We start from the raw sequence: 123,757 nt of genomic DNA on the forward strand, positions 1-123,757 counted from the left end.
TACCACGATTTGCACGTTTGCTATTGGCTACCACGATATGCACGTTTGCTGTTGGCTGACACGATTTGCACATTTGCTATTGGCTACCACGATTTGCACATTTGCTATTGGCTACCACGATATGCACGTTTGCTATTGGCTACCACGATTTGCACATTTGCTGTTGGCTACCACGATTTGCACGTTTGCTATTGGCTACCACGATATGCACGTTTGCTGTTGGCTGACACGATTTGCACATTTGCTGTTGGCTACCACGATTTGCACGTTTGCTATTGGCTACCACGATATGCACGTTTGCTGTTGGCTGACACGATTTGCACATTTGCTATTGGCTACCACGATTTGCACATTTGCTATTGGCTACCACGATATGCACGTTTGCTATTGGCTACCACGATTTGCACATTTGCTGTTGGCTACCACGATTTGCACGTTTGCTATTGGCTACCACGATATGCACGTTTGCTGTTGGCTGACACGATTTGCACATTTGCTATTGGCTACCACGATTTGCACATTTGCTATTGGCTACCACGATTTGCACGTTTGCTTTTGGCTACCACGATTTGCACATTTGCTATTGGCTGACACGATTTGCACGTTTGCTATTGGCTGACACGATTTGCACGTTTGCTATTGGCTACCACGATTTGCACGTTTGCTGTTGGCTGACACGATTTGCACCTTTGCTTTTGGCTACCACGATTTGCACATTTGCTATTGGCTACCACGATATGCACGTTTGCTGTTGGCTACCACGATATGCACGTTTGCTGTTGGCTACCACGATTTGCACGTTTGCTATTGGCTGACACGATTTGCACGTTTGCTATTGGCTGACACGATTTGCACATTTGCTATTGGCTACCACGATATGCACGTTTGCTGTTGGCTACCACGATTTGCACGTTTGCTGTTGGCTACCACGATTTGCACCTTTGCTTTTGGCTACCACGATTTGCACATTTGCTATTGGCTGACACGATTTGCACGTTTGCTATTGGCTGACACGATTTGCACGTTTGCTATTGGCTGACACGATTTGCACGTTTGCTATTGGCTGACACGATTTGCACGTTTGCTATTGGCTGACACGATTTGCACGTTTGCTATTGGCTGACACGATTTGCACGTTTGCTATTGGCTGACACGATTTGCACGTTTGCTATTGGCTGACACGATTTGCACGTTTGCTGTTGGCTACCACGATTTGCACGTTTGCTGTTGGCTACCACGATTTGCACCTTTGCTTTTGGCTACCACGATTTGCACATTTGCTATTGGCTGACACGATTTGCACGTTTGCTATTGGCTGACACGATTTGCACGTTTGCTATTGGCTGACACGATTTGCACGTTTGCTATTGGCTGACACGATTTGCACGTTTGCTATTGGCTACCACGATATGCACATTTGCTGTTGGCTACCACGATTTGCACGTTTGCTGTTGGCTACCACGATTTGCACGTTTGCTATTGGCTGACACGATATGCACATTTGCTGTTGGCTACCACGATTTGCACATTTGCTATTGGCTGACACGATATGCACATTTGCTGTTGGCTACCACGATTTGCACGTTTGCTATTGGCTACCACGATTTGCACATTTGCTATTGGCTACCACGATTTGCACATTTGCTATTGGCTGACACGATTTGCACATTTGCTATTGGCTGACACGATTTGCACATTTGCTTTTGGCTGACACGATTTGCACATTTGCTTTTGGCTGACACGATTTGCACATTTGCTATTGGCTGACACGATTTGCACATTTGCTTTTGGCTGACACGATTTGCACATTTGCTTTTGGCTGACACGATTTGCACGTTTGCTATTGGCTGACACGATTTGCACATTTGCTATTGGCTGACACGATTTGCACGTTTGCTATTGGCTGACACGATTTGCACGTTTGCTATTGGCTGACACGATTTGCACATTTGCTATTGGCTGACACGATTTGCACGTTTGCTTTTGGCTACCACGATTTGCACGTTTGCTATTGGCTGACACGATTTGCACATTTGCTTTTGGCTGACACGATTTGCACGTTTGCTATTGGCTGACACGATTTGCACATTTGCTTTTGGCTACCACGATTTGCACATTTGCTATTGGCTGACACGATTTGCACGTTTGCTTTTGGCTACCACGATTTGCACATTTGCTTTTGGCTGACACGATTTGCACATTTGCTTTTGGCTGCCACGATTTGCACGTTTGCTTTTGGCTGACACGATTTGCACATTTGCTTTTGGCTGCCACGATTTGCACATTTGCTGTTGGCTACCACGATTTGCACGTTTGCTATTGGCTGCCACGATTTGCACATTTGCTTTTGGCTACCACGATTTGCACGTTTGCTGTTGGCTACCACGATTTGCACATTTGCTGTTGGCTACCACGATATGCACGTTTGCTATTGGCTGCCACGATTTGCACATTTGCTGTTGGCTACCACGATTTGCACGTTTGCTATTGGCTGCCACGATTTGCACATTTGCTATTGGCTGCCACGATTTGCACATTTGCTGTTGGCTACCACGATTTGCACGTTTGCTATTGGCTGCCACGATTTGCACATTTGCTGTTGGCTACCACGATATGCACGTTTGCTATTGGCTGCCACGATTTGCACATTTGCTGTTGGCTACCACGATTTGCACGTTTGCTATTGGCTGCCACGATTTGCACATTTGCTGTTGGCTACCACGATTTGCACGTTTGCTATTGGCTGCCACGATTTGCACATTTGCTGTTGGCTACCACGATATGCACGTTTGCTATTGGCTACCACGATTTGCACATTTGCTTTTGGCTGCCACGATTTGCACATTTGCTGTTGGCTGCCACGATATGCACATTTGCTATTGGCTGCCACGATTTGCACATTTGCTTTTGGCTGCCACGATTTGCACGTTTGCTGTTGGCTACCACGATATGCACATTTGCTATTGGCTGCCACGATTTGCACATTTGCTTTTGGCTGCCACGATTTGCACATTTGCTGTTGGCTACCACGATTTGCACGTTTGCTATTGGCTGCCACGATTTGCACATTTGCTTTTGGCTACCACGATTTGCACGTTTGCTGTTGGCTACCACGATTTGCACGTTTGCTATTGGCTGCCACGATTTGCACGTTTGCTATTGGCTGCCACGATTTGCACGTTTGCTGTTGGCTACCACGATTTGCACGTTTGCTATTGGCTGCCACGATTTGCACGTTTGCTTTTGGCTGACACGATTTGCACATTTGCTTTTGGCTACCACGATTTGCACGTTTGCTTTTGGCTGACACGATTTGCACGTTTGCTATTGGCTGCCACGATTTGCACGTTTGCTTTTGGCTACCACGATTTGCACGTTTGCTTTTGGCTACCACGATTTGCACATTTGCTTTTGGCTACCACGATTTGCACGTTTGCTTTTGGCTGACACGATTTGCACGTTTGCTATTGGCTGCCACGATTTGCACGTTTGCTTTTGGCTACCACGATTTGCACGTTTGCTATTGGCTGACACGATTTGCACATTTGCTTTTGGCTGACACGATTTGCACATTTGCTTTTGGCTACCACGATATGCACGTTTGCTATTGGCTACCACGATATGCACATTTGCTGTTGGCTACCACGATATGCACATTTGCTATTGGCTGACACGATTTGCACATTTGCTTTTGGCTACCACGATATGCACGTTTGCTGTTGGCTACCACGATATGCACATTTGCTTTTGGCTACCACGATATGCACATTTGCTGTTGGCTACCACGATTTGCACATTTGCTATTGGCTGACACGATTTGCACATTTGCTTTTGGCTACCACGATATGCACGTTTGCTATTGGCTACCACGATATGCACGTTTGCTATTGGCTACCACGATATGCACATTTGCTATTGGCTGACACGATTTGCACATTTGCTTTTGGCTGACACGATTTGCACATTTGCTATTGGCTACCACGATATGCACGTTTGCTATTGGCTACCACGATATGCACGTTTGCTGTTGGCTACCACGATTTGCACATTTGCTTTTGGCTGACACGATTTGCACATTTGCTTTTGGCTGACACGATTTGCACGTTTGCTTTTGGCTACCACGATATGCACGTTTGCTATTGGCTACCACGATATGCACGTTTGCTGTTGGCTACCACGATTTGCACATTTGCTATTGGCTGACACGATTTGCACATTTGCTTTTGGCTGACACGATTTGCACATTTGCTTTTGGCTACCACGATTTGCACGTTTGCTATTGGCTGACACGATTTGCACGTTTGCTTTTGGCTACCACGATATGCACGTTTGCTATTGGCTACCACGATATGCACGTTTGCTGTTGGCTACCACGATATGCACATTTGCTATTGGCTGACACGATTTGCACGTTTGCTTTTGGCTGACACGATTTGCACATTTGCTTTTGGCTACCACGATTTGCACATTTGCTATTGGCTACCACGATTTGCACGTTTGCTTTTGGCTACCACGATTTGCACGTTTGCTTTTGGCTACCACGATTTGCACATTTGCTTTTGGCTACCACGATTTGCACGTTTGCTTTTGGCTACCACGATTTGCACATTTGCTATTGGCTACCACGATTTGCACGTTTGCTTTTGGCTACCACGATTTGCACATTTGCTATTGGCTACCACGATTTGCACGTTTGCTTTTGGCTACCACGATTTGCACGTTTGCTTTTGGCTACCACGATTTGCACATTTGCTTTTGGCTACCACGATTTGCACGTTTGCTTTTGGCTACCACGATTTGCACATTTGCTATTGGCTACCACGATTTGCACGTTTGCTATTGGCTGACACGATTTGCACGTTTGCTTTTGGCTACCACGATTTGCACATTTGCTATTGGCTACCACGATTTGCACGTTTGCTTTTGGCTACCACGATTTGCACGTTTGCTTTTGGCTACCACGATTTGCACGTTTGCTTTTGGCTACCACGATTTGCACATTTGCTATTGGCTACCACGATTTGCACGTTTGCTATTGGCTGACACGATTTGCACGTTTGCTTTTGGCTACCACGATTTGCACATTTGCTATTGGCTACCACGATTTGCACGTTTGCTATTGGCTGACACGATTTGCACATTTGCTTTTGGCTACCACGATTTGCACGTTTGCTTTTGGCTCCCACGATTTGCACATTTGCTTTTGGCTACCACGATTTGCACATTTGCTTTTGGCTACCACGATTTGCACGTTTGCTTTTGGCTACCACGATTTGCACATTTGCTATTGGCTACCACGATTTGCACGTTTGCTATTGGCTGACACGATTTGCACGTTTGCTTTTGGCTACCACGATTTGCACATTTGCTATTGGCTACCACGATTTGCACGTTTGCTTTTGGCTACCACGATTTGCACATTTGCTATTGGCTACCACGATTTGCACGTTTGCTTTTGGCTACCACGATTTGCACGTTTGCTATTGGCTGACACGATTTGCACATTTGCTTTTGGCTACCACGATTTGCACGTTTGCTTTTGGCTGACACGATTTGCACATTTGCTTTTGGCTGACACGATTTGCACGTTTGCTATTGGCTGACACGATTTGCACGTTTGCTATTGGCTACCACGATATGCACGTTTGCTATTGGCTACCACGATATGCACGTTTGCTATTGGCTGACACGATTTGCACATTTGCTTTTGGCTGACACGATTTGCACGTTTGCTATTGGCTGACACGATTTGCACGTTTGCTATTGGCTACCACGATATGCACGTTTGCTATTGGCTACCACGATATGCACGTTTGCTATTGGCTACCACGATATGCACGTTTGCTATTGGCTACCACGATATGCACGTTTGCTATTGGCTACCACGATATGCACGTTTGCTGTTGGCTACCACGATATGCACGTTTGCTATTGGCTACCACGATATGCACGTTTGCTATTGGCTACCACGATTTGCACGTTTGCTATTGGCTACCACGATATGCACGTTTGCTATTGGCTACCACGATATGCACGTTTGCTATTGGCTACCACGATATGCACGTTTGCTGTTGGCTACCACGATATGCACGTTTGCTATTGGCTACCACGATATGCACATTTGCTATTGGCTACCACGATATGCACGTTTGCTATTGGCTACCACGATATGCACATTTGCTATTGGCTACCACGATTTGCACATTTGCTATTGGCTACCACGATTTGCACGTTTGCTATTGGCTACCACGATATGCACATTTGCTATTGGCTACCACGATATGCACGTTTGCTATTGGCTACCACGATATGCACATTTGCTATTGGCTACCACGATTTGCACGTTTGCTTTTGGCTACCACGATTTGCACATTTGCTTTTGGCTACCACGATTTGCACATTTGCTATTGGCTGACACGATTTGCACGTTTGCTATTGGCTGACACGATTTGCACGTTTGCTATTGGCTGACACGATTTGCACGTTTGCTATTGGCTGACACGATTTGCACGTTTGCTATTGGCTACCACGATATGCACGTTTGCTTTTGGCTGACACGATTTGCACGTTTGCTATTGGCTGACACGATTTGCACGTTTGCTATTGGCTACCACGATATGCACGTTTGCTATTGGCTACCACGATATGCACGTTTGCTGTTGGCTACCACGATATGCACGTTTGCTATTGGCTGACACGATTTGCACATTTGCTATTGGCTGACACGATTTGCACATTTGCTTTTGGCTGACACGATTTGCACGTTTGCTATTGGCTGACACGATTTGCACGTTTGCTATTGGCTACCACGATATGCACGTTTGCTATTGGCTACCACGATATGCACGTTTGCTATTGGCTACCACGATATGCACGTTTGCTGTTGGCTACCACGATATGCACGTTTGCTATTGGCTACCACGATATGCACATTTGCTATTGGCTACCACGATATGCACGTTTGCTATTGGCTACCACGATATGCACGTTTGCTATTGGCTGACACGATTTGCACATTTGCTTTTGGCTGCCACGATTTGCACATTTGCTTTTGGCTACCACGATTTGCACGTTTGCTATTGGCTGACACGATTTGCACATTTGCTTTTGGCTGACACGATATGCACGTTTGCTATTGGCTGACACGATTTGCACGTTTGCTTTTGGCTGCCACGATTTGCACATTTGCTTTTGGCTACCACGATATGCACGTTTGCTATTGGCTGACACGATTTGCACATTTGCTTTTGGCTGCCACGATTTGCACGTTTGCTATTGGCTGACACGATTTGCACATTTGCTTTTGGCTGCCACGATTTGCACGTTTGCTATTGGCTGACACGATTTGCACATTTGCTTTTGGCTGACACGATTTGCACGTTTGCTATTGGCTGACACGATTTGCACGTTTGCTATTGGCTACCACGATATGCACGTTTGCTATTGGCTACCACGATTTGCACATTTGCTTTTGGCTACCACGATATGCACGTTTGCTATTGGCTGACACGATTTGCACATTTGCTTTTGGCTACCACGATATGCACGTTTGCTATTGGCTGACACGATTTGCACATTTGCTTTTGGCTGCCACGATTTGCACATTTGCTGTTGGCTACCACGATTTGCACGTTTGCTGTTGGCTGCCACGATTTGCACGTTTGCTTTTGGCTGACACGATTTGCACGTTTGCTATTGGCTGCCACGATTTGCACGTTTGCTTTTGGCTACCACGATTTGCACATTTGCTTTTGGCTGACACGATTTGCACGTTTGCTTTTGGCTGACACGATTTGCACGTTTGCTATTGGCTGCCACGATTTGCACGTTTGCTTTTGGCTGCCACGATTTGCACGTTTGCTTTTGGCTGACACGATTTGCACATTTGCTTTTGGCTGCCACGATTTGCACGTTTGCTTTTGGCTGACACGATTTGCACATTTGCTTTTGGCTGCCACGATTTGCACGTTTGCTTTTGGCTGACACGATTTGCACATTTGCTTTTGGCTACCACGATTTGCACATTTGCTATTGGCTGACACGATTTGCACGTTTGCTTTTGGCTACCACGATTTGCACATTTGCTTTTGGCTGACACGATTTGCACATTTGCTTTTGGCTACCACGATTTGCACATTTGCTTTTGGCTGACACGATTTGCACGTTTGCTTTTGGCTACCACGATATGCACGTTTGCTGTTGGCTGCCACGATATGCACGTTTGCTGTTGGCTGCCACGATATGCACGTTTGCTATTGGCTACCACGATATGCACGTTTGCTGTTGGCTGCCACGATATGCACGTTTGCTGTTGGCTACCACGATTTGCACGTTTGCTGTTGGCTACCACGATATGCACGTTTGCTGTTGGCTGCCACGATTTGCACGTTTGCTGTTGGCTGCCACGATTTGCACATTTGCTGTTGGCTACCACGATTTGCACGTTTGCTGTTGGCTGCCACGATTTGCACATTTGCTGTTGGCTGCCACGATTTGCACATTTGCTGTTGGCTGCCACGATTTGCACGTTTGCTGTTGGCTGCCACGATTTGCACATTTGCTGTTGGCTACCACGATTTGCACGTTTGCTGTTGGCTGCCACGATTTGCACGTTTGCTGTTGGCTGCCACGATTTGCACGTTTGCTGTTGGCTGCCACGATTTGCACATTTGCTGTTGGCTGCCACGATATGCACGTTTGCTGTTGGCTGCCACGATTTGCACATTTGCTGTTGGCTACCACGATTTGCACATTTGCTGTTGGCTGCCACGATTTGCACATTTGCTGTTGGCTACCACGATTTGCACGTTTGCTATTGGCTGACACGATTTGCACGTTTGCTATTGGCTGCCACGATTTGCACGTTTGCTTTTGGCTGACACGATTTGCACGTTTGCTATTGGCTACCACGATTTGCACATTTGCTTTTGGCTACCACGATTTGCACGTTTGCTTTTGGCTGACACGATTTGCACATTTGCTTTTGGCTGACACGATTTGCACATTTGCTATTGGCTGACACGATTTGCACATTTGCTTTTGGCTGACACGATTTGCACGTTTGCTATTGGCTGCCACGATTTGCACGTTTGCTTTTGGCTGACACGATTTGCACATTTGCTTTTGGCTACCACGATTTGCACATTTGCTTTTGGCTGACACGATTTGCACGTTTGCTTTTGGCTGACACGATTTGCACATTTGCTTTTGGCTGCCACGATTTGCACGTTTGCTATTGGCTACCACGATTTGCACATTTGCTATTGGCTACCACGATATGCACATTTGCTGTTGGCTACCACGATATGCACATTTGCTATTGGCTGACACGATTTGCACATTTGCTTTTGGCTACCACGATTTGCACATTTGCTTTTGGCTACCACGATATGCACGTTTGCTATTGGCTACCACGATATGCACGTTTGCTATTGGCTACCACGATATGCACGTTTGCTATTGGCTACCACGATATGCACGTTTGCTGTTGGCTACCACGATTTGCACATTTGCTTTTGGCTGACACGATTTGCACATTTGCTTTTGGCTGACACGATTTGCACGTTTGCTTTTGGCTGACACGATTTGCACATTTGCTTTTGGCTGACACGATTTGCACATTTGCTTTTGGCTGACACGATTTGCACATTTGCTTTTGGCTACCACGATTTGCACATTTGCTATTGGCTACCACGATATGCACGTTTGCTATTGGCTACCACGATATGCACGTTTGCTATTGGCTACCACGATATGCACGTTTGCTGTTGGCTACCACGATTTGCACATTTGCTTTTGGCTGACACGATTTGCACGTTTGCTTTTGGCTACCACGATTTGCACGTTTGCTATTGGCTGACACGATTTGCACGTTTGCTTTTGGCTACCACGATTTGCACATTTGCTTTTGGCTACCACGATTTGCACATTTGCTATTGGCTGCCACGATTTGCACATTTGCTATTGGCTACCACGATTTGCACGTTTGCTGTTGGCTGCCACGATTTGCACATTTGCTGTTGGCTGCCACGATATGCACGTTTGCTGTTGGCTGACACGATTTGCACATTTGCTTTTGGCTACCACGATTTGCACGTTTGCTATTGGCTACCACGATTTGCACATTTGCTATTGGCTGACACGATTTGCACATTTGCTTTTGGCTACCACGATTTGCACATTTGCTATTGGCTGACACGATTTGCACATTTGCTTTTGGCTGACACGATTTGCACGTTTGCTTTTGGCTACCACGATATGCACGTTTGCTGTTGGCTACCACGATATGCACATTTGCTATTGGCTGACACGATTTGCACATTTGCTTTTGGCGACCACGATTTGCACATTTCCTTTTGGCTGACACGATTTGCACGTTTGCTTTTGGCTGACACGATTTGCACATTTGCTTTTGGCTACCACGATTTGCACGTTTGCTTTTGGCTACCACGATTTGCACATTTGCTTTTGGCTACCACGATTTGCACGTTTGCTTTTGGCTGACACGATTTGCACGTTTGCTTTTGGCTGACACGATATGCACGTTTGCTATTGGCTGACACGATTTGCACGTTTGCTATTGGCTACCACGATATGCACGTTTGCTGTTGGCTGACACGATTTGCACGTTTGCTATTGGCTGACACGATTTGCACGTTTGCTGTTGGCTGCCACGATTTGCACATTTGCTTTTGGCTACCACGATATGCACGTTTGCTATTGGCTACCACGATATGCACGTTTGCTGTTGGCTGACACGATATGCACGTTTGCTATTGGCTGACACGATTTGCACGTTTGCTTTTGGCTACCACGATTTGCACATTTGCTTTTGGCTACCACGATTTGCACGTTTGCTATTGGCTGACACGATTTGCACATTTGCTTTTGGCTACCACGATTTGCACGTTTGCTTTTGGCTGACACGATTTGCACATTTGCTTTTGGCTACCACGATTTGCACGTTTGCTTTTGGCTGACACGATTTGCACATTTGCTTTTGGCTACCACGATTTGCACATTTGCTTTTGGCTGACACGATTTGCACGTTTGCTTTTGGCTGCCACGATTTGCACGTTTGCTATTGGCTGACACGATTTGCACATTTGCTTTTGGCTACCACGATTTGCACGTTTGCTTTTGGCTGACACGATTTGCACATTTGCTTTTGGCTGACACGATTTGCACATTTGCTTTTGGCTACCACGATTTGCACATTTGCTTTTGGCTGACACGATTTGCACATTTGCTTTTGGCTGACACGATTTGCACATTTGCTTTTGGCTACCACGATTTGCACATTTGCTATTGGCTACCACGATATGCACGTTTGCTATTGGCTACCACGATATGCACGTTTGCTGTTGGCTGACACGATATGCACGTTTGCTATTGGCTGACACGATTTGCACGTTTGCTTTTGGCTACCACGATTTGCACATTTGCTTTTGGCTACCACGATTTGCACGTTTGCTATTGGCTGACACGATTTGCACATTTGCTTTTGGCTACCACGATTTGCACGTTTGCTTTTGGCTGACACGATTTGCACATTTGCTTTTGGCTACCACGATTTGCACGTTTGCTTTTGGCTGACACGATTTGCACATTTGCTTTTGGCTACCACGATTTGCACATTTGCTTTTGGCTGACACGATTTGCACGTTTGCTTTTGGCTGCCACGATTTGCACGTTTGCTATTGGCTGACACGATTTGCACATTTGCTTTTGGCTACCACGATTTGCACGTTTGCTTTTGGCTGACACGATTTGCACATTTGCTTTTGGCTGACACGATTTGCACATTTGCTTTTGGCTACCACGATTTGCACATTTGCTTTTGGCTGACACGATTTGCACATTTGCTTTTGGCTGACACGATTTGCACATTTGCTTTTGGCTACCACGATTTGCACATTTGCTATTGGCTGACACGATTTGCACGTTTGCTTTTGGCTGACACGATTTGCACATTTGCTTTTGGCTGACACGATTTGCACATTTGCTTTTGGCTACCACGATTTGCACGTTTGCTTTTGGCTGACACGATTTGCACATTTGCTTTTGGCTACCACGATTTGCACATTTGCTATTGGCTGACACGATTTGCACGTTTGCTTTTGGCTACCACGATTTGCACATTTGCTATTGGCTACCACGATTTGCACGTTTGCTTTTGGCTACCACGATTTGCACATTTGCTTTTGGCTACCACGATTTGCACATTTGCTATTGGCTGACACGATTTGCACGTTTGCTTTTGGCTGACACGATTTGCACATTTGCTTTTGGCTGACACGATTTGCACATTTGCTTTTGGCTACCACGATTTGCACGTTTGCTTTTGGCTGACACGATTTGCACATTTGCTTTTGGCTACCACGATTTGCACATTTGCTTTTGGCTGACACGATTTGCACGTTTGCTTTTGGCTGCCACGATTTGCACGTTTGCTATTGGCTGCCACGATTTGCACATTTGCTTTTGGCTACCACGATTTGCACGTTTGCTATTGGCTGACACGATTTGCACATTTGCTTTTGGCTACCACGATTTGCACATTTGCTTTTGGCTACCACGATTTGCACATTTGCTTTTGGCTGACACGATTTGCACGTTTGCTATTGGCTGACACGATTTGCACGTTTGCTATTGGCTGACACGATTTGCACATTTGCTTTTGGCTGACACGATATGCACGTTTGCTATTGGCTGACACGATTTGCACATTTGCTTTTGGCTGACACGATTTGCACGTTTGCTTTTGGCTGACACGATATGCACGTTTGCTATTGGCTGACACGATTTGCACGTTTGCTATTGGCTACCACGATTTGCACGTTTGCTTTTGGCTACCACGATTTGCACATTTGCTTTTGGCTACCACGATTTGCACATTTGCTTTTGGCTGACACGATTTGCACGTTTGCTTTTGGCTGACACGATATGCACGTTTGCTATTGGCTGACACGATTTGCACGTTTGCTATTGGCTACCACGATATGCACGTTTGCTGTTGGCTGACACGATTTGCACGTTTGCTATTGGCTGACACGATTTGCACGTTTGCTGTTGGCTACCACGATTTGCACATTTGCTTTTGGCTACCACGATTTGCACGTTTGGTGTTGGCTGCCACGATTTGCACGTTTGGTGTTGGCTGCCACGATTTGCACGTTTGCTATTGGCTACCACGATATGCACGTTTGCTGTTGGCTGACACGATTTGCACGTTTGCTGTTGGCTGACACGATTTGCACGTTTGCTATTGGCTACCACGATATGCACGTTTGCTGTTGGCTGACACGATTTGCACGTTTGCTATTGGCTGACACGATTTGCACGTTTGCTGTTGGCTGCCACGATTTGCACATTTGCTTTTGGCTACCACGATATGCACGTTTGCTGTTGGCTACCACGATTTGCACGTTTGCTATTGGCTGACACGATTTGCACGTTTGCTATTGGCTGACACGATTTGCACGTTTGCTATTGGCTGACACGATTTGCACATTTGCTTTTGGCTGACACGATATGCACGTTTGCTATTGGCTGACACGATTTGCACATTTGCTATTGGCTGCCACGATTTGCACATTTGCTATTGGCTACCACGATTTGCACGTTTGCTATTGGCTGCCACGATTTGCACGTTTGCTTTTGGCTACCACGATTTGCACGTTTGCTATTGGCTGACACGATTTGCACGTTTGCTTTTGGCTACCACGATTTGCACGTTTGCTATTGGCTGACACGATTTGCACGTTTGCTTTTGGCTACCACGATTTGCACGTTTGCTATTGGCTGACACGATTTGCACGTTTGCTTTTGGCTACCACGATTTGCACGTTTGCTTTTGGCTACCACGATTTGCACGTTTGCTTTTGGCTACCACGATTTGCACGTTTGCTATTGGCTGACACGATTTGCACGTTTGCTTTTGGCTACCACGATTTGCACGTTTGCTATTGGCTGACACGATTTGCACGTTTGCTTTTGGCTACCACGATTTGCACGTTTGCTATTGGCTGACACGATTTGCACATTTGCTTTTGGCTACCACGATTTGCACGTTTGCTATTGGCTGACACGATTTGCACATTTGCTTTTGGCTACCACGATTTGCACGTTTGCTTTTGGCTGACACGATTTGCACATTTGCTTTTGGCTACCACGATTTGCACGTTTGCTTTTGGCTGACACGATTTGCACGTTTGCTTTTGGCTGACACGATTTGCACATTTGCTTTTGGCTACCACGATTTGCACGTTTGCTTTTGGCTGACACGATTTGCACATTTGCTTTTGGCTGACACGATTTGCACGTTTGCTTTTGGCTGACACGATTTGCACATTTGCTTTTGGCTACCACGATTTGCACGTTTGCTTTTGGCTACCACGATTTGCACGTTTGCTTTTGGCTGACACGATTTGCACGTTTGCTTTTGGCTGACACGATTTGCACATTTGCTTTTGGCTACCACGATTTGCACGTTTGCTTTTGGCTGACACGATTTGCACATTTGCTTTTGGCTGACACGATTTGCACGTTTGCTTTTGGCTGACACGATTTGCACATTTGCTTTTGGCTACCACGATTTGCACGTTTGCTTTTGGCTGACACGATTTGCACGTTTGCTTTTGGCTGACACGATTTGCACATTTGCTTTTGGCTGACACGATTTGCACATTTGCTTTTGGCTACCACGATTTGCACGTTTGCTTTTGGCTGACACGATTTGCACATTTGCTTTTGGCTACCACGATTTGCACGTTTGCTTTTGGCTGACACGATTTGCACGTTTGCTTTTGGCTGACACGATTTGCACATTTGCTTTTGGCTACCACGATTTGCACGTTTGCTTTTGGCTGACACGATTTGCACATTTGCTTTTGGCTGACACGATTTGCACGTTTGCTTTTGGCTGACACGATTTGCACATTTGCTTTTGGCTACCACGATTTGCACGTTTGCTTTTGGCTGACACGATTTGCACGTTTGCTTTTGGCTGACACGATTTGCACATTTGCTTTTGGCTGACACGATTTGCACATTTGCTTTTGGCTACCACGATTTGCACATTTGCTATTGGCTGACACGATTTGCACATTTGCTATTGGCTACCACGATTTGCACATTTGCTTTTGGCTGACACGATTTGCACATTTGCTTTTGGCTACCACGATTTGCACATTTGCTTTTGGCTACCACGATTTGCACATTTGCTATTGGCTGACACGATTTGCACATTTGCTTTTGGCTACCACGATTTGCACATTTGCTTTTGGCTGACACGATTTGCACGTTTGCTTTTGGCTGACACGATTTGCACATTTGCTTTTGGCTGACACGATTTGCACATTTGCTTTTGGCTACCACGATTTGCACATTTGCTTTTGGCTGACACGATTTGCACATTTGCTTTTGGCTGACACGATTTGCACATTTGCTTTTGGCTACCACGATTTGCACATTTGCTTTTGGCTGCCACGATTTGCACATTTGCTTTTGGCTGACACGATTTGCACATTTGCTTTTGGCTGACACGATATGCACGTTTGCTATTGGCTGACACGATTTGCACATTTGCTATTGGCTGCCACGATTTGCACATTTGCTGTTGGCTGACACGATTTGCACATTTGCTTTTGGCTGACACGATATGCACGTTTGCTATTGGCTGCCACGATATGCACGTTTGCTATTGGCTGACACGATTTGCACATTTGCTTTTGGCTGACACGATATGCACGTTTGCTATTGGCTGACACGATTTGCACGTTTGCTATTGGCTGACACGATTTGCACATTTGCTATTGGCTGACACGATTTGCACATTTGCTTTTGGCTGACACGATTTGCACGTTTGCTATTGGCTGACACGATTTGCACGTTTGCTATTGGCTGACACGATTTGCACGTTTGCTATTGGCTGACACGATTTGCACATTTGCTTTTGGCTACCACGATTTGCACGTTTGCTATTGGCTACCACGATATGCACGTTTGCTATTGGCTACCACGATATGCACGTTTGCTATTGGCTGACACGATTTGCACATTTGCTATTGGCTACCACGATATGCACGTTTGCTGTTGGCTACCACGATTTGCACGTTTGCTGTTGGCTACCACGATTTGCACGTTTGCTATTGGCTGACACGATTTGCACGTTTGCTATTGGCTACCACGATATGCACGTTTGCTGTTGGCTACCACGATATGCACGTTTGCTTTTGGCTACCACGATTTGCACGTTTGCTGTTGGCTACCACGATTTGCACGTTTGCTGTTGGCTACCACGATTTGCACGTTTGCTATTGGCTACCACGATATGCACGTTTGCTGTTGGCTGCCACGATTTGCACGTTTGCTATTGGCTACCACGATATGCACGTTTGCTGTTGGCTACCACGATATGCACGTTTGCTTTTGGCTTCCACGATATGCACGTTTGCTGTTGGCTACCACGATATGCACGTTTGCTATTGGCTACCACGATTTGCACGTTTGCTGTTGGCTACCACGATATGCACGTTTGCTGTTGGCTGCCACGATTTGCACGTTTGCTATTGGCTACCACGATATGCACGTTTGCTGTTGGCTGCCACGATATGCACGTTTGCTGTTGGCTACCACGATATGCACGTTTGCTATTGGCTACCACGATTTGCACGTTTGCTGTTGGCTACCACGATATGCACGTTTGCTGTTGGCTGCCACGATTTGCACGTTTGCTATTGGCTACCACGATTTGCACGTTTGCTGTTGGCTACCACGATATGCACGTTTGCTTTTGGCTTCCACGATATGCACGTTTGCTGTTGGCTACCACGATTTGCATGTTTGCTATTGGCTACCACGATATGCACGTTTGCTATTGGCTACCACGATATGCACGTTTGCTTTTGGCTACCACGATATGCACGTTTGCTATTGGCTGACACGATTTGCACGTTTGCTGTTGGCTACCACGATATGCACGTTTGCTATTGGCTACCACGATTTGCACGTTTGCTATTGGCTACCACGATTTGCACGTTTGCTGTTGGCTACCACGATTTGCACGTTTGCTATTGGCTGCCACGATTTGCACGTTTGCTATTGGCTACCACGATTTGCACGTTTGCTATTGGCTGCAACGATATGCACGTTTGCTATTGGCTGCAACGATTTGCACGTTTGCTATTGGCTACCACGATTTGCACGTTTGCTATTGGCTACCACGATTTGCACGTTTGCTATTGGCTACCACGATTTGCACGTTTGCTGTTGGCTACCACGATTTGCACGTTTGCTATTGGCTACCACGATTTGCACGTTTGCTGTTGGCTGACACGATTTGCACGTTTGCTATTGGCTACCACGATTTGCACGTTTGCTGTTGGCTGCCACGATTTGCACGTTTGCTATTGGCTACCACGATTTGCACGTTTGCTATTGGCTGCAACGATATGCACGTTTGCTATTGGCTGCAACGATTTGCACGTTTGCTATTGGCTGCAACGATATGCACGTTTGCTTTTGGCTGCCACGATTTGCACGTTTGCTTTTGGCTACCACGATTTGCACGTTTGCTGTTGGCTGCCACGATTTGCACGTTTGCTATTGGCTACCACGATTTGCACGTTTGCTATTGGCTGCAACGATATGCACGTTTGCTATTGGCTGCAACGATTTGCACGTTTGCTATTGGCTGCAACGATATGCACGTTTGCTATTGGCTGCAACGATTTGCACGTTTGCTATTGGCTGCAACGATATGCACGTTTGCTATTGGCTGCCACGATATGCACGTTTGCTATTGGCTGCCACGATTTGCACGTTTGCTATTGGCTACCATTTACTATTGGCGATCTCAAAATCTCTCGCATTCATGAAGAATTAAGCCCCGCCTCACTCTCTATCCATTGGTTGAAACCCCATTCTCCCCTGTCCATTGGTTGAAATCCGAGCCCGATGTGATCCGCTCCGGGAAGGAAAGCTCCGTCCGCCCTCCCTTGCTCGTTTCTCCCACCAATATCTATCCTGAGCTCGCTTGGGCCTGTTCAGCGCTTCCCTGAACTGAAAGAAGCAAAAGGCAAATCTTTGCCAAATAATTGTGTTTGTCCCGGAAGACAAAAAATTCACTCGTTAATCGATTTCAGAATTGGGTCTTTTGGCAAGGATGGATGGCAATACAAATATTTGATATGATGCAGGAACCACGTTCTTTGTAAATATGTACAACATTTTTATGATATTGCAGTAACTTGTTCTTTGTAAATTATGCATTTTTGTGATGTTCCTGGAACTGTGCATTATTTGCAAATAATGCAAATTTATATTGCACAGTCGAGTTTCTCACACTTGGGGCTCTTAATTTATTGGATGAATAAAGCACAAGATCAAACGTCCTCCATTGAAGAAAATGCAAAGCAAAGTTCAAGTCGCCTGAGTCCCTGACTGAAGCTCCTTCCTGAAGGAGTCCTTCACGACTTTGAACGGCAGGCGATGAATTTAAGCAGTTCAGTTTTTTTGTTTTTTTTTTGTATACAAGATCGAGGCTCGTGAAAGAGCTAACATTAATCACACAAAAAGTCAAACCGATACACAAAACACAAAAAATAAGGGGAGCGGCAGACAAGATGGGGAGAGAGGGGGAAGGACACAAACACAACATTTGAGAGCAGGGACAACGGGAGAAATGTGGGAGGGGGAGGGCTTTGGGGAAGGTGGGGGGGGGGACATATAAACACTGCAAGGACTTCCAGGAAAGAAGTTGGAATAAAAAAAATAAAGATAAAAATATCTCGGGTGAATTAGCGGGGGGTAGAAAAGATCAAGGTTTTGGATGGTGTTACGGATTCGTCACTTCCGCTGTTGTGGTTTTCCTCCACTTGAAAGATTTCTGATTCTATGTACTATTATTGTCTTCCAAAGGTTTATTGTTTATGAACAGTTATTAAAAGTTAAAAAGGTTAACTTAAAATGATACAGGAACCTGAACCGGAAGAAAATGAGGAGGAGGAGGAGGAGGCGGTGAGAAAAGTCGGAGAAGAAGCTGGTTGCTTTGCGTTCTGGATTGACCGTTGTCCGCGATTCCGCGATAGAGTTGTTATCACTGTGACTGATCAAACCTGCGTGTCAGGTTGGCGTTGGATTTGGAGGAACCATCGTCGTGTGATTACGTCTCAAGTACGAGCCGTCCGCCATTTTGACTCGTGCGCTTCGCGCGTCGAGCAAACTTTCCTTGCTTCGTCAACCGTTTCCACCACGTTCAGACGTATCTGTGGTGTGTGTGTGCACCGAGGCTTCTGACGATTACTTTGCAGCTCGCCGACCGTGAACAGTGAGAGTTCGTACCTGGAAGGGGCCTTTGGATTTCCCAGTCACCGAGAGTGCGCCTTTGTGTCACTTTAACCATGTGATCCTTTTCTCCGCTTTGGGTTGCGTGCGCCTTGGTGCCGTTTTGGGCGGCGTGTCTGTGCCTGTCCTCGAAACGAGATTCTGGTTTAGAGTCGACATCGTTCCATTGATCACTGGAGGGGACCAACTCTGAGCTCAAAGACAGGAATATAGAGACATTGGGGAAGGTTCTTTCCACTCACTTGGAACACTGTGAGTTACTTTATGCATGCTAGCTGATGGAATAGAGAGTGCACTCTTAATTGTCATTTGTGGTAATGTTATTCCTGTGTGATTTATAATATATTATTGGTTTGTTCGTAATCATTAGTGTTGTTTCCTGTTACGGATTCCTAACTTCCGTTATTGGGGTTTTCACCCACTTGACATGTTTCTGATATTATGTATTATTATTATTCTCAAAAGGTTTATTATTCAGGAACAGCTATCTAAAGTTAAAAAGGTTAACTTAAAATGATACAGGAAATCGTGCACCGGAAAACGACGAGCGAGGAAGAGGAGGCGGTGAGAAACGTCGGGGAAGAAGCTGGTTGCTTTGCGTTCTGGATCGAACGTTGTTGAGCAAGAGACATGAGTGAACTTTGGGTTTCCTGGAAAGGGATTCCGCGATAGAGTTGTTATCGCTGTGACAGATCAAACCTGCGTGTCAGGTTGGCGTTGGATTCGGAGGAACCATCGTCGTGTGATTATGTCTCAAGTACGAGCCGTCCGCCATTTTGACTCGTGCGCTTTGGGTGTCGAGCAAACTTTCCTTGCTTTGTCAACCGTTTCCACCACGTTCAAATGTATCTGTGGTGTGTGTGTGTGCACCGAGGCTTCTGACGATTACTTTGCGGCTCGCCGACCGTGAACAGTGAAAGTTCGTACCTGGAGGGGGCCTTTGGATTTCCCAGTCGCCGTGAGTGCGCCTTTGTGCCACTTTAACCACGTGACCCTTTTCTCCGCTTTGGGTCGCGTGCGCCTTGGTGCCGTTTTGGGCGGCGTGTCTGTGCCGGCCCTCGGAACGAGATTCTGGGTTAGAGTCGACGTCGTTCTGTTGATCACTGGAGAGGACCAACTCGGAGCTCGAAGACGGGAATATAGAGACATTGGGGAAGGTTCTTTCCATTCACTTGGAACACTGTGAGTGACTTTATGCATGCTAGCTGATGGAATAGAGAGTGCACTCTTAACTGTCATTTGTGGTAATGTTATTCCTGTGTGATTTATAATATATTATTGGTTTGTTCGTAATCATTGGTGTTGTTTACTTCTTGATTTCGACACAGAAATATATATTTTTCTGCCGTGACTCCTCCCGGGGTTCGGAGGTATACCGAGACCAGGAGGTCGGGGAGGAACACGTAACAGAAATTGGGGGCTCGTCCGGGATCTAAGATTCCCTAAATTTAGTCCGGGAAAGAATTCCCTAACATTCCCAGAATTCCCAAATTTGGAATTGTTCCAACATTCCCAAATTTTTCTAAAGACAAAAACCCAAAAAAATGTTTTTTTAAAATTTCTTGTGTGAAGGTTAACAGGTGTTAACAATAGTCACCATGGAGTTTGATGCAGAGAAGTTTGCAGTGACCCCTAGTGAAGCACAGTTCAGAGCGTTAGTAAAATCGGACCTCTTGAAATTGGCCAAACATTTTAGCTTGGAGGTCCGAACTAATATGAAGAAGGTAGAGATGCAGACAGTGGTGATACAATCTATGGTGGGATTAGGAGCATGGGAAGAGGTGCCTGGGATTGGTTACCCGAGGAACAAGAAAATGTGGAGCTCCACAAAATGGAGATGCAATTGCAGAGCGAGCAAAGAAGAGCAACACAGGAAAGAGAACTCCAGGAATGGTTAAAAGCAGAGGAAAGGAAAGCAGAAAAGGAAAGAGCAGAACAGGAAAGAGAACTCCAGGAAAGGTTAGAAGAGAAACAAGCAGAAGAAAGGAGAGTGGAAAGAGAACTCCATGGAAAAACGAGCAGCACAGGAACGAGAACTCCAGGAAAGGTTAGAAGAGAAACAAGCAGAAGAAAGGAGAGTGGAAAGAGAACTCCAGGAAAAAAAAGCAGCACAGGAACGAGAACTCCAGGAAAGGTTAGAAGGGAAAAAAGCAGAGGAAAGGAGAGCTGCAAGGGAACTCGAAGCAGAGGAGAGAAAAGCCGACAGGGAGTTAAAGGACCGTGAATTGGCGTGTCAGCAGGAAATTAAAGTGAAGGAACTGGAGTTAATGAGAGAACGGGGAGAGATACCATCCATGCTGACTGGTTCGACACCTCGCCAGAACACCTGGGATGTTGGCAGACATGTGCGGCTGGATCCACCCTTCAATGAAAAGGAGGTAGCCAATTTTTTTTCACACTTTGAGAAGGTGGCTCAATTGCTAAACTGGCCTGAGGAGTCCTGGACCATATTAGTGCAAAGTGTTCTGGTGGGTAAAGCTCAAGATATTTATTCGGCTTTACCGATTGACCAATGTTCAGATTATGAGATTTTGAAGAAAAACATTCTCAAGGCCTATGATTTGGTCCCGGAAGCTTACCGGCAAAAATTCCGGAATGCCAGGAAGAGGGAGAGTGAAACCCATGTGGAGTTTGCCAGAATGAAAGAAACCATGTTTGATAGGTGGTGTGATTCAAAAGGGGTTGGGAAAGACTTCGGATTATTGCGACAATTGATCCTGGTGGAGGAATTCCAGCAGTGTGTCCACGAGGACATTAAAGTACATCTAGAGGAAAGGAAAGTCCCAAAGATGTATGAGGCAGCAACCATGGCAGATGACTATGCCTTAACCCACAGGAGGGGGTTCCACAAGCCGAACTTCTCGCCTAGACCTAGCCAGGGGAGCTATGGTACCTCAGGGGTGGAGAACGAAAATTCATTGGGGCGGCCTCGAGATGAATATGAGGATAGATCTGATACCGCGACTCCTAGGGATCAGAGGTCTACAGTGCCAAGACGGACTAATCCTCCGGGGGGCTCGAGGCAGACCACAAGGTTCTCCTCCGGGCCTACTTGCACTTTTTGCGATAAACCTGGACACTTGATGTCCCACTGTTATGCCCTGGGAAAGGAAAATCAGGAGCGGAGTTCGATTAGTACAACTCCGAATGCAATGGCAAGTGTGAGAAATCGCCCTCAAAAGGGTTACCAACCATTTATTTCAAAGGGGTTTGTGTCTCTGGAGGGAGACTCGACTAACCAGAAACCGGTTAGGGTATTGAGGGACACCGGAGCACAGCAATCTTTAATACTTGAAGGCATTTTGCCATTGTCAGAGGAGACGGCAACTGGTGATAGTGTTCGTTTACAGGGGATTGGTAGCTGTGTTAGAGCTCCCCTTCATGTCATCCATTTGGAGTCTGATTTGGTATCAGGACCGGTCACCATAGGTTTACAAGCCACTCTTCCTGTAGAGGGAGTATCTTTTGTTATCGGTAATGATTTGGCCGGTGGTCAAGTTTCTGGTAACCCGATGGTTGTTAAAAAGCCCAGTAGGGAAAATAACACCACACCAGTCAGGGATGGTGGCAAATTTGGCAAGCTTTTTGTAGGTGGACTGAACTTCAAAACAAAGGAAGATGTTCTGGAGTCTGCCTTCAGCAAATATGGACCGCTTTTGGAAGTGCTGCTGATAAAAGACAAGGAGAGACAAAAGTCAAGATGGTTTGGCTTTGTCACATTTGAAAACTCAAAGGACGCCAGAGATGCAGAAAAGGATCTGAATAGCAAGAAGTTGGAGGGTCGGACCATAACAGTCGGGAAGGCATTTCGTAGGCGTCGAGGGGTCTACAGAAGAGGACAACTTGGCGGTCGTTTTGGTGGTGGCCGCAGCCGATATTACTATGGAGGCTCCCAGAGTTACGGCATCTCCCGAAAGAATGATTATCAGGGCAGCGGCCGAGAAGGAGACCGCTATTCCCGTGACCACAGGGACAAGCGGTCCAACCGGGATTATTAGGAAAGTTAGAAAGAGCGGAAGCACTGAATGCTGCGGAGCAGCCGAGCAAAAATTCCTCCACAGATTAACCGTTCCTAAAGGCGTCCATGTAGTAAACGTTCCTGCACGGACTAAACGTGAACTCCACGTTCCTAAAGGTGTCCATGTAGGGAATACTTCCAGGCCTCACCACCCAACCACCATGGAACCTGGCCTTCAGCTCGGCCTCCCGGGAAAAGTGCTATAGATTTGCTGGCCTTTGGATTTTTGATCAACACCCCTTAACCTTCATACAAATGAAACTAAAAGTGAAAAATCAGAGGTTGATGAGATGGAGTTGGCTTTGCAGGAGTTCACCTTCGAAATTGAACGTGTAAAGGGCAGGGACAATGTCGTTCCTGATGCTTTATCCAGAGTGAATTAACTTTAGAAATCTCTGTGGGTTGTGTGAAGTTTTGTTGCTTTATTTTTGAGATGTTGATTATAATTGTTGCTCACGGGAATTGGTGATTTGGGTTGTGAGTTTATTTTTGTTTGTTTAAAGAGTTTCTTGGGGGTTCCTAGTTTCCTAGCCTGGTGTTGGGCTAGCGGCTAGGGTGCCAGCTTAGGATCCTAGGATCCTGGGTTCGAATCCCGGTCGATCGCTGAATTAACGCCAGGGGGGTTGACTCAGCCTGTCATCCTTCCGAGGTCGGCAAATTGAGTACCAGTTCACTGGTAATTCCCGGTTTGTCGTAAAAAGGCGACAAAAAGGGTTGGCGGCAGGAAGGGCATCCCGCCATAAAACATTGCTTCAAAAAGGGGACCAAAAAACAACAACAACCACGGTCCCCGAAAAAGGCCAACCCCCGCTTGCGGGGAAAAATGGCCTCTAAAGGTGGTTATTTTTTTTATTTTTTTAAAAGAGTTTGCAGGCAAAGAAAGTTTTCGCTGTGTTCAAACTTTCTTTCTTGAGGGAGGGAAGTGTTACGGATTCGTAACTTCCGTTAGTGGGGTTTTCACCCACTTGACATGTTTCTGATATTAGGTGTTATTATTATTCTCAAAAGGTTTATTATTCAGGAACAGCTATCTAAAGTTAAAAAGGTTAACTTAAAATGATACAGGAAATCGTGCACCGGAAAACGACGAGCGAGGAAGAGGAGGCGGTGAGACACGTCGGGGAAGAAGCTGGTTGCTTTGCGTTCTGGATCGAACGTTGTTGAGCAAGAGACAAGAGTGAACTTTGGGTTTCCTGGAAAGGGATTCCGCGATAGAGTTGTTATCGCTGTGATGGATCAAACCTGCGTGTCAGGTTGTCGTTGGATTCGGAGGAACCATCGTCGTGTGATTACATCTCAAGTACGAGCCGTCCGCCATTTTGACTCATGCGCTTACGCGCGTCGAGCAAACTTTCCTTGCTTCGTCAACCATTTCCACCGCGTTCAGACGTATCTGTGGTGTGTGTGTGCACCGAGGCTTCTGACGATTTCTTTGCGGCTCGCCGAACGTGAACAGTGAAAGTTCGTACCTGGAGGGGGCCTTTGGATTTCCCAGTCGCCGTGAGTGCGCCTTTGTGCCACTTTAACCACGTGACCATTTTCTCCGCTTTGGCTCGCGTGCGCCTTGGTGCTGTTTTGGGCCGTGTCTGTGCCTGCCCTCGGAACGAGATTCTGGTTTAGAGTCGACATCGTTCCGTTGATCACCGGAGGGGACCAACTCTGAGCTCGAAGACGGGAATACAGAGACATTGGGGAAGGTTCTTTCCACTCACTTGGAACACTGTGAGTTACTTTATGCATGCTAGCTGATGGAATAGAGAGTGCACTCTTAATTGTCATTGGTGGTAATGTTATTCCTGTGTGATTTATAATATTGTTGCGGTGATGAGGACTGTATATTTTTTGATTGTGTGCTGTACTATTATTATTATTGTTTATTCTGCGCTCCCTACCTCCGGAGCTGTGTAAAGGTGAAAAGGGCATCCCATAATTAGTCCACAAGCATACACGTCAGCCAAGTAATAGAATACCCCTGTTGATAGTTATCTCTTATTCTGTGTTTTAGAGTAAGGCTGTGTCTCCCATTAATTGAAGTACTCCATTGCACCAGTGAAAGAGAATAGATCCCCTTTCATTCCCATCCCCAAAATCCCCATTTACTTCACATCCCCTCTCGTCATTGCCGAGCCTCGATTGCCCATATTACATCCCCTCTCGTCATTGCCGAGCCTCGATTGCCCATATTACCTCCCCTCCAATAACCGCCATTGACCACGAGGCAGGGTCGGAGAAGAAAGGCGTGCCCGCCCGTCGTCATCAAGGGCGGAGCCAGAGGGTCGCATGACCAACCAGGGCCGAGGTGAGCACCCCGATGGGCGTGTCCTGAAGGCCGGCGGCTTAATCGCCGGAGGCGTTATAAAGGCGTGCACGCAGGAAGCAAGGGAGTCGGTTGCCAGAGGAGTTGGTCACAAAGAGTTGGTCACAAAGAGTTGGTCGTCAAGAGAGAGTCGTGAAGAGTCAGTCAGTGGAGTCGGTGGTCAGTTGGTTGCGGTGAGGAGTCGGTGGTGGCGGTCAGTGGTTGCGTTGGTTGCGGTGAGGAGTCGAGGAGGGAGGAGATCAGAAGACAGGAAGGCCTTGAGTTGGACTAAGCAAGAGAGGAAGTTGTTGGACTGGGTGGGACTAAGAAAGAGAGAGAGAAAGAGTCCTGAAGCTTGTGAGGGAAGGAGAGAGAACCCATCACACCAACCCCCCAAGCTCCGCGTTGGCTCCACCAAGCGTTCACCTCCACCAAGCTCCGCATTGGCTCCACCAAGCGTTCACCTCCACCAAGGCTCCACCAAGCTCTGCGTTGGCTCCACCAAGCGTTCACCTCCACCAAAGCTCCACCAAGCTCCGCGTTGGCTCCACCAAGCGTTCACCTCCAGCCATCCACCTCCTGCCATTCCTGTCATTCCCCGCGTGAGTCTGTCTTTTGTTTGTTCTGTCCTGGGTTAATTAAGACTGTAGGTAAGCTAGTATTTTCACTGTGTCACCTGCGTCTTATGTGCTTGTAAATAAACGTGACTGCTTTCTTTTTGCTTATGTGTGTAAATAGTAAATAAATTTAGTCGTATTTCCAACCTTTTTGTCTTCTTCTTCTTCTTCACATCCGTGTCGCCTTTGTCTTTTCCCTATTGACTAGCTGCGGTGCGATCCGGCCAACGTTTGGGTGGAATCGGGTGAGTCGGGGATCCTGTTAGGTCGCGGTAATACACCACCGCTCGGTCATCATAACATCTAAACCGCGATCTGCAACAATTGGTGTCTGGGAGTGAGATTCGGGGCCCGAACCAAATTTTTAAAACATCTAGAAAAAATTTGGTCAAAATTTGGAGCGGCCGAAATTTGTTTTGTTTTATAAAACCCGAATTTTGAAATCGCGCCATGGCTGGTCAAGGCGATCGAATGCCGGTGGGTGAGCTAGAAGAGGGGTTAGGAGTAACCCAGGATCAAATGGAGGGGAGCAATGAGGAGGCGGTTGAGGGGGTATCAGGCGCACATAATGGCGCCCTCGCGCACGAGGTTACGGGCGCGCAAAATGGCGCCTCGCACATGGCCACGATGCCCGCGACCGTAGCAGCGCCACTGGTGGATTCGAACCTTTTTTTCCTGCAAATGAGGGCCCTTATGGGACAAATGGGAGACCAAATTGGAGGTTTGAAAAACAGTATAGAGGCTCAGAGTGAGCGATTGGAGGGCCAAATGGGGGTAATGAGGGCTGATGGTGAGCGATTGGGTGAGCGATTGGAGGGCCAAATGGGGGTAATGAGGGACGAAGCGAGGGGTACCGGTGAGGAGTTAGACAAGAAATTTGGGAAGTTCGACAATAATTTTGAGGAGTTAGACAAGAAATTTGGGAAGTTAGACAATAATTTTGAGGGGTTAGACAACGGGATAAAAGAGGTAAAGAATGGGTTAATGGGGCTAGAAAATAGGATGGAAGACAAATTGCGGGAGATAGGGGAGCAATCCGCCAGAGAAATTAAACAAATGGGAGAGCAGATAGAGGAGGTAAAAATCGGGGTAGAAACCAAACTGGATGCTCAGAGGGATGAATTGGGACAGATGAGGGCGGCATCTACAAAAGAAAGGGAGGAGATGAAGGAGGAGATACGACGAGGTGTGGGTGAGGAGGTTTCGGGGCTACGCGAGGAGGTAAAGCGAGGTGAGAAGCGTATGGAGAAAGAAGTGAGGAATAATACGGCTAGGTTACAGGGGGGCATAGAGGATCTGACGAAGGGAGTAGAACAGCTGACAGTCGGACAAAGGGAACAAGCGGACCAAGTGGAAAAGAACACTGCAATAATCGGGGGATTAAAAGCGACACAAAAGGACATAAAAAATGAATTAATAGCGAAACAGAAGGAATGTCAGATGGTACATGAGGGATTGACGAAGAAGTTGGAAGAGGTGACAGAAGTAATAGAGACGAAGGACCGAGAGGTGAGGACGCACATAGAAACGGTTAAAGTGGCGTTAGAGGAAGAGATAGAGGGGGCGCACAGGGAGATGAAGGAGGTAAAGGAAAAATTAGAGGAGGTGGAAGAGGGGGTGAGTGAAATTAAGAAGAGACGGAGGGAAACTAAGAGGGAGATAAAGGAGGAAGTCATGGAATATGTACAAAGTCTGTGTTCAAATCATGATGAGGTTCTCACTAACCAAATAAAAAGTTTGCAGGTGGCAGAGGAGGTGCGACGACGAGGTACGGAGGTGAGTGGCAATGTATATGATGTGAGGGGAGAGTCAGTCGGCTTGGGGGGTGGTGTAGACCCGGGTGTTCGTGAGGGACCAATGGTAAGATGTATGACTGGTCCGGAGTGGATGGACAGGGGAGGTGTGCAAGGAGGGGTGGCTATGGGGAGTGAGGGGTTGCTGGTGAGCAAGGATGTGGAGGTATGGCGTGGGTAGCGGGTTGCGGAGGGGCGACCCAGGCATCGACACCAGGAGGGGTAGTGTTTGGAGGGACGGGGGACGCGCGGGAGCCCCCCGGGAATAACGTACTGTGGGAGCCCGAACGGGTTGGTCCCGCGTTGATCCCGCAAGGAGTGACGCGCGGGGTCCGACCTTCGGGCGCCCACAAGGTCCCACTCGCGCCGTATGACGGCAAGAGTGATTTGAGGGCGTACCTGGCGCAGTTTGAGTACGTGTGTAAAGGCAACGGTTGGAATCCGGACGAAGGTGGAGTACACCTGGTGGGGGCATTGCGCGGTGCGGCGGCGGAGGTGCTGACGGCTTTACCACCGGGTGCTCTCACCCTGCCAGCTCTCCGTGCGGCATTAATTAATCGGTTCGGCATTGAACAGCAAAGCGAGCTTGTTAAAGCCCAACTTGCGCAGCGAAAACGCAAGCCCCAGGAGACCATCGGGGAACTTGCTCACGATATTCGCCGCGCGGTCGGGATTGCACACGCGGACATGCCAGCGAGGAAAGCCTGGCGCTGGATCACTTTATTCAGGCCCTTCCGGATCTGGAGCTCCGGCAACAGCTCGCCATGTGGCGCCCGCAAACCATGAGTCAGGCGGCCGACGCTGCAGCCCGTTGGGAAGCAGCGAGGCCCCTGGCCCGGGGAGGCGAGCGCCACGCAGTGGCGGTGCGTCAGATGGGGCCCGTGATGGGGGGCGGCCCCCCAAGTGGGCCCGCCCCCGACGGGGGCCCTGACCTGGAGAGCATGGTCCGGAGGTTAGTGGATCGGCGCCTGGCGGGACCTGGACCATGGCAGGCGGCCCCAGCGGTGGCACCCGGTAGTCCCCGACAGAGTACCCCAATTCGGACATACAGGGGGGGGGGGATTTGGAATACCGGAGGCAAGCACCTTACCAGGTGAGGTGCTATAATTGTGCTCGGATGGGTCACCGTGCATGGGAGTGCCGAGCTCCGCGCCGGGACGTTTCCCGCCAACCAATGCCCTCAACTCCGCCCCGTATAGATCGGCCTAGCCGACCTCAGACACCCCCCCCCCGCCAGGGCCCGGGAAACTAGAACGTGCCGGGCATGCAGGGCGGTGTTCGGCAGTAGGGGATGGGGAGAAGCCCTCGTTGACGCGACAGGTCATTCATTGTGGCCGAATTGGGACGGGTAGTTTGACAATTCGGTGCAAAATTGCCGGCGTGGGGGTAGACGCCGTGGTGGACACGGGAGCCAGCGCCACGATCATCAGCCCCGTGGTCCTTAATTCGAGTGCAGACGGCTGGGGTAAAATCCAGCGTCTGGAAAATCATAGTTTGCAGTTGGCTACCGGGGCAACGGCTCCGATCATAGGGCGTGGTTTTGTGACCCTCAAGTTGGGATCGGTAAAGCAAGAGATAGAGGTTTGGGTGGCGGAGGTGTGCGACCCGTGCTTAATAGGGTTGGATTTGTTGACTGTCAGCGGTTGAAAAATCGACTTGAGTCGGGGGATCCTGCGATGGGGAGTGGAAGAGCTACCATTGAAGGGGGTGAGCATGGCCGAGAGGGTGGAGCTGGAGGCTCCTGAGGCCGTGACCATCCCTCCGGGGGCCGAGGCCATCGTGCCGGCCTGATGGTCAGCTCGCCCGACATGGCAGGAGTCCTGCAGCCTGGTCGAACCGGTGGCAGCGCTATCCATACCTGGTTTAATCGTGGGCCGTACCCTTGTAAAAACGGACGGGCCGGTGGTGGCCGTCCGAGTAATTAATATTAGCACAGAACCACGCACTATAGTGAGGGGCACGAAGGTAGCTGGCTGCACCCCAGTTAGAGAAGTCGCGTCAGTGAGGGGCGAGAACGTCCAGCCGAGCCGGCCCCAGGGGGAGCCTTCAATAAGTTCTAGGAATTGGCCCGATCCCATTTGCGAGATGGTAAATCGTAGTAGTGTAGAGTTGGGAGGTACCCAGAGGGAGGCCTTACACAAACTGGTTGGGTCCCATTTGGACCTCTTCTCCTTGTCCACCGAGGATATTGGACGTACGGGCCTGGTGAAACATCAGATCCACACCGGTGAGGCCCGGCCTATTCGTCAGGCCGCCCGACGGCTCCCTTGGAGCAAGAGGGCGGAAGCTGACGAGCAGGTTGAAAAAATGCTCGACGCAGGTGTGATCGAGCCCTCGGGAAGTCCTTGGATGTCACCTGTTGTGCTGGTCAAAAAGAAGGATGGGACCACGCGGTTCTGCGTGGACTATCGCCAGCTAAACAACGTGACACTCAAGGACTCATATCCCCTGCCAAGGATTGATGACACTGTTACATATTTATGTGAATGTATGTGAATTACCATTCAGGTCTTTGCTTAGCCATGTGTAATAGATTAAGGGTTGTTGTGGTTGGAGGGTCAGGAGCCCTTCTGACAAGTGTCCGGAAACGGAAGTGACCGGAAACGGAAGAGAAAAACACACGAGGAAGAAAGCGACGAGTAGTATTCTTCCTCGCCCCGCTCCGACAAAAGGTGGGATCGACCTTGCGCTGCGTGGAAAAGCGGCGTTCCGAAGCCCGTCTGGCGAGAGGAATTACCGGGACGTGTACCTGCCCGGTGGAGACGTCAAGTTGACGTGGGGCCGTGCATCGACCCCGCGTCTGGGACCGTTCGCGACACCATCTAAAAAGACGCGTACGGGTCGCCCGTTGGGGCCTAACACGCCTTGCAAGCGGCGTGGGGCTTTTGGCTGGCTTTCCCGTACCCGCTTCGCGTGGCCACGAGGGGCTGCAGCCGGGGTGTCGGGTACGATACCTGCCCGGTGGAAACACGTCCACCCGGGGTTCGTTCAACCGCCCGAGTGCGGCGACGCCGACCATCATCTTGGTCAGGAGGGGCCCAGAGACATTGTGCGGGACCGAGACCAAAAGGGGGTCGTGAGTACTCACGGGGACACACCCATATAAGATGGCCATCTTAATCATAGGGAATTGATTGTGGATGGGGAATTGTTGATGGTTGTTTATTGTTGATTGCTCGGGGAAAATCTCCGTGGTTGTCTCATTGAAATTGTATGGTATCATTACCATTGAAATATATCCTTGAACTTCAGTTGTCTCTTGGGTGGAATTCATATGGATTGCGTGGCGAAAGCGCATATATAATATAACTTTCTGGCGAAGTTCCTCTCACGGTCCGGGGGTCACCGAGACCAGGTATTCACCGAGGGGACCACGTAACAACACCCTCGATGCCGTTGCGGGCTCAAATTGGTTCTCAACTTTGGACCTCAAGAGTGGGTATTGGCAGGTGGAGATGGATAGGGCAGGGAAGGAGAAAACGGCATTTTCCACAGGTAAGGGACTGTATCAGTTTACTGTGATGCCGTTTGGTTTGTGTAACGCCCCCGCCACCTTTGAAAGATTGATGGAACATATACTAGGCGGCATGCCATGGCAATCATGCCTGGTGTACCTGGATGACGTCCTAGTACATGCCAAAACGTTCCCCCAGGCAGTAGCTAATTTGGACCAGGTGTTCGGGTGCCTCAGACAGGCAGGGTCGAAGCTGAACCCGAGTAAGTGCACTTTGTTTGCAAGAGAGGTGGCCTATCTAGGTCACGTGATCGGCCGCGAGGGGGTAAAAACGGACCCAGACAAAATTAAAGCGGTAGAGGAGTGGCCCGCACCACGTACCATCAAGGAGGTGCGGGGATTTTTGGGACTTTTTTTTTTTTTTTTTTTTTTTTTTTTTTTGTATACAAGATCGAGGCTCGTGAAAGAGTGAACATTAATCACACAGAAAGACAAACCGACACATAAAACATATAACATAGGGAGCGGTAGACAAGATGGGGAGAGAGGGGGAAGGACACAAACACAACATTTGAGAGCAGGGACCGAGAGACATGGAGACATCGAGAGATCTGAGAGAGGGCGAGGGCTTGGGGGGGGGGGGCGTGGGAAGGGGGCGGTGGGAGAGGTATAAAACATATGGACACTGCCAGGACTTCCAGGAAAGAAGTTGGAATTTCAAACAACGTGGATCTGGGGTGAATTAGCGGGGGTAGAAAAGATCAAGGTTTTGGATGGGGGAAGATAAGAGATGGTGGTGAACAGCTGTTTTAAAGACCTGGAGGGAGGAGTGGGATTGAAGGGAGTGAGGGAGTTTGTTCCAGAGGCGGGAGAAAAGAGGAATGAAAGAGTGAAGGTGAGCAGAGAGCCGAGATTTCGGCAGTTTAACCATCAGAGGGTTGCTGGCAGATCTTGTGCGACCTGTAGGAATATTTGGGGGACAGAGCACAGAGAGAGCTGGGGGTGCAAGGCCGGAGAGGAGTCGGTAGAAGACAGAAAGACCACCTACCTGCCTGCGGTGAGTGAGTGAAAGGCCCTCAGAGATAGCTTCATCGCGGGAGATTCCAATAATTCTGAAAGCTTTGGTTTCAACAGTGTGAAGCCGAGCTAGGTGTGAGGCAGGAGCACCGGCCCATAGGGGAGAACAGTATTCCATTGAGCTGCGGATGAAAGCCTTGTATGTGGTGAGGAGCTCAGGTGTGCCGAGGAAGGACTTCGCACGACGGAGGATGCCCAGTCGGCGACTGGCTTTGGAGGCCAGCTTGGAAATGTGGTTTTCCCAAGAAAGATCATGGCAGATAGTGAGACCCAAAATCTTGAGCGACAGAACTTCTTGGAGAGGATTGTTGAGAAAGTAGATGGGAGGGTTGTCCAGTCGATCTTTTCGGAGAGACATAGTAAGAGTGTGAGATTTGTCAGGATTGAAAGACATGTTCCACTTGTTTGACCAGTCTGTGATTTTGTCCAGGTCTTCGGAGAGTGAGGAGGCAGCAGACTGCCGATCTGAGGGAAGAGGAATGGAGCGGCAGAGAGTGGAGTCATCAGCAAAGAGATAGAGAGGATTTTCGAGAGAGTCAGAGAGATCATTGATGAAGACCAGAAAAAGCACGGGGCCCAGAACACTGCCTTGGGGAACTCCAGCCTGAACAGGAAGAGGAGATGAGAGAAACCCATTCAGGGCCACACGTTGACGACGACTAGAGAGGAAGTCCGCCAGCCATGCGTGGAGATTTCCATGGATACCAAAGGAGGAGAGTTTGGTGAGCAGAGCGGGGTGCCAGACCGTGTCGAAGGCACGTGATATGTCGAGGGAGACAGCTCTAATTTCCTGTTTGGCATTGAGGACCTCCATCCATTGTTGAGACAGCAGAAGCAGCATGTCCAGAGTAGAGTGACCTGGTCTGAAACCAAATTGATGATCAGAGATCAAGCCATTGGAGAAGAGGAAAGATTTCATATCCGAAGCAATGATGGATTCCATGACTTTGCTGATAATTGGGAGAAGGCTGATTGGTCTGTAGTTGCTAGGATCTGTTTTTGCACCTTTTTTGTGCAAAGCGGTGATGTTGGCTGATTTCCAAGCAGATGGCAGTTGACCTTGAGCAAAAGAGAGGGTGAAGAGAACAGAGAGAGGGTGAGATAGAGCAGCAGAGCAGGATTTTAGGACCCGTGGGCTGATGCCGTCGGGTCCAGTTGCAGAATCAGAGTCGAGGGTTGACAGAAACTTTTCCACCTTGTCAGGAGGAAAGGACACGGAGTCCAGGAGCAGCAGGGTACGACTGGGTATGGTGGGTACAGAGAGGGATGGGTTTGGGACACAAGATTTAGAGGCAAACACAGAGTTGAGGCATTCAGCTTTTTCACGTGCGGAGTCAGCTGTGTAGCCGTTTGAGGTAAGGGAGGGGATGGAGGGGGAACAAACACCAGAAACGGATTTGACCAGACGCCACCAGGATTTGGAAGAGGGAGACAGATAAGAGAGTTCGGTCTTGAGAACGGAGAGATATTGTTTAATCTGCTCTGCTCCTACTACCGGCGCTTTGTGGCGAAATTTGCGGAGTTGGCCCGTCCCCTCCACCGGCTTACGGAGAAGGGGACGCGATTTAATTGGTCACGGGAGTGCCACGAGGCCTTCCAAAAATTGAAGGGGTGTCTAACATCCGCACCCCTTCTAGCTTACCCCACTAGTAACGGGGCATTTACCCTGGACACGGATGCGAGCCAGGAAGGATTGGGCGCAGTTTTGTCTCAGACACAGGAGGGCGTGGAGAGAGTGATTGGTTACTATAGTCGGGCCTTAAGTAGGCCCGAGCGAAATTATTGCGTCACTCGCAAAGAGTTATTGGCTATGCTGGCTGCCATGAACCATTTCCACCCGTACCTGTACGGGCGGAAATTTTTGGTTAGAACTGACCATTCCTCCTTGCAATGGCTCCTTCGGTTCAAGGAACCGGAGGGCCAAATTGCAAGGTGGTTGGAAAAGTTGCAGCAGTACGATTTTGATGTGGCCCATAGGGCCGGGAAGGCCCATGGTAATGCGGACGCACTCTCTCGGCGTCCTTGTCTGGGGGAAAACTGTAAATTTTGTGCGAGACACGAGGAGAGGGAGCAATTGGGCGATTCTGCCCCGATTCTCGTCGTCCGGGCAACCCGGGTGAGAGGGCTAATTTTGCCACTAACCGCGGACGAGGAATTTGGAGCTTTGGCATGGAGCACGGCCCAGCAGGAGGATCCTGTCCTGGGGCCAGTGTTCAATTGGGTCAAATTGGGGCAAAGACCAAAGGGGGAAGAGGTCACCCCCCTCGGGGCGCAAACAAAGGCGTATTGGGCTCAGTGGCAGACCCTGGAATTGAAAGGCAACATCTTGTATCGCAAGTGGGTGGAGGTTCCCTCTGATAGAACTTCCTGGCTGGTGATAGTCCCTGACAAATTCAAGAACGTCATATTGCAACAGGTGCATGGTACCCGCTCCGGCGGCCATTTGGGCAGGACAAAGACAATATCTCGGGTCCGCCGGAGGTTCTATTGGGTGAATATGGGGCGCGACATACAGGACTGGTGTCGGAGATGCGACGCCTGTTCTGCCAAAAAGGGACCAGCACGGAGGATGAGGGCCCCCCTTCAATTACATCAGGTGGGGGCCCCCCTTGAGCGGGTGGCTATGGATATTCTAGGACCGCTGCCCCGCACCCGCCAAGGTAATAAGTATATCCTCGTTGTAATGGACTATTTCACCAAGTGGCCGGAGGCCTATGCCCTCCCCAACCAAGAAGCAGGGGTGGTAGCACAGGCCTTCGTAGAAGGATTTGTATGTCGGCACGGGATTCCACAGGAGCTGCACACCGATCAGGGTCGAAATTTTGAAAGTCAATTGCTAAAAGATGTGTGCAGACTCCTGTCAATTCGGAAAACCAGGACCACGCCCTTGCGGCCACAATCTGACGGGATGGTGGAAAGGTTCAATCGAACATTGATCCAACAACTGGCATTGTTCACCACCACCCGTCAGGATGACTGGGACGAACATCTCCCGTACCTGTTGATGGCCTACCGAACTAGCCAGCACGGGGCCACCGCATGCAGTCCAGCGTTGCTTATGTATGGGCGGGAGTTACGGGCTCCCGCCGACTTGCTATGCGGTCCCGTGCCAGACACCACGGACACACCGCCGAGGGAGGGTTACGCACGTCACCTGGAGGAAGGCATGGAGCGGGTCCATGCCTTCGCCCGCCGCCAGCTCCATCTGGCGGGGGCCAAGATGAAGCGCAGGTACGACGACCGGAGCCAGGGGAGTCAATACGCTCCGGGGATGAAGATTTGGTTCTTTAATCCCCGGAGGCGGAAGGGAAGGTGCCCAAAACTCACCTCCCCCTGGCAAGGCCCAGGAGTCGTCCTGTCGCAAATCTGTGACGTGGTCATTTAGATCAAAATGGGGCCACGGACCCCCCCTTGGATCGTCCATGCCGACCGGATAAGACCTTATGCCGGCGAGCAGGCGCCCTCATGGATCGCCTCAGCTCTAGATGCCGAGGCAGGACCCAGTACCTCTTACGACGGGGGCTCGTAGCGTCAGAGGACTGGGGGGATGGTAGTGAGAGATGCCCCGCTGTGGTGGGATGGCAACGCTGTCATCCCTCACAGAAGAGTGGGGGCAAATGCGCAATAGTTTATGGGGTGGCTATGACAACCGAGCCAGGGAGGGCTTGGTTATATTGATAGGGATCTAGCGAAGATGACATTAGGTAACGTTAAGGTTTAGATAGTGACTGATACCTGTAGTGGGGACGCAGGTAGCTTAGTGTGGTTGATAATGACGTGGGAGCGCAATAGTTTAAAGGGACGACTGGGAAGCGCAAGTTTCAGAAGGGAGTAGTTAGCTGAGATGATGCCGTGTGTGTGAAGATTGAACAGGTGAGAATTGAACAGGTGTGATTGCACAGGTGTGCAACTGAACAGGTGAATGGAGCAGTGTATGAGGGAGTAGTGGTGATTGCGTGTTGTGCTGACCAAATGGTCCAGGAAGAAAGGAGGGTGCAGGTGGCACCAGGTGTGAGGGCACAGGTGTGCAACAGCAGGTATGGAGAATGGTAGTGTGGAATAAATGGAGTATTGGAATGGATGGTCGTGGAGTGAGAATGGTGGAAATTGTGGAGTGGAGTGGATGGTGCGAAGGTGTGAATGGGGGAAGAGTGGACCCCCATCACGGATACCCGGGGCGGGTAGTGTAAGTGTTAGGTAGAGGGTACAGGTAAATTGTGGTTGGATATTGGCATCTGTCGTGCGGGTGAAAGAATGGTCTTTGGATGGGTGCATTAGTGTTGTGGAAATGGCTGGGCGTGTAGCCTGTTAGTGTGTGTAGTTGGTTTGGGCACTCCACCACTGTGAGGATGTCGGCCAGGTGAGGCCGCAGGTGGGCTCTGGGAGCCGGTAGTTGTGGATGGGGCCTGAGGATCTGGAGGACGGACCCGGGTAGCCCAGTGCCAGAGGGCACCAGGGGGTGACAGAGCCAGGAGAGGGCCTTCCCCAGTTAGTTAGGTTAGGGTGAGGAGCTAGGTAAGCTCGGGTGGCAACTGCAGTGGTGGAGGTGTGCAGGTGGGTAGACCTGCTGGGAGAGCTACACGTCGCAGCCCAGAAATTGTGCGAGGCACCGGGAGAGGAATCGGGGGAGTGAGATCCCAAATTGAGAAGCACCACAGTTTGGTCAAGGGGAATTGGTTTTTAGAACCCATAGTGTAAGTTGGCCAATGGATTGGCAGGGAGAGACCCCGGGTAGTGTAAAGTGTGTTAATGTCATTTAGAAAGTAGTTAGGATGAAGTCTCCTCGCACCATCTGCATCCACTCACCTGAGGTGACAGGTACTCCGCACCATGCCATGTTTAATTATTTTTACTGTGCAAATGTTTGGATTGTGAGACGCATCATGACGTGGGTGTGAAATTGTGCGTAATTCCATCTCTCCCTCCTTATGAGGATTGATGACGAATTGGGTGATGGCAAATTTTGAAGTAGAGGGATTGTGGCGACGAATTTGGTATAGAGGAAATATGGGGAAGACGTGACAGTAGTGACGAATTTGTAAATGTGTAGATTTTTGTACATATGGGGTAAGGGCAAGGGTAGGGTAGGTGACAGGGGGGTGACGTACGGTAGGGACGAGCTTTCTCACTTCGCCCTCCGTATGCATTTCGCCTTGCATTGCCTTATTGATGTGTACCCTTGTGACCTTACCCCTCGCTCAATTGTCTTTCCCCTTTTGTCTCCCACATGACCTGTGCGCCACTGGGTGCCGAGGGGAGCGTGCGTGGGTCGGCCATTGTGCGCCCGAAATTCCCAGAACCAGCTGTCTGCATCGATGCACCACATTATGGACCACATGTCTGTGGCCGAGCACCACCTATGGACCCCATGGGTTGGGGCATGGCCCCTCTGCTGGCACCGGCCATGAGGGCCCGAAATCTTGCTGGCGGACCTTGGCCACAGGGCACCGATGCCCCACAGGTGAACCACACTAGTCGGCCCTGTGGGCCATAAATAAAATGAATAAAAAGGACACATTGGGTGCAAGTTTTAATACAAATGGGCCGCCAGTAAGCAAAGCAAAAGAATGACAACATCTGGAAGAACAAATAATAATCACCAGCAGAGGGAGCCGAAGAGCAAGAGACACCTGCAGGGTTTGGGTTTGTTGGTTTTATTTTATTGATGAACAGTGGTGACTGCACTGATTGGTGCTTGAGAATGTATTGGTGTGTTTTTGGGTGCTTTCATGGTGCGTCGATGCAGAGCAGACTGTCTCCCCCCCAGAAAGAACAATCACAGGTCCTGGGTTAGTCTTGTAAATAAAAGTAGCGTCAAGTGTAAATAATGCTCCCCACCGTCAGTGTATAGTTTGAAGACCATTCCGCAATTCGGTTAACTGTGGGCATAAGTCTGTTAGGCAGGGTGCAATGGAGCAGCGGGACACATTTATTTATGTTTTAAAAAAAACTGTCGCACTCAGGGTCAGGTTAAAAGTAGAGGGAACTACACCTACGTGTCACACTAAAAATAAAAGTTGTAGGCCCGGGACGTGCCTAAGAGGAGGAGGGTGCAGTGTTGCGGAGATGAGGACTGTATATTTTTTGATTGTGTGCTGTACTATTATTATTATTGTTTATTCTGTGCCCCCCTACCTCCGGAGCTGTGTAAAGGTGAAAAGGGCATCCCATAATTAGTCCACAAGCATACACGTCAGCCAAGTAATAGAATACCCCTGTTGATAGTTATCTCTTATTCTGTGTTTTAGAGTAAGGCTGTGTCTCCCATTAATTGAAGTACTCCATTGCACCAGTGAAAGAGAATAGATCCCCTTTCATTCCCATCCCCAAAATCCCCATTTCCTTCACATCCCCTCTCGTCATTGCCGAGCCTCGATTGCCCATATTACATCCCCTCTCGTCATTGCCGAGCCTCGATTGCCCATATTACCTCCCCTCCAATAACCGCCATTGACCACGAGGCAGGGTCGGAGAAGAAAGGCGTGCCCACCCGTCGTCATCAAGGGCGGAGCCAGAGGGTCGCATGACCAACCAGGGCCGAGGTGAGCACCCCGATGGGCGTGTCCTGAAGGCCGGCGGCTTAATCGCCGGAGGCGTTATAAAGGCGTGCACGCAGGAAGCAAGGGAGTCGGTTGCCAGAGGAGTTGGTCACAAAGAGTTGGTCACAAAGAGTTGGTCGTCAAGAGAGAGTCGTGAAGAGTCAGTCAGTGGAGTCGGTGGTCAGTTGGTTGCGGTGAGGAGTCAGTGGTGGCGGTCAGTGGTTGCGTTGGTTGCGGTGAGGAGTCGAGGAGGGAGGAGATCAGAAGACAGGAAGGCCTTGAGTTGGACTAAGCAAGAGAGGAAGTTGTTGGACTGGGTGGGACTAAGAAAGAGAGAGAAAGAGTCCTGAAGCTTGTGAGGGAAGGAGAGAGAACCCATCACACCAACCCCCCAAGCTCCGCGTTGGCTCCACCAAGCGTTCACCTCCACCAAGCTCCGCGTTGGCTCCACCAAGCATTCACCTCCACCAAGGCTCCACCAAGCTCCGCGTTGGCTCCACCAAGCGTTCACCTCCACCAAAGCTCCACCAAGCTCCGCGTTGGCTCCACCAAGCGTTCACCTCCAGCCATCCACCTCCTGCCATTCCTGTCATTCCCCGCGTGAGTCTGTCTTTTGTTTGTTCTGTCCTGGGTTAATTAAGACTGTAGGTAAGCTAGTATTTTCACTGTCACCTGCGTCTTATGTGCTTGTAAATAAACGTGACTGCTTTCTTTTTGCTTATGTGTGTAAATAGTAAATAAATTTAGTAGTATTTCCAACCTTTTTGTCTTCTTCTTCTTCTTCACATCCGTGTCACCTTTGTCTTTTCCCTATTGACTAGCTGCGGTGCGATCCGGCCAACGTTTGGGTGGAATCGGGTGAGTCGGGGATCCTGTTAGGTCGCGGTAATACACCACCGCTCGGTCATCATAACATCTAAACCGCGATCTGCAACAATATATTATTGGTTTGTTCGTAAAAATTGGTGTTGTTTCCTTATTGATTTTGACACGGAAATATATATTTTTCTGCCGTGATTCCTCCCAGGGTTCGGAGGTCTACCGAGACTAGGAGGTCGGGGAGGAACGCGTAACACCCTCCCCTCCTAAACTCCCCCCTTGCCCCTCCCCTCCTAAACACCCACACAACCCCTCCCCTTCAAAACTCCCCCCAACCCCTCCCCTTCAAATCTCCCCCCCCTACCATCCCTCTCCAATTCTCCCCCCTCCCACATCCTTCTCAAAGCTGCCTCCTCCCCACTTCATCTCCCCTCTATCTCATACCTCCACCTCCCCCAACCTTCGACTTTCCTCTGCCCCTCCTCAAAGAACCCCTCACTGTGCCTCATCCCATCACCATCAAACCTTTCGTCCTCCTCATCCTTCCCTATCTTGTAACTTTTCTGTGATCTCTGACACACTATCAACTGCTCTCCCTACATCCCCCTCTCATCCTTCATCTGACCCTACCCCTCCCCTCCCCTCTCCTGCACCCGATGCTCCTCCTCTCTCCTCATTAACGATATGGACCTCAAACATCCGGGGCCTTTGCTCAAACCTGATTGATCTCTCCATTCAGGTTGCTTCTGACAATCCAGACTTGATCTGCTTAACAGAAACTTTCCTCCTTCAAGATGTCTCTGATTCCTTAATATCTCTTCCTGGTTACTCCATCCTCCGGTATGATAGACCTGAGCCTCGTCCTGGTGGTGGGGTTGCTATCTTTATCAAAAACTCTCTTCATCACTCTCCTTGCACTGCCCTCTCTCTACCCCACCCCCAGGAGTACCTCTGGCGACGGCTTCCTCTCTGCTCCCACTTTTTGTTCATATGTGTTTTTTACCGTCCTCCAAACAGTGATGACTCCATTTAAATGTCGCTGTCTGACAACATGGACCAACTTCTATCAACTCATCCCAACTCTCTCTTCCTCATATGTGGCGACTTGAACTGTCATCATGCCAGCTGGCTGGGTGTGGGTTCATCTCTCACCAGCCATGGCACCTCAGCAAAGGACTTCTGCGACTCATTGGGACTGACACAATCTGTCAATTTCCCGACCCGGATCTCAGTCAATGGTGTATCTTCTCTTCTAGACTTGGTTGTGACAAACTTCCCTGCAAATGTCTGCTGCTCTTTTTCAACTCCTATCGGTTCTTCTGATCATGTGCTTGTTAAAGTGGACATCTCTCTGGCCATTCTCAGAGAGCCTCCTCAGCGTCGACGAGTCTGGCATTTCACTCAGGCCGACTGGCACGGGCTGCAAGCAGCCATCAATCATCTGGACTGGTCTCCCATCTCTACTGCCTCTGACATCAATTCTTCCTGGGAATTCTTCCAAAGCAAACTGCTCTCTCTCATGCACAGATTTATCCCATCTCGTCTTCAGTTGTCTTACCCTTCCTCCCGTCCATGGTACACTGAATCTTGTGGGGAGGCAGTTGCCCTGAAACAACTTGCCTCTGCCTCTTGGAAGGCAAATCCAACTGAAGGCAATCTCAGTTCCTTCTACAAAGCTCAGAACAAGTGTGTGTCTACTCTCAGGAGTGCCAGGAAGATCTATCTCTCCACACTCAAGAATGAACTCTCAAACCTGTCTCCTTCCTCAAAAATCCTGGTGGCATCTGGTCAAATCCGTTTCTGGTGTTTGTTCCCCCTCCATCCCCTCCCTCACCTCAAATGGCTACACATTTGACACCGCACGTGACAAAGCCGAATGCCTCAACTCTGTGTTTGCCTCAAAATCTTGTGTCCCAAACCCATCTCTCTCTGTTCCCACCTTACCCAGTCGAACCCAACTGCTCCTGGACTCTGTGTCCTTCTCTCCTGACATGGTGGAGAAGTTTTTGCAGAACCTCGACTCTGATTCTGCAACTGGACCAGTTGGCATCAGCCCACGGGTCCTAAAATCCTGCACTGCCGCTCTATCTCACCCTCTCTCTGTTCTTTTCACTCTCTCTTTTGCTCAAGGTCATCTGCCAGCATGTTGGAAATCAGCAAACATTACCGCTTTACACAAAAAATGTGCAAAAACAGATCCTTACAACTACAGTCCAATCAGCCTGCTCCCAATTATCAGCAAAATCATGGAATCCATCATTGCTTCGGATATCAAATCCTTCCTCTTCTCCAATGGCTTGATCTCCAATCATCAATTTGGATTCAGACCAGGTCATTCTACTCTGGACATGTTGCTTCTGCTGTCTCAACAATGGATGGAGGTCCTCAATGCCAAACAGGAAATCAAAGCTGTCTCCCTTGACATATCACGTGCCTTCGATACGGTCTGGCACCCAGCTCTGCTCACCAAACTCTCCTCCTGTGGTATCCATGGAAATCTACATGCTTGGCTTGCGGACTTCCTCTCTGGTCGTAGTCAACGTGTGGCCCTGAATGGATTTCTCTCATCACCCCTTCCTGTTCTGGCTGGAGTTCCCAAAGGTAGTGTTCTGGGCCCTGTGCTTTTTCTGGTCTTCATCAATGATCTCTCTGACTCCCTGGAAAATCCTCTCTATCTCTTTGCTGATGACTCCACTCTCTGCCGCTCCATTCCTCATCCCTCAGATCGGCAGTCTGCAGCCTCCTCACTATCTGCATACCTGGACAAAATCACAGACTGGTCAAACAAGTGGAACATGTCTTTCAATCCTGACAAATCTCACACTCTTACGATGTCTCTCCGAAAAGACGGACTGGAAAATCCTCCCATCTACTTTCTCAACAATCGTCTTCAAGAAGTTCTGTCGCTCAAGCTTTTGGGTCTCACTATCTGCCACGATCTTCCTTGGGAAAACCACATTTCCTAGCCATTTCCTTCCTTGGCACACCTGAGCTCTTCACCACATACAAGGCTTTCATCCGCAGCTCAATGGAATACTGTTCCCCCCTCTGGGCCGGTGCTCCTGTCCTGCCTCACACCAAGCTCGGCTTCACGCTGTTGAAACCAAAGCTTTCAGAATCATTGGAATCTCCTGCGATGAAGCTAACTCCAAGGGCCTTTCACTCACTCACCGCAGGCAGGTTGGTGGTGTTTGTCTTCTACCGACTCCTCTCCGGCCTTGCTCCCCCAGCTCTCTCTGTGCTCTGTTTCCCTAATATTCCTGGAGGTCGCACAAAATCTGCCCCAACCCTCTTATGGTTAAACTGCCAAATTCAAGACTCTCTGCTTACCTTCACTCCTTCATTCCCCATTTCTCCCGCCTCTGGATCAAACTCCCCCACTCCCTTCAATCCCACTCCTCCCTCCAGGTCTTTAAAACAGCTGTTCACCACCATCTCTTATCTTCCCCCATCCAAAACCTCGATCTTTTCTACCCCCGCTAATTCACCTCAGATACACTTTTTTGAAATTCCAACTTCTTTCCTGGAAGTCCTTGCAGTGTCCATATGTTTTATACCTCTCCCACCTCCCCCCAAGCCCTCTCCCTCCCACAGTTCTCTCGATGTCCCTGCTCTCAAATGTTGTGTTTGTGTCCTTCCTCCTCTCTCCCCATCTTGTCCATCGCTCCCCTTATTTTGTGTTTAATGTGTCGGTTTGTGTTGGTTTGACTTTTTGTGTGATTAATGTTAGCTCTTTCACGAGCCTCGATCTTGTATACAAATATATATATATATATATATATATATATATATATATATATATATATATATATATATATATATATATATATATATATATATATATATATATATCCAAACTGGCATCAAAATATCGGAAGATGACTTGATGCTTTGGAAGCTTATTTCTAACTGAGGTGATGTGAGCGCGCGTTGTTATTTGCCAAAGTTCTGCAGTTCAAGTTGTGTTCAGAATTAAATTGTCGTCAATTACTGCAAAACTTAAACATTATTTGACAGTATTCCGGGTTCACTTGAGCGAAAGCGAAGGGAGCGTAAAAGCCAGTGCGATGCAGATTGCAAAAGCGAAAGGACGACGTGCGCATGCGCGTCAAGAGAGGTGAAAGGGCAAAAGGTGCGGAGTGCACACGCGGACGTGGTAGAAATCACCAAGGAAACCGCAGAGAAAATAACTAAAGGAGGAATCGTGGAAGGGTCAAAGGGCAAATTGTAATGTCGAGTTCCCACCAATAGAAAACCTCCATCATCACCATAAAAATAGGAATGCTCGTCGTATCCTTGATTCCTAGATAGTCAGGTTCACGATGTAATTTCGTTGGAATTTTTGGGGGATTTGGAAAACGATATATTTTTGGGAACTATATTGTATAGTCAGTCAGAAAACCAATGTTGCTATTTGCACAGACTCCTGTATGGCGGCCATCTTGGATTTTCAAAATTGCCGCCGTAGAACTAATTTTTCTCAATATCTCAGCTTCTAAATAACATAGAGCTTTGATTCTAACGGCTAAACATACATTTTCAAGGGCCCCGAATCCAATGGTAACAAGTTCGATAAGCTAGACATGACCATAGAGCACCTATGTGGCGGCCATCTTGGATTTTTCAAACTGGCTGCCGTAAACTTGATGTTTCTCAATATCTCAGCTTCTAAACAACATAAAGCTTTGATTCTAACGGCTAAACATACATTTTCAAGGGCCCCGAATCCAATGGTAACAAGTTCGATAAGCTAGACATGACCATAGAGCTCCTATGTGGCGGCCATCTTGGATTTTTCAAACTGGCCGCCGTAAAACTGATGGAACTCACCTTCTAAAGAGCACAGAGCTTTGATTCATTATTGAGTAAAGTCATCATCATCCTCATCATCGCTTTCGTTCATCACATCTTGAGAGTCCTCATCATTTTGGCACTGGGTGTCACACTGACAAAGGTCTGTACAAGCCAAGTTGTTTGTTCTGCAGGAACATCTAGATGAAGAACAGTCTGTTTTGCACTGACATCTAACCATTTGAATGATGGCCTTGGGGGCTGGAGGCTCCTCAGTTGTGGTTGGTTTCACTTGTCCATCCGTGTCTTTGTAAAAGCCGTTTTGCAGGGGATTCAGCTGAGGATCCTGTTGAGCAATGCTTACCTGACCCCACACTCTGGCTTGGATATGGACTCTAAGGATGTGCTGCTTGAGAGCTCCAAGAGTAGGAGGAAGCCTGTCACTTTCTGCCATGTGTTTGCCAAAGAGATACCATCGTAGTTCGGGGATGCTGTCGATGTGGATGCCATTTGGAGAGCAAGCAGCGCATACAAAGTTAGCTAGTGTGGACAACATGTCCTCCGTCACTTCAGTTGCATCTGAAAGCATTCGCACGGTGTCTATGACATCTTCACTTGCTTTGAGGTAGACATGCAGCCAGGTTGCTTTGCCTATTCGAGAGAACCTCCCAGTGTTGTCTGCCCCTGTGAAAGCATGAAAGGCTGGCAACGCCTTTGCTCTTTCGACCCCTAGAGCTGTCCACAGTGGCTCTATTTGAAGTATTCCAGAGGCCATGGAAATGGATGTATTCCTCAGCAGTAGGTCATAGTTTGCTATGACTAGTACCAGGACATCTGTGTCGGGAGAGAAGAACACCAACTGCTCATCATGTGGGTTTCGCTGGGATGCCAGCACGGCCTGGTGGATCAACAGGGTGTCAGCTTCTTCATGGTTGTTGTCCTCAAAGAGCAGGTCACTGTTGCTCCTAGTACGCCCTGAAGCAGACGTGATGATCAACTTGGATGAGTGACTGTTGTATTCTAGAGTTTTCGCTGCCAGATAGTCAGTCAGATCAGCCTTTGTTTTGTCATGAGTAAGGAATCTGCTCATTGGGATGTGTTTGATGTTGGTGTCATCTCTGACTTGATACTGTACTGCATCCTTTCCTTGCCTTCTTTTAGCCCTGGTAGCACTCTTCAGAGAATCGTTTTTGTACGTGTCAAAGACCAGTATGATCTCATCACAATCTTTTGTTAGAGGCATGAGTCTGTCATTTAAGCACTCACCCAGATCGTTGACTTTCACTACAGTGGCTGGTTTCTTTGTCAGCTTATGCACAAGTACCATCCCATCCACCAGTGCAATCTTCCGACTTGTAGGTTTACTAGATGTGGATGCCATAGTTCTTGTGTCCATTGGATCTTCTTGTAGAACACTTGCAGCTGGTGTCTGCTGCTGATCTTCGGGGTGAATTTCTGCTCTTGCTAACTTGTCGAGGAGATGAATTAACTTCGACTTGTCAGTGCATGGAAGAATTGTCCCATCTGGAGCGAACAGTGCTCTTGGTGTCACAGTGAACTCGTAATTTCCGATGGCATATTTCTGGTTGACGTCTCTGTTTGACTTGGCAAGGACCATGAGCCTTCCGTACAGTTCCTTAGTCTCCTTCAGATCCACAGTCCTGTATCTGAGTTTCACTGTGGTTCTCTTTTTCCCAGACGTGAACATCTTGTTGTTCTCCTTCTTGACTGGTGCCCAGAGGCTAACATCTCCATTGATACGCTCCGACACGTAGTCTTCATACAACTTCTGACCAGTAACATCAATGTTCAAGATCTGTGGTACATACTCGTCTGGGATGTAAGCATTCGTTATCACATTGTGCAGCTTGTCACCTTCAGTGTCAAATGGATTCCAGTGACTCAGTATCGCAGCCTTGATCTTGTTGATTGCTTCATGCTCCCTCTTGACTGCACTTGGACCAAGGTCATGATGTTCTGTGATCTTGTCACCTTCCAGGCCAAACTGACTCTTGAAGTCTTTTGACAGGCATGATAATTCTGGTGTAACCATGAAGAATCTCTGTCTAGCATTGGCATTGTTAGAGATTCCAATCAGTCCAGAGTGAATCTTCATCAGCTTGTTCAGATGTTCACATGCATGATCTGGTCCAATGGATACAAACGGGATGTCATTCTTGGTTATTGATAGATTGCCAGCTCCTCGTTCTTCCCAGGTCCTAGGGTGATTGGTTCTTAGGTCATACATGTCTGCGATGTATCGGGGCCAGAGCCGCTTGTATTTGATCCGGACCATGGCAAAGAATAACTTCCTCAGTTCTTCTCCAGCTTGGAGGTGAAGCACCAGGTCAGCACTCCGTGATGCTGCCACGAATAACAGGATTGTCTCCACCCGATGTAGATAGTACATCATTGACTTGAACATTGCATTCTTGGATCTCTGTGCTTCCCACTCCTCGAGTGCCGTCACCACCCCATCAGATGTCAAGACTTGAAGGAGTTTGGTGTTTGCTTGTTTTACAGATTCAGCTTTCGTGCACTTGTTCGTCTCAGCACAGGCAGCTTCTACTCCCTCTGTTGCCTCGAAACACACATCCTTTACTTGTGGGTTGTCCTTCAAGAACTCCTCCAGAACCATTTCATAAAGTGCTACATATGAATATATATGGGCACGGAGAGACCGCTTGTAGTGTGTACATTTCAGGATTTGCCACGTCGTGGCTGGACCATAGACATCAGCTTCTACCCAAGCATCATCAATGCCTGAGTTCTCCATGGAGGCTCCGAGGGCTCGGAGAGCCGCCATGACAACATGCAGCTCACCCAGTCTGGGGACGACTGTGCGTTTCAAGTCAGGTCTTGCATCCAGCAGTTGCACCACCTTCTTGTAGAGGGCCATGTCAAATGAAATTACAGTGGGAGGATCTTCACCAACTGCCAACATCCTTAGCTGACTGGCTTGCATGATCACGGTCAGTAGGGTTGGCCACTCATGCGCCACCTCTGGAAGTAGTGGCAAGGCACCAACCCGAGTCATGGACTGGCGTTCAGACAAGAACGATATCCTGCCCAACCTGGAATCTTGCTGGAGTGTTCCCTCGCTTTCATCCTGGATAGAGCAGAAGCAACAACCCATCCCAGTTGTGTCAGTTGATAGGATCTGGAGACCCCCTTGTTGATGACAAACTCCGCTGTTCTCTTTGTAAGCTGTGGTTTCGGCTTGTCACAGTGCAGCACATCTACATGGTATGGAGTGACCGATAGACTCTGTGCATCACCGATGATCAGAGGTTGCGCAACTGGTTCTCCAGGGACATCTGACTTCTGGTACACTGCAGTAATCGTTGCGTGAGTGGTTCCTTTCCCGTCAGGAGTATCCTCGGCAAAGTCCGTGTTGTCTGCAGCAAAGAACACAAAGGCTCCCCTTTTCAGGAATGGTGCCATGTACAGACCTTCAAACTGCCTGGTGTTTTCTACGACAGCATTGGCAAGAGCAGTTTCCATGAGGAGGGCGCGGACAATCGAAACACAGTAGCCATGTGTATTGAGAAGTCCCATCAGCTTTTTGTTGCGTGTGTCATGATGGACAGTCAGAGCCAATCCCAGGACTTGGGGGTTTTCTCTTGAATGGGGTGGCCTGAATGTTGCGGATTCGCTGCTTGGTTTGTACTTCACCTGTCTGTTGGATTTGAATCCATACATGATGTTCTGACTCACCGTGAGTGTTGATCTGTCAACAACACTGGTCCTCTTCTCAGTTTCCAGCTTGTCGACAGGCCCTACCATTACCCAGCGGATCATGGTGTATAGTTCAGCCGGAACATCGTTGATATCGCTGGACACCTGTATGGTATTTGCTTCCTGGTCCTTCTTAATGAATTCTGCGATGCTCTTCCGTATCACTTGTGCTGCTTTGTAGATTGTCTTCATGTTGTTCTCGTCATCGCCATCACTTGTGATTGCAGAATGAACCATGCTTTCCTCACATGCATCTGGACAGTAGAGGATGGCCGATTTTCTTCGGTCTTTTTGGAGAACAGATGTCATGCTTGGCAACTCAGTGACGATTCTTTCTTTCAGCCACTTTCTATTGAATGTAGGTACATGCTTTTCCAAGTGTTCTGCGCCAATCATATTGACATAAGTGGTTTCAATGTCATCCATGGAGAGATAAGCTTGGTTTTGTGTTTTGACATCTATCAGGTTGATCATCTCAATCAGACTTGCCCGTTGCAGCAATAGTTCTTTGTCTGCGCTGCTTCTGTTTGCGCTAGGTCTGTCTCGTACTACATGGAACACATGTCTTCTCCAACAAGATTTGTGGTACCGAAGGTCAATTGCGTGTGCATCACCTGGTGAGATACATGTGTTGAATCGTGTTTTCAATAATGCATCTTGGGACTTCTCTACAGCCTCTCTAAGCTCTTGACCAGCATTTTCAGTCCTAACTTGGTGGAGTAGTTGGCCATCATCTTTTTGGCAGAAGAAACACTTCTCTTTATCCAGTGGCACTGTACACGAGCGTGTGAACGGGGATGTTGCATCAGATGTTGATGAGCCTGGCTCGTCCATTTCTGTGCTTCCTCTCTTCTGTCCGCGTTTTTTTGCAGTATAGTGTCCAGTTGTTACTGCATGCGCATGGCGGTCTCTGGCACGTTGTATCTTGCTCTTGTTGGTTGCACTGGAGTAACAAGTGCGATGCCAAACTGCCTTCTCTGTAGAGAGTGTTTCTTTTGTGCTGTTTTGGAGTCGTTTATGGACTTGAACGTAGATGCCATCATGCAAACTGGCCCTTTCTTCTATTGTCTTCAATAAATGTTGGTAGGAATCTATTCTGGGGTTTAACACCAGGGATCCTTTCTTGACATCATCAGCCTTGCATAAAATGCACTGCTTACAGTTCGTGGACTCCTGGGCTTGCCCCGCCCCTTCACTATCTTGTTGCATCTCACTCATAATGTGACATGTAGAACCTGCAAAGACAGCAAAGCAAAGGGAACCGTCACCGATATATACAACCACCACCACAGACATATTGATGTATAATAGGCTACAAATACACTACCACCATCACCACAATATCAGGTATATTGCTCAGTATATAAATAATACAAAAACACACGCTGTAAACGAATTATTTTCCTCAGCTGTACCCTGGGGATCAAACTTATTACTTTAGTAGCTTGTCCACCCGTAAACAGATTTTAAGTTCTCATGAACATTAGGAGTATCTGTGTGTTATTTGGCAGTATGCCACAAAGGCCCACAAAGGGCAAAACACTCGCAGTAGAATAGTATTTCTCATTACAGTCAACACAGTCAGGTTCAGCATGTCCAGATTTTAGATTTCGTTGGATTGTTTTTGGGATTTAGAAAAATCAAAGCTCCGTCTTATTTAGAAGATGAGATCCTGAGAAACATCAATTTTACGGCGGCCAGTTTGAAAAATCCAAGATGGCCGCCACATAGGAGCTCTATGGTCATGTCTAGCTTATCGAACTTGTTACCATTGGATTTGGGGCCCTTGAAAATGTATGTTTAGCCGTTAGAATCAAAGCTCTATGTTATTTAGAAGCTGAGATATTGGGAAAAATTAGTTATACGGCGGCAATTTTGAAAATCCAAGATGGCCGCCATACAGGAGTCTGTGCAAATAGCAACATTGGTTTTCTGACTGACTATACAATATAGTTTCCAAAAATATATCGTTTTCCAAATCCCCCAAAAAATCCAACAAAACTTTAAATCTGGACATACTGAACCTGACTAAGAGGATCCTCCCCCCTCCCCCCCCAAGGAAGGAGTTTAGTTGACCCAGCAGGTGTCCATTCGGTCCGTCATTATTGCACCTCATCAACACCAGACCAATTTATATCAAAAATGAGAATTTTTTATATATCAGTTGTTTCTTTCCGGGGGGGTGGTGGAGGGGGGAGATTTTCTTTCCGGGGGTGGGGGAGGGGGGGAGATTTTCTTTGCAGGGGTGGGGGAGAGGGGAGATTTTCTTTCCGGGGGTGGGGGAGGCGGGAGATTTTCTTTGCGGGGGTGGGAGAGAAGGGGACTTATTCTTTCCGGGGGTGGGGGAGGGGGGGGAGGAATTATTCTTTCTGAAGACGGTTCTTGTGTGAGAAACAACACATCGACCAGACACCACCTCTTGACGAGCAAGACACCTTCCCTCCCCCACCTGCCCCCTTCCTCCTCTCCTCCTCCCTCCCTCCCTGCCCCCCACCCTCTTCCCCCCTCTCCCCCACAGCCAACAATGCGCAATGGTGTTCACAATGACCCATCCTTGCTCAAGCGACCAAGAAGTTCTGCAAATATCCCTAGACGTCTCGATCTACATTATTTCCGGGTACTTATCTCATTACAATTTAGACGAATGTAGTTTCTGCTGCCACGACCTTTCCGGAGCGACCATTCCACACATTAACAACTCAGTGGAAGATCCTTGCCTTATTACCGTTTGATCTCCCCTCTTCTTTACTCTCATGTTCTGTACAAATCCATTCTGACAGATAAATGCACAAAAAGGGATTTGTAGGTTTCGAGTTTTGTAGATGGTGGATGACGCTCTCCTCGTGTCCTCAAACGGACCGACGAGGGAGGTCAAAATGTCGCCGGCAACGCCATCAGATCGGAGCTCTGGAAACCAAATAATTTAATCTTCTGCTTGTGTTCGGCGATGGAATTACCATTCTGCGGGGTTTGCGCAATTGCACGTTCGTCTTTCAAGCAAGCTTTTGTAACGTCCATTTTCTGTTTCTCGAATTATTGACAAATGTGCGGTTCCTGCAATATCGCAATAATGTTTTATTTACAAATAACGTACAACGACTGTGATAAAATTAAAATGTAGTTCCGTCCCACCAAGATAAACTACCCAATTTTGAAATCGATTCGTGAGTGAATTTTTTATATTACGGGACACAAACGGAAATATTCGGCAAGGATTTGCTTTTTGCTTCTTCACGTTAACGGAAGCGCTGAACAGGCCCAAAGGAGCTCAGGATAGATATTGGTGGGAGAAACGAGCAAGGGAAGGCGGACGGAGCTTTCCCTCACGGAGCGGATCACATCGGGCTCAGATTTGAGCCAATGGAGAGGGGAGAATGAAGTTTCGACCAATGGATGGAGCGTGAGGTGGGGCTTAATTCCTCAGCGAATGGGAATGGTTTTGAGGCAGCCAATAGCAAACGAGCAAATCCTGGAAGCCAATAGCAAATAGCCGAAGCGTCTCTCGGCGCAAACAAAATCTGGCCGCGCATTTCTCCTCTTGTTTTAGTCGCTGTTGTTTTGTGTTGATCTTTGCCGGTCACGATGGCTCGCACGAAGCAAACCGCCCGTAAATCGACGGGTGGAAAAGCTCCCCGAAAGCAGTTGGTGACAAAGGCGGCACGGAAAAGTGCTCCAGCCACCGGTGGCGTGAAAAAGCCGCATCGTTACCGTCCAGGAACTGTGGCGCTGCGCGAGATCCGGCGCTACCAAAAGTCCACGGAGCTGCTCATTCGCAAGCTGCCGTTTCAGCGCCTCGTCCGTGAAATCGCACAGGATTTCAAGACCGATTTGCGATTCCAGAGCTCCGCAGTGATGGCGCTGCAGGAGGCGAGCGAGGCCTACCTCGTTGGGCTGTTTGAGGACACTAATTTGTGCGCGATTCACGCCAAACGTGTCACCATCATGCCCAAGGACATCCAGCTGGCACGACGTATCCGCGGGGAGCGAGCTTAACCCGCTCGTCCAAGGTCTTGTGCTTAACCCCACAACACCCAACGGCTCTTTTCAGAGCCACAACACCTTTCTTGAAAGTGTAATCGACATTTCTCATAACTCAACAATGTATCAATGTTTTTGTGTACAATGTGTATACACTGGTGAAATTGTCACCGAAGTTACGACCCTGATGTTATTCAACTTATTGCCGCTACACGGCTCCGATAAAAGAGACTGCCTTTCAGCGCAGAAGGTAGTTCTGTGCCATGTGACGCGATAGCACCTCCGGGCTTCCGGAGAATGGTAAGGATTCTGCATTGCGCGCTGCATGCTCGCTTCACTAGATACACCTGAATGTACCTGTAGTAACACTAATACTATGATTGCTGGTTCTCTCTTTAGATGCTGTCTGAGATCGATCACGATTAAACTCAACTCTGAGACAATGTTGTATCTCTGATTCTTCCAACACACAGTGTGTCTGTCGAATGGAAATCCGTTTTGTGAAGCACTTTTGCCATATTTTTAATGAAGACCCCGAGAAGAATCCGTGATGAAACAATACGGTGTCGTCTGCCTGTGTCTCAAATGAAAAGGGTTCAGGATCGTTCAATGAAACCTCCACATGGCTGACAAGTGATAGTTTTTCGAGTTCATCTGTCATGTAACGTGCAAAGGGAGGGGGGGGGGGATGTGAGTTCATCTCTATAATAATACTGTAAGGACTCGACTTTGTTATCCCTTTTACGCCGCACTCAATGACCCGATGCCCACGGCACTAATGGATTTACGATCTACGAACCGCGCTCTTTGTTTATCACGTACAGCCATACTCGAAAAATCTGAATTAGCCGACATTGGGACCCAAAAGCATCCGATTAACGGCCGATACGACGCCATCTTACGACGCCATCGTATTGGCGTCTGCTGGGTGAAGGCGCAGCAAGCCGTCCGCTGATTGGACAGTTGAAGGCGACAGAAAGCCGTCCACTAAGTGGACAATCCAGAGCATGCATTCCGCCATTTGTGCTGGTGTCATCGATCGCGGTGTACGCTAACCTCATCAGGTGGGTTTACCATAATTTATTCCATATACTGTGATTACGACGAAGTGAAACTGATCAGCAGCCCATCAGTATCATATAAAGCAATAAATAACAAGGCGTCAGCTTCTGAAAGCTTAAAACAAAGTGTACTTCACCGAGTGACGAAACGTAGGCGTAGGCTTAGGCCCTACCTATCCAGTTGTGTTTCCGTTGTGGCCATGATCTCAACAAATGAAATGGCGTAGGCCATGTGGCGTCGGGTAGGTCATGATCAGCCCCCCCACCCCCCCCCTTTCGTTTCACCAACTCCTGCATCTGCTACCGTTCATGATTATCAAAGTAGGCTTTACCCTGTTCACGATAAGGTAGAAATCAGTGAGTTGTATACGAAGAGATAAAAGGATGGCATTGACTTCGAGACGGTGCGTGATATTTTCAAAAGTATATCGTAGCGTTGTCATTTAAGTAGATTGCAATAAATACGTTGTTCATATACGCACTCTTCATTCTCATCTTTCTTCCTAACTCTTACTCGGACAAGCAAATCCCCTATGCCATCCATAATGGTAAACTCTATCCATACACCACATCCTCTCTTCCGTGGATGTTCCACGGGTTTCGGCGAGTATTAAAGTACAGCTCAAGTAATGTTGGTAATTGTGGATGGTCGAGGACAATGATGAAAATTAACATTTGTTACACATAATCTGCCCCTCGGTTATCGACACAACCTTAACAAAACCAGTTCCCACCGCAACCTTTCCATTTTATTTTTAACCACAACGTGTATTATTTGACCCCTTCAGCTTCATCTCATGAAAACCAAAGCGAAATAAACCCCACTCTCTGCATTGCATTTTTGTTACCAAACAATACATAGTTATTGGCGTGACGCCTGAAGCTCTTTCATGAACGAGGTGGTGGCTCTGAAAAGAGCCGTTTTGTTGTTGAACACCACCCCCAAAATGTTTAACCACCGAAACCGTAGAGTGTGCGGCCCTGGCGCTTCAAAGCGTACACCACATCCATGGCAGTAACGGTCTTTCGCTTGGCGTGCTCCGTGTAGGTAACAGCATCGCGGATCACATTTTCCAGGAACACCTTGAGAACTCCACGGGTTTCCTCGTAGATGAGACCCGAGATGCGCTTTACCCCACCACGACGAGCAAGGCGACGAATAGCAGGCTTTGTGATTCCCTGGATGTTATCACGCAGTACCTTGCGATGACGTTTCGCACCTCCTTTGCCGAGACCCTTTCCACCTTTACCACGTCCAGACATGACACCACCGTTTGATTCTCAACCCAAATGAGCAAAACCACGAACGTTCGCGTCTCGATTTGTATGGTGGTTGAACTGATGCTTTATATTGGTGGAGAGCTCGATGTGACTATTTGTTCTTTAACCTTTGCACTTTGCCTCATACATTTCTTTCTCGAAGTGAAACCGTGCTTCCTTGATGATTTCTACCACGTCCGCGCGTGTGCTCTTTTCCTTTTCACCTCTCTTGTTGCGCATGCGCACGTTCTCCTTAGGTATTGACAATGTTCAACTGCACTCGCTCTTGCGGGTCCCTTCGCTTTCTCTCAAAGAAACACAGAATCTTGTCAAATGAGGTTTAACTTCGGCAATAATATATGGCGATTTCATTCTGAACACAACTGCAGAACTTTGTCAAAATTTACAACAAACGCAAACGACCCCGAAGTTATAAATACGCTTCAAAGGTCTCAAGTAATTGAAGGATCGATATTTTCACGACAGTTTGGATTTAAAGAAAACTAAAACGGCCCTTTTTGGCGGACATTAACCTCGATGAACCACCGTCCATTATCAATGTCATTTCATTAAGGTTGAAACACAATAAATTATCGTGACGTTCAACCAGTAAACAGCAGAACCTTTCGCTATTATTACGAAGCTTTACTTTAACCGTTAAAGTAAAGCTTAAATTAACGCGTCGAAGATATTTGAAGATGCTGCATGGAAGCCCTTGCACCTCTCTTGGACGACAGGGGATTAATTGAACCAGTCAAGTAAATGTAAATGAGATATCACAACAGGTTCGTTTACAAAACCTGGATGGAAACAGAACATCACACGAAGCACGACACAAGAATCGGGTCGACGATTTTATTCGCGTTTGGATTTTAAAAAAAACTTTCCAACCATTGCTTACACCTGTGTGCTGTTGGTAAGTGCTAACCAAGTATCTTCACATTTGTGATGGTCCATGCTAAGATGACCTTGACACGAACCTCCAAAAAGGAGTTTTTTCTTGTTTGTTTCATTGCCTTGCAAAGGTGGCTGCAGACAGGTGCACATTTCACCATTAACTCTGTGAGCTTTATGTCTGGTCAAAGAAGATATTTTAGTCGTGAAAATCTTATTCTGAGCACAGAAACCCCTTGGGTGAAGCCCGAGAACGTGTTCGAGTAAGTAATGTTCTGTCCAAGCAGATCGTTCACCTGCCGTGTCGGGTCGTGGAATGCGGCGAAAGGTCCAGATATTTGAAAAGATGCTTATCTCCGTTTGCCGGGATGTCCTTGTACCTGAAACGATTGTTCGCATTGCGCATGGAGTTATCGTTCATGTGAATAACAAAGCTCAAAGTGACGCAGGAAACACAAACGGACACGGTGAACGACCCAATCGTTTCCCGAACGCTGCCGTTGATTTCTACCACGTCCGCTTCTTCGTGCCGTCAATATAACAGGCGACGTGGCGAAGTGACACTTTATTTGTGCAACGCTGAACTTCTTTTTGGAACTTGGTGTTGCCTCTCATACTCTTGTTGGTGCGAAATGTCGGAGACTGCTCCCGTTCCGGCAGAACTTTCAACTTCGGCCCCGTCTGTCAAGCGAGGGAAGAATAAACCTGGCGCTTCCAAAACCCCGAAGAAGACTGACGGCACCCTTTCGGAAAAGATCATCAAGGTGGTGGGATCGAGTAAGGAGCGAAATGGTATGTCGCTTGTCGCCTTGAAAAAGGCCCTGGGGGCAGATGGCTACAATCTCTATCGGAATTCCGTTCGTATCAATTCGGCTGTGAAGAGGCTCGTTGCAAGTGGAAATCTTGTGCAGACCAAGGGAACGGGCGCTGTCGGCTCATTCAAACTGAACAAGGAGAAGAGTGCGAAAGTGAAGAAGAGCACCAGTCCCAGAAAAGTTGTGAAGACCACAATCAAGTCTAAACCGGCAAAGAAAGCGACCAAAAAGCCAGCAGTGAAGAAGGTGGTGCGGAAGGTATCTCCCAAGAAACCGAAAAGATCTATCGCCACCTCTTCGAAGCGATTCAGTAAGTCGCCTGCCAAGGTGAAGAAAAACGTGAAGAAGGTTCTGCCAAAGACCAAGGGAAAGATCAAGACGACGAAACCAAAGTCCAAGCTTGCAACCAAGGGGTTGAAGAACAAGAAGGCGACGCTCAAAAAGAAGTGAGAGGGAGGGAAGACGAGAGAGTCGAGGTGAAGTTCCTCTTGTTCCTCCTCGTCTCACTTGCCCAAAACCCACAACGGCTCTTTTCAGAGCCACCCACCTCGTTCACCTGAAAGGAGCTGATCCGATGGTTCATAAAAACTTCGTGCAGACATAATAGATAAAACCTTTATATACATTAATCGATGAAGTGGTTTGTGAAAGAGCTTTATAAACAAGAGCACGAGGTTCAAATTATTTACAAGACCAACAAAAATGGTTCCATATTCATTCATAACTTATTTATATCAAACAATGACCAAAGAATGGCAAGTCACGTGACTCAACACGCAATGTTAAATATGCAACACTCAAAGTGTGTCATCACGACTATTATTACTTTGTATTTAACAAATTACTAATTTCTAAGATCACTTCGTAATTGACCCATGTGCCCCAATGTACAGGAACAATGTCCGACCAAGAAATGAAACTTGCCCCATTTGACATTGACACACGTCGTTGACCATCCCCGTTTACCTGTAAAACCCAGTGCCTCGTGTCTGGAAAAGCTCGTACATTGCACGATTCTTCGTCCTTCCTTTGCACTAAGTTTGCTCATTCGGAAACCAAACACAGAGTGCTCGCAGTATTTATAAACCGTACACTGTACTATGCGTATACCTGCATCTCGTCAACATATGAGCCCAACTAATTCAGACATGTCGATATTTCACAGAACCATCCTGAAGCCCCGTCCCGATCCACCCAGCACCCCCTGTCGAGTTCATCAAATCAATTCTCTGGGTCTTTATCTTTTCCCAGTCTTTGTTAAAAACAAAACAAAATGCTTCATAAAACACGTCTCTGCGTCTCTTTCTGACCCGTGTACACAATACACACACAAAAGGTCGTGACATGTGGCGAGTTCGGTGAATGGTCGATCACACTTTCAAGAAAGGTGTTGTGGCTCTGGTGTGGTGCGGAAGTTGTGCACAAGACCTTGGACGAGCGACTTGAGGTCGCTCCCCGCGTAGCCATCGTGCCAGCTGGATGTCTTTGGGCATGATGGTGACACGTTTGGCGTAAATCGGCAAGGTTCAAAAGGTTCAAAAGGTTCAAAAGGTTCAAAAGGTTCAAAAGGTAAAAGATCAAAGTTCAAAGTTCAAAGTTCAAAAGAATCTGTCTCATATGCAAATATATGGACCACAGAGAGTTTGGAGGCGGAGTACACAACCTGATGTTCAGCCATTGGATGGATAAAATGTGGGCGTGTATGATTCCTGATCCGACTTCACCCTTAAAACAACTCAATTCGCACCATGACGTTCAGTCACAGTATGGTGTTTGTTTTCTTGATTCTTGTCTTTTTGCAATTGTTGTTTTCATGTATTGTTATGCATTATGTTTTCCACTCTGTCAAAGCGCCTTTGGGCTTCTGGAAAAGCGCTATACAAAATAAATGAATTATTATTATTATTATGGTAGGAGAGCCATCGACCCAAAATTCTGAAGGAGGTGGTCAAACATGGTATACTTTTTTCTTATATGTTTTTGGGTAGGTATATACATTGCTCACATGAAATGGCTTGTTAACTCGACCGATCTTCTTGCGAACTCACGGTATGGGCTCGAATCTGAACTTGCATCCCGATTTGATTAGAGCCAAAAATTAGGGGTAGGTGAACTAAAAATGCTTTTAAAAAATATTTATTCTTAATAAAACTAATTGTGTTGGATATTGTTAGAAAGGTCTTGGGCCAGGCTACAAAATGGTGGTATGCAAATTTTGATGACGTCACCGATGACGTCATCAGAGGTCAAAAGGTCACGAGGTTGAAGGGGAAGTGAAAATGGGGGTACCCTTGTCGTAAAAGGGTTGATATCCAAAAATGCAAAGAGATTTAAAAAAGAAAACTGACTCATATTTTAGAGGGACTATATAGGAAGTTTTTATTATCAAGAAACTTTACAAATATATTAGCGTTACGGTATTAAGCCCTCCTGTTTCAAATTTTGAGAAAATGGTAAAAAATGGGGATTTTGAGATATTTTTCGAATAATGCTACAAAGTTGATTTTGAAGCAGGGAAGAAAACCAAACCAGGGTATCTTAATGATTTCATTAATGTAGAAGTGCTAAATGCCTCTTTTAACCCTTTGTATGACAATATTAACCCCTTTTCTCCCTTTGCATGAAATTCAAATACTTTATAAAGCAATAAAAAAATTGTATTTCGTACGTCGTATATGCATTCAGGTGAGGGATGAATGATGTTAATTATTATACTTTATACAATATCCCATGCCAAAGCCCATTATTTAACCCCTTTACACCAGTATCTAGTTTACCATTTAAATGCAATTCCTTTTCCTGCACCATAACTGTCTTTGAAGAATGAGCCAAACGGGCCACCATACTTTCATAAAACAAAGGGCTCTTTAGTAATTGAAGATGCTAATCTCCTTCCTTGGAAACATGTGTTTCAAGTGAAAATCAAAAAATGTCACATGGAAAATGAGTTGATTGGTGCATGCCGAGAAGCCCTCATCTGTCAGGAAAAAAACAAACCAAAGTATGTTGTTTATACTTATCAAACACTAGGAGGTAAGTAGTTTCAAGATTGTTTGTAATTAATAGTACAGAAAGATATAATAATTAGGGCATTGCATGACCTTTCATGACACTGTACTTCAATGCATGAAACCACAGCTGTACATTTCTCAGGTGTCTGATAATACCCTAAAAACTGGGTTAGAAGGATTGCAGTTGTGTCATAATCAAGGACAACAATCTATTAACTTTGATAGATAAAGCGTTTCTTCTAAATTCATTACTTTATCCCTTTTGTTAAAGTATTTCAAAATCTACGGAAGCCCATGAGGATTATAACCTTCAAGTATGATGAAGACTAAAGCCTAAAATCCTTTGTCTCAATCCTACAATTTATACACTATTTTGGTGAATGCTTGAATAGTACCACATTGGGAATGAGTGGTAAAATGAATTGGTTTGTTTTTCAGGTCTACTTTTCGAGCCTGTTCACCAGAATGGAGACTGAAGAACAACCAATGATAATTGGCCAGAAGAGGCAGTTTTCTAATCTGACAGATTATGATGCCTGCGTTATCTGTCAACAGAATACGTCATGTTTTCTATCCAACCTCACGAACGTAGGCTACCCAAACCTTCTGCAAGCTTTATAACAGAGAAATGACGAAGTTTCTCAACGTCTCCTGCACGATGCAAGCAACATGGACTCCTTCCTTGGCAAAGGCCTAAAGTTACACCCCACCTGCTGGTCTGTGTACATAAGTGTTACGGATTCGTCACTTCCGTTGTTGTGGTTTTCATCCACTGTAAATATTTTTGATTCCATGTACTAGTACCCGACTGCAAAGCCGCAATGAGCCGGCGAAGCCAAAGCCTCTTGCCACTATTTTACCCATCACTATGGCATCAGTAGGTTAGGTAGTTGGTAGTAGGTAGGTGTAGTAGGTACCGTACCTGGTAAGACTTGGTAAAAGAGAAGAGCAGACAGTCCTCCCCAATACCTACATACAATAAATGTCAGAAGAAGCTTAAGGAAGTAACTATACGATGTGCTAGCTTAGGGCCTATTTTAAGAAATTTTAACTGGGCTTAATATACGTTTTCACAGTATGTGTGTAGTCTTCTAACTTCAGTCGCTGTCAGGACTGGTTCTCTCCGGGCATTGCCGCTTCCTCCATCAGAAGAAGTTAGCTTGAAGTAAGATCAGTGCCGACAGATCAGACGATAGCGCCGTTTCAACGGCAATGTGTGACTGTCGTTAATCAAACCGTGTCGATGGCGCTGATTGGCTGACCTAAGCTGATCGCTGATTGGTCAGCTCACAAAATTTCGCAAATTCAGACCTAAAATGACACCATTTACATTCTGGATGAGATTAAAATTGATAAAATTTACTTCTTGATTAATTCGGTGAATTCCGTCTCAACTTCGGATATTTCTGGCCGTGAAAAACTATCCCCTACGGCCGCGAGATTTCTAAAACTACCAGCCGGATCCAAATCCGGATCTTCACCAAATTATAATCATTTCGTCCTTGTCACATATGCTACCTCTCCTCCAAATTTCGTCCGATTCCATCCACAACTTTTTGAGATATCTTGTTCACAGACAAACAGACAGACAGACATGGGCAAAAACACAACCTCCATCCACCTTCGGTGGCAGCGGTAAATATGGCAGCCACATGGAGACGGAATTGGGAGGGAGAGGAGTACAATAATTGATCGATTAATTGTGAAATTAAAATAAATAAATGATCATAAAATATTTTCTTAATCAATTGGCTAATAGCATACCTAAACCACCAGTGCTTCATCCGAAGCTGCAACTTTTTGAAAATTAATTTTAAAAGCCATTAATCGAAAAAATTAATTAATTGATAAATAAATAATTAATTAATTAATTAGTTGATCAATCAAAAAATAAAAAATATCTTTTAGAGCCACATCACTTGGTCACTGTCGTTTCCAAATATCAGCTTCCCCAGCTCAAAAGGTGCTTGAGATATTGCCCAGATGAGAGAAAATAAATCAATGATAAATAATGAAAATAAATAAATAATAATCATTTAAAAATTAAATTATTAATCAATTCGGTCACAGAACACATAAACCACCATCATTTCATCAGAATCTGTAACTTTAAAAATTAATTAAATAGGTTATTCATCGAATAATTAAATAATCATAAAAAAATAAAATTATTAATCAATTCAGTCAGAGAACACATAAACCACCACCATTTCATCAGAATCTGTAAATAAATTTAAAAAAAAATCGTCATTAATCAAATAATTAAATAATTAATCGATTAATTGATTAATTGATTAATTAATAAATCAAAAATAGCCTTTGCAGCCAAATCACCTGGTCATTGGCATGTCCAAATATCAGCTTCATAACTCAAAAGGTGCCTGAGTTAATGGTCAGAAGAGAAAGGAAATTTGATTAATTAAATAAGTACTTAATGAATCGCTAATAATTAAATAACTCCTCAATTATTTGATTAATCAAAAAACAAAAAATATGGTTTTTGAAAAAGGACTTGCTCACTATTGTGCCGAAATTTTAGCTTCCCAGCTCAAAGGATGGCTGAGATATCGCCCGGACAAACAAACAAACAAATGAACATATGTCACCCACAGGGTGAACCGTATCTTGCCATTTGACCTTGACCTTAATAATTTCGTATGGTGAATAGTATGTCTTCATGACCAACGCACATGAAATATTGAAAGATTTTGATGAGAACTGAGGAAATAATTTTTTCATGAAAATTCCGTTTTTTCGTCATGACGTCATCAAATGACGTCATAGCGTCAAACTGTTTACAGATCTGGGAAACACTCATCAAGGGCATTCATATGAGGTATTACTCGATATGGTACCTACGATTTCAAAATTTGACCTTGGGGTCAATAATTTTCGACCTCCAGCGCTAACCATGAAGGTCAAGGCCGATCGCCACCAAAAACTAATCAGCTGAGCGCCGGACCATATACTAGATTCCCATGAAGTTTGGAGACGATCCGATCAAAGTTACTCAAAAAATTAGTGTTTCGTCGACCTCCATGATTGGCCGCAAAGTGACCTTGACCTTTGACCTTGACCTTCATAATTTTGTGTGCTAAAGGGTATCTCTAAAAGACTCTGATATGCGAACTTACAAGAGTTTCCAAAGGGAACTGTGCTCTACAGAGTGACCTAAACAATGCGAACTAAAGCAATACAATATACATGAAAAGTGCAGTTTTTTCGTCATAACGCCGTCAAATGACGTCACATTGTCAAACTAGTTATATGTTTGGAAAGCACTCAACAAGGGCTTCAATTTGAGGTACTACTCGATATGGTAACTGAAACTTGAAAATTTTACCTTTTGGTCAAAATTGAATGACCTTCAAAATGACCTTGAAGGTCAAGGCCGATCGACACCAAAAACTAATCAACTGAGCGCCATACCACACCCTATATACCCACCAAGTTTGGAGATCATAAGATCAAAGTTACTCAAAAAATAAGGGTTTCGTAATTTGACCTTGGGGTCAATAATTTTCGACCTCCAGCGCTAACCATGAAGGTCAAGGCCGATCGCCACCAAAAACTAATCAGCTGAGCGCCGGACCATATACTAGATTCCCATGAAGTTTGGAGACGATCCGATCAAAGTTACTCAAAAAATAAGGGTTTCGTTGACCTCCATGATTGACCGCAAAGTGACCTTGACCTTTGACCTTGACCTTCAAAATTTTGTGTGCTGAAGGGTATCTCTATAGGACTCTGATATGCGAAGTTACAGGAGTTTCCAATAATAACTGTGGTCTACAGAGTGATCTAAACGTGAAAAAAAAATGATTAACCACAAACAAAAAAACAAATGAACATATGTCACCCACAGGGTGAACCGTATCTTGCCATTTGACCTTGACCTTAATAATTTCGTATGGTGAATAGTATGTCTTCATGACCAACGCACATGAAATATTGAAAGATTTTGATGAGAACTGAGGAAATAATTTTTTCATGAAAATTCCGTTTTTTCGTCATGACGTCATCAAATGACGTCATAGCGTCAAACTGTTTACAGATCTGGGAAGCACTCATCAAGGGCATTCATATGAGGTATTACTCGATATGGTACCTACGATTTCAAAATTTGACCTTGGGGTCAATAATTTTCGACCTCGAGCGCTAACCATGAAGGTCAAGGCCGATCGCCACCAAAAACTAATCAGCTGAGCGCCGGACCATATACTAGATTCCCATGAAGTTTGGAGACGATCCGATCAAAGTTACTCAAAAAATTAGTGTTTCGTCGACCTCCATGATTGGCCGCAAAGTGACCTTGACCTTTGACCTTGACCTTCATAATTTTGTGTGCTAAAGGGTATCTCTAAAAGACTCTGATATGCGAACTTACAAGAGTTTCCAAAGGGAACTGTGCTCTACAGAGTGACCTAAACAATGCGAACTAAAGCAATACAATATACATGAAAAGTGCAGTTTTTTCGTCATAACGCCGTCAAATGACGTCACATTGTCAAACTAGTTATATGTTTGGAAAGCACTCAACAAGGGCTTCAATTTGAGGTACTACTCGATATGGTAACTGAAACTTGAAAATTTTACCTTTTGGTCAAAATTGAATGACCTTCAAAATGACCTTGAAGGTCAAGGCCGATCGACACCAAAAACTAATCAACTGAGCGCCATACCACACCCTATATACCCACCAAGTTTGGAGATCATAAGATCAAAGTTACTCAAAAAATAAGGGTTTCGTAATTTGACCTTGGGGTCAATAATTTTCGACCTCCAGCGCTAACCATGAAGGTCAAGGCCGATCGCCACCAAAAACTAATCAGCTGAGCGCCGGACCATATACTAGATTCCCATGAAGTTTGGAGACGATCCGATCAAAGTTACTCAAAAAATAAGGGTTTCGTTGACCTCCATGATTGACCGCAAAGTGACCTTGACCTTTGACCTTGACCTTCAAAATTTTGTGTGCTGAAGGGTATCTCTATAGGACTCTGATATGCGAAGTTACAGGAGTTTCCAATAATAACTGTGGTCTACAGAGTGATCTAAACGTGAAAAAAAAATGATTAACCACAAACAAAAAAACAAACAAACAAACAAACATACAAGCTGACTGATACATCTTGCAAAAACTTCGTTTTGGCAAGATAAAAAACAAAAAAACAAACAAACAAACATACAAGCTGACTGATACATCTTGCAAAAACTTCGTTTTGGCAAGATAACAAGAAAAAAAGAAAGCAAGAAAACAACCAGAGTGAAAACTGAGTACTCCCTTTCAGCATGCGTCACTGGCGAGCCCCCTTCGGTGCCCAGCAATGACGATTTGCAATGCCTGGAGATGGCATAGGAAAGGTGCGGTGTCCAACAAGAAAGAAAGAAAGAAAGAAAACAAACAAACAAACAACCAGAGTGAAAACTGAGTACTCCCTTTCAGCATGCGTCACTGCCGAGCCCCCTTCGGTGCCCAGCAATGACGATTTGCAATGCCTGGAGATGGCATAGGAAAGGTGCGGTGTACAACAAGTACAAATACATTCAAAGTACACCGCCCCAATGCCAAATAATTAAATATCCTGCAGCGCGGCATTGCCGGCGCGCCTCCGGTGCCCGGCAATACCGCAGTGCAGCTCATAGAGACTGTATTTGGAGAGAGAGGTGCACAATAATTGATTGATTAATCATTAATTAATTGTATAATTTTAATTAATTAATTGTATAATTAAAATCAATAAAAGATTATCACAAAATATTTTCTTAATCAATTGGCTAATAGCATAACTAAACCACTAGTGCTTCATCTGAAGATGTATCTTTTAGAAATTTAATTAAATAAGTCATTAATAAAAAATGAAATATAATCAATTGATTCATCAATAAATAATTAATCGATTAATCAATAAATAATTAATCGATTAAATGATTAATCAATAAATCAAAAATATCCTTGATAGCCACATCACTTGGTCACTGTCATGTCCAAATATTAGCTTCCCAGCTCAAAAGGTGCCTGAGATATTGGCCAAATGAGAAAGAAAATAAATAAATGATTAATAATGAAAATGAACATATGTCACCCACAGGGTGAACCGTATCTTGCCCCTGCATCTGTCTATTTTACCTTTTGGTCAAAATTGAATGACCTTCAAAATGACCTTGAAGGTCAAGGCCGATCGACACCAAAAACTAATCAGCTGAGCGCCATACCACACCCTATATACCCACCAAGTTTGGAGATCATAAGATCAAAGTTACTCAAAAAATAAGGGTTTCATTGACCTCCATGATTGACCGCAAAGTGACCTTGACCTTTGACCTTGACCTTAATAATTTCGTATGGTGAATAGTATGTCTTCATGACCAACGCACATGAAATATTGAAAGATTTTGATGAGAACTGAGGAAATAATTTTTTCATGAAAATTCCGTTTTTTCGTCATGACGTCATCAAATGACGTCATAGCGTCAAACTGTTTACAGATCTGGGAAGCACTCATCAAGGGCATTCATATGAGGTATTACTCGATATGGTACCTACGATTTCAAAATTTGACCTTGGGGTCAATAATTTTCGACCTCCAGCGCCAACCATGGAGGTCAAGGCCGATCGCCACCAAAAACTAATCAGCTGAGCGCCGGACCATATACTAGATTCCCATGAAGTTTGGAGACGATCCGATCAAAGTTACTCAAAAAATAAGGGTTTCGTTGACCTCCATGATTGACCGCAAAGTGACCTTGACCTTTGACCTTGACCTTCAAAATTTTGTGTGCTGAAGGGTATCTCTATAGGACTCTGATATGCGAAGTTACAGGAGTTTCCAATAATAACTGTGGTCTACAGAGTGATCTAAACGTGAAAAAAAAAAGATTAACCACAAACAAAAAAACAAAAAAACAAACATACAAGCTGACTGATACATCTTGCAAAAACTTCGTTTTGGCAAGATAATAAATAAATAAAAATCATTTAAAATAAAATTATTAATCAATTCGGGCACAGAACACATAAACCACCACCACTTCATCAAAATCTGTAACTGATTTGTTTTTTTTTGGTAATTAATTGAATAATTAAATAATTAATCGATTAATTGATTAATTTATCAATCAATAAATCAAAAATATGCTTGATAGCCACATCACTTGGTCACTCAAGTCCAAATATTAGCTTCCGAGCTCAAAAGGTGCCTGAGATATTGGCCAAAAAAGAAGAAAAGAAAAAAAAGATTAATAATGAAAATAAAGAACATATGTCACCCACAGGGTGAACCGTATCTTGCCATTTGACCTTGACCTTAATAATTTCGTATGGTGAATAGTATGTCTTCATGACCAACGCACATGAAATATTGAAAGATTTTGATGAGAACTGAGGAAATAATTTTTTCATGAAAATTCCGTTTTTTCGTCATGACGTCATCAAATGACGTCATAGCGTCAAACTGTTTACAGATCTGGGAAGCACTCATCAAGGGCATTCATATGAGGTATTACTCGATATGGTACCTACGATTTCAAAATTTGACCTTGGGGTCAATAATTTTCGACCTCCAGCGCTAACCATGAAGGTCAAGGCCGATCGCCACCAAAAACTAATCAGCTGAGCGCCGGACCATATACTAGATTCCCATGAAGTTTGGAGACGATCCGATCAAAGTTACTCAAACAATTAGTGTTTCGTCGACCTCCATGATTGGCCGCAAAGTGACCTTGACCTTTGACCTTGACCTTCATAATTTTGTGTGCTAAAGGGTATCTCTAAAAGACTCTGATATGCGAACTTACAAGAGTTTCCAAAGGGAACTGTGCTCTACAGAGTGACCTAAACAATGCGAACTAAAGCAATACAATATACATGAAAAGTGCAGTTTTTTCGTCATAACGCCGTCAAATGACGTCACATTGTCAAACTAGTTATATGTTTGGAAAGCACTCAACAAGGGCTTCAATTTGAGGTACTACTCGATATGGTAACTGAAACTTGAAAATTTTACCTTTTGGTCAAAATTGAATGACCTTCAAAATGACCTTGAAGGTCAAGGCCGATCGACACCAAAAACTAATCAACTGAGCGCCATACCACACCCTATATACCCACCAAGTTTGGAGATCATAAGATCAAAGTTACTCAAAAAATAAGGGTTTCGTAATTTGACCTTGGGGTCAATAATTTTCGACCTCCAGCGCTAACCATGAAGGTCAAGGCCGATCGCCACCAAAAACTAATCAGCTGAGCGCCGGACCATATACTAGATTCCCATGAAGTTTGGAGACGATCCGATCAAAGTTACTCAAAAAATAAGGGTTTCGTTGACCTCCATGATTGACCGCAAAGTGACCTTGACCTTTGACCTTGACCTTCAAAATTTTGTGTGCTGAAGGGTATCTCTATAGGACTCTGATATGCGAAGTTACAGGAGTTTCCAATAATAACTGTGGTCTACAGAGTGATCTAAACGTGAAAAAAAAATGATTAACCACAAACAAAAAAACAAAAAAACAAAAAAACAAACAAACAAACATACAAGCTGACTGATACATCTTGCAAAAACTTCGTTTTGGCAAGATAACAAGAAAAAAAAAAACATATGTCACCCACAGGGTGAACCGTATCTTGCCAAAATGTGAACATGAGTGACTTGCTTCAGGTCACACTGAGGTGAACAGAACTGCTATCCACTAGAAGCGACTCTTTGAGGAATGTCTGCCCACGAGATATTGAAAGATTTTGATGAGAACTGAGGAAATAATTGTTTCATGAAAATTCCGTTTTTTCGTCATGACGTCATCAAATGACGTCATAGCGTCAAACTGTTTACATATCTGGGAAGCACTCATCAAGGGCATTCATATGAGGTATTACTCGATATGGTAGCTACGATTTCAACATTTGACCTTGGGGTCAATAATTTTCGACCTCCAGCGCTAACCATGAAGGTCAAGGCCGATCGCCACCAAAAACTAATCAGCTGAGCGCCGGACCATATACTAGATTCCCATGAAGTTTGGAGATGATCCGATCAAAGTTACTCAAAAAATAAGGGTTTCAACATTTGACCTTGGGGTCAATAATTTTCGACCTCCAGCGCTAACCATGAAGGTCAAGGCCGATCGCCACCAAAAACTAATCAGCTGAGCGTCGGACCATATACTAGATTCCCATGAAGTTTGGAGACGATCCGATCAAAGTTACTCAAAAAATAAGGGTTTCGTCGACCTCCATGATTGACCACAAAGTGACCTTGACCTTTGACCTTGACCTTCAAAATTTTGTGTGCTGAAGGGTATCTCTATAGGACTCTGATATGCGAAGTTACATGCGAAGATATGCGAAGATATGGTACCTACGATTTCAACATTTGACCTTGGGGTCAATAATTTTCGACCTCCAGCGCTAACCATGAAGGTCAAGGCCGATCGCCACCAAAAACTAATCAGCTGAGCGCCGGACCATATACTAGATTCCCATGAAGTTTGGAGACGATCCGATCAAAGTTACTCAAAAAATAAGGGTTTCAACATTTGACCTTGGGGTCAATAATTTTCGACCTCCAGCGCTAACCATGAAGGTCAAGGCCGATCGCCACCAAAAACTAATCAGCTGAGCGCCGGACCATATACTAGATTCCCATGAAGTTTGGAGACGATCCGATCAAAGTTACTCAAAAAATAAGGGTTTCGTCGACCTTCATGATTGACCACAAAGTGACCTTGACCTTTGACCTTGACCTTCAAAATTTTGTGTGCTGAAGGGTATCTCTATAGGACTCTGATATGCGAAGTTACAGGAGTTTCCAATAATAACTGTGGTCTACAGAGTGATCTAAACGTGGAAAAAAAATGATTAACCACAAACAAAAAAACAAAAAAACAAACAAAAAAACAAACATACAAGCTGACTAATACATCTTGCAAAAACTTCGTTTTGGCAAGAAAAAAAGAAAGCAAGAAAACAACCAGAGTGAAAACTGAGTACTCCCTTTCAGCATGCGTCACTGGCGAGCCCCCTTCGGTGCCCAGCAATGACGATTTGCAATGCCTGGAGATGGCATAGGAAAGGTGCGGTGTACAACAAGTACAAATACATTCAAAGTACACCGCCCCAATGCCAAATAATTAAATATCCTGCAGCGCGGCATTGCCGGCGCGCCTCCGGTGCCCGGCAATACCGCAGTGCAGCTCATAGAGACTGTATTTGGAGAGAGAGGTGCACAATAATTGATTGATTAATCATTAATTAATTGTATAATTTTAATTAATTAATTGTATAATTAAAATCAATAAAAGATTATCACAAAATATTTTCTTAATCAATTGGCTAATAGCATAACTAAACCACTAGTGCTTCATCTGAAGATGTATCTTTTAGAAATTTAATTAAATAAGTCATTAATAAAAAATGAAATATAATCAATTGATTCATCAATAAATAATTAATCGATTAATCAATAAATAATTAATCGATTAAATGATTAATCAATAAATCAAAAATATCCTTGATAGCCACATCACTTGGTCACTGTCATGTCCAAATATTAGCTTCCCAGCTCAAAAGGTGCCTGAGATATTGGCCAAATGAGAAAGAAAATAAATAAATGATTAATAATGAAAATGAACATATGTCACCCACAGGGTGAACCGTATCTTGCCCCTGCATCTGTCTATTTTACCTTTTGGTCAAAATTGAATGACCTTCAAAATGACCTTGAAGGTCAAGGCCGATCGACACCAAAAACTAATCAGCTGAGCGCCATACCACACCCTATATACCCACCAAGTTTGGAGATCATAAGATCAAAGTTACTCAAAAAATAAGGGTTTCATTGACCTCCATGATTGACCGCAAAGTGACCTTGACCTTTGACCTTGACCTTAATAATTTCGTATGGTGAATAGTATGTCTTCATGACCAACGCACATGAAATATTGAAAGATTTTGATGAGAACTGAGGAAATAATTTTTTCATGAAAATTCCGTTTTTTCGTCATGACGTCATCAAATGACGTCATAGCGTCAAACTGTTTACAGATCTGGGAAGCACTCATCAAGGGCATTCATATGAGGTATTACTCGATATGGTACCTACGATTTCAAAATTTGACCTTGGGGTCAATAATTTTCGACCTCCAGCGCTAACCATGAAGGTCAAGGCCGATCGCCACCAAAAACTAATCAGCTGAGCGCCGGACCATATACTAGATTCCCATGAAGTTTGGAGACGATCCGATCAAAGTTACTCAAAAAATAAGGGTTTCGTTGACCTCCATGATTGACCGCAAAGTGACCTTGACCTTTGACCTTGACCTTCAAAATTTTGTGTGCTGAAGGGTATCTCTATAGGACTCTGATATGCGAAGTTACAGGAGTTTCCAATAATAACTGTGGTCTACAGAGTGATCTAAACATGAAAAAAAAATGATTAACCACAAACAAAAAAACAAAAAAACAAACATACAAGCTGACTGATACATCTTGCAAAAACTTCGTTTTGGCAAGATAATAAATAAATAAAAATCATTTAAAATAAAATTATTAATCAATTCGGGCACAGAACACATAAACCACCACCACTTCATCAAAATCTGTAACTGATTTGTTTTTTTTTGGTAATTAATTGAATAATTAAATAATTAATCGATTAATTGATTAATTTATCAATCAATAAATCAAAAATATGCTTGATAGCCACATCACTTGGTCACTCAAGTCCAAATATTAGCTTCCGAGCTCAAAAGGTGCCTGAGATATTGGCCAAAAAAGAAGAAAAAAAAAAAAAAGATTAATAATGAAAATAAAGAACATATGTCACCCACAGGGTGAACCGTATCTTGCCATTTGACCTTGACCTTAATAATTTCGTATGGTGAATAGTATGTCTTCATGACCAACGCACATGAAATATTGAAAGATTTTGATGAGAACTGAGGAAATAATTTTTTCATGAAAATTCCGTTTTTTCGTCATGACGTCATCAAATGACGTCATAGCGTCAAACTGTTTACAGATCTGGGAAGCACTCATCAAGGGCATTCATATGAGGTATTACTCGATATGGTACCTACGATTTCAAAATTTGACCTTGGGGTCAATAATTTTCGACCTCCAGCGCTAACCATGAAGGTCAAGGCCGATCGCCACCAAAAACTAATCAGCTGAGCGCCGGACCATATACTAGATTCCCATGAAGTTTGGAGACGATCCGATCAAAGTTACTCAAACAATTAGTGTTTCGTCGACCTCCATGATTGGCCGCAAAGTGACCTTGACCTTTGACCTTGACCTTCATAATTTTGTGTGCTAAAGGGTATCTCTAAAAGACTCTGATATGCGAACTTACAAGAGTTTCCAAAGGGAACTGTGCTCTACAGAGTGACCTAAACAATGCGAACTAAAGCAATACAATATACATGAAAAGTGCAGTTTTTTCGTCATAACGCCGTCAAATGACGTCACATTGTCAAACTAGTTATATGTTTGGAAAGCACTCAACAAGGGCTTCAATTTGAGGTACTACTCGATATGGTAACTGAAACTTGAAAATTTTACCTTTTGGTCAAAATTGAATGACCTTCAAAATGACCTTGAAGGTCAAGGCCGATCGACACCAAAAACTAATCAACTGAGCGCCATACCACACCCTATATACCCACCAAGTTTGGAGATCATAAGATCAAAGTTACTCAAAAAATAAGGGTTTCGTAATTTGACCTTGGGGTCAATAATTTTCGACCTCCAGCGCTAACCATGAAGGTCAAGGCCGATCGCCACCAAAAACTAATCAGCTGAGCGCCGGACCATATACTAGATTCCCATGAAGTTTGGAGACGATCCGATCAAAGTTACTCAAAAAATAAGGGTTTCGTTGACCTCCATGATTGACCGCAAAGTGACCTTGACCTTTGACCTTGACCTTCAAAATTTTGTGTGCTGAAGGGTATCTCTATAGGACTCTGATATGCGAAGTTACAGGAGTTTCCAATAATAACTGTGGTCTACAGAGTGATCTAAACGTGAAAAAAAAATGATTAACCACAAACAAAAAAACAAACAAAAAAACAAACAAACAAACAAACAAACATACAAGCTGACTGATACATCTTGCAAAAACTTCGTTTTGGCAAGATTTAAAAAAAAAAGATTAACCACAAACAAAAAAACAAACAAAAAAACAAACAAACAAACAAACAAACATACAAGCTGACTGATACATCTTGCAAAAACTTCGTTTTGGCAAGATAATAAATAATAATAATAAAAAATTAAATTATTAATCAATTCGGTCAGAGAACACATAAACCACCACCATTTCATCAGAATCTGTAACTTAAAAAAAAAAAAAAGGCATTAATGGAATAATTAAATAATTAATTGTGATTGTACTTTTGAATACTATTGTTGTTGTCCTGTTATTCTTGTGTGATCTTAATACAGTATTTGTTTGTGAGTAACAATTGGGGTGGCTTCTCCGTTGATCTTTGACACACAGAATAACACATTTTTCTGCCGTGACTCCTCTCGGGGCTCGGAGGTACACTGTGACCAGGGGGTCGGGGAGGAGCACGTAACAAAAATTGGGGGCTCGTCCAATTGGCTCGGGGGCTCGAAATTGGGATCCTCGTCCGGGATTAAATTCCCTGATAACATTCGTCCGGGATAGAATTCCCTAGCATTCCCAAATTTCCCAAACTTGGAATTTTTCTAACATTCCCAAATATTTCCAAAATTTTGGAAATTTTTGTGTGAAGGTTAACAGGTGCTAACTGATAGTCACTATGGTGTCTGACGCAGAACAGTTTGCGGTGTCCCCTAATGAGGCACAGTTACAAGCGTTAAAAAAATCGGAACTCTTGATATTGGCCAGACATTTTAACTTGGAGGTCCGAGTTAATATGAAGAAAGCAGAGATGCAGACATTGGTGGTAGAATCTCTGGTGGGACAGGGAACATGGACAGAGGTAGCCTTGGATTGGCTACCTGAGGAAAAAGAAATTGTGGAGCTCCGGAAAATGGAGATGCAACTGCAGAGCCAGGAAAGGTTAAAAGCAGAGGAAAGAGCAGAGGAAAGGAGAACTACAAGGGAACTCGAGGAAAGAAGAGTACAACAGGAACGAGAACGCGAGGAGAGAAGAACAGAGGAAAGGAGAGCGGAAGAAGAAAGAAGAGCAAAGGAAAGAGCAGAGGAAAGGAAAGCCGAAAGGGAGTTAAAGGAACGTGACATGGAGTATCAGAAAGAAGTTAAACTCAAGGAGCTGGAATTAATGGGAAAACGGGGAGAAGTCGTATCCATGCCGGGTGGTTCGACAACTGGTCAGAACACCTGGGATGTTGGGAGGCATGTTAGGCTGGTTCCACCCTTCAATGAAAAGGAGGGAGTCAAGTTTTTTTTACATTTTGAGAAAGTGGCTCAAATGCTAAAATGGCCTGTGGGGTCCTGGACTATGTTAGTGCAAAGTGTTCTGGTGGGTAAAGCGCAAGATATATTTTCGGCTTTACCGATTGACAAATGTACAGATTATGAGGAAGTGAAGAAAGCCATTCTCAAAGCAAATGATTTGGCCCCTGAAGCTTACCAGCAAAAAATTCGGAATGCCAGGAAGAGGGAGAGTGAGACCCATGTGGAGTTTGCAAGAATGAGGGAAACCATGTTTGATCGGTGGTGTGATTCGAAGGGGATTGGGAAAGACTTCGAGCTATTGCGACAATTGATCTTGGTGGAGGAATTCAAACAGTGTGTCCACGAGGACATTAAAGTACATCTGGAGGAAAAGAAGGTACCAGAGTTGTATGAGGCAGCAACCGTAGCAGATGACTATGCCTTGACATACAGGATGGGGTTCCACACACCTAACTTCCCGCCTAGAGTTCGCCAGGGGAGTTATGGTACATCCGGTGCGGAGAACGATATTCATGGGGCCGGCCTAGAGATGACTGAGGACAAATCTGATACCGCGACTGTTAGGGATCAGAAGACTACAGTTCCAAGACAGACTTATCTTCTGGGGGGCTCGAGGCAGACCACGAGTTTTTCCTTCGGGCCTACTTGCGCTTTTTGCAAGAAACCTGGACACTTGATGTCCCAATGTTATGCCCTGAAAAGGAAAAATCAGGAGCGGAGTCAGACTAGTACAACTCCGAATGCATTGGCAAATGCGAGAAATCGTCCTTGGAGGACAGTGCCTTCCTTGTGAAGGTTCCCATGCCAAAGTTACGGCATCACAGAATGACCTTGTTCAAGAGGGTTACAAACCTTTTATTTTAGAGGGGTTTGTGTCACTGGATGGAAACTTGACTAACCAAAGACCTGTTAGGGTTTTGAGGGAAACAGGGGCACATCAATCTTTGATGCTTGAGGGCATTTGTCATTGTCAGAGAATATGGCAACTGGGGATAGTGTTCGTTTACAGGGGATTGGTGGCTGTGTTCGTGTTCCACTGCATGTCATCCATTTGGAGTTCGATTTGGTGTCAGGACCGGTCACCGTCGGTTTACAAGCCACGCTTCCTGTAGAGGGAATATCTTTTGTTATTGGGAATGATTTGGCCGGTGGTCAAGTTTATGGTGACCCGATGGTTGTTAAAAAGCCCAGTAGGGAAAATAACACCACACCAGGTAGGGATGGCGACAAGTTTAGCAAGTTATTTGTAGGTGGACTGAACTTCAAAACAAAGGAAGGTGTTTTGGAGTCTGCCTTCAGCAACTATGGACCGCTTTTGGAAGTGCTGCTGATAAAAGACAGAGAGACACGAAAGTCAAGAGGGTTTGGCTTTGTCACGTTTGAAAACTCAAAGGATGCCAGAGAGGCAGAAAAGGATCTGAATAGCAAGGAGTTGGAGGGTCGGACCATCACAGCAGGGAAGGCATTTCCTAGGGGTCGAGGGGGCTACAGAGGAAGACCACGGAGTAGTAGTGGTGGTGGACGCAAGCGATATTATTATGGAGGCTTCCAGAGTTATGACCGCTCCCAAAGGAAGGATTATCAGAGCAGTGGCCGAGAAGGAGACCGCCAGTCAGGTGACTACTGTGACCAGTGGTCCCACCGTAATTATTAGGAGTCCGGAAAAGTTGAAGCACTGAATGCTGCGGAGCCGCCGAGCCAAAATTCCTACATGGACTAACCGTGAACGCCACGTTCCTAAAGGCGTCCAGGTCGTGAACTTCCCTGCACGGACTAACCGTGAACTCCACGTTCCTAAAGGCGTCCATGTAATGAACTTTCCTCCCCGGACTAACAGTGAACTCCATGTTCCTAAAGGCGTCCATGTCGTGAATACTTCCAGGCCCCACCACCAAACCACCATGGAACCTGGCTTTCAGCTCGGCCTCCCGGGGAAAGTGCTATAGATTTGCTGGCCTTTGGGTTTTTGATCACAACCCCTTAACCTTCATTCAAGAGAAACTAGAAGTAAAAATCAGAGGGGCAGGGACAATGTCGTTGTTGACGCTTGGTCCAGAGGGAATTAACTTTGGAAAGCTCTGGGGGTGGTGTAAAATTTTGGTGCTTTATTTTTGGGGAAGGTTGAATATTGTTGCCCACGGGGATTGCTGATTTGGGTTGTGAATTTACTTTGGCTTGTTTAAAGAGGGCATGCAAAGAAAGTTTTCGCTGTGTTCAAACTTTCTTTCTTGAGGGGAGGAAGTGTTACGGATTCGGCCCGAAGGGTTGTTGTTATGATTATTGTTGTTGATTCTAAGTATTCTGGTGATTGGGGTTGAAGGGAAAGGGTTATTATAGTTAAAAGATTTAAAAGCGCTCCTGGTAAAATGTGGCCGGAAATCCGGATCGTGACCGGAAGAGGTGGAGCAAAGGAGAAGAGAGAGGCGAGGAGATCGTGAAACAGACGTTGTTGTTGAAGCTCCGGCCCGAGCGTTCGACGTACAGTGCGAGTGAACTTTGCGTCCTTGAAGGGAAGTTCGGGCGATAAGAAATATCGCCGGAGTGCATGGAGCCTGTGTCGTCGGGTATTCTCAATGAGGTTCTGGAGGATCTGGGCCTCAAAGCCCAGGTTGGAGTGAAAGCCATCCGCCATCTTCGCCACGCGAGCAACCTGTAGGGAACAGGTTTTTGTCGTGTCGGCTGGGCATTATTCCCCGGTGGTTTGCCGGGGACGGCTGTGCCAGAAAGGCGCACATAAGAATTATACGGAGGCTCGCGGATTGAACCGCAACGTGTACGTCGGAGCGCGTCTTTGTGAGGTTCCTTTCCACCGCTCGTTGCTGGGTGCTGAGCACGTGACCTCGGGGTCGTCTCGCTCGCCTACGCCTCCACTGACCATCGGGCCTTGACTCCCCGATTGCGGGAGCGCACAGAGACATTGGGACTTCACCTTAGAGGGGTGCAGAGACATTGGGGGAGGTGCCGTGAGTGTGGGGTTAAGGGGCTTGACAAGGATATCATCGTAAGATTTGAAAGTAGGGGTGATTGCCCCATTGTTGTGTGGCTCTTTGTATGTGATTTAAAATATATTTTATTGTTTGTTTATAACCTGGTGTGTTTGCATTATTGATATGACTGTTTCATTTGCTGGTTCCATTGAGGGTTTCAATATTTGCTGGATTTCAACCAAGGATAACACATCTTTCTGCCGGGGACCCTCTCAGGGTTGGGAGGTCCACCGAGACCAGAGGTAAGGGGGGGACCCCGTAACACCTTGTATGGAAAATAACACTGTACAGTTAGAGCAGGAGATTCCGGGTATCTTTCCATCCTGTACCGCGACTCGTGCTCTGGGTAGGAAGCGATCTGAAGAGAAGAGGAAGGTACTGACGTCACGCTTTGCACAGGCACGTCTTGTCAAGTACCCAAAAACTAAGTGTCAGCACACACAAGTCATGGATGGAGGCATTGTTGGCAAGCTCTTTGTAGGTGGACTGAACTTCAAAACAAGGGAAGTTGTTCTGGACTCTGTCTTCGGCCAATATGGACCACTCTTGGAAGTGCGGCTGATAAAAGACAGGGAGACGCAAAAGTCAAGAGGGTTTGGCTTTGTCACGTTTGAAAACACAAAGGATGCCAACGATGCAGAAATGGATTTGAATGGCAAGGATTTGGATGGTCGGACCTTAATAGTAGAGAAGGCAGGCCATGGGCGTCGAGGGGGCTACAGAGGAGGGAAAACGTGGCGGTAGTTTCAGGGGTGGCTATGGCTCCCGGGGTGGAAGTAGTAGTTTTGGTGCTGGCCGCAGTCGAGATTACTATGGAGGCTCCCAGAGTTACGGCAGCTCCTGAAGGGATGATTATCAGGGTAGTGGCCGAGAAGTAGACCACTATTCACGTGACTACAGCGACAAGCGCTCCAACCGTGATTATTATGAAAGTTAGGAAGAGTTTGAAACACTGAATGCTGCGGAGCAGCCGAGCTAAGATTCCTACACAGATTAACTGTGAACTCCACGTTCCTAAAGGCGTCCATGTAGTGAATACTTCCAGGCCTCCCCACCCAACCACCATGAAACCTGGCTCTCAGCTCGGCCTCCCTAAAAAAGTGCTGTAGATTTGCTTGACTTTGGATTTTTGATCACAACCCCTTAACCTTCATTCAAAAAAAATGAAAAATAAAAATCAGAGGTTGATGAGATGGAGTTTGGTTTTGCAGGAGTTCAACTTGGAAATTGAGCATGTAAAGGGCAGGGACAATGCCGTTGCTGATGCTTTGTCCAGAGTGAACTACCTTTGGAAATCTCTGTCGGTTGTTTGAAGTTTTGTTGCTTTCTTTTTGGGAAATATTGATTATCGTTGCTCATGGGAATTGATGATTTGGGTGTGAGTTTTACTTTTGTTTGTTGGGAGAGTTTTGCCGACAAAGAAAGTTTTCACTATGTTCAAACTTTCTTTCTTGAGGGGGGGAAGTGTTACGGATTCGTCACTTCCGTTGTGGTGGTTTGCATCCACTGTAAATATTTCTGATTCAATGTACTATTATTGTGTTCAAAAGGTTTATTGTTCATGAACTGTTTTCAAAAGGTAAAAAAGTTAATGTTAAAAGAAACAGGAAACCGGATCGGGAACCGGACAACAAAGAGGAAGAAAAGACAAAATTGGCGGAGCGAATGGGTCGGTCAAGAAAGCCGAGTTGCTCCGGGTTCTGAAGCGAACGTTGGCGAGCAAGAGTCACTGGCGAACTTTCGGGTTCCCGGGAAAGGGGTCCCTGTGACAGAGTTGTCATCGCTGTGACCGACCAACTTGCGTGTCAGGTTTTTGGCGGTGGATTCCGAGGAGAATTATCGCCGGGCCGTTACGTCTCAAGAGCGGGTCGTCGGCCATTTTGACTCGCACATGACTTGTGCTTCGCTCGCGGTTTCGTCTCTTTTCGACCATTTTCACCGCATTCAGACGTCGATCTGCGGCGTGTGTGTGACGTGGATTTTTGAAGGTTACTTCGTCCATACCCGAGGGTGTGATCTCTGAGTTGCCTGTAGGGCACCTTTGGGTTTCCCAGTAGTCTTGAGGGCGCCTTTGTACAGCTTCGGCGGTGTGACGGTACTTGCCATCCGCACGGGATTCTGGTCTCGATTGGACATCGTTCTGGCGATCGCTGGAGCGAATCAACTTCGTCTTGAAGCCGGGAATAAGAGACATTGGGGAATGTTCTTGTTTCACTCACTTGGAGCACAGTGAGTTGTATATTACAGAACTGATTGTACCATCATAAGACATATTGATTGTACTTATGAATACTATTGTTGTTGTACTGTTATTCTTGTGTGATCTTAATACAATATTTGTTTGTGAGTAACAATTGGGGTGGCTTCTCCGTTGATCTTTGACACAGAATAACACATCTTTCTGCCGTGACTCCTCTCAGGGCTTGGAAGTACACTGTGACCAGGGGGTCGGGGAGGAGCACGTAACACCTTTTAAAACTTCCTATTATTCCATGGATCGGTTTGGTATTTGTCATAACGACTTGGAACATAATTTATTGTGAGGTGGGTATGTTTGTTGCGTAGTCAGGATCAAATTTGATGAGGACCAACGTTTGTCCAACCTGCTCCTATCGATATTATAAAAGGAGGCGTGTCTGTCTGTTTGTCAAGTTTAACTTGAGAACGGATTAACAGATTTCAATAAACCCAACTACGGTGGATTCGCGTATCTCCTGTGAGTTTGTGTTCCAAAAAAAAAAAGTTTTTTTTTATGGGTACATGGACGTGCGTGTCAAAACTGCAAATGCCAACACGGAGCACGGAGAGCAGAATCTCCCAGGAATCCTCCCCCCCCCCCCCCCCCATAGATTAGCCATGACAGCAGAGATTGGTATTGCCGTCAGCGAAGAGACAGGTCTTATATTCTAGTATATCTGAACTGATGGGGGCAGTTTCCACGAACTCAGAAAATCTATTTATTCCATTTCTCAGTTACTCTTCGACCGAAACAGCTCTTTCGCATAGCCATGTAACTGTTCTCCGGAAACAACTTTCAGTTCAGAGTGTGGCCTCTAATTACACGATACATCACTGCAACAAAGTGCTCGGGATCTTTGGCTTTTAAGCCTCTAATAATCTTTTCGACTTCAATATCTGACCGATTCACCTCGTGAAAATCAAAGTAATAAACAGAGCTGTCTTTATTGCATTTCTGGTGCCACAGAATACATGATACAAAGTTCAAGTCGCCTGAAGCTCTTTCATGAACGAGTTGGCGGCTCTGAAAAGAGCCGTTTTGTTACTGGGAAACTGGGAAGAAAACTGGGAAACTGGAAAGAAAACTGGGAAACATTTCTGTCCATTTTAACTTTGATGTAAATTGTTGATGTCTCACAGGCATCATTGACCGAATGGCTTCCTCCTGCGTCTAATTTCCTTGTGTGTAATTGTCGGATATTTTGATGCCAGTTTGGATTTAAAGAAAAGTAAAACTCGTTTTGTCCGCCAAATGAACTTAACCACGTTCAACCCTCGAATGTTGTCTCTGGCAAATGTCATTTGTTTATGTTTTGTGTTACGTGCTCCTCCCCGACCCCCTGGTCACGGTGTACCTCCGAGCCCCGAGAGGAGTCACGGCAGAAAAATGTGTTATTCTGTGTGTCAAAGATCAATGGAGAAGCCACACCAATTGTTACTCACAAACAAATATTGTATTAAGATCATACAAGAATAACAGTACAACAACAATAGTATTCAAAAGTACAATCAATATGTCCTATGATGCTACCATCAGTTTTGTAATATATAACTCACTGTGCTCCAAGTGAGTGAAACAAGAACATTCCCCAATGTCTCTTATTCTCGGCTTGAAGACGAAGTTGATTCGCTCCAGCGATCGCCAGAACGATGTCCAATCGAGACCAGAATCCCGTTGGGTTGGCAGTTACAGTCCTGCTGCCAAAGCTGCGCAAGGGTGCCCTCAAGGTGACTGGGAAATCCAAAGGCGCCCTACAGGCGACTGAGAGATCACACCCTCGGGTATGGACGAAGTAACCTTCAAAAAGCCACGTCACACACACGCCCCAGATCGACGTCTGAATGCGGTGAAAATGGTCGAAAAGAGACGAAACCGCGAGCGAAGCACAAGTCCTGCAGGAATCAAAATGGCCGACGACCCGCTCTTGAGACGTAACGGCCTGGCGATAATTCTCCTCGGAATCCACCGCCAAAAACCTGACACGCAGGTTGATCGGTCACAGCGATGACAACTCTGTCGCAGGAATCCCTTTCCCGGAAACCCGAAAGTTCACTCGTGACTCTTGCTCGCCAGCGTTCGCTCCAGACCAAGAAGCAGCTATGCTTCTTGTCCGACTCCACATGCTCTGCCCTCTTCCGTTCGCTTCTTCCTCTTCATCATCCGGTTCCCGATCTGGTTTCCTGTTTCTTTTAAGATTAACTTTTTTACCTTTTGAAAACAGTTCATGGACAATAAACCTTTTGAAAACAATAATAGTACCTGGAATCAGAAATATTTACAGTGGATGCAAACCACCACAACGGAAGTGACGAATCCGTAACATTTGGTTTAACCTGTTTACGTTCAAACACAATGAATATTCGTGACGTCGGCCCAGTGAGAAACTCAACCTTTCCATCATCATCACATAGGTTTATTTAAACGCGTGCAACACCTTTAAACTTTCAATATATATTTTGTTTGTCTGTTTGATTTGTATGTGAAATAAATGTTAGCTCTTTCACGAGCCTCGATTCTGTCTACAAACTTGCCCTACTTTGAACAGCAGGCGATTAATTTAAGCAGTTCACTTGCAGAGATATTGCAACAGTTTTGTTGACAAGATCTGGATGCAAACGACACATCACAGGATGCAAGCTCGACGATTGTGACGTTTAAAATTTGGATAAAAAACATTGTGAGCATTGCTTATTATTAACCTTATTAGTAAGTACCTGATAGTAAACAAGTATTTTCACACTCAAGCTGTTTCATGGTAAATTGACTTCGACACGAGTCTCGGAAAAGCCGTGTTTTTCTTCTTTTCTTGCCTGATTTTCAAATGCAGCTGCAGACAGATGCACAGTTCACCATTAACTTTTTAACGTTGAGGTCATTTCCAAGTAGAGATTTTACTCGTGAAAAACAGAGCCTGAGTGAAGAAGCACCTTGGGCGAAGCCCGAGAACGTGTCCGAGTAAGTAATGTTCTGCCAAAGCAGCTCTTCCCTCTGCAATGTCGGCCCGTGTGAATATGTAGTGGGGCGGCTTAGCCCAAATATTCAAAAGAATTGTGCATTTTGTGAAACAAGCACCAAATTTGGCACAAATGTACATTAATATGTTGGGAACATTTTCAGATATTGGGCCACTTGAAATTCCGTAATTTTTTTTTTCAAATTTTTTCAAATTTCGTAATTTCAAATTTTTCGGGTGACACCGTCACAATTTCGGTCTTCGAGGCCGGCTGATAGGCAAAGTGTGACCGGAAGGGACGAGGTTCTCCTGACCACGTGGCCCTCGATCTGGGAAGCGAGAGGCGTTCCATTAGTGGACGCGCCCCTCACGCCCGACTTTTGGGCGGCCCCGGCAGGCCGTTTGTTTTGACGTTCCGTGACAGGCCCCGCACCCCCACCTCCGGGCCGACCGGAAGCTTGTGCTGAGTACATCATACCTGAACAACTCAGTGAGGCAGAACACAGTAGTGCACACCAGGGTGACCCCTTCAGTGCATAAACCAATTAACCTGTCCACTGCAGGGCATATAGAAATGAAGTTATTTTCTGCATATAATAATAATATAAGTTCAGTTCTATATAACAATTTCTGTTATCACCACTACCACTACAACTACCACTACTACAAGCTTTGTCTGGAATTTTGTGGACTAACAGACAAACAGACATACAGACAAGCTGGGATCAAAACATTACCTCCTTCCACTATTGAGTGTAGAGGTAAACATCATGGAAATTATATCATGCCCTAGATTTAATTCATGCTTACCCGTGTATTTGCTTCACTGGTTCACAAGGTCTTTTGCATACATGTAATTCAGACTCTCGTCTTCATAGCTGACCACACAATGTTCGCAACATATTAATGTACATTTGTGCCAAATTTGGTGCTTGTATCACAAAATGCACAATTCTTTTGAATATTTGGGCTAAGCCGCCCCACTATATCGGCCGGCCTCGAAGACCGAAATTGTGACGGTGTCACCCGAAAAATTTGAAATTACGAAATTTGAAAAAATTTGAAAAAAAAAATTACGGAATTTCAAGTGGCCCAATATCTGAAAATGTTCGCAACATATTAATGTACATTTGTGCCAAATTTGGTGCTTGTATCACAAAATGCACAACAGGTTTGCTATGCTGCTACACTAATGGTGAAATATGTAGAGAAACAAAATGTGTTTCTCGCCGTGCGCAATATGCAAGGAGTTATCGTTCATGTGAATAACAGAGCTCAAAGTGATGTGAGAAATACAAACGGATGCGAGGAACACCTCCATAGTTTTCCGAGCGCCGACGTTGATTTCTACCACGTCCGCTCCTTCCTCCACGCCATCACTTTTACATCGAACTGTTAAAATTCTATAATTCATGTGTTTGCAATATTATTACAATATGTGTATTATGTTGGGGTTCGAGGAACCGATTCCGAAGGCAATTTAAACCAACATACAGGTCACGTCGTTAGTTATATTAATAGTATAAGACCAGAGTAGTCCCATCCCTTTGTGTCGTTGGTTGATTGTGCTGGAATGCGTTGGTGAGGGTTAGGGAGGTTTACCCCTTTTTCTCCCCATTACCTTGGGGTAATTGTGCACTGCGTACGGGCTCCGTGGTGTGCGATGTGCAACACGTGCGCTGGCTCATTAGCATATCGCGCCAAAAGCTACTTTGAATCGCGCGCCAAGACTAAACTTCCACCTTGCTTAACTCCACCACAATCTTCTTTTAAAACCCACAATTATTACACAACCCTTAACATTTATTAGTGCCCATTTATATTTCCCTTTGGTTTTTATTTCACGTTAGATTACATTGCATCAAATTTATTAGGCATGCTGTTTATCGCTCCAAGACCGCAAAACACCACCAAAACGATCACTTTTTAAGTTATTTACTTATACCTAAAAATGTATACTTGTAAAAAACGTCGATTCATACATTGTGTTTGCAACTCTGTCATGTTGAACTGCAGCTTTGCAAGTGAAATTCTGACATTTTGCTCGATCGAGTCGGCACATTTCGCTGATTTCCTGCTGGATTTTCACTTTTATCGAACACCATTTGAAGGTACTCATTGTGGTTGCTGCTGTTGTGCCGTGTTGAAATTTGTGAACAATCGGACAGTTCTCTTTAGCGACTACTTAGGTGCGGGGTCTACTCACCTTGTATTCACATTTTTGGAGGTACCTCGAAGCGCTCCGCACGAAATAAAAACAAATCTGGTGAAAAACGTATGTTTGAAACAGTAGGTTTAATAGCTGGAATGATTTTCACTTTTGTTTGATTGCCAGGCATACAGAGTAAAATTACTCTCACTCCTCTCTCCGTATGTGCGATTGGGACGCCCTTCAGAGCCAGTATCGGGTAAAACGGCAAACTTGCCTTCCGATAAAATTCAAAAATGTAACATTAAATTTAAATAACTTGTTTGTCGATAATAAAGCTCAACCTCGTTGTTTTGCTTTGCGTGTGCAACTTGACGACGAAAGGCTAAAGGTACTCAAAAACAAAACTGGGAAACATTTCTGTCTTTTAAATGGTGTCAAAGTTCAAAGTTCAAAGGATTCGCTCTCATAAAGGGTATCGTATGCAAATATGTGGATCACAGAGAGTTTGGAGGCGGAGTACACAACCTGATGTTCAGCCATTGGATGGATAAAAGATGGGCGTGTATGATTCCTGATCCGACTTCACCCTTAAAACAACTCAATTCGCACCATGACTTTCAAACTTCAGTCACGTTCGGGTTAGTGAGATATCGGTTCTTCTCCACAAATCATGTCGGGACGTGGTAAAGGCGGTGGAAAGGCTCGTGCTAAGGCAAAGACTCGTTCTTCCCGTGCTGGACTACAGTTTCCCGTGGGTCGTGTCCACAGACATCTTCGCAAAGGCAACTACGCCAAGCGCGTCGGTGCCGGCGCTCCCGTCTATCTGGCGGCTGTGCTCGAGTACTTGTCTGCAGAGATCCTGGAGCTCGCCGGGAACGCTGCACGAGATAACAAGAAATCGCGCATCATCCCGCGTCATTTGCAGCTCGCCATCCGCAACGATGAGGAGCTGAACAAACTGCTGGGCGGGGTGACGATCGCGCAAGGTGGTGTACTGCCGAACATCCAGGCCGTGCTGCTCCCCAAGAAAAGCAAAGGAAAGTAAACGGCTTCGCCTCACACAAGGCCCAAGAGTTCTTCAGCTCTCCCACAACGGCTCTTTTCAGAGCCACTCAAACCTTTTCGAAAGCAGCATCAGCGATACACGATCCGTGTTTTACACAAAACTTCGCTGTGTATTTTTTTACAAGTTCATTTTTTATTAAACTCAAAAATCAAAACATTTTTACAAACACCGTAAAGATCGTGTAACATCACAAAAATGCATTGTTTACAAAGACCAGTTCCTGAATATAAAACTTTGGTACCGGTGACGGCACCTCGACAAACTACCAAATTTTGAAATCGAATGGTGAGTAGAATTGTGAACTTTATAATATTACAAGACAAACACTCGCAATTATTCGGCATGGATATGCCTTTTGCTTCTTCATGTTCAAAGAAATGTTGAACAGGCCCAAACGAGCTCAGGATAGATGTTGATGGGAAAAACGAGCAAAGGAGGGCGGACGGAGCTTTCCCTCGCAGAGCGGATCACATCGGGCTCGGATTTCAGCCAATGGAGAGGGAAGGGTGAAGTTTCGACCAATGGAAAGAGCTTAAGATGGGGCTTAATTCTGCAGCGAATGGGAGAGTGTTTGAGCCAATAACAAACGTGCAAAATGTGCCAGCCAATAGCGAACGGCGGAAGCGTCGCGCGGTGCAAAAACAAAATCTGGCCGCGCATTTCTCATCTTGTTTCATTCGCATTCGCAGTTCGCTGGTGTTTTGTTTTGTGTTGATCTTTGCCGGTGACGATGGCTCGAACGAAGCAAACCGCCCGTAAATCGACAGGTGGAAAAGCTCCCCGAAAGCAGTTGGCGACTAAGGCGGCACGGAAAAGTGCTCCAGCCACCGGTGGCGTGAAAAAGCCGCATCGTTACCGTCCAGGAACTGTGGCGCTGCGCGAGATCCGACGCTACCAAAAGTCCACGGAGCTGCTCATTCGCAAGCTGCCGTTTCAGCGCCTCGTCCGTGAAATCGCACAGGATTTCAAGACCGATTTGCGATTCCAGAGCTCCGCAGTGATGGCGCTGCAGGAGGCGAGCGAGGCCTACCTCGTTGGGCTGTTTGAGGACACTAATTTGTGCGCGATTCACGCCAAACGTGTCACCATCATGCCCAAGGACATCCAGCTGGCACGACGTATCCGCGGGGAGCGAGCTTAACCCGCTCGTCCAAGGTCTTGTGCACACCTTTCGCACCACAACACCCAACGGCTCTTTTCAGAGCCACAACACCTTTCTTGAAAGTGTAATCGACATTTCCCATAACTGAATGTATCACTGGTTTTGTGTACAATGTGTACACACAGTATATCTGTCGAATGGAAATCCGTTTTGTGAAGCACTTTTGCCTTACTTTTAATGAACACCCCGGGAAGGATCCGTGATGAAACAATATGGTGTCTTCTGCCTGTGTCTCAGGGCAAAAGGGTTCAGGATCGTTCAATGAAACCACATGGCTGACAAGTGATCGTTTTTCGAGTTCATTTGCAATGTTACATGCGAGGGGCTAGTGGGGATGGGAGTTCATATCAAAGTACAGCTCAAGTAATGTCTAATTGTGGATGGTCGAGGACATTGATGAAAATTAACATCTATTACACATAACCTGCCCCTCGGTTATCGACACAACGTTAAGCTTCTAAAAAAAGACTTCAAATATCTGACCGATTCACCTCGTGAAAATCAAAGTAATAAACGGAGCTGTCTCCATTGCATTGCTGGTGCCACAGAATACATGATACAAAGTTCAAGTCCCCTGAAGCTCCTTCCTGAACGAGATGGTGGCTCTGAAAAGAGCCGTTTTGTTGTTGTTGTTGAACTCCACCACCAAAATGTTTAACCACCGAAACCGTAGAGTGTACGGCCCTGGCGCTTCAAAGCGTACACCACATCCATGGCAGTGACGGTCTTGCGCTTGGCGTGCTCCGTGTAGGTAACAGCATCGCGGATCACATTTTCCAGGAACACCTTGAGAACTCCACGGGTTTCCTCGTAGATGAGACCCGAGATGCGCTTTACCCCACCACGACGAGCAAGGCGACGAATAGCAGGCTTTGTGATTCCCTGGATGTTATCACGCAGCACCTTGCGATGACGCTTCGCACCTCCTTTACCGAGACCTTTTCCACCTTTACCACGTCCAGACATGATCACACAGATTGCTTACTAAAACCAAATTAGCAAAACCACGATTATTCGCGTGGCTGTGTGGATGATGGTTGGGCTGAGGCTTTATATTGGTGGAGAGCTCGATGTTATGATTTGTTCTTTGACCTTTGCACTTTGCCTCATACACTTCATAATTTTCTCTCGGACAAAGGGTGCTTAATTGATTTCTACCACGTCCGCGTGTGTGCCCTTTGCCTTTTCACCTCTCTTGCTGCGCATGCGCACGCCGTCCTTTCGTTTTGACAATGTGCACTCGCTCTTGCGGTCCCTTCGCTTTCGCTCAAAGAAACACAGAATCTTGTCAAATGAGGTTTAACTTCGGCAATAATTTCCGGCGATTTCATTCTGAACACAACTGCAGAACTTTGTAAAAATAAACAACAAACGCAAACGACCCCGAAGTTATAAATACGCTTCAAAGGTCTCAAGTAATTGAAGGATTTTTTATTTTTTTTTAATTTTTTTATACTGAATCGAGGCTCGTGAAAGAGCGAACATTTGCTTCACAAACAAATCAAACAGACAAACAAAATATATAAAAAGAGGGAGCAGAAGACAAGATGGGGAGAGAAGGGGAAGCACACAAACACAACATTTGAGAGCAGGGAGATGTATGGGAGGGAGAGGGCTTGGGGGGAGGAGGCGTGGGAAGGGGGTTGGGAGAAGTATAAAACACAAGGACACCAAGGACTTCCAGGACAGAAGTTGGTATTTCAAAAAAGTGGATTGGGGTGAAATTAGCGGGGGAAGAAAAGATCAAGGTTTTGGATGGGGGAAAATAAGAGATGGTGGAGTGGGATTGAAGAGAGTGAGGGAGTTTGTTCCAGAGGCGGGAGAAAAGAGGAATGAAGGAGTGAAGGTGAGCAGAGAGTCTTGATTTTGGCAGTTTAACCATAAGAGGGTTGCAGGCAGATCTTGTGCGACCTGTAGGAATATTTGCGGGACAGAGCCCAGAGAGAGCTGGGGGGGGGGGGGGGCAAGGCCAGAGAGGAGTCGGTAGAAGATGGAAAGACCACCAACCTGCCTGCGGTGAGTGAGTGAGAGACCCTTGGAGTTAGCTTCATCACGGGAGATTCCAATGATTCTGAACGCTTTGGTTTCAACAGCGTGAAGACGAGCTAGGTGTGAGGCAGGAGCACCAGCCCAGAGGGGAGAGCAGTATTCCATTGAGCTGCGAATGAAAGCCTTGTATGTGGTGAGGAGCTCAGGTGTGCCAAGGAAGGACTTCGCACGACGGAGGATGCCCAGTCGGCGACTGGCTTTGGAGGCCAGATTTGAAATGTGGTTTTCCCAGGAAAGATCCTGGCAGATAGTGAGACCCAAAAGCTTGAGTGACAGAACTTCTTGGAGAGGATTATTCAGAAAGTGGATGGGAGGGTTGTCCAGTCGGTCTTTTCGGAGAGACATCGTAAGAGTGTGAGATTTGTCAGGATTGAAAGACATGTTCCACTTGTTTGCCCAGTCTGTGATTTTGTCCAGGTCTGTAGAGAGTGAGGAGGCTGCAGACTGCCGATCTGAGGGATGAAGAGTGGAGCATCAGAGAGTAGAGTCATCAGCAAAGAGATAGAGAGGATTTTCAAGAGAGTCAGAGAGATCAGTGATGAAGACCAGAAAAAGCACAGGGCCCAGAACACTGCCTTGGGGAACTCCAGCCTGAACAGGAAGAGGAGATGAGAGAAACCCATTCAGGGCCACGCGTTGACTACGACGAGAGAGGAAGTCCGCCAGCCATGCGTGGAGATTTCAATGGATACCAAAAGAGGAGAGTTCGGTGAGCAGAGCAGAGTGCCAGACCGTATCGAAGGCACGTGATATGTCAAGGGAGACAGCTCTAATTTCCTGTTTGGCATTGAGGACCTCCATCCATTGTTGAGAAAGCAGAAGCAGCATGTCCAGAGTAGAGTGACCAGGTCTGAAACCAAATTGATGATCAGAGATCAAGCCATTGGAGAAGAGGAAAGATTTCATATCTGAAGCAATGATGGATTCCATGACTTTGCTGATAATTGGGAGAAGGCTGATTGGTCTGTAGTTGCTGGGATCTGTTTTTGCACCTTTTTTGTGCAAAGCGGTGATGTTGGCAGATTTCCAAGCAGATGGCAGATGACATTGAGCAAAAGAGGGTGAAGAGAACAGAGAGAGGGAGTGAAAGAGCGGCAGAGCAGGATTTTAGGACCCATGGGCTGATGCCGTCAGGTCCAGTTGCAGAATCAGAGTCGAGGGTTGACAGAAACTTTTCCACCTTGTCAGGAGGAAAGGACACAGAGTCCAGGAGCAGCTGGGTACGACTGGGTACGGTGGGTACAGAGAGGGATGGGTTTGGGACACAAGATTTTGAGGCAAACACAGAGTTGACGCATTCAGCTTTTTCACGTGCGGAGTCAGCCGTGTGGCCGTTTGAGGTGAGAGAGGGGATGGAGGGGGAACAAACACCAGAAACAGATTTGACCAGACGCGACCAGGATTTGGAAGAGGGAGACAGATAAGAGAGTTCGGTCCTGAGAACGGAGAGATATTGTTTCCTGGCTCTCCTGAGGGTGGACCCACACTTGTTTCGGGCTTTGTGAAAGGAAATGAGATTTCCTTCCGTTGGATTTGCTTTGCAGGAGACGAAAGCAAGTTGTTTCTGGGTTATAGCCTCACCACAAGATTCCGTGTACCATGGACGGGAGGAAGGGTATGACAACTGAAGACGAGATGGGATAAATCTGTGCATGAGAGAGAGGGCAATTTACTTTGGAAGAATTCCCAGGATGAGTTGATGTCAGAGTCGGTAGAGATGGGAGACCAGTCCAGATGATTGATGGCTGCTTGAAGACCGTGCCAGTTGGCCTGAGTGAAATGTCAGACTCGTCGACGCTGAGGAGGCTCTCTGAGAATGGTCAGAGAGATGTCCACTTTAACAAGCACATGATCAGATGAGCCGATTGGAGCAGAAGAAGAGCAGCAGACATTTTCAGGGAAGTTAGTCATAACCAAGTCCAGAAGAGAAGATGCTCCGTTGACTGAGATCCTGGTCGGGAAATTGACAGATTGTGTCAGTCCCAGTGAGTCGCAGAAGTCCTTTGCTGAAGAGCCATGGCTGGTGAGAGAGGTACCCACCCCCAGCCAACTGGCATGGTGACAATTTAAATCAACATATGTGAGGAAGAGAGAGTTGTGATGGGTAGATAGAAGTTGGTCCATATTATCAGACAGCGAGATGTAGATGGAGTTATCACTGTTTGGTGGACGGGACAACACACATATGAACAAAAGGTGGGAGCGAAGGGGAAGCCGTAGCCAAAGGTATTCCTGGGGGTGAGGTGGAGAGAGGGCAGTGCAGGGCGAGTGAGGAAGAGAGTTTTTTTTTATAAAGATAGCAACGATATTTCGATAGATCGATATTTTCATGACAGTTTGGATTTCAACAAAAGTAAAACTGCCCTTTTTGGCGGACATTAACCTCGATGAACCAACGTCCATTATCAATGTCATTTCATTAAGGTTGAAACAATAAATTATCGTGACGTTCAACCAGAAAACAGTTCAACCAGTAAACCTTTCGCTATTATTACGAAGCTTTACTTTAACGCGTGGAAGATCCGTGAACTTGAATATGCTGCATGGAAGACCTTGCGCCTCTCTGGGACGACAGGGGATTGATTGAACCAGTCAAGTAAATGTAAATGAGATATCACAACAGGTTCGTTTACAAAACCTGGATGCAAACAGAACATCACACGAAGCACGACACAAGAATCGGGTCGACGATTTTATTCACGTTTGGATTAAAAAAAAAAACTTTCCAACCATTGCTTACACCTGTGTGCTGTTGGTAAGTGCTAACCAAGTATCTTCACATTTGTGATGGTCCATGCTAAGATGACCTCGACACAAACCTCCAAAAAGGAGTTTTTTCTTGTTTGTTTCATTGCCTTGCAAAGGTGGCTGCAGACAGGTGCACATTTCACCATTAACTCTGTGAGGTTTATGTCGGGTCAAAGAAAATATTTTGCTCGTGAAAATCTTATTCTGAGCACAGAAACCCCTTGGGCGAAGCCCCAGAACATGTTCGAGAAAGCAATGTTCTGTCAAAGCAGATCGTTCACCTGCCGTGTCGGGCCGTGGAATGCGGCGAAAGGTCCAGATATTTGAAAAGATGCTTCTCTCCGTTTGCCAGGTTGTGCTCGTACCTGAAACAACTGTTCGCATTGCGCATGGAGTTATCGTTCATGTGAATAACAAAGCTCAAAGTGATGCAGGAAACACAAACGGAAATGGTGAACGACTCCGAACGCTGACCTTGATTTCTATCACGTCCGCTTCTTCGCTCCGTCACTATAACTGGCGACGTGGCGAAGTGACGCTTTATTTGTGCAACACTGTACTTCGTTTTGGAACTTCGTGTTACTTGTCATACTCTTGTTGGTGCGAAATGTCGGAGTCTGTTCCTGTTTCAGCAGAACTTTCAACTTCGGCCCCGTCTGTCAAGCGAGGGAAGAATAAACCTGGCGCTTCCAAGACCCCGAAGAAGACTGACGGCACCCTTTCGGAAAAGATCATCAAGGTGGTGGGATCGAGCAAGGAGCGAAATGGTACGTCGCTTGTCGCCTTGAAAAAGGCCCTGGGGGCAGATGGCTACAATCTCCATCGGAATTCCGTTCGTATCAATTCGGCTGTGAAGAGCCTCGTTGCAAGTGGAAATCTTGTGCAGACCAAGGGAACGGGCGCTGCCGGCTCTTTCAAACTGAACAAGGAAAAGAGTGCAAAAGTGAAGAAGAGCACCAGTCCCAGAAAAGTTGTGAAGACCACAATCAAGTCTAAAGCGGCCAAGAAAGCGACCAAAAAGCCAGCAGTGAAGAAGGTGGTGCGGAAGGTTTCTCCCAAGAAAGCGAAAAGATCTATCGCCGCTTCTTCGAAGCGATTCAGTAAGTCGCCTGCCAAGGTGAAGAAAAACGTGAAGAAGGTTCTGCCGAAGACCAAGGGAAACACCAAGACGACGAAACCAAAGGCCAAGCTTGCAACCAAGGGGTTGAAGAACAAGAAGGCGACGCTCAAAAAGAAGTGAGCGGAAGAGAAGACGAGAGAGTCGAGGTGAAGTTTCTCTTGTTCCTCCTCGTCTCATTTGCCCAAAACCCACAACGGCTCTTTTCAGAGCCACCCACCTCGTTCACTTGAAAGGAGCTGATCCGATGGTTCATAAAATCACTGGTGGGGCCGGGACACTGCAAACAACAACTGGGGTGCATCCTACGTGCAGACATAATAGATATAACCTTTAGATACAGTATTTCATGAAGTGGTTTGTGAAAGAGCTTTATAAACAGGACCACGAGGTTCAATGACCAATGAATGGCAAGTCACGTGACGAAACATGCAATGTTGTCAACAATAATTATTGCTTTCGCTTTCGAGGAGCTTTTCCACCTGTCGATTTACGGGCGGTTTGCTTCGTACGAGCCATCGTGACCGGCAAAGATCAACACAAAACAAAACAACAGCGAATGAAACAGGATGAGAAATGCGCGGCCAGAGCTTGTTTTTCGCTGAGACGCTTCCGGTGTTTGCTATTGGCTGCAACGATTTGCACGTTTGCTATTGGATGCCACGATTTGCACGTTTGCTATTGGCTGGCACGATTTACACGTTTGCTATTGGCTGCCACGATATGCACGTTTGCTATTGGCTGGCACGATTTGCACGTTTGCTATTGGCTGCAACGATATGCACGTTTGCTATTGGCTGCAACGATATGCACGTTTGCTATTGGCTGCAACGATATGCACGTTTGCTATTGGCTACCATTTACTATTGGCGATCGGAAAATCTCTCGCATTCATGAAGAATTAAGCCCCGCCTCACTCTCTATCCATTGGTTGAAACCCCATTCTCCCCTGTCCATTGGTTGAAATCCGAGCCCGATGTGATCCGCTCCGGGAAGGAAAGCTCCGTCCGCCCTCCCTTGCTCGTTTCTCCCACCAATATCTATCCTGAGCTCGCTTGGGCCTGTTCAGCGCTTCCCTGAACTGAAAGAAGCAAAAGGCAAATCTTTGCCAAATAATTGTGTTTGTCCCGGAAGACAAAAAATTCACTCGTTAATCGATTTCAGAATTGGGTCTTTTGGCAAGGATGGATGGCAATACAAATATTTGATATGATGCAGGAACCACGTTCTTTGTAAATATGTACAACATTTTAATGATTTTGCAGTAACTTGTTCTTTGTAAATTATGCATTTTTGTGATGTTCCTGGAACTGTGCATTATTTGCAAATAATGCAAATTTATATTGCACAGTCGAGTTTCTCACACTTGTGGCTCTTAATTTATTGGATGAATAAAGCACAAGATCAAACGTCCTCCATTGAAGAAAATGCAAAGCAAAGTACAAGTCGCCTGAAGCTCCTTCATGAACGAGTCCTTTACGACTTTGAACGGCAGGCGATGAATTTAAGCAGTTCACGTGCAGAGGTATCGAACAGTTTTGTTTACAAGATCTGGATGCAAACGATACATCACACGATGCAAGCTCGACGATTGTGACGTTTCAAGTTTGGATAAAAAACCTTGTAAGCATTGCTTATTATTAACCTTATTAGTAAGTACCTGTTGGTAAACAAGTATTTTCACATTCAAGCTGTTTCATGGAAAATTGACTTCCACACGAGTCTTGGAAAAGCCGTGTTTTTCCTCTTTTCTTGCCTGATTTTCAAATGCGGCTGCAGACAGATGCACAGTTCACCATTAACTTTTTAACGTTGAGGTCATTTCCAAGTAGAGATTTAACTCGTGAAAAACAGAGCCTGAGTGAAGAAGCACCTTGGGCGAAGCCCGAGAACGTGTCCGAGTAAGCAATGTTCTGCCAAAGAAGCTCTTACCTCTGCAATGTCGACCCGTGTGAATATATAATTAAATATGTAGAGAAACAAAATGTGTTTCTCGCCGTGCGCAATGCGCAAGGAGTTATCGTTCATGTGAATAACAGAGCTGAAAGTGATGTGAGAAATACAAACGGATGCGAGGAACACCTCCATAGTTTTCCGAGCGCCGACGTTGATTTCTACCACGTCCGCTCCTTCCTCCACGCCATCACTTTTACATCGAACTGTTAAAATTCTATAATTCATGTGTGTTTGCAATATTATTACAATATGTGTATTATGTTGGGGTTCGAGGAATCGACTCCGAAGGCAATTTAAACCAACATACAGGTCACGTCGTTAGTTATACTAATAGTATAAGACCAGAGTAGTCCCATCCCTTTGTGTCGTAGGTTGATTGTGCTGGAATGCGTTGGTGAGGGTTAGGGAGGTTTACCCCTTTTTCTCCCCATTACCTTGGGGTAATTGTGCACTGCGTACGGGCTCCGTGGTGTGCGATGTGCAACACGTGCGCTGGCTCATTAGCATATCGCGCCAAAAGCTACTTTGAATCGCGCGCCAAGACTAAACTTCCACCTTGCTTAACTCCACCACAATCTTCTTTTAAAATCCACAATTATTACACAATCCTTAATATTTATTGGTGCCCATTTATATTTCCCTTTGGTTTTTATTTCACGTTCGATTACATTGCATCAAATTTATTAGGCATGCTGTTTATCGCTCCAAGACCGCAAAACACCACCAAAACGATCACTTTTTAAGTTATGTACTTATACCTAAAAATGTATACTTGTAAAAAACGTCGATTCATACATTGTGTTTGCAACTCTGTCATGTTGAACTGCAGCTTTGCAAGTGAAATTCTGACATTTTGCTCGATCGATTCTGCACATTTCGCTGATTTCCTGCTGGATTTTCACTTTTATCGAACACCATTTAAACGTAACTCATTGTGGTTGTTGCTGTTTTTGTGCCGTGTTGAAATTCGTGAACAATTCGACTGTTCTCTTTAGGGACTACTTATCTGCGGGGTCCACTCACCTTGTATTTAATTTTTTAGAGGTCCCTCGAGGCGCTCCGCACGAAATGAAAACAAATCTGGTGAAAACGGATGTTTGAAACAGCAAGTTTAATAGCTGGAATGATTTTCAATTTTGTTTGATTGCCAGGCAGGCAGACAGAGTAAAATTATCCTCTCACTCCTCTCTGTGCATGTGCGATTGGGCCGCATTCAGAGCCAGTATCGGGTAAAACGGCAAACTTGCCTTCGGATTCAAATTCAAAAATGTAACATTCAATTTAAATAACTTGTTTGTCAATAAAGCAATTGCTCAACCTCGTTATTTCGCATTGCGTGTGCAACTTAACTACTGAAGCCGAAATCGAAAGGAACTTGAAAAGAAACCTGTGAACCATTTCTGGTTGTAAAATGGGTGCAAAGTGCAAAGTGCAAAGTGAAAAGTGCAAAGTGCAAAGTGAAAAGTGCAAAGTGCAAAGGATTTTGTGTTCCAAAGGGTATCATATGCAAATATTTGGATCACAGAGAGTTTGGAGGCGGAGTTCCAAACAACTTCATGTTCAGCCATTGGATGGATAAAAGGTGGGCGTGTGTGATTCTTCATCCGACTTCACCCTTAAAAGAACTCAATTCGCATCATGACATTCACTATAAGATTACTTAAAAATCTGTTAGTCTCTGCAAATCATGTCGGGACGTGGTAAAGGCAGTGGAAAAGCTCGTGCTAAGGCTAAAACTCGTTCTTCCCGTGCTGGGCTGCAGTTTCCCGTGGGTCGTGTCCACAGACATCTTCGCAAAGGCAACTACGCCGAGCGTATCGGTGCCGGTGCTCCCGTCTATCTGGCGGCTGTGCTTGAGTACTTGTCTGCAGAGATCCTGGAGCTCGCCGGGAACGCTGCACGAGATAACAAGAAATCGCGCATCATCCCGCGTCATTTGCAGCTCGCCATCCGCAACGATGAGGAGCTGAACAAACTGCTGGGCGGGGTGACGATCGCGCAAGGTGGTGTACTGCCGAACATCCAGGCCGTGCTGCTCCCCAAGAAAAGCCAGGGCAAGTAAACGGCTCCGCCTCACAAGAGTTCTTCAGCTCTCACACAACGGCTCTTTTCAGAGCCACTCAAGCCTTTCCGAAAGCAGTTTCAACGATACACGATCCGTGTTTTACACAAAACTCTGCTGTGTGTTGAAAAACTTTTCACGGTACTTGTTTCTTTTCCACTTCAAAAGCACATGCAGAACGTCTAATAATTATGACTTTGCATATTTACTGCACATACATCTTGTCATTGCAGAAACCCCAATCATTGTCCGTCTTGTGGCGTAGATTTTATCGTATTTTGACGACACAGAGAGTAGCAGGATAGTTTGATATAAAAGCGTGAGTGGATTCAAGGGGAGACGACAATTGGGTGAACAAGCTGCAAACAAACAGTGAAAGAGCAAGAAGGGGAAGGTTGGAACAGAAAACGAACAAAGCAATGAGCAAAGCAAAAGTGGTTACAAAAGAGGTAAGGGGGGGGGGGGGGGGGGTTGAGACTCACAATGACTTATAAAAAAAAAATGATGCTTTGGGTCACAAAAGGTACCTCTGCATTGGCATTTTCCATTCTTTATTAACTGTTAAAGTTCTGAACAAAAATTAATTCTGACAGATTTGCATTCACAAACAAGGGGATGTTTATGGGTTCTGGAAGCGCCAGTTTTATTATTGTCTCGTTTAAGAAACGAGGTCGAAAGTGCTGTCGGAAGAGGAACAGTCCGCCATTTCACACCGAAAAGCGTGAGAAGGAAGACGAGAATCCAAAAACAAATGCAATATTGTACAAACAACGCGTCTCGCCTCGCCGCCTCTGTCATCGTGACGGGAGAAGCGGACGTGGTAGAAATCAACGTCGGCGTTCGGAAACGCTCAGAGGTGTTCTTTTGTTTCCGTTTGTTTCTCGCTTCACTTTGAGCTGAATAATTAACGTAAATGATACATCCATGCGTAATGCGCACAGCATTTTCAGGTACCGACACATGCTGGTAAAAGGCGAGAAGCACATTTTCAATCCTCTGCACTTTTCACCATCGATCATCTTCCACGGACCGACACTGCAGATGGAAGAGCTGCTTTGACACAACATTGCTTACTCGGTCGGATACGTTCTCGGGCTTCTCCCAAGGAGCTTCGTGACTCAGGCTCAGTTTTTCACGAGGTAAATCTATTCTTGGACCAAACTGAAACGTTAAAATTTTCATTGTGAAATGTGCACCTGTCTGTAGCCATCTTTGCAAAACAGTCAAGCAAACAAGAAGAAAAATTAGCTTTTCTGAGGCTCATGTTGAGGCCACCTGAGCATGGACCAGCATGAGAGTGAAAATACTCGATCATAAACAGCACACTGCTCGAATCAATGCTTTGAAGGTTTTCTTTTTAATCCGAACGTCACAGACATCGAGCTTGTATCGTGCTTCGTGTGATGTGCCGATTCCATCTCCCCTTGCAAACGAAACTGTTGCGATGTCTCATTCACAATGGACTGCTCAAATGCATCACCTGCAGTCCATCACCTGTCGCAAATGGTAATATCGAGTTCCCACCAATAGAAAGCCTCGGTATCAATACCAAAAATACACACGAATGCTCGTTTCGTTTATTCACCTTTGGATTCAACTGCTGTCATGTCTGGACGTGGTAAAGGTGGAAAGGGTCTCGGTAAAGGAGGTGCGAAACGTTATCGCAAGGTACTGCGTCATAACATCCAGGGAATCACAAAGCCTGCTATTCGTCGCCTTGCTCGTCGTGGTGGGGTAAAGCGCATCTCGGGTCTCATCTATGAGGAAACCCGTGGAGTTCTCAAGGTGTTCCTGGAAAATGTTATCCGCGATGCTGTTACCTACACGGAGCACGCCAAGCGCAAGACCGTTACTGCCATGGATGTGGTGTACGCTTTGAAGCGCCAGGGCCGTACGCTCTACGGTTTCGGTGGTTATTAACAGCTACAACAACAAAACGGCTCTTTTCAGAACCACCAACGTGTTCATGAAGGAGCTTCAGGCGACTTGAACTTTGTATTATCTATTCTTTGGCACCAGAAATGCAATGTTGATAGCAGGGCTTATATTATTATTTTGGGTTTAAGATGAACGGGTCAAATAATGCTATTTTGCGGTTAAAATAAAAAAGTGTATTTTAACATGAATCACCTTACAAGTGACATTACACATGGTCCCCAACAATAATTGTCAATCCTGTGCAGGTTTCATTGAAACATTGTGAAACGCCATCCCCTGAAGACAGCCAACCTCCACCGTCTTATTCAACGTTTCCGTCAACGTCTTCAAAAAAAGGGAATCACAAAACGTATTTCCCTCCGACCTGTATACACACAAAAGGTAGTGATAGGTGGCGACTTCGGTGAAAGGTCGATTACACTTTCAAGAAATGTGTTGTGGCTCTGAAAAGAGCCGTTGGGTGGTGTGGTACGGAAGCTGTGCACAAGACCTTGGACGAGCGGGTTAAGCTCGCTCCCCGCGGATACGTCGTGCCAGCTGGATATCCTTGGGCATGATGGTGACACGTTTGGCGTGAATCGCGCACAAATTAGTGTCCTCAAACAGACCAACGAGGTAGGCCTCGCTCGCCTCCTGCAGCGCCATCACTGCGGAGCTCTGGAATCGCAAATCGGTCTTGAAATCCTGTGCGATTTCACGGACGAGGCGCTGAAACGGCAGCTTGCGAATGAGCAGCTCCGTGGACTTTTGGTAGCGCCGGATCTCGCGCAGCGCCACAGTTCCTGGACGGTAACGATGCGGCTTTTTCACGCCACCGGTGGCTGGAGCACTTTTCCGCGCCGCCTTTGTCGCCAACTGCTTTCGGGGAGCTTTTCCACCAGTCGATTTACGGGCGGTCTGCTTTGTACGAGCCATCGTGACAATAACGCAAAATTGAAAAACAACTTTTTCACCAAACGCCAGCAAATGAAATGAAAACAGCACTCTGCGCTTTTATTTATGTCGGGGGATGCTTGTGTCGTTCCTATTGGCTGCCACAATTTGCACGTTTGCTATTGGCTGCCAGGATATTTACGTTTGCTCTTGGTTGCCACGATTTGCCAGTTTGCTATTGGCTGTCATGATTTGCACGTTTGCTATTGGCTCTCATTTACTATTGGCGACCTCAAAAGCTTTCCAATTCGCTGCAAAATTAAGCCCCACCTCACGCACTATCCATTGGTCGAAACCCCATTCTCCCCTCTCCATTGGCTGAAATCCGAGCCCAATGTGATCCGCTCGGCGAAGGAAAGCTTCGTCCGCCCTCCCTTTCTCGTTTCTCCCATCAATATCTATCCTGAGCTCGTTTGGGCCTGTTCAGCATTTCCCTGAAATAAAATAAGCAAAAGGCAAATCTTTGCCAAATAAATGTCAGTTTGTCCCGTAAGACAAAAAAATCATTCATTAATCGATTTCAGAATTGGGTCTTTTGGCAAGGGGAACTTCGTGATATGAATTTTTTTGAGATTGGTGGAACTGAACATTATTTGCAAATAATGCAAATTTATATTGTACAGTCGAGTTTCTCACACTTGTGGCTCTCAATTTATTGGATGAATAAAGCACAAGATCAACTATCCTCTATTAAAGAATACATAAAGCAGAGTTCAAGACGCCTGAAGGTCATTCATGAACGAGTTGGTGGCTCTGAAAAGAGCCGTTTTGTTGTTGTAGCTTTTGATGAGCACCACCACCAAAATGTTGAAGGACCGAAACCGTAGAGTGTGCGGCCCTGGCGCTTCAAAGCGTACACCACATCCATGGCAGTAACGGTCTTTCGCTTGGTGTGCTCGGTGTAGGTAACAGCATCGCGGATCACATTTTCCAGGAACACCTTGAGAACTCCCCGGGTTTCCTCGTAGATGAGACCCGAGATGCGCTTTACCCCACGACGACGAGCAAGGCGACGAATAGCAGGCTTTGTGATTCCCTGGATGTTACCACGCAGTACCTTGCGATGATGTTTGTCACCTCCTTTGCCGAGACTTTTTCCACCTTTACCACGTCCAGACATGACACCAATGTTTGATTAAAGCAAAAGATGTAATGTGATGTAATGTGATGATGAAATGTGAAAAAATGTAACGTGATGATGTTATGTAAAAGAAAAAAAATGTAACGGAAAGCAAGCGCCTCCATTGCAGGACGAGCTGCCATTTTGTACTTGAAGAGGCTGTCCGCTTGGTGCATCTTGTTTTGCCGTTGGGATTTCCATCTCGACCTCATCGTGTTGATTGACGTTGGTTTTCCTATCGGCTCAGTTCCCATATCGACCTCTCACCTCGTCACTCCTCACCCGCAGCCGCGCTAATACCTGCCTGTTGTTTTGCCATTCTGTGCGATTTCGACCTTCACTGCGTTGGGTTTCGTGCACGGACTTTGGGGAATGGTGTATCCACTCACGTTTGGTGTATCGTGAGTTTATTGCTTTGAGAGCATTGGGGAATGATGGTACCATCATATGTATTGTTCAGTTCATGCAAGTGACATTTTCATTGTACTCTCTTTCATAGTGTCATTATTGTGCATGTGAGTTCTTTATACAATTTCTTGTTTGTTCTGCAATCGCATTGGTGTGGTTTTATTATGGTTTATTAGAACTCTCAAAATAACAAATCTGTCTGCCGTGTTCCCACTCCAGACTGAGGTTCACCGTAATCAGGGTTTGGGGAGGTAATACGTAACATTAGCACGAACCTTTCCACCACCTTTACCACGTCCTGACATGATTTGTGGAGGGGAATACAGAATCAGAGAACCTTCACTGTTTGTCAGGTCAATACCGATTGGTGGGGGAATTGTGTCCTTTTGAGGTGGAATTCGGATCAAGAATGATACACGCCCATTTTCAATACATCCAATGGCTGAGCATTATATTATGTTCTCCGCCTCAAACCCTCTGTGATCCACATATTTGCATATGAACCCTTTATAAGAGGGAATCGCTCACACACTTATTCTTATTCTTATTCTTTCTCTGCAGTTTCATGCTTGGTTGTTTTGCTCTCTATTTTCTTTTCTCTACTCGTCAGTCGTCATGCCTGCGGATCATCCCAAGCAAGAGGCAGCAAAGAAGGGTTCGAAGAAAGCCGTTTCTAAAGCGACTCGGAAGGGTCCCGGTAAACGGCGTCATCGCAGAAAGGAAAGCTACGCCATTTACATCTACAAGGTGCTGAAACAAGTTCACCCCGATACGGGTGTTTCTTCCAAAGCGATGAGCATCATGAATTCCTTCGTTAACGACATCTTTGAGCGCATCGCATCCGAAGCATCTCGTCTGGCGCATTACAACAAGCGCTCCACCATCACATCGCGGGAGATCCAGACGGCAGTGCGTCTGCTCCTTCCCGGGGAGTTGGCCAAGCACGCCGTGTCCGAAGGTACAAAGGCCGTGACCAAGTACACCAGCTCCAAGTGAGCTCGGACTCGTTTCTCTAGTTCATCCCCAAACGGCTCTTTTCAGAGCCACTCAATGTTTCTTTAATGGAGTGCAACTTTTGCTTCTCGTGTCCTTCCTTGGTGAAAGAACCACTTGATGTTATCTTTAACTAGAAATGTGGTTCATATTAATGTGTAGATCAGGTAATCATCAGCATTATACTGAAGTAAAGAGTAGTCCTGTTAAAACTTCCTATTATTGCGTGGATCGGGTTGGTATTTGTCATGACTTGGGACATAATTGATTGTGAGGTGGGTATGTATGTTGGGGAGTCAGGATCAAATTTGATGAGAGGACCAACGTTTGTCCAACCTGCTCCTATCGATATTATAAAAGGATCCGTGTCTGTTTGTCTGTCGTGATATAACTTGAGAACGGATTAACAGATTTCAATAAGTCCAACTAAGGTGGATTCGCGTAACTCCTGGGAGTTAGTGACTTTTAAGCCTCTAATAAATCTTTCAGACTTCAATATCTGACCGTTTCACCCCGTGAAAATCAAAGTAATAAACAGCTGTCTCAATTGCATTTCTGGTGCCACAGAATACATGATACAAAGTTCAAGACGCCTGAAGCTCTTTCAGGAACGAGGTGGTGGCTCTGAAGAGAGCCATTTTGTTGTTGTAGCTGTTGATGAACATCACCACCAAAATGTTTAACCACCGAAACCGTAGAGTGTGCGGCCTTGGCGTTTCAAAGCGTACACCACATCCATGGCAGTAACGGTCTTTCGCTTGGCGTGCTCCGTGTAGGTAACAGCATCGCGGATAACATTTTCCAGGAACACCTTGATAACTCCACGGGTTTCCTCGTAGATGAGACCCGAGATGCGCTTTACCCCACCACGACGAGCAAGGCGACGAATAGCAGGCTTTGTGATTCCCTGGATGTTATCACGCAGTACCTTGCGATGACGTTTAGCACCTCCTTTACCGAGACCCTTTCCACCTTTACCACGTCCAGACATAACACCAACGTTTGATTCGAAAACCAATTGAGCAAAACGACAAACGTTCGTGTCTCGGTTTGGATGGTGGTGGTACTGAGGCTTCATATTGGTGGATAGCTCGATGTGACTATTTGTTCTTCCCTTTGCACTTTGCCTCATACGCTTCATTATTTTCTCGAAGGTGAATGGTGCTTCCTTGATTGATTTCTACCACGTCCGCGCTTGTGCTCTTTACCTTTTCACCTCTTGCTGCGCATGCGCACGTTGTCCTTGCGCTTTGACAATGTGCAACTGCACTCGCTCTTCCGATCCCTTTAGTGGGGTGCCATAGTGAAAATATCGTTGCACGGTGGACTCACAACACCCAAATTGATCGGCTCAGAAAGAACCAACTATTTGGGTGTTTTTTTTGCATCCTTATGTCTTACCATACCTGTCGTAAACTTTTGGTCCTCTTTGCTTTTTCTGTGAATTACTACTTGTGTGATCACGGTGACTGGCAACGAATTGAAGACTAAGATACGTGCCGTACGGCAGAATGAGCCCACGATAAGATAGTGAAAAATGCTAAATTTGAATAGACAGACTAAGCTCGCTTATATTCCAGGGAATGTATTGTTTGAACATGGTCTTAAATCACATTTGAGACCGGGCACCCCTGCATTTATCCCCTAAATGTTATGTTTTGTTTTCATTTGTTTTTTTTTGTTTTTCGGGGTTGTTTTTTTGTTTACCCATTTGAGTAATGACATCACTGCAACATAGTTAGTCAGCTTAAAAATGCTTATACGTCAATTACCTGTTTCTTGAAATATTAAATTAATGACAAAATCTCTGCACAGTACTTCACAACCTTATTTTATACATTAATTTGCTCTAATATCTTGTCTATTGTGACGTCAATACGACGTCATTAAATACACTTCCTGTCATCAGATTTTTTGGAGCTTGCCCTCTTTTTGATCCTGATACATTGGCAAAGCTTTGGTTAAAAAAAAAATTGTGCTTTTGTTCACAATGTAACGGTCCTTGGCATTTTTGTTAATAAGGTACCTCACTACTTCGCTTTCTCTCAAAGAAACAGAATCTTGTCAAATGAGGTTTAAGTTTGGCAGTAATTTACGACGATTTCATTCTGAACACAACTGCAGAACTTTGTCAAAATAAACAACAAACACAAACGACCCTGAAGTTATAAATACGCTTCGAAGGTATCAAATAATCGTAGGATCGATATTTTCATGACAGTTTGGATTTCAAGAAAAGTAAAACTACCCTTTTTGGCAGACATTAACCTCGATGAACCACCGTCCATTATAAATGTTGTTGTGGAATTAATTTAGACTTGAAGTGATTGATGGACTCAAGAATTAAATTGTCCAACCTTTTCAGAAGATGATTGACAGATTTCTAATTCGCGTTTATTATGTTAATTGGGTGTTGTAATTTGTTTGCCTGTATTTGCGTTTATGTGTAAAATTTACCGCAGGTTTAAATTGCGGCTGTATTGTCGTGTGGACGTCTATTAACACAGAGCACACTACGGATGACCAATTGAGCTTTAATGAAGGCGAAGATCGAATGCGGACTTCACGATATATGCGTAGAGGAAGGGAGGGGAAGAAGAAGCAGGAGCTTTACCTGACACGATTCCCAAGCAGTCTTCAAACCTGCAGGAAATTAAACTCACAAAAACGAATTTAGAATAACAGGGAAAATAATAAAAGGGTTTATTTACAACGGAATGCCGGGACAAGATAAACGTGACGATGCAAGTAAATATCCGAAATTGGGATGTCCCCACACCAGACTTGAACACAAACAAATGGGAATTTAAATGGAAGGAAAGTAAATGTATACATTGTTGTGCACTTAGCTCGATTGGCGCCTTGGCAGCGATTGTCCAGTCCGAGCACGCACTCCAGTGTTGGCGGGAAGTAGGCCTCAATCCGCCTCGTTCGCGCACTGCAAGGCCTCACCGGCCATCCCGCTCGAAGCGAGCGAGGGGGCTTGCAACCCACCCCCTCAGCCATGCAATGTTCCCGCAGACTTGGCACGGAACTGCGATGCACCCAACGCTCAGTTTAAAATGGAGAGAGGGCCGAGGGCGAAGGAAGGCATGAGAAAAAGAGGTTGGAGCAGAGGAAACGTGAGGGCAGGAGCAAACGAGGTCTAGGCACCCAGGGATCCAACAACGAGCAATAAAGAGAAGAGCACGAGAAGGCCAACAGAGCGAAAACGGAGGAAGGGGTCCATGACCATCCGCTATGGCATCCAATGAGAGAGAGAAAATGCCGGCTCGTGAGTCATTTTGTCGCCCGTCGTCTGACGTCACCGCCCCTCCCTACCAATCAGTCCATCACCTCTCGACCTCTCGAATCTTCCTCCCCCTGTGGTCCTTTACCATTGGCCGAGCACTTCGCACTTTCCTCCTCACGTCATCGGTCGGTGGCCAATCAGTCTGTTGCTTCTTGCTCCCTTCCTTCCACCAATCCCAGGGAAGCTTCTTGCCCCTCCCCTGGCCAATCACCAGTCCTTCCCTTCTTTGCCAATTGGCGGCCTTCGTCCTGCCTGTCCAATGTGTGTTTGCCAAGTCAGGGTTGTCAGCCCAAGTGCGTCATCTGGGTTCCGGTTAGGGTTTCATTATTATTATTTGCTATGTGTGGTGCTTTTAATGGTGGCATTCCTAACTTGTGTCTATGTGCGTTGCCATATGGGACAAAGGAATGAACACAGAGGGAACGACGTGCAAGATAATTAACATAATCCCTATAACTACTTAACATTCCCCATTCCTCAAAATGGGGACAAAGATACACTTTAATCCGACATTTGCGCTCGAGAGATCCCTGACTTACGGTGCATCGAAGTGGATCTTGCCATCCACGATTATCTGAGCACCTACCTCTGCAGATCTACCTAAATATATATACCCCCTACCCCAAAATTCATAATAGTACGTTTAATGTGCAGTGGTAGAAAGTGTGTTCTGCTACTCGTGACTTGGTAAGGGAAGCCGGACCCTGATCAGGTGGAAACCCTTATTTGTGTTTGATTGTTAGGTCAGTGGTGAGCTGGTCCTGGCTGTTAAGCATAGTTTGCCGCAGTTGGTGGCAGTGTTTTGAGCTGTGCCACAAGCCTCCTTCTGCAGAAGGGCAGGGGCTGTGGGTTCAGTGACTTTGGCTATAGCCCAAGCAAGTACGCGTAGGGTACGGTTGGTTGTTTGGTTATTTTGTCGAAGTCCTCGACAATTTGTTTGGTTATTTTATGACTGTTTTTCTTTGCTGATTTCCAGCACGTTCTGGAATCGGTGTTGTGATTTGTTTACATTGGTCGTGTATTTTTTTTTTTTTTTGTATACAGAGTCGAGGCTCGTGAAAGAGCTAACATTTATCAAACAAACAAATCAAACAAACAAGCAAACAAAGTATATAAAAAGGGGAGCGGTCGACAAGATGGGGAGAGAAGGGGAGGAAGCACACAAACACAACATTTGAGAGCAGGGACATCGGGAGATGTGTGGGAGGGAGAGGGCCTGGGGGGAGGCAGGATAGGTATAAAACGCAAGGACACCAAGGACTTCCAGGAAAGAAGTCAAAAGTCACCTCAAAAAAGTGGATTTGGGGTGAAATTAGCGGGGGTAGAAAAGATCAAGGTTTTGGATTGGGGAAGATAAGAGATGGTGGTGAACAGCCGTTTTAAAGACCTGGAGGGAGGAGTGGGATTGAAGAGAGTGAGGGAGTTTGTTCCAGAGGCGGGAGAAAAGAGGAATGAAGGAGTGAAGGTTAGCAGAGAGTCTTGATTTTGGCAGTTTAACCATAAGAGGGTTGAAGGCAGATCTTGTGCGACCTGTAGGAATATTTGGGGGACAGAACCCAGAGAGAGCTGGGGGAGCAAGGCCGGAGAGGAGTCGGTAGAAGACGGAAAGACCACCAACCTGCCTGCGGTGAGTAAGTGAAAGACCCTCGGAGATAGCGTCATCGCGGGAGATTCCAATGATTCTGAACACTTTGGTTTCAACAGCGTGAAGACGAGCTAGGTGTGAGGCAGGAGCACCAGCCCAGAGGGGAGAGCAGTACTCCATTGAGCTGCGGATGAAAGCCTTGTATGTGGTATGGAGCTCAGGTGTGCCAAGGAAGGACTTCGCACGACGGTGGATGCCCAGTCGGCGACTGGCTTTGGAGGCCAGCTTGGAAATGTGGTTTTCCCAGGAAAGATCATGGCAGATAGTGAGACCCAAAAGCTTGAGTGACAGAACTTCTTGGAGAGGATTATTCAGAAAGTATATGGGAGGGTTGTCCAGTCGGTCTTTTCGTAGAGACATCGTAAGAGTGTGAGATTTGTCAGGATTGAAAGACATATTCCACTTGTTTGCCCAGTCTGTGATTTTGTCCAGGTCTGCAGAGAGTGAGGAGGCTGCAGACTGCCGATCTGAGGGATGAGGAATGGAGCGGCAGAGAGTGGAGTCATCAGCAAAGAGATAGAGAGGATTTTCAAGAGAGTCAGAGAGATCATTGATGAAGACCAGAAAAAGCACAGGGCCCAGAACACTGCCTTGGGGAACTCCAGCCTGAACAGGAAGAGGAGATGAGAGAAACCCATTCAGGGCCACACGTTGACTACGACTATAGAGGAAGTCTGCCAGCCATGCGTGGAGATTTCCATGGATACCAAAGGAGGAGAGTTTGGTGAGCAGAGCGGGGTGCCAGACCGTATCGAAGGCACGTGATATGTCGAGGGAGACAGCTCTAATTTCCTGTTTGGCATTGAGGACCTCCATCCATTGTTGAGACAGCAGAAGCAGCATGTCCAGAGTAGAGTGACCTGGTCTGAAACCAAATTGATGATCAGAGATCAAGCCATTGGAGAAGAGGAAAGATTTCATATCGGAAGCAATGATGGATTCCATGACTTTGCTGATAATTGGGAGAAGGCTGATTGGTCTGTAGTTGCTAGGATCTGTTTTTTGCACCTTTTTGTGCAAAGCGGTGATGTTGGCTGATTTCCAAGCAGATGGCAGTTGACCTTGAGCAAAAGAGAGGGTGAAGAGAACAGAGAGAGGGAGTGAAAGAGCGGAAGAACAGGATTTTAGGACCCGTGGGCTGATGCCGTCAGGTCCAGTTGCAGAATCAGAGTCGAGTGTTGACAGAAACTTTTCCATCTTGTCAGGAGGAAAGGACACGGAGTCCAGGAGCAGCTGGATACGACTGGGTATGGTGGGTACAGAGAGGGATGGGTTTGGGACACAAGATTTAGAGGCAAACACAGAGTTGAGGCATTCAGCTTTTTCACGTGCGGAGTCAGCTGTGTAGCCGTTTGAGGTAAGGGAGGGGATGGAGGGGGAACAAACACCAGAAACAGATTTGACCAGATGCCACCAGGTTGGAAGAGGGAGACAGATAAGAGAGTTCGGTCTTGAGAACGGAGAGATATTTTTTCCTGGCTCTCCTGAGGGTGGACATACACTTGTTTCGGGCTTTGTGAAAGGAAATGAGATTTCCTTCCATTGGATTTGCTTTCCAGGAGATGAAGGCAAGTTGTTTCTGGGCAACAGCCTCACCACAAGATTCCATGTACCATGGACGGGAGGAAGGGTATGACAACTGAAGACGAGATGGGATAAATCTGTGCATGAGAGAGAGCAATTTACTTTGGAAGAATTCCCAGGATGAGTTGATGTCAGAGGTGGTAGAGATGGGAGACCAGTCCAGATGATTGATGGCTGCTTGAAGACCATGCCAGTTGGCCTGAGTGAAATGCCAGACTCGTCGACGCTGAGGAGGCTCTCTGAGAATGGTCAGAGAGATGTCCACTTTAACAAGCACATGATCAGATGAGCCGATTGGAGCAGAAGAAGAGCAGCAGACATTTTCAGGGAAGTTAGTCATAACCAAGTCCAGAAGAGAAGATGCTCCGTTGACTGAGATCCGGGTCAGGAAATTGACAGATTGTGTCAGTCCCAGTGAGTCGCAGAAGTCCTTTGCTGAAAAGCCGTGGCTGGTGAGAGAGGTACCCACACCCAGCCAACTGGCATGGTGACAATTGAAATCACCGTATTAGTGGTATTATTCTGTGTGCGTACCTTCAGGTGAAGTGTCTCGCATGTCACATATTTGGGGTTCTGTGTAACTGTTGATTCGTGTTTTCCCTGTATTTCATATCCGTAAAATTCATTGGGAGGTGCATTTGTAAATGAGTATGGAGATGTATCGTGGATCAGCTGTTCATGAGCTCAAGTGATTGTGTGCGTGTCTTGAATTCTCACAGGAAGAGTGGTTTCAAGAGTGAGTTTGGTGTGTGGCAGGGTGTATGCTTTGAAAATGGTGTGTAAGAGACACGCCTTAATCCGACACCTTCATCGAAGATACACCTTAATCCGACATTCCGGCAAGACAGGTGCCTGACTTACTGCACATCAAAGTGGTTCTTACTACCCACGATCATCGGAGCACATACCTGTGCAGATCTACCTAAATCTCTTTATCGCCCTACCCCACAATTCATAACACAGCCCTCTCCCCCCCCCCCCCCCTCCCCGGAACCGTAGTCCCTGCGAGGTTCACTGCAGGCGCTACCATTGCAGTCATAACACTTACTGCACACAACAACAACAGGCATTTTGAGGCCATTTCCCTGCTAGAGCGGGGGTGAGCCTTGCGGTCCCCATGACCATCTTCTCCATTTTGCCCTATTTTCTGCACCTCCCCTTGTTAACCCCCTTGCCCGCATTTCTTCTTCGACCATCTTCAGCCAAGTCTTTCTCAGTCTTCCCCGTCCTCTACTTCCTTCTACATTCATTTCCATCACTCTTCTCAACCAGTCACTTTCATTCTTCCTCAACACATGACCAAACCATCTCAAACTGTTTCTCTTCACAGCATCCATCACAGGCTCTATTCCCATCATCTTTCGCAATTCATCATTTGTCTTCCTCTCTCTCAATGATACTCCACACATCCACCGAACCATTCGCATTTCCACCCTTTCCAGCCTTTGTTGCTGCTCTACGTTCATTACCCATGTCTCGCTCCAATAAATCATAACACTTCTCACACATGCAGCATACACCTTTCCCTTCAGCTTCAACGACACTCCCCTGCTGATTAGCACGCCACTCAGTTCCAGAAACTTCTTCCATGCACATCTCACTCAAGCAACCGTTGCCGAGTCTGATCCACCTTCTCCATTCAGCATGTCTCCACGGTGACAAAATGTTTTCACACCTTCCAGCTTCACGCCGTCTCCAAGATACAACTCAACATTTCCTCCAGCTGCAGCTCCCTCTGTGCACACCTTACACTTGAATGTAGCTGCCACACTAGTTAATGACCCTCTCAAACCACTACATTTTTGATGAACCCACTCAGCGCACATTGTACATTGAATGGAATTCACTCCGACACCCTTCCTGCACACAGCACATGGCCACTTCCCAGTTCTTTCCACCTCACCACATGCTTTACCACTTGCCATCCCGTTCGTTTTTCCGATATTCATCTTCAGACCTTTTGTCTCCATACATTCCTTCCACTTGTTCATCTTCTCCTTCAGTCCATCCATACTTTCTGCAATCAACACCAGATCATCTGCATACAACAACTCCCACGGTAAACCCTCCTTTACGTTCCGAGCCAGCACCTCCATCACAGCTACAAATAGTAGTGGACTTAGTACTGACCCCCTGATGCACTCCCACCTTCACCTCAAACTCACCACTGTTCCCGTCCTTCATCCTTACAGCTGTGCGCGCTCTTTTGTGCATTGCCATCACTGCTCTGATCAACCATTCCTCCACTCCTAACTTCCTCAATGCCCATGTCACTACTTCACGTGGAACCCTATCGAATGCTTTCTCCAGATCAACAAACCCAAGAAACAACTTCTTCCTCTTCTCCATGTACTTCTCCTGCAACTGCCTCACAATAAAAAGCACATCTGTCGGTCCTCTTCCTGGCATAAATCCAAACTGCATTTCGTCAATCTTCACTTTCTTCCTTATCCTCCTCTCCAACACCATTTCCAATACCTTCATTCCATGCTCCAATAACTTTATCGCTCAATACGAGCCACAGTCCAGGGGGTCACCTTTCCCCTTGTATGGAGGGACAAGGGTACTCAGTTCCAAATCCACTGGAATGCGGCCTTCTTTCACCACCAGATTGCAGACCTCTGTCATTCTCTTCACACCCCAATTTCCCGCTGCCTTCAACATATCTCCCACATCTCCCGACGGCCCTCCCGCTTTTCTACTCTTCATTGCTTTTATCACTTCCTCAAATTCCTTCTCGGTTATCTTCTCTGCCGGTCCTAAAACTGGGTTACTCTCTATGTTGCCATCCCATTCATTCTCTGCATTCAACAGTATTTCCATATATCTCTTCCATCTTCCTTTAATTCCATCTGGGTCCACAACGATTTGTCCCACTTCATCCTTCAAGCAACTCAACCCCATCACATCACACCTCTCTTTCGCTATCTGCTTTGCAATCCTGAATACCGCTCTCTGACCCTCTTCCAAATCCAAGCGTTCTCCGAACATTTTCCTACATGCCTCCTGCACCTTTGCTACCTCTTTCTTTGCAGCCTTCTTGGCTGCCTTATAACTTTAATGCTCTGCCTTTTCTGCCCCCATACGCTTCGCCTTCTGCCACTCCTTGAACTTCTTCCTCTTCTCACACTCACTGTCTCACTTAATTAGCCGATGAAATAAATCAGGAGGGCTGTGGGAAGTGAGCTGAAGCTACCTACTTATGCTCCTCAACATACTTCCCCCTTAAACAACCATGCATTTCAAACATTTACAATCATTTAGAATTCCTCATTCCTGCGGAGGGAGGAAACAAACAACACAGAAACCTAACTTAACCACAAACCTTCACACAGGATCGGTGGATTTCGTCCACATTCACTCAACACAAACCCATAACCACTCATACACATCCACAAATCGTCACAACACAAAATCATGACAACATATATTTCAGCGCCCCCCCCCCCCCTGCAGGACCATGGCATAGATGTTATTTTCGTGTGTTTCTCTCAATTAAATAACGGGGAGGTACCGCACAAGTAAGATGGTGGGGGCGCTTAAAGCTGTGGTGCCCGCAGTCCCAAACAAGTCACCCGATTTCTTTGCCCCCCCCATCCCTTTACCTCTTGGCCCCTGACAACCAAATACACCATGCTCCGTTGCCTCTTGCGTCCTTGCAGCCTCACGGGTCACAGGGAGTCTCTTACCCTACGACGCCCAAACAGACCCCACCACCGACGGGCTCCAATTTCTAGACACCACTGGCTGCCAGGGGTAATTGCCGCAGAGGGGAGCCACAGTCGTCGCTCCTCCAGAGCTTGATCTGTACCTGCGGACACGCACACCTTCCCCACCCACAAAATCCACAAAAACATTTTCTACCCCACTGCCATTCAGTCCTCTCAACACATTGTTCAATGAACAGATGTTACAAAAAGTTTTTGCCATGGCCTGCTTCTGTGAAATCCCATATTCACATTTAACCATTTCCAAACACAATCTTCACCACTCATTCACAGTTCATTTCCAACGTCACAACCACATGAAAACACATACCTCTACACAAATTTTCTAGTTGGTCAGGTCCAAAGTGCCATCCACCCTACAAAATCCCAAATTTTCACCCATTGTACCAATCAAATTTCTCGAAATTTCACTTTTCTCCCTACTGTACTGACAGGTATGTGGATCCGCCTCCAACAGTGAACTGTACTCAACTACTACATGTGGCCATGACAGCTCTGCACCTCTACTGTGCAAGGTTCATCAGGACAAGCTGAGCATCCGAAACGCCAACATGGCCCATGAGTGTCCATAAGGGTGCGACCCACCATCCATCCTTTGCCCCCCCCCCCCTGCGAGGAACACGGCTGCACCAGCCCCAGCTGGCCAATGTGGTGAGCACCTTCTGCCAACAACACTTCCATTTTCCAAACCTCGACCCTGGGGGAGGCGGTCGCAGTGTGTGGCATCCTCATCACGTCACCTGTGCTGCCCTCATCCCCCAGTTCACACAACTGCAGCCCCCAGTGCCCACCCACACTTGAAAACACCAAGGTCCAGCAAACAGCCATGCTCCACCAGGAGACTTCTCCAGAAGACATGGTCCAAACAAGTCGGACACGCACAGCACCACGTTTACCCCCAGACTACCCAACCACAGCTCCACAATCCCGCGTCCCAAATATTGGCATAGTCGCCCCCCGTGACCAGTTGAATTTGATCAATAAATACATGGTCCGGCTCCACCACACGGACCCCCAATAACTCTACCCCTGGTTGCACTGCACAACCGCCCTGGTGCTGCACCATTCCAAATTCATCCCCCGGTTGGGGTGTTGTGACATCCACCCGGTCCCGATAAACAACCAGGCCAGAATGCGGGAAACATTCCCTGTTACAATTCTCACATTCCACGCTCACCTGTGCGCATTACACATCTACCTGTGAATTTCCTTCCCTACCTTCCTCCTTTCCTTCAATTGCAATTCTCGGTGCAATTCCCTGCTCGTGAGCAACATGCACATCTGCCTGGGCCGTACTCTCTCCCATTCCCAATTTAGCTTCCCCCCCCCCCCCCGTTCCGATTCAATTTTTGCCACCTTTGGTTTCTCCTGTGCCCCGGCAGCACCATTCGTTCGTCCTTCCCTCAATTTATTCATACATTCATCAATTATTTTTCCCACTCTTTCAAATTTTTCCCTCCAATCGATCACTCATTCCCTACATTCATTCCCCTGGGACTCCATTTTGTTTTTCATTTCTCCCATCTCATTACTCATTTTGTTTTCCAGCCCTCCAATTTTGTCATTCAATTCCCGACTGGCTCGCTCACTTTTCTCACTCTGAGCATTTATTATGCTATATCTCATTTCCCTCATCATTTGCATCCACATCTGGACGGGCATCGGGGCTGTTCCAATTGTTCCCGGCTCCCCGGTAGGGGAGGGCGGTACGTTGGTACTCAGGACGGGGGAGGTTCCAAGGCTCACCTCTAAATCTAATTCCCCTATTTCCGGCTCACTCCCTTCACTGGCGGAGGCCTCGCTGCGTACCTCCATCTCCTCAATCTCCGACATCCGCCTTCCGGAAGATTGTTTCCCGCACGCGTATTTATTTTAATTCCAGAAACACAATTTAAATTTGACGAAGACGTGATATCGTGCTCCGTATGTCCAATTGACTATTGAATTTCTCCACCTCGCCTATAAAAATGTTTGCGTTCAAACGTCGGGCGCGATGTACGCCCGACCCTGTCGATGTCTCGCCGCGGACAAAAAAGTTTGTCCGACGGGTTCGAATCCCACTCCTGACACCAAATGTCACGCAACTCCGATTAACACCAGAGTTGCGGATGCCGATTACGAGGCTTTAACTCCCGAGGCAGAAGCTCAATAGCGGATTCCAAAATCAACACCTAAAACCCTTAAGCGCGCGGAATGAAGGGGAACGGCGAGAGCCCCGCAGCCTTATCTATTAAAACTAAACACCCGGTAAACTGCGTTCAGATATATGTACAAAAATAACATAAGGGTTTATTCAAATGAAAAAGGCAGGACAGGAAAATGCGCACCGATAATAAATATCCTAATCGGGATCCCACGCACCAGACCTCAAACACAAGATGAGGGGGATCAAATACGAAAGAAACACGTCTTTTATGTCAAAATGTACGCAGATGCGGCCTTATCTTGTCTTTGTCGTCTTGGTGGCTGCCGTCCAACACTGCTCCTTCCGGCCCGATCGCACACCACGAGGTCCCTCGCTCCAAGTCCCACAAGGCCTCTTAGGACCGAGCACCACGCACCAAGCACCGATCACCACGAGGTCAACAGCAGGACAGCGAGCTCCACTCGGGCTACACCTCAGCCCAACTCGGGTCAGGATCTCTGAACGACTCGACCGGGCTGCTAAAAAGAACTCCCTATGGCTCAACTGCCAACTCTGCGAACTGCGCACTGCGAACGGCCAACGCAACTCGGGCTCTCTCTCCTCGTGCTGAACTCAGGATCTCAACTCGACTCGGGTGCACACAAACTCTTGACTCAGACCTCACTCAACGTGCTGAACTCTCTACTCAACTGCCGAAAATGGCGTCCGGGCCTCGGTAATATCTCCGGCCGATGACGTCACATTGGCGCACTGCTCTGCCAATCAGAGCCTCCCCGGCTCGCCGGCTTGTCCAGGGGCACGCCCACTGTGCCACTGCCACTCCTGTCCCCGATTCCGTGGTCACCGCACGTTCTATGCAAGGTGGGTAGGCCTCTCGGAGGTGTAAATGGTGGCGGCCAATTGTGGTGGTGTTCCAGCCTGATTTCTTTCTAAGTCATGTCAGGGGGGAAAGGCGTCATTTAGTGTTGTACTAAAGGTCCTAACTAATGTTTATGTGGTCTGCAGTGCCATAATGGACAAAGGTTTGACTACTAGGTGAGACATACAAGGGCTCTACTGATTAACCCCTACACTAACTATCACACGAATCTCCTGGCAGATTCACAATTACACACCTTAACCGACAAAACACCTAAACATGGACTTATTACAGGAAGTGTTCCTTATCGCGACATCTCGAAGCATGTTACCTACTCAGATCTACTCTGCTCTACATTTTGCTCTACCAAATTCGTCACAGTATTTATAACTTCGGGGTTGTTTGCGTTTGTTGTTTATTTTGACAAAGTTCTGCAGTTGTGTTCAGATGAAATCGTCGTAAATTACTGACGAACTTAAACCTCATTTGACAAGATTCTGTGTTTCTTTGAGAGAAAGCGAAGCGACCGTAAGAGCGAGTGCAGTTGCACATTGTCAAAGCTAAAGGGCAACGTGCGAATGAGCAGCAAGAGGTGAAAAGGCAAAGCGCCCACGCGCGGACGTGGTAGAAATCATCAAGGAAGCACACTTTCTCCTCGAGAAAATAAGGAAGTGTATGAGGCAACGTGCAAAGGTGAAAGAACAAATAGTCACGTCGAGCTCTCCACCAATATAAAGCCTCAGTACCACCACAATCCATACAGGTTTCAGAATCAAACGGTGTGGTCATGTCTAGTCAGGGCCCTAAGGGATATTTTGTTTCTTCAAATTCTTCCAAAAGCACCAAATTTGGCCCAGATGTTGCCCATGCCATACTCTTTCGATTTTAGACGGGCGCCCCCCCCCCCGGGGGGCCCATATTGGCGAAATAATAAATGGCCGCCACCCGGATTAGAGGAAAATCAGTTAAATAACCAAAGGGGTTGGAATCATGTATGATACCACTTTTCAGGGGTTTTCGAGGTCGAGGAATCCAATTATGATGTTATTTTGATGATTCGAGGTCAAGGTCAACCCTCAAGGTCATCTTAAAGGTCATTTTTGAGTCAAACATTTCGGTTTTTTGAGTTTTTTGTCAAGATTTACGTGAGGTTCACCATTTTATGTTTCTGGGTTGGGTAATCGAACTCTGACCTTATTTTTGACAATTAGAGGAAATATTTACATGTCTATTTCCTAATTTTCAGGCATATGCAGTTCATCAGTCTAATTACAAAGGTACGGATTTTGATGTTTTATGAACTGTATGCCATATCCTTGTGTTTAATTTTTGTGCGATCATGATCCGGGTTCATGTATACATGTCATAAATATGACGTCATAGGTCATGTGACCTGGCGGCCATATTGGATTTTATGAAAACCTTAAAAATGGATCCCTGCCTTCATTTTTCGATCGATTCATTTTGAACTTTGACCACTTATAGTACGCCATGTGATTGGATGCATATCCTAATTATGACGTCATAGGTCAGGTGACGTGGTGGGATGGACCGGTGTGGTCCCCGGATCATAACGCCCTTGGCGCCCGTCAAAAATCGAGAGTATGGCATGGGCAACATCTGCGCCAAATTTGATGCTTTTGGAAGAATTTGAACCAAAATATCCCTAAGGGCCCTGACTACAGGTGATGTGAGCGCGCATTGTTATTTGCCAAAATTCTGCAGTTCAAGTTGTGTTCAGAATTAAATCGTCGTGAATTACTGCATTATTTAAACCTTATTTGACAGGATTACGTGTTTACTTGAGTGAAAGCGAAGGGACAGTGAAAGCCAGTGCAGTTGCAGATGGTCAAAGCGAAAGGACGACGTGCGCATGCGCGGAACGAGAGGTGAAAGGGGAAAAGGCACAAACGCGGACGTGGTGGAAATCACCAAGGAAACTGCAGAGAAAATAATTAAATGATGGAGGAATCATGGAAGGGTCAAAGAGCAAATGGTAAAATCGAGTTCCCACCAATAGAAAACCTCTATCACGACCATATAAAGACAGGAATGCTCGTGGTTTCGTTTATTCAGCTTTGGATTCAACTGCTGTCGTCATGTCTGGTCGTGGTAAAGGGGGAAAGGGTCTCGGGAAAGGAGGTGCTAAGCGTCATCGCAAGGTGCTGCGTGATAACATCCAGGGAATCACGAAGCCTGCTATTCGTCGCCTTGCTCGTCGTGGTGGGGTAAAGCGCATCTCGGGTCTTATCTACGAGGAAACCCGTGGAGTTCTCAAGGTGTTCCTGGAAAATGTTATCCGCGATGCTGTTACCTACACGGAGCACGCCAAGCGCAAGACCGTTACTGCCATGGATGTGGTGTACGCTTTGAAGCGCCAGGGCCGCACACTCTACGGTTTCGGTGGTTAAACATTCTGGGGGTGGTGTTCATCAACAGCAACAAAACGGCTCTTTTCAGAGCCACCAACTCGTTCATGAAGGAGCTTCACGCGACTTGAACTTTGTATCATGTATTCTTTGGCACCAGAAATGCAATGTTTATGGCAGAGTTTATATTATTATTTTGGGATTGAGATGAACGGGTCAAATAATATATGTTCCGATTACAATAAAAAATGTGTATTTTAACATGAGCCACCTTGCAAGTGACATGACATGATGCCCAACAATTGTCACTTCACAATCCTTTGGGGGTTCATTGAAACATTGTGAAACCGCATTCCCTGAAGACAGCCAACCTCCACCGTCTTGTTCCACGTTTCCATTTGTCTTTACTAGGGCATGCCCGTACTATATATAAGCTAGGACGTGCCCGTACGTGGGTGCCCGTTCCTTGCCAAAAAAAAAACAAAAAAAAACATGAATGGTTTGGTCCATTCGCAACGACCACAGAACCCCCCCCCTCTATTTACATGCAATGGTTTGGTCCAAAGCGAACGGTTTGGTCCATTCGATGTGATTCGATGATTCGATGTGAATGGTTTGGTCCATTCGCAACGACCACAGAACCCCCCCCTCTATTTACATGAATGGTTTGGTCCATTCGCAAAGCCAAAGCGAACGACCACAGAACCCCCCCCTCTATTTACATGAATGGTTTGGTCCATTCGCAAAGCCAAAGCGAACGACCACAGAACCCCCCCCCCCCCCCTCTATTTACATGAATGGTTTGGTCCATTCGCAACGGCAAAGCGAACGGCGAACGGCTAAATCGCCATAGCTCGGTAAGTACTTGTCCGATTAATTTCAAACCTTGAAAAGGCACATCCTCGGGTCCCCAGCAATATACCTGGCAAGTTTCAAGTATATCGGACCGGTAGTTGTCGAGAAACAGCGGTCACAGACAAACAGACAAACGTACAAACGTACAAACGTACAGACAGAGATTACTGGAATTATAGATAGATAAAAAGAGCATCATAAAACGTATTTCCTTCCGACCCGTAGACACATTAGAAACGCACAAAAGGTCGTGATAGGTGGCGAGTTTGGTGAACGGTCGATTACTCTTTCAAGAAAGGTGTGGCTCTGAAAAGAGCCGTTGGGTGGTGTGGTGCGGAAGCTGTGCACAAGACCATGGACGAGTGGGTTAAGCTCGCTCCCCGCGGATACGTCGTGCCAGCTGGATGTCCTTGGGCATGATGGTGACACGTTTGGCGTGAATCGCGCACAAATTAGTGTCCTCAAACAGCCCAACGAGGTAGGCCTCGCTCGCCTCCTGCAGCGCCATCACTGCGGAGCTCTGGAATCGCAAATCGGTCTTGAAATCCTGTGCGATTTCACGGACGAGGTGCTGAAACGGCAGCTTGCGAATGAGCAGCTCCGTGGACTTTTGGTAGCGCCGGATCTCGCGCAGCGCCACAGTTCCTGGACGGTAACGATGCGGCTTTTTCACGCCACCGGTGGCTGGAGCACTTTTCCGCGCCGCCTTCGTCGCCAACTGCTTTCGGGGAGCTTTTCCACCAGTCGATTTACGGGCGGTTTGCTTCGTACGAGCCATCGTGACCGGCAAAAATCAACACAAAACAAAACAACAGCGAATGAAACATGAGAAATGCACGGTCTGATTTTGTTTGCGCCGCGAGACGCTTCGGCCGTTCGCCATTGGCTGGCACAAATGTGAAATTTCAGCGTGTTAAGAAAATTTCACGTTAAGATTAAGGTTAAGGTTAGGAAAAAAACGAAAAATTTCACGTTTGTTATTGGCTGCCTCAAACACTCTCCCATTCGCTGAAGAATTAATCCCCGCCTCACTCTCTATCCATTGGTCGAAACTTCACTCTCCCCTCTCCATTGGCTCAAATCCGAGCCCGATGTGATCCGCTCCGTGAGGGAAAGCTCCGTCCGCCCTCCTTTGCTCGTTTTTCCCACCAATATCTATCCTGGGCTCCTTTGGGCCTGTTCAACAATTCTTTAAACGTGAAGAAGCAAAAGGCATATCCATGCCGAATAATTGCGAGTGTTTGTCTTGTAATACTAAAAATTTCACAATTCTACTCTATTCGATTTCAAAATTTGGTAGTTTGTCGAGGTGGCGTCGCCAGGTAATACATTTTTACATTCCGGAACTGCAGTCTGTAAATAATGCTTTTTCCCCCCATTTCCCGATCTGTACGTTGTTTGTAAAAATGGGTTTTGATTTGTGAGTTTGATAAAAATGAATTTGTAAAAAAAATACACAGCAAAGAGTTTTGTGTAAAACACGGATCGTGTATCGCTGATGCTGCTGCCGTTGTGGGAGAGCTGACGAGCTCTTGGGCCTTGTGTGAGGCGAAGCCGTTTACTTTCCCTTGCTTTTCTTGGGGAACAGCACGGCCTGGATGTTCGGCAGTACACCACCTTGCGCGATCGTCACCCCGCCCAGCAGTTTGTTCAGCTCCTCATCGTTGCGGATGGCGAGCTGTAAATGACGCGGGATGATGCGCGATTTCTTGTTATCTCGTGCAGCGTTACCGGCGAGCTCCAGGATCTCTGCAGACAAGTACTCGAGCACAGCCGCCAGATAGACGGGAGCGCCGGCACCGATGCGCTCGGCGTAGTTGCCTTTGCGAAGATGTCTGTGGACATGGCCCACGGGAAACTGCAGCCCAGCACGGGAAGAACGAGACTTGGCCTAAGCACGAGTCTTTCCACCGCCCTTACCACGTCCCGCCATGATGTTTGTACACTGGAGTAAACATTTTCAAACGGCGGATTGCTGAATATAGTAACACACGATAAGCCGTTGCGAACAGGTATCTTTTGAAACGAAAATAGGATCAGGAATGCCACACGCCTACATTTTATCCAACCAATGGGTGGACAGCTTTGGCCGAGCCTCACAAATCCACGTCCCACGTCCAATGCTGGTTTGATCCACATTTTTGCATATTTACCCTTTTTTCAAAGGACTTCGTTCACCCTCTGTTTCTATTCTTCGCATCGGTATTTGCATTTGTTCTCTCGCTGTACTATTGTCTTCATCTCAGCTCATCATACCCTCGAATCCACCCAAGCCAGAATCTAAAACTAAACAGTTGTGTAATGGTGAGAGCATCTGCTCGGGTTGGAAGGTTGGTGTTTCGAACGACAGCATAGTTACACCAAAGACATCTAGCATATAGTTATACCAAAGACAGGAGGGATTTGAATGGGGGGATTTAATGGGAAATATTTGAACACGACGACTGTGTGACCACTAGTTAAAATATCTGAAAGACTGATGACTGTTATGTTATGTGTTACCTCCCCAAACTCCGGTTACGGTGCCCCTCAGAGTCTCTAGAGGGAATGCGGCAGAAAGATTTGTTATTTTGAGTGTTCTAATAAACCATGGCAAAACCACACCAATGCAATTGTGGAGAATAAACAAGTCATTGTATTGTTATGAATTTTAGGGTAGGGACATATATAGATTGAGGTAGATCTGCATAGGTAGGTGCTCCGATGATCATGGGTAACAAGAACCACCTCGATGTAAATAAGTAGAGGACCTGTCTAGCCCATATGTCGGATTAAGTGTATCTTCGTCCCCATTACGAGGAATGGGGCAGGTTAAGTAGTTGTAGGGTTTATGCTAATTACCCGGTGTGTCAAACCTGTGATCATACCTGTGTCCCGTATAGCAACGCACTATAGACATTAGATAGGCTCAATAGTAACACCACACAAACACTACTTAAATCCCCCCTCCGCCACAACAACCATAAACCCACCGGAAGCCAGTTTGGGGAACGGCCGATGCAGCTACATCCAGCCACAACACCAGCTTGCACAGTAACACTCATTGCTTAGGCAGGCTGAGGCCACGCCCACCTTGTGAAGGATTGGTAGAAGTAAGACACCACAGGACGAGGGCCGCCGATTGGCGGCGTGGGAGAGGACTGGTGATTGGTCAGGGCAAAAGCAAGAAGCAGCTCGCTGAGTGGTGAAGCAAGACCGAAGGAAGCGACAAATTGGCCATCAAACGAATGGCATGTGAGAGAGGTGACGCAGCCATTGGTGGAGGGTTGAGCATGCAATGTTGGCCGGCATGGATTGGCAGAGAGAGAGAGAGAGATGACGTCAAGAGGGGATTGACAAAAAGAAGAGACCGACATTTTCTCTCTCTCGTCCCTGCTCGTTGAAGAGACCTGAGTGCCTGGACCTCGTTCGCTCCTGCCCTCACAATTCCTCTGTCCCCGACCTCCTGCATGGGTGCATGGGTTGCATGTGCATGGCAGTTGGGTGCATGGCAGTTTCGTGCCGAATTTGGGAGGACATTGCACGGCTGGTGAAGCAGGTTGCATGCCCGCTTGCTCACTTGGCGCGAGAGGTTTTACTGAGGCCTGGTGAACGGGGGCGCATCGAGGCCTTTCTTCCCACCTACCGGAGTCGCGTCGGACGACGCGCTCGGAGCCTGACCATCCCTGGCCATCCCTGACACACTGCAGACAGAGCTAAGCTGCACCACAGAACACAACGATTGCTTTAATTGAATTATTCCTTTGTCCGTTGTTGAAGTGGAGGTGTGTGGGATCCCAACCTAGCTTGTAGTATTTATCGTCGCGTTCCTTGGTATCGGGTTCCGTTTAATAAATCTTATTTTTGTACACTTTAATTCCGCCTCAAGTTGAATTGATTTGCTGGGTGAATATGTCTGCGCTGGCCGTGCAGGTGAGTCGGTATTCTTCATTCCGTCTCGCGTATCATTCGCCATCAATTGGCTAATGCCTCAAAGTAAGCTCGATTAGCCATTTGTCTTAATAGAGCCATCCACAGGACAACTTGTGTCAGGAAGTGAGATTCGGACGCAACGGACAATTTTTTTGTCCGCGGGCTGAGATCGACACAGCCGAGCGTACATTGCGCTCGGCATTCGGAAGTAAAAAATTTTTAGTCAGAGGCGATAAAAATTCTAAAAGTCGATGGAGTGCATGAAGCGCGACATCGCGGTTCGAAAATTTTAAATCTCTTAATTTTTCTAAGGTAAAATACGTGAGCGGGAACCGCTTTAGCGAACAGCGTAATGGCGGACGCTGAGTTGGGCGCGCGAGATGGAGATGCCAAGGGAATTGGAGGTGGGCCGTGTAGAAGTAGGACTTTTACATTATTCCAAATTAATTAATACTATCTTGTTGGAAAAGTTTCCATGTAGGAAATTACAATTTTTGTATAAAATACTGTGAACCATTTCTATCTCTCAGCACATATGGAAATGAATTTGTGCTCGGCCAGTAAAAATGTACTCTTGAACTGTGCCAATGAAAAGTGTTGTCCAAGCAAATTCTTTGGAATGCATGTATAAGTGAAATCAGATGTATATTCGTCAGGCTTTGACTGCAATCCAAAGAGAGACTGCAGTGAAATCATTGTCAAATGATGTAAAAGAAATAAGGTTGCTCAGGGGAGGACACTTCTGAAAGGTCATATGTTATTGTTTTTGCTCAAAGCATACCTACGGTCTCTTGTGCTTGGCCGAGCCAGATGTGGGGATCGGAACGCCTGAGAAACCCCACACTGCTCTCTTGAGAGGACTTCAAAAGACTTTGGCATTATGAGAGAAAGAGAGAGAAAGAGAGAGAAAGAGAGAGAAAGAGAGAGAAAGAGAGAGAAAGAGAGAGAAAGAGAAAGAGAAAGAGAAAGAGAAAGAGAAAGAGAAGAGAGAGAGAGAGAGAGAGAGAGAGAGAGAGAGGAGAGAGAGAGAGAGAGAGAGCTGGAAGGAGGAGAAGAAGACTCTGCTTGCTCTTGGTGTCATGTTGAGAAATCCTGTGCTGTAAACCAAAGTGAAGTATTTTATGTAAGTGAACTGTTTTAATGTTGTATGTAATCTGTGCTGATCAAACCCAGTTTTCTTCTCCCAATAATTAATAAAATTTCCTAAAGACCAACCTCGGTGTTTGTGGACATTGCTGAGACAAGCACACCTCTAGCCTTCTTCCTCCTCTGCACCCCATCTCACCAAATTAATCCTGCTCCGTCAGTGGCGTCCCGGGATTCATCGCAACTCTAACGGGGTCAAGAGACCAGGTAAGCTGACCTGTATGACCTTTGGAGAACGCGATAGAACAATATGGGAATTTATTAAATTATTGCATGTGTGCAGGGTCTATGACTTTCTTCGAGCGTTAAAAAGAAGCAGGATATCCTTGCATAGAATTATGTACAAACCTAGTGTCTTTAGAAAGGTCTGTCATGTTTGGGCAGGGTCTGCAGCAGGTACTATGATTGGTCAACATTGGTGT

General features: G+C 46.1%; 14 protein-coding genes across 14 annotated transcripts; 7 read left to right on the forward strand and 7 right to left on the reverse strand.

The window, feature by feature from the left end:
• Positions 1 to 51,906: 51,906 nt before the first annotated feature.
• Positions 51,907 to 52,904, forward strand: LOC137426177 (histone H3). The gene has a single exon (XM_068114867.2). The coding sequence runs from the start codon at positions 52,072 to 52,074 to the stop codon at positions 52,480 to 52,482; it is 411 nt and encodes a 136-aa protein (XP_067970968.2). The 5' UTR covers positions 51,907 to 52,071; the 3' UTR covers positions 52,483 to 52,904.
• Positions 52,905 to 54,263: 1,359 nt separating this feature from the next.
• LOC137426178 (histone H4) lies at positions 54,264 to 54,791 on the reverse strand. The gene has a single exon (XM_068114868.2). The coding sequence runs from the start codon at positions 54,789 to 54,791 to the stop codon at positions 54,480 to 54,482; it is 312 nt and encodes a 103-aa protein (XP_067970969.1). The 3' UTR covers positions 54,264 to 54,479.
• A 29,615-nt stretch (positions 54,792 to 84,406) lies between these two features.
• LOC137424871 (histone H2A-like) lies at positions 84,407 to 85,369 on the forward strand. Its single transcript, XM_068112739.2, has one exon. It carries the CDS (start codon positions 84,918 to 84,920, stop codon positions 85,290 to 85,292), a length of 375 nt encoding a protein of 124 aa, XP_067968840.1. The 5' UTR covers positions 84,407 to 84,917; the 3' UTR covers positions 85,293 to 85,369.
• A 78-nt stretch (positions 85,370 to 85,447) lies between these two features.
• On the forward strand, positions 85,448 to 86,853 carry LOC137426169 (histone H3). The gene has a single exon (XM_078776040.1). It carries the CDS (start codon positions 86,044 to 86,046, stop codon positions 86,452 to 86,454), a length of 411 nt encoding a protein of 136 aa, XP_078632166.1. The 5' UTR covers positions 85,448 to 86,043; the 3' UTR covers positions 86,455 to 86,853.
• A 77-nt stretch (positions 86,854 to 86,930) lies between these two features.
• Positions 86,931 to 87,488, reverse strand: LOC137426180 (histone H4). Its single transcript, XM_068114870.2, has one exon. It carries the CDS (start codon positions 87,439 to 87,441, stop codon positions 87,130 to 87,132), a length of 312 nt encoding a protein of 103 aa, XP_067970971.1. The 5' UTR covers positions 87,442 to 87,488; the 3' UTR covers positions 86,931 to 87,129.
• Positions 87,489 to 91,573: 4,085 nt separating this feature from the next.
• LOC137425753 (uncharacterized) lies at positions 91,574 to 92,652 on the forward strand. The gene has a single exon (XM_068114484.2). It carries the CDS (start codon positions 91,574 to 91,576, stop codon positions 92,510 to 92,512), a length of 939 nt encoding a protein of 312 aa, XP_067970585.2. The 3' UTR covers positions 92,513 to 92,652.
• Positions 92,653 to 95,330: 2,678 nt separating this feature from the next.
• On the forward strand, positions 95,331 to 96,620 carry LOC137424867 (histone H2A-like). Its single transcript, XM_068112735.2, has one exon. The coding sequence runs from the start codon at positions 96,033 to 96,035 to the stop codon at positions 96,405 to 96,407; it is 375 nt and encodes a 124-aa protein (XP_067968836.1). The 5' UTR covers positions 95,331 to 96,032; the 3' UTR covers positions 96,408 to 96,620.
• Positions 96,621 to 98,431: 1,811 nt separating this feature from the next.
• On the reverse strand, positions 98,432 to 100,011 carry LOC137426181 (histone H3). The gene has a single exon (XM_078776041.1). The coding sequence runs from the start codon at positions 99,258 to 99,260 to the stop codon at positions 98,850 to 98,852; it is 411 nt and encodes a 136-aa protein (XP_078632167.1). The 5' UTR covers positions 99,261 to 100,011; the 3' UTR covers positions 98,432 to 98,849.
• On the reverse strand, positions 100,012 to 100,398 carry LOC144891619 (histone H4-like). Its single transcript, XM_078775255.1, has one exon. The coding sequence runs from the start codon at positions 100,396 to 100,398 to the stop codon at positions 100,012 to 100,014; it is 387 nt and encodes a 128-aa protein (XP_078631381.1).
• A 976-nt stretch (positions 100,399 to 101,374) lies between these two features.
• On the forward strand, positions 101,375 to 101,868 carry LOC144891760 (histone H2B 1/2-like). The gene has a single exon (XM_078776045.1). The coding sequence runs from the start codon at positions 101,422 to 101,424 to the stop codon at positions 101,800 to 101,802; it is 381 nt and encodes a 126-aa protein (XP_078632171.1). The 5' UTR covers positions 101,375 to 101,421; the 3' UTR covers positions 101,803 to 101,868.
• A 484-nt stretch (positions 101,869 to 102,352) lies between these two features.
• On the reverse strand, positions 102,353 to 103,917 carry LOC137424854 (histone H4-like). Its single transcript, XM_078776036.1, has one exon. It carries the CDS (start codon positions 102,938 to 102,940, stop codon positions 102,479 to 102,481), a length of 462 nt encoding a protein of 153 aa, XP_078632162.1. The 5' UTR covers positions 102,941 to 103,917; the 3' UTR covers positions 102,353 to 102,478.
• An 11,964-nt stretch (positions 103,918 to 115,881) lies between these two features.
• On the forward strand, positions 115,882 to 117,683 carry LOC144891542 (histone H4). Its single transcript, XM_078775163.1, has one exon. It carries the CDS (start codon positions 117,153 to 117,155, stop codon positions 117,462 to 117,464), a length of 312 nt encoding a protein of 103 aa, XP_078631289.1. The 5' UTR covers positions 115,882 to 117,152; the 3' UTR covers positions 117,465 to 117,683.
• A 961-nt stretch (positions 117,684 to 118,644) lies between these two features.
• On the reverse strand, positions 118,645 to 119,055 carry LOC144891620 (histone H3-like). Its single transcript, XM_078775256.1, has one exon. It carries the CDS (start codon positions 119,053 to 119,055, stop codon positions 118,645 to 118,647), a length of 411 nt encoding a protein of 136 aa, XP_078631382.1.
• Positions 119,056 to 119,835: 780 nt separating this feature from the next.
• On the reverse strand, positions 119,836 to 121,321 carry LOC137424869 (late histone H2A.2.2-like). The gene is made up of 2 exons (XM_068112737.2): positions 121,250 to 121,321; positions 119,836 to 120,135 (listed from the first exon to the last, which is right to left on the reverse strand). The coding sequence occupies exons 1-2, from the start codon at positions 121,319 to 121,321 to the stop codon at positions 119,836 to 119,838; spliced, it is 372 nt and encodes a 123-aa protein (XP_067968838.2).
• Between the last annotated feature and the right edge of the window lie 2,436 nt (positions 121,322 to 123,757).

This window comes from Myxine glutinosa, chromosome 4 (genome assembly GCF_964187855.1).
Source record: "Myxine glutinosa chromosome 4, kmMyxGlut1.1, whole genome shotgun sequence".
Taxonomy (NCBI): Eukaryota; Metazoa; Chordata; class Myxini; order Myxiniformes; family Myxinidae; genus Myxine; species Myxine glutinosa.

Bases quoted from the DNA above. Each gene is read 5' to 3' on its own strand.
- LOC144891760 (XM_078776045.1), top strand. From the start codon at position 101,422: ATGCCTGCGGATCATCCCAAGCAAGAGGCAGCAAAGAAGGGTTCGAAG.
- LOC137426181 (XM_078776041.1), bottom strand. From the start codon at position 99,260: ATGGCTCGTACAAAGCAGACCGCCCGTAAATCGACTGGTGGAAAAGCT.
- LOC137426169 (XM_078776040.1), top strand. From the start codon at position 86,044: ATGGCTCGAACGAAGCAAACCGCCCGTAAATCGACAGGTGGAAAAGCT.
- LOC137426178 (XM_068114868.2), bottom strand. From the start codon at position 54,791: ATGTCTGGACGTGGTAAAGGTGGAAAGGGTCTCGGCAAAGGAGGTGCG.
- LOC137426177 (XM_068114867.2), top strand. From the start codon at position 52,072: ATGGCTCGCACGAAGCAAACCGCCCGTAAATCGACGGGTGGAAAAGCT.
- LOC137424854 (XM_078776036.1), bottom strand. From the start codon at position 102,940: ATGAAGCGTATGAGGCAAAGTGCAAAGGGAAGAACAAATAGTCACATC.
- LOC137426180 (XM_068114870.2), bottom strand. From the start codon at position 87,441: ATGTCTGGACGTGGTAAAGGTGGAAAAGGTCTCGGTAAAGGAGGTGCG.
- LOC137424871 (XM_068112739.2), top strand. From the start codon at position 84,918: ATGTCGGGACGTGGTAAAGGCGGTGGAAAGGCTCGTGCTAAGGCAAAG.
- LOC144891619 (XM_078775255.1), bottom strand. From the start codon at position 100,398: ATGTCTGGACGTGGTAAAGGTGGAAAAAGTCTCGGCAAAGGAGGTGAC.
- LOC144891542 (XM_078775163.1), top strand. From the start codon at position 117,153: ATGTCTGGTCGTGGTAAAGGGGGAAAGGGTCTCGGGAAAGGAGGTGCT.
- LOC137424869 (XM_068112737.2), bottom strand. From the start codon at position 121,321: ATGAGTGTTACTGTGCAAGCTGGTGTTGTGGCTGGATGTAGCTGCATC. The intron at 120,136-121,249 runs GTGGGTTTATGG...GCTGGGCTGCAG, and splicing joins GTTCCCCAAACTGGCTTCCG to TTTCCCGTGGGCCATGTCCA.
- LOC137425753 (XM_068114484.2), top strand. From the start codon at position 91,574: ATGCGGCGAAAGGTCCAGATATTTGAAAAGATGCTTCTCTCCGTTTGC.
- LOC137424867 (XM_068112735.2), top strand. From the start codon at position 96,033: ATGTCGGGACGTGGTAAAGGCAGTGGAAAAGCTCGTGCTAAGGCTAAA.
- LOC144891620 (XM_078775256.1), bottom strand. From the start codon at position 119,055: ATGGCTCGTACGAAGCAAACCGCCCGTAAATCGACTGGTGGAAAAGCT.